At 38.5% G+C, this 144,179-nt stretch overlaps 3 protein-coding genes and 1 pseudogene across 13 annotated transcripts; 2 read left to right on the top strand and 2 right to left on the bottom strand.

Moving 5' to 3' along the window:
* Positions 1 to 56,514: 56,514 nt before the first annotated feature.
* On the top strand, positions 56,515 to 72,383 carry LOC18430886 (endo-1,4-beta-xylanase 5-like). The gene is made up of 7 exons (XM_088852669.1): positions 56,515 to 56,682; positions 59,026 to 59,072; positions 59,209 to 59,428; positions 69,059 to 69,225; positions 69,931 to 70,029; positions 70,651 to 71,436; positions 72,039 to 72,383. The coding sequence occupies exons 1-7, from the start codon at positions 56,598 to 56,600 to the stop codon at positions 72,381 to 72,383; spliced, it is 1,749 nt and encodes a 582-aa protein (XP_088708795.1). The 5' UTR covers positions 56,515 to 56,597.
* Positions 69,254 to 127,797, bottom strand: LOC18430887 (uncharacterized). 11 transcript variants are annotated; one of them, XR_016045251.1, is made up of 6 exons: positions 127,194 to 127,797; positions 83,174 to 83,324; positions 83,033 to 83,103; positions 82,670 to 82,885; positions 70,643 to 70,799; positions 69,254 to 70,212 (listed from the first exon to the last, which is right to left on the bottom strand). XR_016045251.1 is itself a non-coding variant. In XM_088852803.1 (5 exons), the coding sequence occupies exons 1-4, from the start codon at positions 127,407 to 127,409 to the stop codon at positions 82,673 to 82,675; spliced, it is 651 nt and encodes a 216-aa protein (XP_088708929.1). In that variant the 5' UTR covers positions 127,410 to 127,797; the 3' UTR covers positions 69,254 to 70,212; positions 82,670 to 82,672. The 11 variants fall into 11 exon arrangements, 5 of the variants coding, with proteins under 5 accessions (XP_088708929.1, XP_020520942.1, XP_020520944.1 ...); XR_016045254.1 differs by having other exon boundaries at positions 83,178 to 83,324; XM_088852803.1 differs by lacking the exon at positions 70,643 to 70,799.
* LOC148779545 (zinc finger BED domain-containing protein DAYSLEEPER-like) lies at positions 89,029 to 92,565 on the bottom strand (annotated as a pseudogene).
* On the top strand, positions 95,302 to 115,527 carry LOC148779544 (uncharacterized). The gene is made up of 5 exons (XM_088854184.1): positions 95,302 to 96,037; positions 96,134 to 96,972; positions 97,351 to 97,573; positions 108,521 to 108,621; positions 115,135 to 115,527. The coding sequence occupies exons 1-5, from the start codon at positions 95,302 to 95,304 to the stop codon at positions 115,525 to 115,527; spliced, it is 2,292 nt and encodes a 763-aa protein (XP_088710310.1).
* Positions 127,798 to 144,179: the final 16,382 nt, after the last annotated feature.

Below are 144,179 nucleotides of genomic sequence, written 5' to 3'. Positions count from 1 at the left end.
AATTATTTCTCAAAAATGGTTTATATTAGTAAAAATTGTCATCGAAGAGGAATATAATTTTCAAACATTAGCCTTAGTAGATTCAGGTGCAGATTTAAATTGTATTAATGAAGGTTTAGTTCCATCAAAATATTTTGATAAAACTACTCAAATACTTAATACTGCTGATGGTAGTAGATTATTTATTAAATATAAATTATCAAATGCCATGCTATGTAATAATGGACACTGTTTTCCAACACCTTTTATTATGGTAAAAAACTTAAGTCAGGCAGTCATACTTATAATTCCATTCCTAACCTTACTATATCCCATAACAATTAATAATACAGGAATAGAAAAATCTAGAGTAGGACAAACAATTAAGTTTGAATTTTTGGAAAAACCAAAACTTAACGAAATCAATAGAGTCAAAGACAAAATGGATAATAAAGAAAGTTTCTATGTTCCCTTAAAATAGAAATAAAATATAAACAAATAGAAGAAGACTTAGAAAACCCTGAGATAATAACAAAAATTAATAATCTTCGAACTCAAATAGAAACAGAAATTTGTAGTAACCTTCCTAATGCCTTTTGGGCAAGAAAGAAACATATAGTAGGATTACCTTACGAAAAGGGATTTGATGAATCAAAAATTCCTACCAAGGCTAGACCAGTACAAATGAATACAACCTTTTTGAAATTTTGTAAAAAAGAAATTGATGAATTACAAAGCAAAAATCTAATAAGAATAAGTGCATCTCCTTGGAGCTGTGCTGCTTTTTATGTCAATAAAAATGCGGAAAAAGAAAGAAGCGTACCAAGATTAGTAATAAATTATAAACCTTTAAATAAAGTTTTACAATGGATTAGATATCCAATACCAAATAAAAAAGACTTACTAGATAGACTTGCTACTGCTACAATCTTTTCTAAATTTGATTTAAAATCTGGTTATTGGCAAATACAGATAAAAGAAGAAGATAAATATAAAACTGCATTCAATGTTTCATTTGGACAATATGAATAGAACGTAATGCCATGCTCCATCAGAATTTCAAAAAATAATGAATGAAGTATTTAACTCTTATTATAAATTTATGATAGTATATATTGATGATGTTTTAGTCTTCTGAGATACTATAGAACAACATTTTAAACATATTCATACATTTGTACAAGCAATTAAACATGCAGGTTTAGTAGTATCTGCTAAAAAGATAAATCTTTTCCAAACAAAAATAAGATTTTTAGGCCACCATATTCATTATGGTACAATTATACCAATAGAAAGATCCATTCAATTTGCTGATAAATTTCCTGATATTATTCTAGACAAAACTGAATTACAAAGATTTTTAGGATGTTTAAATTATATAGTAGACTTTTATAAAAATTTGGCTATAGATGCTAAACCATTATACGAACGGCTTAAAAAGAATCCTCCTAAATGGACAGAGGAACATACTCAAGCTATAAAGAAAATAAAAATTAAAGCTAAAGAATTACCTTGTTTAAATCTAGCTAATCCTAATGCTTTCAAAATAATAGAATGTGATGCTTCTGAATTAGGATTAGGAGGTATTTTAAAACAACGAATAAACTCTAATGAACAACTAGTCCGCTATACTTCGAAAGCTTGGAATTCTACTCAACAAAATTATTCTACCGTGAAAAAGAAATACTTTCCATAGTTCATTGTGTTACTAAATTTCAAAGTGATATACTTAATACACATTTTCTTATTAGAACAGATTGCAAAGCTGCCACTGATATTCTTACTAAGGATGTGCAAAACCTTGTCTCTAAGCAAATCTTTGCTCGATGGCAGGCAATATTATCATCTTTTGATTTTTCTATCGAACACTTAAAAGGTACTACTAACCATCTTCCTGATTTTCTTACTCGTGAATTTTTGCAGGGAGGGCAACATTGATCCTTTTGATCCACCAGCTTTATCTTTTCCACTAACTTTGTTTTATGCAAATATGAATAAAAATAGTAATACTTCTACTCCTGAGCAAAGGGGAAAAGCCCCTATGGAAACCTCACTGGATATCATTCCAGTAAATATTACCCAGTCACCAATAAGAATAGAACCTGCTTTATCACCCAATAATAGTCCTATTTCCTATTCCCCAATTATCAATTATCCAACTTATTCAAGCCAACCTTCAGCTTCTCCACCAACTCCAGTTTTCCAAACCTCTACACCAAAAAAACCAATTTTATCCAGCAAAACTCCATATCTTGAAACCTATTTTGTTGCTGATGCAATCATAGAATCCAAACATGTGAATGACAACCCAAATAGTGTTGCTAAGTATTACTTATGTAATAATCTTTGTCCATATGTAGGTACCAAAACAAGGGAATGGTACGAAATGATTCTGCTAGAAACATAGTCTATTTCCTTGGTACATTATAATCAAAAGAATTAAAAAATAGTAGCATATTCAAAATTACAAATAAGGAAAGTATTATCTTTTGAAGATTGAGGATCAGACCCTTCCAAAGCCAAGAGAATATATTTCCCAGATTTCCCAAATAATTACTACAGACATGCTGATTACATAGATGCTTGGCATAAGATACTAACACTTCAAAACCCATATAATTCTCACACTTGGTTCTTACAGTTTAAAATGCCTATAAACACTCCATTTCCAAATTGGTTTTGTAACTGGTTTGCAACATGGGGATCTTTAACCCAAATACTTCCTGAACTTCTGCAACTCTCTCAAAACCGTTTTATTGACTTCAATGGGAGTGATCCCAATATAGATTACCACTTATATTTTATTGCTATGTATCAAGTACCATGGATCGTTAAATGGAATTTTGTGATATCCCCAAATAATACAAATAATTTTGAAAATATGCCATGTTTAGGCAAACAAATTGCCATAAAATGGTGGGACGTCTTTGTCTACCATAATATTGAACCAGACAATATACAGCTCAAAAGAATCCGATTAGCATATGACTCTCATTCATACTCCAACCCAAATAGTCTAGCAGAATATATTACCATAATGAAAAAGGAAAATCCTAGAGCCACCAAAGAAGAACTAGAAAAACAACTACTGAAAATATTTGAAGAAGAGGCAGAAACTGCCAGCACACCAAGCACTCCTGAAATAGAAATACCACTTGATACACCATACCCATTAGGACATGGAATGTCCCAAAAACATACCTTGTATTAACCCAAAATGGATACCATAATATTTATGATATGACATAAAGCAAAGATGTGACCATATAATATGACATAAAGCAAAGATGTGACCATATGATATGACATAAAGTAGAGATGTGACCATATGATATGACATAAAGCAAAGATGTGACCCAAAGCAAAGCTGATGTGACCCAAAGCAAAGCTGATGTGACCTAAAGCAAAGCTGATGTGACCCAAAGCAAAGCTGATGTGACCTAAAGCAAAGCTGATATGACCTGATGTGACCTAAAGCAAAAATAAAATAGATGTGACCCAGATATGACCCAAATAAAGATGCTCGAACCACCGACGAAGCTCTACCTGTCTCCACAATTACTCAAAAGACGCTCCAACCATCTCATCAACTGGTCTTTTACAACTAAAGCAAAATTCCCGAAGATAAGGATGGATGATCCTACAACAAGGACCAACCACGTGGCACCCACTTACATCTCTTATTTCTCTATACATAGGGAGGAAGAGAAACATGGAAACACACTCTCCTCTCAGAGAACAACCCCGATTCTCTTTTCATCTCTCTTCTCTTTCAAAACCATCTATGTGTGACTGTAACGTCAAAGCCTTACCAGATTATTACCCAGACGAGTGGAAACTATTATGCAGTTACTGTATCTGCACTCTGTAAGTTAAGTTTTGTTATATGAGTCTGTAAGTTTTGTTTTGTTTTATGAGCCTGTAAGTTTTGAGTCGCTTTGATTTTTTTTATTTTCAAGTTTGCTTAGTTAAGTTTGAGTCTGTAACAAGTTTGCTTTCAGTTTGCTTTAAGTTTGTAACAGTTTACAGTTGTTATGATAATACGTGTTGTATGTAGCATAAAGATATATCAAACTACTTATAATACATGGATTACTATTGATATTACTCCTGTATCTCTCATTATTATCATAGTATTAAGTCTCTATTTTGGTTATCTAAGACTGATAGTATAGACTCTTTATTAAATTTAGTCTCTATTATGTTAGAAATGTGGTAGGATAGAATTATGGTAGATCTTGGTTAGAATTGGTATATATATATATATATATATATATATATATATATTATGTGCGGGATAGCATCTATTCTATGAGTATGATGATCATTTTCCTTAGGGATTATTTTATAAGGAGAGGCTAGTTTCGGGCTTTTCTTTTAATGCCCCTTTTAGTTGCAGACTTTTCTCAGGAAGGTGGATACTATATATTTCTTTTCCTTCAGTTGTATGAAAAGCCTGATATTGATTTTCTATCGTATTAAGATCGGAATCAGGAACTGGGATATTCTTTTCCTTTAAAGTAGGTTTTAGCCAGTCAAAAAATCCTATATTTTGTTTATTTTTCTTTATAAATTTATTAAACCTTTTATGAAGCGCATCTAGCAGTTCTTGAGGGAATTTTGCTAAGTACCAATCATGAATCTCTTTATTTTCATCTGACAGATAGTCATTCTTGAGGGCTTCTACATCTATTTTAAATCTTTCTTCTTTCTGAAAGGTAAGAATAATAAAATCCAAATCTGAAGGTGTAGGTTCATTATCGGATGAACTAGGTTCATATATTTTATAAACTGGCTTATGAATATGACTGTTTGTTCTTGTCAATCCATTTAATATAGGTCATTGAGATATAGATGAGATAGAGTGCCTAGAAGGCATAGAGATTCTAGATGGGGTTCGTATAGAGCCTTCTGAAAGATTTATTCTGGTTCGCCTGTTAGAATTAAATTGTATCTCTATATCTCCGTCAAGATATTCAATGATTTGATCTGATTTTATATTAATTGGAGTTTTAGATTGTTGGTTTTCACCATTTAAAGACCAGTTTTCTGAAAGGATTATTTGGGACCAACTTATGGATATTGGTATGACTGTATTAGATTTTTCTATATTGGTTTCGAAAAATATTGTTTGTCCTTTAGTATCCATTTGAAGGGCATTCGAACATAAGGTGTTCATGACTTTATAACATATTCTATATACTAAGGCAATATTTTGTGAACTAGGGCTTATATCAAACCCTTGGGTTTTTATGTTTAAGGTAAGAACCTTTAAAAGATTAGGATCTGTAAGAAAGATAGAAAAATTTGGGAAACAATTAAAGTAGATGGGTCCATTACAAAGGCTGGATTCAATTATTCCTAGTAAAGAATCTGAAAATTTATTATGACGACTATCTCTTAAGCATAATAAAACGAAATTATTCAAACCTAATCGGGTTAAGGGTTTTATTGTTATTTGTATAAGTCCTATATGTAGATATTTATATTCTTTAGATTTATGGATCTGAATCATTCTTTCAGATAGAAGTTGGAAACTTTCTTGTTCGTTGGTAATTGATATACTTTGCTCTACTGTTTTAATAGCATAACTCAAATGTACCTTTCTTATAAACTCAAATGTACCTTTCTTATAAATATCCGTTATAGGAACTTTGGGTATATTCCAATTTTGTATTTGTTTTTCAATATTATCTATAATTATCTCATCTTTATTTTTTACTTGTAATGTACTGTTAGATGAATAAGCTGTTTTGTTGGATAGCGTCTTAATAAAATTTGCCATTTCAAGATAACGGTTGAATACTTGAGTCAATCGAAAACAATCCTTGTGCCTTTTTCAGCGGCTCTTCCTGGCCTTTTTTCGGCAGTACGGGTCACGACAACTTTTAGTTTCAATTCTCGGACTTATCTTGAATGATAAATTTTATTAAGCTTTTAGCCTTTAGAACAGTATCCTTAACTTCAGTTCACCACTGTAAAATCTATTGCCTCCGATACCAAGTAGACCAAGATCTATTTTTTGAGCTATTTTATTGTAATCAACTAACAGAGACTAATACACAAATTTAACGAGTAAGTAAACAGTTAAACAGATAAGAAGCAAAAGGGGAGATGCATCAATAAAAAACCAATTTATATAAGTAGTATTTCTAAACTTTAGGCAAAAAATCAATCTGACTTGCATAATAGGAAGGAAAGACTTTCATTAGGCCCAGGGAAAACTTACATTAAGCACTTGCAGTAACTAGAGAATATTTTTCACTCTTCAGGACAGTAGCGCGACAGATTATTCAGGTTACAATCACACATTAACTCACTCTTACAATCTCTTAAGAAGAAACTCGGTGTGGCAAGATACACCATCTGATATACAATAGAAAGAAAGAGGGAAGAGATAATAGTGTAATAATAGTAAAGAGCAGAGAAAGGGTGAGAGAGGAATAGTAACAGATAGTAGAGGGTACTGAGAGGTGAGAGAGCTAATAGCAGGGAGAGAGAGAGCTAACTGAGGGCTGAGCGCACTGAGGGTAGCTGAGACTACAGAGAGTGGCTGAGAGCACAGAGAGTGGCTGAGAGCACAAAGAGTGGCTGAGAGCGCAGAGAGTGGCTGAGAGCACAAAGAGTGGTTGAGAGCACAAAGAGTGGCTGAGAGCACAAAGAGTGGCTGAGAGCGCAAAGAGTGGTTGAGAGCACAAAGAATGGTTGAGAGCGCATAGAGTTCTGAAGAGTACAGAGTACAGAGTGAAGCAGAGAAACAGTTTGAAGAGCAGAGCGGAGGAGAGAAGAGGACTCTGAGGAGCAGAGCTGTTGAGGAGCAGAGCTGTGAGGAGCAGAGCTTAGAGGAGCAAAGCTCAAAACTGTGAAGAGCAGAGAAGAGAGAAGACAGAAGAGAGAACTTCAAGCAGTGAGAAAGAGAGATGAGAGGGCTTTGAAGAGCAGATGCTCACAAAATTTGAGAGCGATCTGACTTCGAATGAGTGAGATATACGCCTTGATTGTTACCTCCCATCACTGTAAAAATAGCCACCTTTAATGGTGTTTTGGCGCAGGGTGGTCACACGAGAATAGTGTGTGGCCTACTCCTTATCGGTATTTTACTCAAAACTTTGTCTTGGAGTGCCCGATTAAGCCGAAACTTGACCCATAAAGGTTTTCGACTGTGCTAGATCCAATGGTTGTGGTCCTACATCTGTTTGACGCACCAAAAGTATATATCTAGTTACGAGGTTCATTTCAGGATGCTAAAGGCCATTTTTTCGAAATTGTTTCTTTCTTTGCACTGCCTTAAACATGTCTGATCGTGATGAAACTTGGAAGGTGGCCTCTTCAAGTATTGGTAAAGATCTTGACCAATTTTCGAGCCATTATGAGACTGTCAAAGTTTCCATTGTTTCGTAAGCTTTATTGACCTGCTTCCTCTTTATTTCGCATCAGGGACTAAGGTGCTGAAAAATGTATTCAAACAAGCTTGGCTGGAAAGCCCATGACATACGAATGCAAGCATAAACATGCCTGAGCACTATCAATGCATATCAAGCAACCATAAACAGAAGGCAAAAAAAAGAGGTTTTGACCAAGAAAAGATTCATGCCCGCTGTGCACAACAGACAGCAAGAATGGCTCCAAAAGAAGCAGTGCCATGGTCGACGAAACATCCAAGACTCAATAGAGGACAACGCACAACAAGAAAAAGAAAAATAAAAGAAAAGAGACCAAATCAAAGAGAAAGAGGGACCCCACCTTGAGGAGGGGCCGAACTAAAGACAATCATTGCTATTAATAAACACGCGATGATGAGAGAATCTATTCGATAATGGTGGTGAAATAAGGTGCGGGTAGAATTTTTTTTTACTTCGAATAAAAATATCAGGTAAAACAAAGAAAACTACTCTTACGTGGCTTTTTTATAACTGAAGAAGGATAACGTATTGCGCAAGCCAATGAAGTGACATGTGGCCTAGTCACGTGGAAGTACAAACAGAATGCGAGCGACACATCACGTGATTCAGGTGCACGGAAGCACAAACGACATGCGAAGCAAAGCGTCACACGAGTGAAAGGTTGTATGTTTCCATCCCACGGAAGCAACAGAGGCATACGAAAAGAAACGTTGCACGTTTCTGTCACATAGAAGCACAAGAGACATGCAAGAGAAATGCCGCATGGTCCCAATGCAGTTGAACACAAACACTGCACGAACTCGTCACTCAACTCAAGAAGACCTCGTGGTTATGTCATTGTGCATGCACGTCTCTATTCGCCTAAATGGTGCATGCACTTTTGGCAAAACACAACTCATCTCAGGTACTCAGTACTCCCTCTCGACCGACACAAACTTTGGGCATACCTTAGGGGTTCCGCACTCACTCGTGCATCACCACACTGGATAGGCAGGCGAGCTATCTTCGTTGTGCTATCCGTACACATAGGACCCTCAGCGGTAAAGTGCCAAAAAGAAAAAAAAAGGGTCCTTGCGAAAACCAGAAATGGCGCACACGCTAAGGGCTCGAATGAAAACTCAAGAGGGCATTCAAACCATTCAAGTTAGACACTCGGCATGCCCCCTTGAGGCAAAACAAGTCTTTTAGTCCATTTCTTATCCCCATCATCAAAGAGGGATAAGAATTGAGCATGGAAGGAAAGAAAGGAGAAGCAAACCATGAGAGGAGAAGCAACACAAGCCACAGAGAAGGAGGATTCAAACTAAAAAGGAAGATTTATTTCATGAACAAAAAGGATTATAAAACTGTGGTTACAATAATTTGTAGTTGTTTGAACTTATTTTTCAGCACCTTGGTCCTGGTAGGAAACAGGTCAATAAATCCTAGAAACAGTGGAAATTACCAACAATCTCATAATGGCCCCAGAACTAGTCAGGATATTCATCAGCACTTCAAAGGATCACTTGCCGAGTTTCATCGTAATCATACATGTCTAAGGCAGTGAACACAAAGAAACAATTTCAAAAAAATTGGTCTCAGTAATTGTTTCTTACAAAGAGAAAAGCTAAATGAAAGTCGTTGATTCGTGAAGGGAGTTGCAGAAAATTCAGCAGTAGCTCGCCTCTTTCGAGCAGCAAGATCACGACACTCACATACCCGATTGGCACGAAACCAATTGCATTATGTGCGTGAGGTCCAAGGCTATCTTTGGCCCAAACCTCGGGTACGATGAATGGTTGGATTGCACACATGAAGGCATCAAAGATTCCGTAAATTCTGACGGCCGTACTTTAAGATTCTGACGACCCTCTTCACCTAAATCCCTTCTACCCCCTTCAGACGATGAAGACTGAAGAAGAGATCCATGAGCCCTATGTTGTGGTTACTGTTGTAGAAAAAGACCCAGCCGCTCAATAGCCACGGTCCCAAGACCATCGAGAACCGATCCAAACACGATCAACATACAAGAGTCGAGTTCAGTCAGTGCATGCTAGACCCCTGCTGACTGACCTACCATGTACAAACCATCAGGTTCACAAGCCCTCTATTGCCATTAACGTTTACCTCCTTAGTGAAACGGTCAGCGTAATGGTCGTACGCGAGCCCGACGATACACAGAAAGAGCTCATGAACAAGTTCAAGGACATGGTACGTGCGATATCCTCGAAGGGAGTTGCAAAAAATTCAGTAGTAGCACGCCTCGTTCGAGCAGCCAGATCACGATGCTCGCATACCCGATTGACACCAAACTAATTGCATTATGTGCGTGATGTCCGAGGCTATCTTTGGTCTGTACCTCGGGTACGAGGAATGGTTGGATTTCGCACATGAAGGTATCAAAGATGCTGTAAATTTTGGTGACTGAACTTCAAGATTCCGGCAAAAAATGTAAGACGACAAAATCTTCATCCGGACACGAAATCAAGCAAAGTCCACTGCAACATGACCATGACAGCATGCTCTATGTGATTCAATGAAGAAATCACGAAGAAACATCAAGGAACGAGCACACAATTGATTCAAAGTTTTCAATATTCATCCAAGATTCAAGTCTCATGATCATGCCTCAAAAACATGATTCATGGCTCGAAGTTGGTATCAAAATGATCATCATGCCGAGCCCTACAAGAAAACAATAATATTTCGATCTCTTTCTCTCTCTTCTCTTTCTCTCTCCTTCTCTCTTTCTCTCCTCTCTTTCTCTCTCCTTCCCTCTATCTCTCTCTTCTCCTCTCATCTCTATCTCTTTCTCTCTTTCTGTCCTCCCCTCTTTCTCTCTCTTCTTTCTCTCTCCTCTCTTCTCATCTCTATCTCCATCTGTCCTCTTCTAATGCAAACAGCGAGGCTCAGCACCTGTTGGGTGTGTCCTTTTGTCAGAACTGACGAGGCTTAGCACCAGTTGGTTTCCTCTTGTCACAACTGACAAGGCTTAGCGCCGGTTGGTTTTTTGCTTCTTTTGTCAGTCGGTGAAACCTAGCGGGAATTGGTTTTCTTTCTCCTCTCCTCTCAGTCCGCGAAGCTTAGCGTCGACTATTTTTCTCTCTCATTCTATCTGTCAGTTGGTAGGATCTAGCATCGACTGGTTTTCTCTCTCTTCTTCTATCAGATGACGAGACTTAGTGCCGACTGGTTTTTTCTCTCTTCTGTCAGTTGACAAAATCTAGAGTCCATTGGTCTTCTCTCACCGCTCCTATCAGTTGATGAGACCTAATGCTAACTGGTTTTCTCTCTCTTCCTCTATCAATCGTGAGACCTAACGTCGACTGGTTTTCTCTCTCTTCTTCTGTTAGTCAGCAAGACCTAATACCGACTGGTCTTCTCTCACCTCTCCTATTAGTTGATGAGACCTAGTGTCGACTGATTTCTCTCTCTTCCTCTATCAGTCAGTGAGACAGGTTTTCTTTCTTTTCTTCTATCAGTCGGCAAGACTTAGCACTGACTGGTTTTCTCTCTCTTTTCCTTTCAGTCGGTGAAGGCTAGAGCCGTCTGGTTTTCTCTCTCTTTCTTCTAAACACAGTCGCTAATGCTTAACCCTGACTGCGCCTTCCTTCTCTCTCTCTCCTTTATTCTTTCATCTTTCATACTCTTCCCTTCCTTCTCCCTCCTTTCTTTCCCTTCTTCTCTTCTTATTCTCTCCTCATAGCCTTAATTCTTCTACTCTTTCGTTTGATGAAGAGGGATTGAGATTAGCCTCTCATGATAGTCCTGTCGTCTAGACGTAATGTTGTTGTGCCAGGGTTACTTAGCCCGCGTTATTGCCATGACAGACTGACCATCATACCTAGTTAGTCGGTATTGATACCGACGTCTAGTAGTAATCCTGTGAGTCGGTCTTAGTTATCGAGCCCACCTTACTACCACGTCAGGCCAATTATCCATCAACCTAGTCACCACGCTGATCCTCTCGCTTAGTCGAATTCTTCTCTCCCCCGTCTTTCTTCTCTTCTTCTTTTTTAATACACATGCTTGTGTGCTTGCAGAAAAGTAGAAAACAAGAAGAATATAAACCAATGGAGGCGATTCTGAACCAGTTTTATTATTGGGGGTCTTTCTCGTAATCTAAGAGGGCGCCCATGCAGGTCAACTCGATTAAGTCTCAAACCCACCTTTAAATTCCTCTCCCATCGGTTGGTAACACCTGCCCCTGTCTTCGAACGGGGTTCCCAAGTGAGCGATCTCAAAAACGTCTCGGATCTTCCCTTGAAACCCGAGACACATGCCGCCAATCCCAAATGGATCAAGAGGGCGAGATCAAGGCACCTAAGCATCTTGGGGACTACGCTAGGGACTTACTACCCCTTAGTCGGATCGTTCTTGTTTGGCTAGTTTCTTCTCTTATTATCTGCTTTCATTATCTTTGTACACTTTATTATGGCTTGCGGGTTCTATAACCCATTTATCCAGAACTGGGATTTTCTTATCCCCGTATTCGAGAGTGTCCTTAAGGAACAAGTTCCTTCAACTTTGTTCCCAACCATCCTCTTGAGCAAAGACCCCTTGTCTAGCTCCCAGGTCATAACCTGAACCGTCGTGAGATAGGACCTATAAATCCCTCACTCCCATTCTCATCGTTACAGCAGAAACTCCACCAAGGTGCCCTACATTGGCAGCACTTTTGTTGCCCCACATAGCATGCACCCAGCCGCTGGCAAGTCACTTGTTGATCATGTTTTCGAGGTACACCGAAAGGCTGCCCAGTTCCTTTCTGCAAAAGGAAAAAAAGCTGTCATTGCTTCTGTGGGTCACCATGGGGCTACCCCCTACATTTCTCCACCATTTTTCCCTATCCCTAGAGGCTCATTGCATCGAGGTGGAAACCCCATGGTCTCCACCCCTCACACACACCACAAGGCTCGTGGGTTACCCACTCAAGCCACACCTTGGGGCAACCCTCCTATTACCTCAAGACCATGTCCAAGATCGAACCTTTTAAGGCCAGATCCTACGCATGCTACTCATATGCATCACACTGCTCGGGGCAATGCCATTGCCATGCCATCCCGAGTACATAGGAGACGACTTGCTTGTCCTCTTACTCTGCACACACAAGCGCACCCCGTAAGGGGAAGACATCTACCTATTCCCTTGCAGACACTTGCTTGAGCCCGGGTTGATCCCTAAGTCTCCCGTAACCCTTCTTCAAGGGGGGCACATGTGTCGCCATCACAGACGCCCTCTCGCCCTTGACTCAGGTCTCCTCATGAGTCAACCTTGCTCTTGCCCACTCCTTCTTCATCAAGCAAGCCCCTTCAGCCTTAGTACTCGAAGGTTTTCCCTAAGAGTACCATCCTGAACCAACCCCGTCACTTTGGTTGTGTCTCTCTAGCCAACAAGAGACCTCGGAGCATCGACCTGATGGAAGATCGAGTCCTTCATCCTCCTCGGCCTAAGATGATTCTAGCTCCTGAACCTCATCTATTGCCACACCTGATGGAGACAGCTCTCTCCTATGCAAGAAGAGCTGACCAACCGTGACCTAGATCGCAGTCCTAGCACGAGGTCCATCAGAACCTCATGACTAAACGTGATGACGAGGGACGTGACCAAGGCAGTCAAAACAAACAATTCTGACGACCCTCTTTGCTTGAATCCCTTCTACCCCCTTCAGACGATGAAGCATGAAGAAGAGATCCATGAGCCCGGTGTTGTGGTTATTGTTGTAGAAAAAGACCCAGCCGCTCAGCAACCACGATCCCAAGACCGTCGAGAACAATCCAAATACGATTAGCATACAAGAGTCAAGTTCAGTCAGTGCATGCTGGACCCCTACTGACTGACCTAACATGTACAACCCGTCAGGTTCGCAAGCCCTTTGTTGCCACTAACGTTGACCTCCATAGTGAAACGGTCAGCGTAATGGTCGTACAAGAACCGACGATACACAGGAAGAGTGCATGAACAAGTTCGAGGATATGGTGCATGCGATGATGGAAAAGATCGATCGTATCGACGCCGCATGCCATTCGGCTAACCATGAGGTAAATTCCCATCACTCTGATGGTGCACCTCCAAGGCAGCCCCCTCCTTCTACCTCACAGGACAATTCTATCCCCCATCCAGTCTCTCAAACAGATATTGAGGCTGTGGTCACCCATAGCCTAAAGAACAGACAAATCTTGGGGATACAGGGCACAACGCCCTATCAAAGGCCATACCCCTCGTATATTGATCAGGTCCCGTTTCCCTCAGATTATAAGATAGGGAAGTTTCCTTTATTCAACAGAACCATGTACCCGATCCAGCATATTGCCAACTTCCAAGTAGCATGTCGAGAAACAGCGGCTGACGGGAGACTTCTTCTCCGACAGTTCGTTGAGACCCTCGATGGCCCAGCCATATGTGGGAGGAGATAGAGAAACTGTTCTATCAACGCTTCTATGAGATCGAGAGAGAGGTTCAAACCATCAAACTTCTCGCCCTGACTCAAGACCCCGATGAGCCCATGGATCAGTTCATATCAAGATGGATAAACTTGGCTTCCCGCCATCCTAACCCTATGCCTGAGAAGGAAGCAGTCCAAACTTGCATGCAGAACATGCAACCCGAAATCTCTTTACATGTTAAGGCCTCTAATCTGACCTCCATGTCAGAGTTGATCTCTAAATCAGCCTGCATAGAAAGTCTATCACGCCACCATGGTGCGACACAACAACCATCTGCAAGTTCTGCAAACAACCAAGGCAATGGTAACTCTCAGAATAACACGAGGGGCAGCCACCAGAAAGGAGTAATCAGTGCGGCCGTCATGGTCACTGATTCAAAGAAGGCCCCCTCTCAAGCTTTGGACCTCTTTAAAGAGTTAAGCACAACAAATGTAGCACCCCAAGCTGGCAAGCAACAACAGTCGTATAATCGGGTACCCCCACTAGCCAACCTTGATCGGGGTGATTATTTCATCAGGCACAAGAACAAGGTCTACCCCTTCGAGAAGGAATGGGTCCCTGCACTGTTTCGATTATTATTGGAATAGAATATGATCCAGCTTCCATATACCAAATTCGCTGAGCAACCTGGCCTTGACACTCAAGCGAAGTATTGTGCCTACCATCGGAGGATCAATCATCCTATAGATGACTGCTACACGCTGAAGGATATTATCGAGGCCCTGATTCTAAAGGATTAGATAAAGCTTGAAGACTTAAAGAGAGCCTTCGGGGCAGCCGAGGCCTCTCATGTCATAACCATCCAAGAGGAAAATGAAATGCTCGATATCCTTTACGCCTTCTTCATTATAAAGCTTTAGGAAGGCATAATCACACTGAAGCAAGTGAGGCAACCCGGTCGCCTTGTTAACGGGACAGAAGATCGTTGGTGCCCATACCATCAGATAAGAGGCCATTATCTATCAGAGTGTACAAGCTTCATTGATATATTCGCAAAGAAAATGCAAGAGTGTCAAGTGTTCTACAATCTCCCTGTAAGTAACCCTCAAGTCCCTTCTCCATCGGGATAAGGAGATCTCCCAAAGCAAGATCTTCTTATCAATGATTTAGACTATGTGGAACCCTCGATTCCCTAGCCATGGATAGTCGACCATGGCCAAAGCAGACTCAAGTATTTAAGACGAGAAGCAGTTCGCCAAGCTAGGGTTGTTCGCCAGCCTAGCGAGATGAATCAAACATCACCTCAGAAAACCAAAAAAAGATGGGCACCAAGGGCTACTTGCCGAAGAAAGAAGACCACTCAACCCATAGTCGAGTAAGAATTTCTCAGGCCCCAGCCTACACGACCAACTTTACTGGAATTCATCCCTGGCATGACCCTTCCTCCTTCTTCATCCTGTCAAGAAGACCTTTTTGTGCCATCTCCCACTCAGCGTTCGTCCATTGAGGGTGACGACATTAAAAGCACTCCCCAATGGTCTAAGCAAGGGAAAGACCCACTCGTCCAACCCTGGTAATGACGTAAAACACTACCCAAATCGGTCTGATGAGGGGAACGACCTTAAAAGTCCCCCACCTTCTAACCCTTCTCCTCTTTTTTCTCCTGCTTCTCATTCTGCCTCTTTTGTCTCTCCTACGGGTACAATCTTGATATGCTTGGACTTCGAGGCTCTAGACCGAGAACTCGCAGGATCCAATATAAGCAGGGCACATTGGAAATGATTGAGAAAGACCCTCGCACAGGCAGCAGGATTCTTAACAGTTGCTGATGCCCTGAAAGCTAAAGACAAGGCAGAGCCACCTTCTTCAAAGAAGCACAAGAAGTCAAAGCCAAAGAAACCCCGATTGCCACCTGAGCCTGACTTTGAGCAGAGATTGAGAGAATCAAATGAGCAAAGCTCCCATTCTCAGGGAGCTTGCCACATGGTGCAAATTTTAGGAGCAATACCCACCACGGGGCAGATAAATCTCAGATCGGGGAGGATGTTGCAGCCTCCACTGTAGAAGTCAGGCACCTTGAAGTTTGCCAATCCACCACTGCCCGATAATCCAAAGACTAGTCTGCCTATCTTATAGCTTCCTGGGCTCCTTCCTAATCCTAATACTTCAAGCAGTCCACCTATTCTCCAATTTCTTGGGACCTCTTTTATCCCATGCCCCCAGTCTCTTAAAAACCTCAAACTTCCATGACTCAAACCAAGTCCGTTGTGCAATCAAGTCAGCCAGCTGGCCAAAATAAGCCTTTTCTACCTAAATCTGCTGCTCCACCCAACATGCCACGCAAATTGGCAGCAGGACCAGGAGCACACGGCCCTAATTAAGAAAAGACGAAATTTGATGTGATAGGGCATCTACGGAAGCTTCCAACCCTTATCAGTGTCTACGATGCCCTCATGCTCTCGAAGGATTACTGGATGGCTTTGGTTCAAGCTCTCTCTAACCTAGAAGTGTGCAAAACCAAAGTAGAACGCATTGAAGTAGACTCGTCAATTCTACTGGATGTATGTCAATTACCTTTTCAGAGGACGATCTACAACTAGGGGAAAAATTCCATAATCACCCTCTCTTGGTTACTGGCAAATTACATGCATGTCTCATCAACCGAATTCTGTTAGATGGAGGTTCGACGGTCAACCTTATTCCAAGGAGGATCCTTACTCGATTAGGGTTTGGATCCGAAGATCGTTATAGTTCAATGGTTCAACTAGTCAAAAGAGAAGCCAACCGACGCAGTACGCCTTCGCTTTAAGATCAGTGAGCCAAACGATTAGGTTCAGTTTCATGTAATCGACAACGACACTTCTTACAATATTCTCCTCGATCGGCTATGGCTCCATGACCAGGGGGTGGTTTCATTAACATTGTATCAGTGCTTCAAATATAGTCGAGATGGGAGACAACATACGGTCCACCCTGATAAGAGACCGTTCCCTATGACTGAAACTCACTATGCAGATGCTAAATATTACTTCACAGATTTAGCCTCGCCTTAGAAGCTGAATGATGAAGGTCACAAGTCTATGAGTAAGACTACGCCCTTGTCTCATGAAGATGTTGAGGATGTTGAGAGGATGCTGTTGAACAAGTTCAAAGAGGAAGAAAGGCAGGGTAGAATTTTACCCCAACTACTCTTCATTCTAACATCCCAACCATCATCCCTCAAGAAACTCCTTCTTCGCCAAAAAAGGAGTCTTCGCCCTTTGTCCCCAGTTCTGAGACACCTTGGCCAGAAGATGAACTATCTTGAGATTGAGCAAGCCATGGGGATAGAATTCCAAGTCTTGCATATCCCCATTGCGCTCTTGAGAGCCGAAGTGGCATGGCAACCGCCACGAAATATTTTTTAAAATCTGGTTGCTATTAGTGTCGAGGATACTCCTCAGACAGGTGACCAGCTAAATGTGTTACTTCTCCCTAACCTCTTAGGAAAGCAGTTCAATAAAGAGCAACTTTCTTCCCCTCAAGGGCAGAATCCCCTAGCAAACTTAAGAACAGAAGTCTGCAGTCTCCAAAGTCAATTGGAGGTCATGCGTATCGCTTCAAAGCATCTCAAAGAGTTCGTGCCGGAGGCTAAAAGCTATGATGAGCTTGAGGTAAACGTGCCACTAATGGAGGCCGAGGCCCCTCCTGACTGGAGTATCCATAGTGATTAGGCTCACCAAATCATGAGGAAAATGAATTATGCTCCCTTGGCCATTCAGACATTAAAAGGAGAAAAAGCAACAACTCCCCATTTCGAAGCTATCCAAGCCACGGCAGTCCATCATGGGGTTATACAAGGTCTACGGTATTAGCCTCTTGGGGTAATGAAAGTGTCGAGAGGCATCGACACAAGAAATCACATGAGGTACAATAAAAGTAACAAGAGAATGAAATCACGCAGCAAAGTCAAAAGAGAGAAGCACTTTATTCATAAAGTTAAAATTTTTACAAAGTACTGGCAAGAGGAAATGAAATGTTCAGAAATGATTAATCATCTTGTTGATCTCTGCACTGCACGTTGCAGGAGAGGTCTCGGTGCCTTGGATACGCTCCTTTAATTCCGCCACCGTTTGAGTTTCCTCTGTCATCGCCACAATTTCTGACTCAATTGTGCCATTGAGTTCGAAAAATTATTCTACCAATAAGGACTCCATGGCCTTCCTCTGAATCATCTCTGTTTCGAGGCCCTTGAATTCTTGCTTCAGTATTAGCATCGCCTCTCGAATTTCAATCATTCTCTTGAAGCTTCCTTGCGTCTCCCTCTTGAGGTCCTGCTGACGGCCAGCTATCATGGCCTTTTTCTCGATCCAAGCATCTATTTTCTTGCGATGACACAAGATCGACTCTTCCAAAGAGGCTAGCCTGCCGGTTTCTTCTTCATGATGAAGCGCTACCAACTGCTAGCTCTCCAACTTGTTTAGAGTTGCATTGAGATGGTAAAGAATTTCTGGTAGACTCCCAACCATGGTAGTCATGGTGAACTCCCTCAGTTTTGCCTAGGCTTCGCCCAGCTCATCGAGGGTAGCTCCCTCAAGCCCTGAAGGCCCGCTCTAAGCATGCCTGCAATCATGCTAGAAACACCACTAAAAACAGGCCTAGATGGTGTTGTTGAGACCACGACTGCTGAAGAAACCTCGACCTCAAGGATCGGGCTTGTTGAAATAATAGCAGTCTCGCTGGCTTGACCTTCTCTTATGGGGACCTCTGCTTCTTTCTCATTCACCCGCTGTGATCTAGTCTTAGTTGTCAAAATGTCTATTGTTATGCATGGCCGACATAAAGGGAAGTTTGAGATTAAGTGGGAAAGTCCCTTTATGGAGCCTATATACTGACCCATCCTGAAGGAGGGGAAGCAATGCCCCCTATCAATGGACGAACTTAAAGAAGCACTATCTATAATGCGTATTCAAAAGAAAGGGACACAACAAAAAATAAGCAAGATGGTTAAAACAAAATTATAATTCTTTTTATTCTAGTAAAAACGAGTTACAAGTAACAAAAAGCCAATTACTAGGGAGGTTACAAGTCTCTCGCATCTGGGGATAAGAGGACAGTTACAAACCAAAACTTGTACTTTGGCTCTTATATCGAAGGATAAAAGAACGGTTACAGGGCAAAACAAATGCCTGCCCCATGAAGAAGAAGCAAACCCATGAAAGAAAGGCTTTCCTCATGAAGAAGAAGCAAAACCACTTGGAGAGTTAGCTTTAATTCATCTGACGAGTAAGAGGATGGGTACATGCCAGAAGACAAAGCAGAGCCACTCCAAGGAGTTAGCCTCAGTCCACCCAACGTGTTTGTCAAACATACAAGTCAGGTATCTCACTTGACCTATACATCAAATATACAGCAAAGGATTCATTCGATGTGTGTATCAAACATAAAAAGCGAGCTGCCCTGGATGCCCTCCTAGAGAACAACATGGACCTCACTATTGTGTTGAAAGATTTAGCTTCCAGCAGGAACCACAAGCCATGCCTTACCATCATTCACTACTTTTGCCCGACCCATGAACATCGTCATATGTAGCTCGCGCCGAGCACCCCCAATCCCGCACATAACTCACAACCATAAGCGAGCATCACTCTCCACACCATGAAAAGCCACACATGCTGATGAGCGCCGATTGTGCTCCTTACCCCTACCGCCGGTTGCCTTTCTTGAGGTTCAGCGCTGATTGAGTCAGCGCTCCAAACCATCAGTGCCGGTTGCACTTCTGTTAGCGTTGGCCCAGTCGCACTGTTCGTTTCCCGGGACTCCTCGTTTTCAAAGCCTACATTTTCACACCTACTTAATGGTCACACAATTTTAGGAGGTAACCGTACGCCTCCCCTGCGACGGTTCACCTCCTCCAACCGTACACCTTCCATGACGGTCCACCTCCCCTAACTGTTCGTCTCCCACCGGAACTTCCTCTACATGGCCGAAAAACCTATTGAAAAACTTTTCTGCCTATGTTTTTGGCATGGACAGCACCAATACCTCATAGAAAATTTCCACGAACTTCTTTAAGTTCCCGGAAACCTCTGCAACACCACTAACAGTGTCGAAAAGTGGCGACAATCCATGGGAAATTTCTTAGAAACTCTCTAGAAAACTCCCAAAATGAGTGAAAATGATCACAATTTCACTTCCCGCCTTTTCTACCAAAACCATTATAGTCGGAACCTCTTCCCCTCACCAAAAAATCCCCTATGCTAAAAATCTCTCCCCGTAACTTCACCAAATACTTGGCAAAACCTTCGCTGAGAACCTTCCCTGCAAAAAACCGCCTGGAATCCCACTGTTGGCCAAAAAACTTCCCTGCAGAACTTTTGTTGAAGTCTCACTGCCCGAAGGAACTTCAACCGAACAATCTCTCCTCACGGTTAAAGAAAACTTGCTCTTAAGTTTTTTTTGCCCCTGGTGAAAAATGAGGGTAAATAGCCCCCCCTATATACCTTGCACTACCCTCGAATGCCCCTCACAAACTGGGAATTCCAGTCGCATCCAAGGGAAGCCAAGCGACGATGAGCTGAGTCAGGCTTTGACTCAAGGCTCGAGGTAACTCTCATCGACCAACCTCAGCGCTGGTTGACTTAGCGTTGGGTACCTTCCAAACAACCCTAGCACCAGTTGACTTAGCGTTGGGTATCTTCCAAACAACCCTAGCGCCGGTTGACTTAGCGTCGAGCATCTTCCAAACAACCCTAACGCTAGTTGACTTAACACCGAGTGCGTTTTCAAAACAACCTTAGTGCCAGTTGACTTAGTGTTGGGTGCGTTTTCAAAACAACCCAAGCGTCGGTTGACTTAGCACCAGGCGTGTTTCCAAATGACCCCAGCAAAGAGTGTGTTTCCAAATGACCACAACACCGGTTAACTTAGCACCAGTTGTCTTCAAACGATATCACAGGCTGTTCACAGTGTCAGCTGAGTCTTTAACAACCTAGCACTGGTTGTGATTTTGAGAACTCAACACCAGTTAAACACTTGCCAAAAACCACTAACGCTACACCTGACAGCGGTCGTATTTATAGCAGCCTATTGTTACCTACTCCACGTTGAAGTCTTGTGCATCCTACCATTTATCCTTAGTGAGGTTGCACCCAAGCCACGACCTGTCATCCCCAATGATGTTGCACTCAGTATGTTGCACCCAAACTGTGACCCATCATCCCTAATGGAGTCAAGAGCTATCCCTCATTCCCATAGGAGTCGCACGTATAATGCAGCCTATTATTCGCAGTGGAGTTAGGGTCATTCTTACCTCTTTAATTCTCGGTGGATCTGTTTCACACTAAGCTATCTTAACCCCAGGGAGCAAGCTTGCCCCCCTTAAGCCCTAGTGAAGATTGCCTTTATTGGCCATCCTTCATCAAGTCACCATTTCTATTTGAGCCCTCTGCTTGTGTATGGTGTTAACCATTTTATCCCCAGAGAGTCGGATTGCCATCCACATACCTATTCCACATAGAGCTCCACCTACATGGCGACTCACACGATGGTCTAGTTGCACGAACCTAAACTGCATGGTCCAAACTATATGACCTTAAACTATAGCGATGATCTATTTGCACGACCCTAAATTGCATGGTCCAAACTATGTGACCTAAAACTATAGCGATGGTCTAGTTGCACGACCCTAAACTGCATGGTCCAAACTATATGACCTTAAACTGTAGCAATGGTCTAGTTGTACGATCTTAAACTATACAACCATAGTCCAAACTATATGACCTTAAACTGTAGTAAAGGTCTAGTTGCACGACCTTAAACTGCATGATCCTAGCTGTATGACTTTAAACTGCATGACCACAGTCCAGTTGTATGACCTTAAACCATAGTGCACATCTTAAGTGCATGACGATAAAAGGCTCAGCGTCATGGTCCAAACTATATGACCTTAAACTGTAGCGGAGGTCTAGTTGCACGATCTTAAACTGCACAGTCCTAGTTGTATGACTTTAAACTACATAACCACGGTCCAGCTATATGACCTTAAACCATAGTGCGCGTCCAGGCCGCATGACCATAAACTGCTTTGCACAGGTCTAGGAGGCATGATCATAGACTCACCCCCACATACACGCACATGCTTTTACGTGCACTTTCACACACGCCTCCCCTAACCTACTTGTTAGTGTGCGCGCACCACCTTCATTACCTCCCTAGTGAGTTCATTCACTTCATTGCCACACCTCATTCCCCAGTGAGTCTCACCCGTGCTCACGAAACGGCGAACCATCCCGCCATCCATATTCGTTGTAAGTTAGTCGGTCACCATCATCAACTCACACTTCATACATCATAGGTAGCCTCGTGCCATTTCCCCAAGTGAGTCAAACCACCACCATACTCACTCTAGGGCCTCCATAGACTGCCATTCATTTCCATTGTGGTCTTAGCTGCATGACCCTAAACTGTACAGCTATGGTCCAAACTATATGACCTTAAACTGTAGCGGAGGTCTAGCTTCAGGACCTTAAACTGTACGGTCCTAGTTGTATGACTTTAAACTGCATAACCACGGTCCATCTGTATGATCTTAAACCATAGTGCACGTCCAGGCCACATGACGTTAAACTGTTTCGCACAGGTTCCGAAGGCATGACCTTAAACACCACATAAAAAAAAAAAAGGAAAAAATAACAGGCAAGGTGTATACCTGAACAAGGGAACGCCATGAGTAAAAATGACAGACGGGCATGGTCACGAAACCATGAGTAAAAGAGTTCCGTGAATAAAAACTGGGCATGGTGAACACCCAAAAGGGCATCGTGACCAAAAATTGATGAAAATGGGGGCATAGCCAAAAGGTTATGGGTAAAAGAGCCACAAAATAAAAAGAAGTTGGTGAAAACTGTCTCTATGGTGCCGCTTCCCAAGTTCAAGTGAAAATCGGCAAAGGACGCTAGGACTAATAAACAGATTGATGCAGTACTCGTCTCAACAGGCGGCTTCAGCCCTCACTCAAAAGAAGAAAAATCTCCGGTATCATAGTACTGGGACTTCAAAAATATGAGCTTTAAGGAAAAGATTCGGACAGCCTGACTCTAGTTGCAAAAAGGACTTGAAAGGCAGAAGACTCACAAAGACGGCAAGACAAGTCTCATGAGGAAGAACATTATTCCCACGAGATCACTCTAGAAAAAAATACTCCAAAGGCAAGAAATTGATAAAGTGAGGGGAGAACCTACCAGAGACGTCAGCTCATCTAGTCGGCATGACCAGACCTTCGAGATCGACTAATAGAACCTGCCCCCGACGGACTAGGTAAACGAGACCCATAGTGGTACTCTGAACGTCAAAAGCAAACCTGGTGTAGCAGCCAACAACACCTACCAAAGCAAACCAACGAACCCAGACCAAATGGGAATGATGCCCTTCTACATGGCACTCAATTGCCAGATGGTCCTGATTCTGATTAACGAGGTCCATACAAAATCCTCAGACTAAGAATCACAAACAGTCCCCACGAGGGTGAGGACTTCGACATAATCCATCAAAAAAGTCTCTTCTCCCCCTACAGTCTCCACGAACAATGCATCCCTACGTTTGAACAGCTTAGTCACACCATTACGTGAATCTCCTCGACATTCATGTGGTCTTGTGGCTAGGAAGAAAAAAGTAAAAGCCGAAGGAAAATTTTCCAATGATTCTCTTTCTCGCTTCTCTTGAAGCACAATATTTGGTCGAACATGTTGTTTGAAAGTTTTCAGCGCCTTGGTCTCAGGTAGGAAACAGGTCAATAAAGCCTACAAAACAGTGGAAATTCACGACAGTCTCAAAAAGACCCCAGAACTGGTCAAGATCTTCATCAGCACTTTGAAGAACCACCTATTGAGTTTCATCATAATCAGACATGTCTATGGCAGTGAACACAAAGAAACAATTTCAGCAAAATCGGTCTCTAAACCTTGAAATGGACCCCGTAACTAGAGCTATACTTTTGGTAAGTCCAACAGCTGTGAGACCACCGCCATTAGATCCGGCTCGGTCGAAAACCCCTATGGGTCAACTTTCAACATAATCGGGCACTCCAAGACAAAGTTATGGGTAAAAGGCTAAAATGGGGTAAGCCACACACTATTCCCATGTGGCCTCACTGCACCAAAATACCATTAAAGGTGGTTGTTTTTACAGCCACGGGCAGTCACTTTCGGGGCCTATATCTTAGATCGGTCACAAATTTGGTGAGTGTGTTCGTCTCATCAAGACGAACAATTCGATATGGGCACGTCCCGTGACGACGCCCGAGTAGAGAAAAAAACTAAATGAAAGTCACTGATTCGTGAAGGGAGTTGCAAAAACTTCAGCAGTAGCATGCCTTGTTCGAGCAGCCAGATCACGACGCTCACATACCCGATCGGCTGGAAATCAATTGCATTATGTGCATGATGTTTGAGGCTGTCTTTGGTCCGAACCTTGTGTACGATGGACGGTTGAACTTCACACACGAAGGCATCAAATCTACTATAAATTTTGGCCTTCAAACTTCAAGATTCTAGCCAAAAACTCAAGACGACAAAATCTTCATCCGGACACAAAATCAAGCTATGTTCCTTGCAACATAATTGTGATGGCATGCTCAATGTGATTCAATAAAAAAATCACGAAGAAACATCAAGGAACGAGCACACAATTGATCCGAAGTTTTCAAGATTCATCCAAGATTCAAGTCTCATGATCATGCCTCAAAAACATGATTCATGGCTCGAAGTTGGTATCAAAATGATCATCAAGCCGAGCCCTACAAGAAAACAATAATATTTTGATCAAATGGGCATTAGAACGACCTCGGGTCAGCCATGGAAGATTGCACAAGTTCTCAGGCAGCAGCAGGGGCTGTTCAAGAATTCCACACATTGTTAGGTAGGGACAAAACAGTCTTTTGCACCCAATTTTAGAATTACATTTAATTCAATTAAATTATAATTATCTTCAATTTTAGCTAGTTTTTTAGTATAAACCCTTGTTTTAGCCCAATTCTCTATAAACATGCAAAGTTAAATTATAAAGGCCTTCGATTCATTTTTGGATTGATTGAATAAAATTTCCGTTCCTGCTTGAGTTGGTGAGTACGTATTGGAGAGGGAGAGATGAGAGAGAAGAATAGGGTCGGTACCCTTCGAGTAGGTAACTTTCTCTCTCCTCCTCTCTGTCTCTCTCCTCCTCTCTTTCTCTCTCCTCTTTTCTCATCTCTATCTCCTTCTCATCTCTATCTATTTCTCTCTCCTCCTCTCTTTCGCTCTTCTCCCCTCTTTCTCTCTCTTCTTTCTTACTCATCTCTATCTCCTTCTCATATCCTCCTCTCTTTCTCTCTCTTCCTCTCTTTTTCTCTCCTCCCCTCTTTCTCTCTTCTTTCTCTCCTCTCTTCTCATCTCTATCTCCTTCTCATCTCTATCTCTTTCTCTCTCCTTCTCTCTTTTTCTCTCCTCCCCTCTTTTTCTCTCTTCTTTCTCTCTCCTCACTTCTCATCTATATCTCCATCTGTCCTCTTTTAATACAAACGATGAGGCTCAACGCCGGTTGGTTTTTTCCTTCTGTCACAAGTGATGAGGCTTAGCACCGGTTGGTTTTCTCTTGTCACAATTGACGAGGTTTAGCATCGGTTGCTTTTCTCCTTCCTCTGTCAATTGGTAAAACCTAGCGCCGGTTGGTTTTCTTTCTCCTCTCTTGTCAGTCGATGAAGCCTAGTGCCAACTGGTTTTTCTCTCTCCTTGTGTCTGTCAGTCTGCAAGACCTAGCACCGACTAGTTTTCTCTCTCCTTATCTATTAGTCGATGAGCCTAGTGTCGACTGGTTTTCTCTCTCTTCTTCTATTAGTCAGTGAAACCTAGCACCGACTGGTCTTCTCTCACCTCTCCTATCAATCGATGAGATCTAGCACTGACTGGTTTTCTCTCTCTTACTCTATCAGTCGGTGAGACCTAGCGCTGACTGACTTTCTCTCTCTTCTTTTGTCAGTCAGTGATACTTAGCACCGACTGGTTTTCTCTCTTCCTCTATCATCAACGAGACCTAGCACTGACTAGTTTTCTCTCTCTTCTTCTGTCCGTCGGTGAGACTTAGGGTCGACTGGTTTTCTCTATCTTCTCCTATCGTTGTTGAAGCCTAATGCCGACTGGTTTTATCTCTCTTCCTTCTAACAACAATCGGTAATGCTTAACCCCCACTACGCCTTCCTTCCCTCTCTCTCCCTTATTCTCTCATATTTCATACTCTTCTCTTGATTCCTTCTCCCTCCTTTCTTTCCCTTCTTCTCTTCTTATTCTCTCCTCATATCCTTAATTTTGTCACTCTTTCGTTCTACTAAGAGGGATTGAGATTAGCCATTCATGGCAGTCCTATCGTCTAGCTGTAATGTTGTTGTGCAAGGGTTACTTGGCCCGCGTTATTGCCACGACAGATTGACCATCGTACCTAGTTAGTCGGTATTGGCAACGACATCTAATAGTAATCCTGTGAGCCGGTCTTAGTTACTGAGCCCGCTTTACTACCATATCAGTCAAATTATTCATTAGCCTAATCACCACTCTGATCCTCTTGCTTAATTGAATTCTTATCTCCCTCGTCTTTCTTCTCTTCTTCTTTTTGAATGTGCACGCTTGTGTACGTTCATCAAAGAGGAAAAGGGTGAGGTCTGACCCACCTGTTTTATAACCTTTACCATATATGTGTGCGATTGCAGAAAAGTAGAAAACAAGAGGAATACAAGCCAAGGGAGGCGATTCTAAACCAGTTTTATTACTGGGGGGCTTTGTTTGTGATCTAAGAGGGCGCCGACGCGAGTCAGCCGAAGTAAGTCTTGAACTTACCTTTAAATTCCTCTCTCACCGGTTGGTAACACCTGTCCCTGTCTTCAAATGGGCTTCCCGAGAGAGCGATCTCAAAAACATCCTTGGTTTTCCCTCGAAACCTGAGACGCGTGCCGCCTGATCCCAAAAGGATTCGGGGAGCGAGATCGAGCCACCTAACCAGTAACTACAAAAAGACATATTCGTGCAGAAATGAGTCTCCCATCTGGAGTTACAGCCCTCCAAATACATTGCCGTCCTCTAAAGCGGTAGTGTCTTTTAAGACAAGGTGTCATTCTTTTCTAAAAAAGGGAGCTTGAAAATAATGAAAATAACCTCTTGCTTCTTTTCACCCCCAAGTGAAGGCAAAGAACCAGGAGGAAGTTAAGGAAGCAGCAACAAGCAAAACTCTTAGCAGAAAATCTCCTGCTCGCCATGTTGACAGTTCACCGAAGTGCTGAACATCCAAGTTGACCAGATCATTCATTTGGTCAACCATCATGAAAAAGATGACGGACCAGTGAAGACCATCACAATCTGTCATCATGTTTGGATGGACGAGATTAGGTTTAGGCCTGATGAACCTCAGAATCTTATGCACAACCACGGACCTTGCTCTCGGAATCTCAAGCAAACAATAGATATAGGAGGGCACTAACCCACCATCTAGCGCAAGTCCATCATCAGCACTTTTGCAAGGTTGAGCATCTTCACCCAGGAGGGCAACATTTGGATGCACTCTAATACCAGAGACCCCAACACCGGCCTCAGCAAAAGGCATGGCCTCCCAGACGAACGCTTCAAAAAAGAGAGATCTCTGCTCCCCCTCTACAAAGAAAAAAAACAGGAGGAAAATAAGTTTCTCAAAGAGAAGGAATTATCCTCCCACTCTTTTCGCCTAGCCTTTTTATAAACCTCAGGCTCATCATAAAAGTGCTTCGCTCCCCAAGCAGTGCTTCGTCTGACCACACAGACACATGTCACTATGATGATGCTTCATTTGACCACAAGTTAGTCTCCCGTCACTTCACGTCCCTGACAACGCCTCAATTGTCTGCCAGTCAAATCTTCTGCGCTTCGCCTCTTAGGCGTCACTTTCTACGGATCACGAGCCAAATCATCCGTTGCTTCGTCTCCCAGACGTTGCTTTCTACAGATCACAAGCCATATCTTCCGCCGCTTCGCCTCCCAGGCGTCACCTTATCACGTGTCGATATCCCACCATTTCACCTCCCGAGCGTCACTTTTCCCCTATCCGCATGCCTATCATGGAGATCTTTTGCCTTCTTGATGACGTTTCTTATACACGTGGGTTAGTCATCAAAACGACCTACCTTCCCTGGCAACATCTCGCTTCCTCGTGGATGCATTCCGCCTCACAAGTCCCATTCCGAAAATCAGTGGCTTATAAAGAAAAGCACTCCACGCGCTCATACATGACTCAGCTATTTTACACTTCTATCCCCCAACAGCTCATCCACTGTGTTCACTGCTCCAGTGACCCCCATCCAAGCAAGACCCCTCTAAAAGGGAGTCCTTAATAGAGAGAAAAAAAACGAAGAAACCGGGCATGATGAGAATCATCATGAGTAAAAAAAGAAGCTTCAGGCAGACATAGCCACGAAGCTATGCGTAAAAACTGTCAAAAACAAAAAGCATGGGCATGGTGAAAACCCTCAATGGCACCATGAGTAAAAATGACAAGCGGGCATGGCCATGAAGCCATGAGTAAAAGTGTCATGAAAACAAGAAAACCGGGCATGGCGAAAACCCACAAGGGTGCCATGAGTAAGAATGGAAAATTAAAAAAAGGTGGACGTGACATCAAAGTCATGAGGATAAATGTCTTAACAAGAGGAGTTGGTGAAAACCACTCTTGTGGAACCACTCCTACCCAGTTCAAGCGAAAACCCGAAAGGGCACTTAGATTGAAATAAACAAGTTGATGCAACTATTGACCAAAAGAAGAAGACCTCACCTAATTACAAGAAACAAAATTGCAAAGGAGCTAAGTAAAATCCAGACCAAACTCATCAACAGCTAGAATAGGATCCAACGCCCACTAAGGGCACCTACTAGTCGGCCCCAGAGCGAGAAAAAACTCCAGCCCTAGAATCAAAACAAAAAAATCTGGCCCTAGAGCTAAAACAAAATTTCGGCCCCATAACCAAAACAAAATTCCGGCCTCAGAGCCAAAACAAAATTCCAGGCCCAGAGCCAAAACAAAAAATCCGGCCATAGAATCAAAACAAAAATTCGACCTCAGAGCCAAAGCAAAAATCTGGCCCCAAAGCCAAAACAAAAAACAAATCTGACCCTTGAGCCAAAACAAAAATCTGACCCTAGAGCCAAAGAAAAATTCCAGCCCCAAAGCTAAAACACAATTCTTGCCTCATAGCCAAAACAAATCCCAACCCCAGAGCCGAAACAAAAATTCCGGCCCCAGAGCCACAGCAAACCCACTAGGTAGATTGGGGAACCCACTAGTTGGGCCATTAGGACGCATCGTTGACATGGAATGGTAAGCCCTTCATGAGGCAGCCTATCAGCTCGCTCTCCCAGAAAAGAAAACGATTCCATTAGCATTGGGAAGGAAGCCCTAAAGCAAGATCCCCAATCACTAGGGTCCACTTCGGTCGCCCTTTCAAAAGGAAGCTTAACATGATCTCCCCTCAAGGATTGTGCTGATACCGGTGATCGAGAAGAAAAATATTGTTTGAGAGGCAATAAAAGATGCCTTAGTAAGGATTCGAAATATGAACTTCAACAATCAATTTTATTCCAAATGTTGCACTTCTCGCTTCTCTCGATGAGCAACATCCGTCGGGGCAAGTTGTTGTACGTCATTTTTGACATGCTTACATCCCTGGTACAAATAAAGAGAGAACTAGTGATGACTTGGTCCTACTGGTGCCCAAGATACAGCCTAACCAAGGGAACACTGCAAAATAGGCCTAACATTCGGCAACCTTGGAAAAAGTACCATCATGTCAAAAAGAGACCTTACAAATACAGCCCTATTCTAGGTGATCTAAAACAATACCCGACCATTTCCATTGCATCCAGAATGTCAAAAAAACCTCAAGGACCAAATTTGGGCTCAATCGGTCCTCCCGGGAACATTTTGGGCTCAAATTATCATAAAAGGGTAAGTTGTACACTATTGTGTGTGGCCTCACCAAACCGGTCCCCAATCATGGAGGTTGCATTCTTCACATCTCGGGATGACCTGCACACACCCACATGTCGCTCGTTTGGAGCCAGAACAAGCTCAAATTTAGACACAAGCTAAGTCTCGAAAACCCAATCATTTTAACAAATGGCATGTGTCATGACATGACCTTGAATCAAGATTTTCTAAAGAGAAGATGTGCCTAAAACCATGGAAATCAGAGCTTTTGAAGAAATGACATCTCGAATTTCGTGAAGTAAAACTCGAGATCTGTACATCAGATCATTGTAAAAATAGGTCCGATGAGACCGTATCACGAAGGGCTACAAGATGGTATAACTTTTACACTAAATCCAAGGTCGGATAATCACAAATTCCAAGGTTGAAGAAAAGGAACATCGCCCAGTCGTCGGAATCCCTTTTTCCGGTGATCTCTCGAATTTAGAAAGAACTTCAAGCAAGGACAAAACGAACAAAATTTAGTGCAAAACGGCTATGGTAATCACCTCTTTAATTTGCAATCAAAATAAAGACTCGAAACACCATGGATCGCGTTGCACTGACGGCCAAAAGTTCTTGATCTAGCTAGATTTCCACCTCTCAGAAAAAGTCTTGTCTCATGACGATCAAAAGACATCAAACTCTTCAGAATCAAGCAAGCATCAAGACTACGATGATGGATCGTTTGAATTACCATCATAAGCATCCAAAAAAGTTTCAAGATCTAGCAATGGCGAAAGGCCCCTCAAAGAGCGATGGTTTTGTCATTAGCCCAAAAGGTTTAAGGGGTATTTTGGTCATTATTCTTAAATTCGAGATTTTTTGTAATTTCTTTTAATTGTTATTAGGCTTAGTTTGAGAAACCATCCCTGTTCGGTGGGTCCTCTAAATAAACAAGCTTAGGTCAATTGTAAAAGGACCGGATCATGCATTAATGAAATAAAGGCATTAAGCTTGTTTTCACTTGTCTTTTGCATCTCATCCTTGGATCCATTGCCAAGAAGAGAGAAAATATTTAGAGAGAGAAACTACCCATGGCCCACCCGAATCGTACAACTCCATTCTCTCTCTTGTTTCTTTGTTCTCTCTCTTCACTCGTTGCTTGTCCGACGCAGTAACCCATGCCCATAGCAAACGTGCGGACTTCCTCTCCATGTAGTCGTGTTGAGTTGTGAAAGATGCATACGCTCTCTCTCTTAGTCACTCGGGAGGAGTCTTCCCGAGTTGATAGTCAAGAGAGTTCTAACCCTTTAGTTGCCCTGATCGCCTGAGTGCATAGCGTTTGCACGGATATGGGGATTCTTGTCATCTTTCTCCCTTATCCCTTCTTTTTGTCTGCCAGCCCTCGTTCAAGTGAGTCACTATAGAGGAGTACAATTGAATCCACATTGCAGTTATCAACACAAGAAAATGAAGCGACGTGTTAAAATCCTGAGGAGAGTCTGTGTCCAAACAACGTTGGCTAACAGCCGGAGGGCTTCGTAGCTATTTTAAGAGGGTGAACTGCCCGGGCGTGTCCTCTAACCCCAAAATGATAGAGTTAAGCATCTAAACGCACCCATGTCGTAAAAACTCTCTCTTTGTTGGTTCCTATCTACGCATTGGAGAGCACACATGCGCACACGCACAGACGTGCAGCGCTCGCGGACTGTTCGCGGTTGTTTGAGAGAGTATTTTGTCCCGCCATCTGCACGAAGAAAAGATAAGGCCCCGACCAGTACTGTGTCGTTTTGTTTTTGAGGGTGGTATTATTTTCTAACTATGGTTTTAGCCCATTGTTTTATAAACCATTATGTGGTACTATTTTTTTGCTTTTCTTTGGCTATAAATATGTACCTCCTTTCATTAAATGAGATAGAAGTGAAGTTGCATTTGCTTTTTGTAAAAAAAATTGGGTAACCAATTTTAGTAGATTCATCGCGCTCTAATTGTTCTTAGGTGAACTCGTCCAACCCCGTTTCTAGACAAAATTAGGGATATCAGAGCTTTATTTTACTGTGAGTGTAATATGAGTTAAGGATACCATCTGATATTGTTGACTATTCCGATAGTTGATCTAACAGAGAGGGCCAGCAAGTCACAATCCTTAAAAGGATATCTCAGTGGACTATTAACGGTTGAGTACAGTACTCACCCCCTTTTGTCTATCTTCTCATCTACTTTCTTTCTACCTCCCCTATTGTACACAAATCAATAGGTAACCCCCTTAGTTTAACTCTCTCCCTCAATTAATTCACCCGAGAAGCCACAAAAAGGTTTTAACTCCTTTTTCCAATTTCTTCTAATATTTTTATGCTATCTTCTCTCTTTTGCAATGTCAATTAATTATTATCTAATTATTTGCTCTCTCTCTTTTCTATCTTTTATTACTTTATATTTCTCTCCTCTCTCTCTAGTCTTGGTTTTAAAGCCTGTAAAGGTCTTGTAAACCCCGAAACCGTTAACAACATGGATTTTTTATTCTCGTTGTTCTTTCAAGTGCTTTTCTGACAGAATATTTGTCAAATAGAAGGGTCTTCACACAAGTTCTTTCTTTATGCAAAAATGATAGAAGAAAAACATAAGCTGCTTGAGAAAGATTCCTATTCGGATGATGATATCTCATTCTCTCAATAAATAGATGACAAAACCTCAATTGCTTAATGGGTAAATGGCTTCCTTTAAGAAGAAGACTGTGGTTCATATGAGCCTCTCAAATTCTCAAATCATCCCATTTCTCAGACGAAGATGTTAAGTGCCAGACATTCTGCATCCTCTTCATCAGATACTTGGCCAATGACCTTGCAAAATCAAAACTCCTTAACTGGTCAACTTTCTTAGCTTTCTTACACTCTTTGGTTTAGAACAAGAGCATGTCTTGGGTAGTTTGGGTAATGCCAGTTTTCCTGAAGTTAACAAACAATATTTATATAATCTTGCTTTGTTTGAGACAAGATTTTCTAGGTCAGTTCATTTGTCAGAAGTAAATCTTCATGTTAAAGGTAAAGGAATATGTCCAGCATTTTTACCTTTTTTGTTTGAAAATTCAAACATCGAAAAGTGGAAATATAAGAAGTATAACAAATAGATATTCGTATTCACCTACATTTCAATTATGATTTAGAAGCAGAATACTTAGTTTCTTTGTTAGATATTGAACATTTAGAATGGGAAATGGCCTTAGTATGTCAGTTTAAAAGATGTCTAAATAAATATAATATTTCCATAGTTTTTTCAAAATTTTCTTTGAGTTTTAATGAAAAGTTTATTACCAAAGCATTCATTGTATGTATAGAAGTTAAAATAATAGATTTACTACCAAGGTCAATATATGCACTATAGCAACCAAATGGATCTTTGACCTAACCAGCTCGACAATTACTAGTTCAAAATGAGATTATGCTGTCAAATTTTCAAAAATTTCAAATTTTGTATTTAAAGTTGGTCATTGTAGAAATTTTGAAAGTTTATAACCGATTTCCCAAGTATTTTTGAATATCTGGAATCACATAAATTTCAAAAGAAAGAGCTAGATTTCAAACTATTTCCCAAAAATCATACAAAACACCAGTGAAATACTCCACCGTTACTCTCAAACTGATGAACAAATTTCTTCCTCAGACGAGCCAGAAAAATGCTTTACCCTCGAATTTCCCAACTGTACATATCAATCCACCTGCCAGGGAAACCTCCATTAGTCATTGGAGGAGATTGGACCCTTAAAATGGCCTATGCTACAGCTACTCATGAGCAATTAGAAGATCCATAAGGTCTTAAATCAAGGGCAGCTACTAGCTACCTTCTAGTACATAACATCAACTCTGATCAAGTTCAGAAAAATGTCGTACACCGGTTGAACTATTTAATCCATTGGAGCTCATATGCTGAAAAGCGTATATCAGCCATGGAATTCCATATTCAAGATATAAAAAAGAATTTAGAAATATTAGCTGATAAGAGAGGAGGAAAAGAAAGAAATGAAAAAACAAGAATAAATATTGCAGATATTTGAAAAATAAAGAAAGTTGTAAAAAGAAGAAAGAAGATGAAGCTGTAAAAGCTTTCAAATTCAAGCCGCCTAGCTTTTCTTGATTTCTTCAAAACCTTGAAAACATGGAAGAATCATTATGAGTTTCTCTAATGAAAATGATGAGAATTACTATTGTTGAGCAATATGGTCTCAGAAAATGCAAGAGAAGATATTCCGATTTTAAATATTGATGAGCTAACTCATTCTCCTTCAGATTCAAAGGAAAGGGAATATATATAGCTAACATAAGGACATAGAAAAACTTAGATGTCGTGAAATATGGGACAAGAATTCTGCAAGGAAGAGCTAGCCACTAGGGGAATCACCTTGATGATGCTAGACAAAATGCTATTGCCGCAACATGATTTACTGAATTGGATCCAATTTAATCTCATAATTTGTCTCAAAATTGCCAATACAGTATGCTACAGACATAGTTTTATTAGGGAAAAAAAAACTTCAAAATATTGATGATTTTGAGGAGTATTCGAAAAGCTACATCAATAAATGTTGCATTATCAATAAATGTTGCATGTTGGGGCTACTTAGTAATGCACATTATCGTGTATCCCTTCCAGGTAATATTTTAAAACTTGTTTTTGAAACACTTTTTATGAAAAAATATCACAGTAAAAAACTTGGTAATTCATGTTATGGGATACACAAGTAGAGAAATGAAAAAGTTATGCCATAAGGATGATACCAGTCACATATAAAAGCGGGCTCCAAGGTATCTAATATATAGAAGGAGCAAAAAAATATAACATCCTTATATTCAGAAAAATCTATAAAAAAAAAAGTTTTAAACCTTAGAAATTTTATGCAAGAAACAATAGGATAAAATAAAAAACTAAAGGATCCTTTTTTGAACGCCAACAAAAAGCATACAATGGACACACATTGCCTGCCAATGCAACAAGCGCTGTGGAACCCACACACTGCGCATTGTGTACTATAATCGCTCAGCACACACCCGGCACTGAACACTACATAAATTGCACATCGTACGTCGCCATGCAATCTACAAATCACCAAACAACACAACTCATTACATACAACACACCAAACGCATTTGCACACCCTCATGTTATGTATAAACATCACACGTCACCATGTTATGCATTGCACAAGACACATGGATACTGTGCACGATTCACAACACACGTAGAGCTCATGTCATAAGTCAGTGCACATGGTTAGGCACCTCACCTTTCAAACTTAAAGCACGTTGGGCACCACTCACAACACCTGCAGTGGGTTGTTTGCAATGTGCACAATGTATTGTTCACTATATGATCTCTACTTCCAAACCGCTAATGTAAATTGCACATCCTATAGCCTTCAGGCACTTTGTCTCGAGCATTTATTTTTCAATAATAGTACAAAAGCTATATTGTATAGTATATGAAATATTATGTGGTTGACATATGGCAATATCATATACTAGAATGCATTTTAGAGTTTTTATAAGATGTTGCACTGAAGGGAAAATTCAGTGCCACTGAAGGAAAAACCCAGTAGTGTGTTTGGATTCCTTGTAATAATTTGTTTTTAAATTATAGATAAGGAAAGTTTATTTAATTTCCAAATATCTTTTATCAAATTGTAGGAATACTTGGATGACATCCTATTATGTGAGTCATTAGTGGACTAATGACATATTTAACCCATTATATAGGACTAACAGTTTAGTGACAACTTGTTAATCCTAATTAACTGCACTTAAGGGAATTAAAACATAAGCTATATTTCGATTTCAACTCCTACAGACCATGAATGTGAGAGTTACAAACTAAAATTGTTCTCTATAAATCGAGGTTAATCCAGGTGTGGTGTATGACCATATTGACAGAAAATATGAGAAATCCCATACAATTAGCATGAGGCAATGCCATATAGAAGGTCGTTGAGGCCAAAAAATCTAAGTGTAGTATATGACCACATTGGTAAGGTATATGTGAAATCCCATGCAAGTAGCATAAGGCAATGCCATATACAAAGCTATTAAGGCCAGGAAATCTAAGTGTGGTATATAACCACATTGGCAGAGTATATGGAAATCCCATGTAGAAAGCATGAGATAATGCTATGTACAAGATGTCAAAGGGCCTTCAAGCTGGGTATATGGAAATTTCATGTAGAAAGTATGAGGCAATGCGATGTACAAGATGTTAAAGGGCCTTCAACCCAAGTAGAAGATGTTGGAAATGTGGCCTTTCAGGCCCTTTCTCCTGGAAATTTATTTTTCAATAATGGTATAAAAGCCATATTGTATAGTATATGTAAAATCCCATGTGGTTGACATGAGGCAATGCCATATACTAGGATCCATTTTGGAGCTTTTATAGGATGTTATACTAGAGTGAAATCTCAGTGCCACTGGAGGGAAATCCCAGTGGTGTGTTTGGATTCCTTGTAAGAATTTGTTTTTACATTATAAATATACAAAGTTTATTTAAATTCCAGATATTTTCTATCAAATTGTAGGAATGCTCGGATGACATCCAATTATGTGAGTCATTAGTAGACTAATGATATATTTTGCTCACTATATAGAATTAATAGTTTGGCGACAACTTATTAATCATAATTAGCTATACTTAAAGGAATTAATGCAGGAGTTATACTTCGATCTCAACTCCCATAGACCATGAATATGAGAGTTACAAACCAAAATGGTTCTCTATAAATAGAGGTTAACCCCTCAAGAAACATAATGAGATAAATATAGAGAAGGATGGAAAAGGGGTGAATGAAATTCAACAAAAAGGACTCTCAAGGTAGCCTGTCACCAGACGGCTTGGTCCATAGGTTTCGGTATGGAATCTTAAGTTCCTCATGTGATTTAAGGTTAGATCCGAGTAAGTTGTTTACCAATTTTATTTCTTTATTTTATTTATTTATTTATTGGGATTAATACATCCAATACACTGCGACATAAATCATGTGCACAAGCATGCACAATACGTGCCTTGTTGCATTTCTGTGCCCTTTAAAGGCCTTATGAGAGCTTGTATATAAATATTTTATCTAGTGGAACATAAACTGAGTGAGACTGTGGTCCTTAGTGGATCATACTAGGAAAATGCTATTTGTTGATACCTAGACTTGAGTTGATGTGCTAGGCTAGTCGGTTTGGAAAACCCATGGTACCTGGGCCTAGAACTAAACCAATTAGGATTTTATGAGTCATCCCTTGATGAGCATGAAGTTGCCCGGATGAGTGAGCTGAGGGACTATGAGACCCTTGTGTGTGATGGTTGGACTTTAGAGAAGAGGGTCAAAACCTCATCATTGAACCATCACATGGCATGTACATATGATAGTTGTATCGGAAAAGCAAACCACTTTTCAGGGTGAAGTGGGTATATGTATAAGAGATTACCCCTATGCACCATAGAGTCATGGTTGCATCTAGTCTAGGTGACTTTAGGTTCGCCTCTAGGGGAGAACCTGTAGTCCATATACTGAGATTGTGTCCCCTTACTTATTAGTTGACTTTGGTGGCCCAATCATAAACCCCTGCGGTGGTCAGTGGGCCATGGGAACTGCTGGGTCAGGTTGAGAAGGTAAGTGTGGACTACAGTCCACATTAAAAGGTGGAGTGCTCCAATGATTTTATATTTCCTAGACTTCTACAAATCTGATTCTTATAAAAATTTATTTCGTTTTAATTATTTTCATAATATATGATTTTTAGATTGATTATTTGAATGTTTGTGTATCTCTCTAGATATTTTATTTTTACAAATTGGATTTATAAATCTGGAGATATTTAAATTTTCAATATTTTAATATTTAGAGGAAAATAAAGTTTATTTCCAATTAACCAAAAATATTTTTTTATTAATTTTATAAATCATTAAACTCATGGGGGCCACAAAGAGCATGGGCACACCATATTATAACACATGGGAGAATTGAGTGGTGCCTTCATGAGGCCACCTGCGCTGGCATGCCCCACTCAAGGAAATTTTGGTTACTAAGTTGTTTTCAAGCCATCTAGGCTTGGTAATCAAGTTAATGTGATTTAGAAAGTTTTGTGATTGAAGTTTTGACTATTCAAACATGGAATGAAGAAGAGAGATCATTCATAAAATAAGAAAGTATGATAGTATTTTCTATATTTCAATATTTGATAGGATTATATTTAAGAAACTGGAGGATAAGGTTCTAACACCTTCTTTTAAACATGATGGCTAATGTAAGGATTGGATGATCAATTGGATTCAACCTGTATAAGGACAACTAACCCTAAGAAAACCCTAGCCCATGAAAAATCTATAAATAGGGGTCCCCACTCCCCATATTCTCTACACCTCTCTCTTCTCTCTATACTCTCTATCAACATAAGGGCCACGCCCCACCTAAGGTTTCTCTCTCTCCTCTCTCATCTTGAGTTCTCTTTCTCTCTAATCTCTCTTAGTTAATAGTAAGAGAAAGGGGGCACGCCCCTACTAGACAATCAAGAGGGGTCACACCCCACTCATGAGACAAGGCATTGAGGCCTTAGGTTATGTTGTTCCATGCTCTCTTGTTGGTAGGTTTGGCCTTAATCTTTCTAATACTTGGTAAATCCGAGATAGATCATTGATCTCGTACGCCATTAGAGGAGGAGACCTAGTGTGGGGTGTACTAAGCTTGGTTGAGTTAATCTCCAGCATCTTCCGTTTTTGTTTTCTTTTGATTTTTCATTCCCATGAGTATTATATACTTCATGATTCCAACATCAAGTTTATGAAATTTTATTTGTATACTAAAAAAATTCTTTAAGTGGCAATAAGTGAGAGTCCTTGGGATGCTTGTTGTTTTTGTTGTTTCTTATTATGTATTTGGACATATGTAAGCAATTTGGGTGATGAAGATAAAGAAAAGATTGAAAACTTTTAATTGATATACCTGTGCATGGGTTACATAGTCTAACTTTCATGCCTAACACTCTAACTTTTATGCCTGACACACTTTGCATTGCACATCCATCCACAATGCATTTTGCATGTGCAATGTAATGATTGCATCATTCGGTACCCCACACACTGCTAGCTATGTACAAAACACCAAGCATCACACATTGCACCCCTTCCAAAGCAGTTATAAATTTTTTTTTCTAAAAACGCGAAAAATAAATTATAAAACAACAAATGATATAAATTTAGGAGCTCAGATGGGCTCATTTAACACATTAAAAAACCACAAACGATTTCAAAAATGGATAGGGGCTCATCATCCCTACTGAATTACCCACGAAAATAATAATAATACAGGACAAGGTCTCCTTTATTCTTGCAACATGTGTTCACTCGTTGACTATGTCTCGATGCTCAATATTGAAAGTAGACTATGTGATCCGGGGAAGTGTATACTGTTTAAAATTTTCCTTCTTTTTCTTCATTTTTACCACCTGGATTATTTACAAGTGTCCAAATACAATATATAAATCAATAAAAAAAAATACAAAGAATATCAAGAACTCTCACTTGCATGTCATTAAAAACAAAAACTTAATCATAACATAAATCTGAAAATTATTTAACACTATGAATGAATTCAATAAAGCATTAAATAGAATAACACCGAATACTTTACCTCAGGTAACCCCAAGGACTACGTATACTCCACACCGGGTCTCTTATATCAATGGCACACATAATCTTATTCTAACATTGTCTCATAACTCAAGAAGCCTAGACAAAACTTCTTAAGAGAATGACATAGGATAGAACTTTGTTCAAAATTCAACACATGATCAAATCTCATTGCACATAGGCTAGAATGTGGCCCCTTTTAGCATGGGTGTGCCGCCCTCAGGGTTCTACCTTCTACAATTACACCCTAAGCAGAGTTGAGAGAGAAAGAGAGAAATAGAGAGGGGCACACCTGCCCTAGGTTTCAGAAAGAGGGAGAGGCTAATCAAAAGGTTTAGAGAATAGAACCCCCATAGAGAGTACTTATAATATAGAGGCTAGGGTTTTTAAGATTAGGGTTTTGCCATCATTATAAAACTCAATCTTGACATTTGATCTTGGAGACCTGTGAGGTGAAGAGATCTCATCCATTCATTTCTTAAATAAGTCTTTATGATTAAAAAGAATGAGGTAGAACCATTATCCCTTAGTTTCCACAACTCTATTCCTGTCCAATATTGTGTAAAGAAAATACTACATTTTTGCAAATCAATTTCAATTAATTCCTACACTTTCTTATTTGAAATCAATCAAATTCTCTAGATAACACTTTTTCTTATTTGAAATCAATCAAATTCTCTAGATAACACTTTCTTTTATTTTTCCAACAAAAAAGGTGGCTTAGCACACGAGCTACACAAAAAGGAAAGAAGAAGAGAGTGGGGTGTCTCACACAAGGAGAACCATGTGGGCCCCATGCCCCCAACTAGTGGGCTTATTTGTGGTTGGCCCAAAATCCCAATGAGCCCCCACATTGTATATTATAGTTTAGAATATTAAAAATATTTTTATAAATCCATTAAGTATTTTATTTTTCTCTTTGAAATTAAATAATTCCAAAAAATTATTTTTCCATATTTAAGATTTATTTTTATTAATAAAATATCTAAAGGGGCCTTAAAAATATTTTAATTATCTAAAATATAATTAAAACATAAACATATTAAATAAGATTTGATGGGAATTAGATCCAGATAGTTAAGAATATAACAAATATACTGAGGGCTCCATCCGTTGTAGAAATCGTATATCACTGCACCTTCTAAAACTAATCAATAGTTCTCATGACCCACAGCCCGTCATAGGTGTTTGTAATTAAACTATCAAAGGCAGTCAATAAGTATAAGAGATACGATCCTAGTCCATGAGGACAAGTCTGATCCCCATTCTAGCACAAAGCACATAGGGTTCCTTCCAATACAGTCCAATGTTGTAGGGAGTTATCTCTTCGGTACATATACACAACACACACCCTCATTCAGACGGCTATCTAATATACATACCGTGTGAGGGTAATAATGATGATTTCGACCCTTGTCCTCTTCGGTCAACCACCCTTGACACAAGTCCGACCTCATCATGGGATAATCCTACATCAAAACCCTTATCAGTTGTGTGCAAATGCCCATGGCTACGGGTTTTAGACATCACCCTGAGCCATAGCCAGTCAAAGCTCATGTGACTCATGACATCAACAATACCTCACAATTCACCCTAGACCATGCTTCCACTGGAGCTATCACATCGCTATAGTCATAGTTTTATATGCTCTTATAAGGTCTTTATATGGCCACACAACCCTAGCGTCTCCCACTTGGTCTTTGACGGCCCAACAAACTCTCCCTCACACACTCTCATTCTCTCTCAAGCATATCTCACGTGTTCGTTCTCATACTCATTATATAGCCTAGTGAACTCCTTCGCCATCAATTCTTTCACTAAGGATTCATGAATGTAGCCTTTGTGGGAGTCATGAAACATGTCTCTCTGGTGTCAAAACTTATCCCGGTTATAACAATAGTCCATCTTAATATTCTTGGTCTTCTCATATAAATGTGACCTTTTATCAATGGTAGTCATGGACTTGTTGTCGCAAAAAATCTTCACACACCCTCATCGCATGGGGTCATATTTCTGCAGCTTAAGGCAGTTCTTCAATCATGTTGCTTCTTTTGCAGCTAGCAACAGGACCATTTATCATCATAGTATGTTGTTATAGTTGCTCCACCAAGCATAAACAAGTGCTCCCACTAGGATGTTAACTCATCTGGATCCCTTAGGCAGTTGATAATGGAATACCTTTATATCTGAGTATCCAAGCATCCAAAAAAATAGTTGTGGGACTATAGCAACTCCCACTCAAACAAAATAATATAACATGTATTGTCTCTACATGCTCATGCGTATGCCATAAGGTAGTACAACAAGTCTCACACCAAAATGAGTCGATGCCCATAGTCTCACAATATGGAATCGTTTTTTGAACCACAAAGGTTCAACCACACTTATCTCTTGGTTGTAAGTCCATACAAACCAAGTGATCTTATTCATACAACATATACCAAGGGAGCCTGACAAGATCGGTACCCCAAGATATGCCCTATGGTTCAAAGTCTTAGACACTCGAGGAGTCTAATCAGTACTATGAAAAATATGAGTCAAGAGTTATGGGAATTTTAAAATTGATGCAAAATAAGTTACACTTCTCCCAATTTTATATAAAATAATTTCAAGACTCAATGTTTTTCTTTTTTATCAAAACACTTGACTTAGTGCATTTTCATAAGCAACAGTTAGAAAATAACACGATGGTTTTGTTTGATTTTCTCAAAGATTTGGTGGACCTTGCAAGCCTATAGGGTTTTTCTCAAAACATACTCATTGGCCTGGTTTTTTAATACAAATGGTACAATTCAATTTTTAAAACACATATTTAGTCTTTGAAAATCAGTTTACCACATTCAACTTTAATTTTTTTTTAATATCGCTACAAAAGGAATCATAAAATATATCTATGATTTTAGCTAAAACAAAAGCATGACTAAAAAATGGTTGTCCAGACCTGAAAAATGTCCAAAATACACATTTTCTTGGCAATTTGGAGAGCTTAAGATGAGATCCTCATCACATGCAACACACCATATCCTCGGATATTACTGGGTGGACAGACACCAAAACCAGGTTTTATCGAAACATGTAAATGGGTGCGACACTCTCTTTGTGCTAAATATTTGAATGAGCCATTCCCATATCGCGTGTTTGATACTTAGGCCATAGACCTTGATCAAAACACTAAAACCACATCTCCATGCGTTTTATTACCTTAAGTAGTTCGCACAAGTACAAGAAAGCACATATACATAAGGGTATTCAAAACTGGCTCTTTTAAACTTGTTAGCACTTATCAACTAATGTCCTTGCTCTCCATACATATACACAAAACTAGCCAAGATATAATCAAAATAAGTATAAAAGTCAGGTTAGAATATAAAAAGGCTATAAGTATTGAATCATCTTTCTCTATATGATCTAACCATATAATGTAGAATAAATTTCGCACTTCAACACTTATAGTGTGCTACTAGGCCTTCCTTGATCCTTTCTTTTGCTTGCTGACAGAATTTTATGGTCCTGGAAGAGCACACAACTCATGGAGAATAACTTGGTCATCATTTGCACATTGTTAGAGAAGCTTCCAATTCTTCGATCTTGCAATTCTCCCATAATCATAGAATGAGGAAATAATCTTCCCCAAGTAATCACCTAGAAAAAGGTAACACATTTGATTCTTTCCTTTGATCTTTGGGTATATAGGCTACCACCAAGTCTCTCTATATATCATTTCATGGCCCCAAATAAAGAGGAAACAAGATGCCTATTACATGCATTGCGTTTACTTCTTCTTTTTGCAGTTTCTAGATTGAGCACCCTTCACATAGGGTTTTATATCAGCCTAATATTGCATGGCCTATCTCTGAAGTTTTACAATCATAAATTATAATTGTGGTATACAATGAAACATAGAATGAGCCTAAAAAGGCTTTCAATAAAGGGAGTACAAAAATGTGACTTGTGGCACCTTTCCATTTATTGTAGAATAGAAGATGAACATCCCTTGATAAAAATAAGATATCTCTCAACTCATAAAAAATTTCTCCCTCCGAATTTTTTAGTATGAAAATAGACTCACAAATACAAAATCATACTCGGTACTAGCCCCAAATCACACCATTCAGTGAGTCTATGAACTAGTGACATTCACATCACAGTACAATACATACAGCTGAAAATCAGGATGAGCATCCCTCAACTTTAAAATATTTTCTCGCAATCCGTAAGGAGTTTTTCTCTCAAACATTTTTTGATATAAACTAGACTAGAAATCACACTTTAACATCATGGTATGAATCCTAAATAATATTTTTCAGCAAGGAAATAAATAAGTGACATTCACGTCACAAAAACAAGTCATATTGCAGAATTCCAAGATGATTACTATTTAGTAAAATTACATTTTCTCTCTATTCGCATAGAGTTTCCCTTTCAATATTTTTTGCTCGAAAATAGACTCTTAATGATATATAAAAACTTAGTGTAGGCCTCAAAACATTCTGTTAAGGAGGGATATAAAATCATGACATTCAAATCACGTAATTAGTCTTCATTATAGAAAACAACATTTGCGCACCTCTTTTCAATAAAATAAAAATATCTTACAAAACATAAGGGTTTCTTCCATAACAATATTTTTATTTGAAGGTAGATTCAATTTGAAATATCTGCTTGGTAGAAAAATCTACGGAACATAGTATATAGTTCTTGGATTTTCTAGGATCAAAACTGGCACCCCTCACCATAACTCCCAATATGTAGATGATCTCTCATTGAAAGTTTGCAAGAAGATACTACTCTAGAAAATGCTAAATATCACTAGGGTATGTCCAAGAAAAATACTCATCCTCTAGTTGATATTGGTACGCCAAAACAACAACAAAAAACTTTAATCTACAAAATGTCTTTCAGGGTTGGAAAAATGCCAATAATTATTCCGAATCCGTATCACTTGACCATAAAGCCATTGGCTTATCAAGTCTTTAATTCAAAACTCGCCAAAAAAAAAAATGGCAGCAAGAGATCCAGTTATGATGCCAATAAAAGTAGGACTATGTGACTTATACAACTGTATTATTGTTTAAAGTTTTCTTTCTTTTTCTTTATTTTCACCACCCGGATCACTTACAAGTGTCCAAATACAATATATGAATCAATAAAAAAAACAAAGAATGCTAATGACTCTCATTTATTTTACATCAAAACAAAAAATCATTTATAACATAAATCTGACAATTACTTAACACTATAAAAAATTCAAGAACTCGTCACGGTGATGGTTAAACCATCGGCCATGACGTGAGTGCATGTGTACGCGGTGGTTGCAGGGCCACACGGACTTGCGTAGGAATTTCCAGAGCGTGGTGTGTGTAGCGACGTGCTAGTGCTAGCGACGCCTTGGTGCGATGCAGATGGGGTTACCTTTTGGTTACCCACAGAGACAGTGGTCTTATTGGGACCCACCGAGCGAAGGAGACTAATGGCACAAGGACCACATTGAAGCTTGTGACTAGCAGGGTGCCCACCAATAACATGGTGCCTATGAGAGAGGGTGGCTGCAGAGCCACCCATGCAGTTGACATCAACGGATTTCCCTTTGATGTTGGAGGAGGAGGGACAAGGGGTTTGAGCACCTGTGCCCCAAGTTTTCCTAGGTCGGACTACAGTAGTAGGGCCAGTCAGCTTGAGTAGGATAGAGGGGAGGCATGATTAACTGATCCGCTCCCCATAGATGAGGTCTCAAATATGGGGATGAAGAAGTCTCCAACTAGGACAAAGGAGGAGTAATGGAACCCCATTTCTATTTTAGAGAGAGAAAGAAGAGAGATGATTACCTGAAAGCAGTCTGAACCAACTATAAGGTGGTGTGTCCCCAGTAGAATCACCAGTTGGTCGGGACCTGGTTTTCTTCGGTCATCGCATGGATAGCGAGGGTAAAATCTTCTCTCAAACAACCGTGGAGCGTCCGCGTGCACTGCACGCCTGCAGGTGGGCGTACGTGAGCTCTCCTTTGTGCGGATAGGAACCAACAAAGAGAGATTTTACAATGGGGGTACATTCAGACGCTTACTTTCCTCTCCGTTTGGGGTTCGGGGATACGCTCGGGCGGTTAGCTCTCTTAGAACAGTTACAAAGCCCTCCGGCTGTCTACCAGCGCGGTTTGGACACATACTCTCTTAAGACTTTCAACACGTCACTTCTCCCTCTCGTACTTAAAACTGCAATGCAAGTTCGATTGTCCTCCTTCGTAATGGTTAACTCAAACGAGGCTGGCTGGCAAAGGAAATGGTATGGAAGAAAGGTGGCAAGAATCTTCCTGTCCGTACAAGCGCTGTGCGTCCGGACACTTGAGGCAACCAAAGAGTTAGATCCCTCTTGGCTACCAACTCAGGATGACTCCTCCCGAGTGACTGAGGGAGAGAGTGTATACGTCTCTCGACTCAACTCGACTGTACGAGAGGAAGTTAGAGCGGTGGGCCAAGGTTAGATCTCTTGGGTTTGCTCGAGACCACGCGTTTGTCACGGGCGTGGGTTACTGCACGGGGCAAGTAACGAGCGAAGAGAAAGATAGAGGGGTTGGGGTGTAGTCTAGCGTAAGAAAGAGAGAGGGAATAAGACCCCACACTCAAGGGTATTTTCTCTCTCTGAAAGTTTTATCTCTCCTCTTGACGGGATTAAGGGTTAGAAGCAAACAACGAATAAAAATAAGCGTGATGTCTCTATTTTAGTATTGAATAACCTGTCTTTTTACAACTGACTTAAGCTTGTTTATATATAGAACTCACCAAACAAGGGTAGATACTTAAAAACTAAGATTAATTACAATTAAAAGAGATTAAAGTAAAACCCCGAAATTAAGAATAATGACCAAAATGTCCCTAAGACCTTTTGTGCTAATGAAGAAACCATCCCTTCCCAAGGGGCCTCCCGCCATTGCCAGATCTTGGAAGATTTTTTGGATACTTGTGGCGATGGTTCAGATGATCCATCATCATATTCTTGATGTTTGTTCGATTCTGAACATTTTGATGCCTTTTGACCATGCTGAGGCAGACTTTTCCCGAAGGGTGAAAGTCCGGCTAGATTTGTGAACCTTGGCTGCCAATGTTGTACAATCTGTGATGCTCTAAGTCTTTATTTTGATTGCAAACTAAAGGGGAGACTGTCAAAGTCGTTTGGCACCAAGTTTTATCTATTTTGGTCTTCATTTGCAGTATTTTCGAATTTGGGAGATCACCGGAAAGAGGGATTCCGGTGACCCGACGATCTTGCTTTTATATAACCTTGGGATCTGTAGTTATCTGACCTTAGATTAAGTGCAATAGTTATACCAGTTTGTAGCCCTTCGTGAGATGGTGGCATTGGATTCAGCTTTGCGATGATCCGATACACGGATCTCGAGTTAAGCTTCATGAAGTTTGAGACGACTTTCTTTCAAACCCAGATTTTCATGGTTTTGGGCTCATCTTCTTTTTAGAAAAGGTTTGACTTTGGGTCATGCCATGAGGTGTGCCATATATCAAAATGACCGAGTCATCAAGCTCTTACGTGTGTCAAAATTGAGTTTTTTTCGATTCCAGACGAACGATATGTGGGTCCTTGAAGTTCATCTCGATATGTGAAATCGCAGCCTCCATGATTGGGGAATGGTTTCGTGAGGCCGCACCGCAATAGTGTACCCCCTTACTATTTCGAGGTAATTTGAGCTCAAAACCTTCTTGGGAGGTCCGATTGAGCCCGAATATGGTCCCTGGGATTTTTTCGACGTTCTTAGTGCAATGGCGGTGGTCTGATATTGTTTTGAAGCCCCTAATACAGGGTTGTAGTTGTAAGGCCTTTTCTCGACATGGTAGTGCTTTTTCCAAGGTTGTTCGACTGGAGGCTTATCATACAGTGCTACCTTGGTCTGGCAGTGTCTTGAGTAGCGACAGGACCAGGTTGTCATTGACTCTCTCTTTATTCGTATGAGAGATGTAAGTACGTCTAAAATGACATACAACAATTACACTTACCTTTATTTTCAAATTTTCTCTTACACATGCTTCTTTGAAAATTCGAATCTCTTTTAATTGCAAAATCTTACTTTTGACATTCTTGAAGGCATCATGTATGGTGTGCAAAACAAGAAGGTGAAAGCACATATGAGGCATAACACTTATGGAGCCACAAGTGGTCTCACATGTTGTGCGTGGAAGCTCTAAACTCGATGGGTTGAATTTTGGCAAATAAAGTATGAGAAATAAAACATGAAACACATACCACAAGAACACTAAGATTTATGTGGTTCACCTCAGAAGGGCTACATCCACAGGCACCCCAAACTGAATTACACTTATACCAATGAAAGTTACATCATAGATTTTGGGACGTAGAGTTACCTCTTTAAGCCCCGACAAAACTTAGTCGAGCAAATCCTTTTAAACCACCCTCCCGACCGACACCACATGTCGTTTTTCCTTCTCTTTAGTTCTAGCAACCATTACCGACAACACTAGATAGAGACGCAAGAGTAACGAGGAATTGACTTTTTCTCTAACTAAAAGAGAAACAATCCAAAATCTCAATAGGAACCTCTTCTCTAAAAAAACAAGCCTCTCAATCTTCGGGAATCTACAAGAGGCGCAATCACAATGTTTCTCTCCATAGAAAATTCTTTTCTCTCTAAGAAGAAACCTTACATCATACGCACAAGAGGCCTTGCCCCCCCTCTCTATCTAGAAGAACTCACTTTTCCCATATAGTAACTCAAATAGGGCACACAAATTCTCTGCTCTTTCATCCAATATATACAATATTAGGAATCCACATTAAATAGGAGACTTCCTATAGATATTACATATATCTCAAGAACCAAGAAATATATATTCAAGAGTCCTAATCTTTTTAGATTTCTATTTCTTTTAAGAAACTTATCAATATCAATCTCAATCCCACATAATATGAGAAATATCAATCTCAATCCCACATAATACAGGATTTCATTATGTTGGTGATTTTGGATAGCACCAATTCCAACACCAAGCACTCCCCACATGCAGTCTCATGGTGGGGCCCATAGACCATAATGGGCACCTATGTGTATTATTATTTTCAAAATAGAGAAAATCCATTTAGAAAATGGTTACTATTTTATTTTTCTCTCTGATTTATTAAAACCTAAAAATTTAGTTTTAAACTATTAAAAAAATAAAATACCTTGAGACTTTTGAAAAATTCATTTTATTAATCTAAAAATCATTTAAGGTCAAATTAATTAATTCTAAATTAATTTGATGGGATTTGGTTCCAATTATGTTAAGGAATACCAAAATTACTGAAGCACTTCATCTTTTACTAAAGATTTTTATTCCACACGTACTTCTCAAACTGAATCAGTAGTTCCTATGACCCACAGTCCAACACATGGGTTCATGATTGGGCTACCAAATCAGCCAATAGGTGAGGAGATATAATCCTAGGCTATAGATTATAGGTTCCCTCTAAGGACAAGTCTCAAGTCACGCAGACCTGTGCACACAAATCACATATGGTGCTTATAGGGGTCATCTCTTGCAAATATACATGTATCACCCTCAATGTTGATTTTCTTCCCAATATCGCTATCATGTATACATGTTATGTGATGGTTGAAGATGAGGCTTTGACCCTCATCCCTTCAGGTCCACCAATCACATACAAGAATCACAGTTCATCGGCTCACTATCCTAGGCAACTCTGAACTCATCAAGGGATAACTCTGCTAACCCTTATCAATTGTGTTGTAGCTTAGGTATTTAGGGTTTTGGTACTCGAATGGCCTAGCTCGTCATGCTCAGTCTAAGTCTCGGTAAACAATATTGCCAACCTTGGTCTCTCTGGATCATAATCCCACTGGAGTTCTTTGTTACACTATATCAAAAATTGATCACATGCCTTATGTTCTACTATATCAAAAATTGATTATATGCTCTCATAAGGCTTTTAATAGCCACAAAAGCCCAACAAACCATGACGTCTCGAACTAGGATGCACCCTCGAGGGGTCAAATCCATATCCCAACAAGAAAAAAGAATTCAAAATGGTTAAAATATGCAAAATCAAGAGCTACACCCTGATGGATTTGGATTTCGACAACCCCAACCACAAGCCCCAAATGGATTTGGATTTCTATCTCTTGGGAATCTCCTTTTAGGTTCTAGGTTGGGGGTTTTTCTTTCTAAAATAGCTCATTCTCTCACTAGAATTCCCTACACCCTAAGCTAACCTTATGAATACAAATGAGGGCCTTCAGCCTGGTGGATGATCAAAACAAGGCAGACAAAATGAGTGCAAAATTAAAAGTAAAATTTGTCCAAAACTGAAAATGCCAAACTATAGGGTCCAAAAATTAAAAAATGACACTTTCCATGGGAATTGAGCCTTGAGCTTTCACTTTTCGAGACAGAATGGGCGGTTCCATCGTAAAAATGTAAAGCAGGCCGATAAAATCATTTTGCAACAAATTTGACCCAAAAAATGAACATTTGAGTAAGATTTGGGTCTTTTCTGGTTCCTCAAATAAAAAATCAGTCATGTGCCTTTTTCATACATTTGTTCTTCATTTTTCAAGCAACTTTTGGCTGGATTTTTTTGTGCATCATCCCCAAAACGTGGTAATGCTTGATCCTACAAGCGTTTTGTTCCAAAAATTGCCTGAACAGACCTCCTGTCGAGTGAATAATGCATCTTTTATTCCATGAAATCTTAAAATCAGCCATGCCCATAAAAATTGGGTAAAAATCGGCCCTAAAACGGCCCTCAATCCATTACTGGATTATAGGCTGCCTATACCACTAGAAAGCTTATCGAGCTACGATTCAAATGCGCCCAATATCACCTTCTGATCATTTTTAAATGGCAAGATATCACCAAAACAACCGGCCAGGAGTCATGAAATGTAGGGTGTTGCATGAGACAAAAATTCCCAAACTTCTCTTTCGAAATCGGACCCCTACAGGCAAAGGACACCCAGATATATACGTTGTTGGAAAGCCCTTGGCTCATAGAAGTATATATTCGAACCCCAGCTCCAAAAGCCGTAGGCTTTGGATGAAATCAATCAAACAAACATGCCAAAAAATGGCTCAATGTTGTAGTAATTTAACTCTTTTGGGGTGTATCATAGAACTTGAGACTTGAATAATATGTACACCCACTTTTTTTGGTAAGCGCGGCCTATCGGCAGCCGACATGTGGGGGTTAGGGGGTTTCTGGACCATTTGAATCCATTTGTGGGACTTTAGGTTCGTCAGATTCTAAAGGTTCCTTTGTAATTTGGCTTCTTATCAATGATACACAACCCTGTGTTTGGAGCCCTACAACTTGCATCTTTGATATCTTCTAAACCCGACGTCATTTTGGGCTGGTATTTTGCAGGCATGTTGGGATGTCATGGATTAAATTTGGGCTCAATTTTTGGTTTGTTGCATCCATTTTGATTGATTTTCTCCATGGTAATTTTATCAACCCTTCAATGAAAGATTTGGGCCATGTTTGGCTCCGTAGTGCATGGCTTTATTTTATAGGACCCTCTTATCTTCAAAATAAGGATTCGTTTTGCCCACTTTCTTAAGAAAAAAAAAAGAGAGGATTCGTTTGGGCCCATTTCAAATGCGTTAGGAGGTATCTCTAGTACTTATAACAGTTCTTTGACACCGACATAATATATATAGCTATCGAGGGGCATAACCTGGCAGACTTATTATAGTAGCCGTTATTATCAGATATTGTCTCCTCAATGGTCTTTTAAGGACTGGACCGCATTTCTACAGTGGGTTTAAACCAGTGGTTTAAAAAGTAAATCGGTGACCCGATTCGAGCACCTCAAAAATTCATTCAGGTCGATGAGTCAGCGATCTAGATCGGGAATCGGCCGAATCAGTCGGATTAAGCCTTAAAAAAAATTCAAAAAATTTATTAAAATTCATTATAAATATTGTTTTTTAGGAATTCAATAAGAAATAAGAGTACTCCATTAAGATATTTTATTTCTTTGCATGAATATGCAAATATTGATATGTTCTTTCCCTGCATGCACTATTATTTACCATTTAATTTACATCACACAAAAGGATAAACATAGAACTATCATGGATTAAGTATATCATCATACATGGACTACAATAAAGCATACAATTTGTAACATACGACCTAAAAATAAAATGACAGACGACGTCGTTCTTTATCTTGGTCACGCTAGTGACATTGATTGAATTCGTGTGACAATTTATTGACTCGTTCTAAAAATGAATCATCCAAATTAGTGGGCACCTGACTATACCCAAATCCTTGAGTGTTAGTGTTTTGTTGTAGTCATAATCCAAAATCCCCGAAGCTTGTCCATCCTTCATGCTCACCTACACTGTCGTGCTCATCCCTACCCTCTTGTTGTTGGGACTCGATATGTGAATAATTTGGCTGAGATTGGGTAGCCTCAGAATCATCATCTCTCTCATTTTCCCTTAGACCCCCTTCCAACTCTCCCTCATTAGGCGTAATATCACCGACATCTACGACGAATCGTGGATATATTGGCGGGCTGCTTCCTCTTTCATACTGCTCATCACCTTCTTCACGTCTTCCTCACCGATAGCCTCAAGGAACGTTCTCTTGTGCAACACTGATTCATCTTCTTATACTACTCATTGTTCTGCTGTGTGTGTTGCAAATAATGTGTCCAAGTCTATCGGCCCATAGTCTTTAAGCTTCCTTCTTATTTGTTGCTCTCGGAGGTTTAAGTTGTAATGAACGTATATTAGTGTATGAAGCCTCTCATAAGCGCGTTGATTCTTCCTAGTAGTGTGCAACCATTAGAACGTAATCCAGTTTCACTTACACCCAGTAGCAGAACATGTCTAGGAGAGCACCTTGATTGCTATCCTCTTTAGATGAGGTGCATCACTACCATATATCTCCCACCATTCAGCTGGATTAAAATGCAAAAAGCATTGTAAGGACAAGAACAATTCATGAGATTAAATATATGAATGAACAAAATATTAGTTAGGGGATAATCTGGATCCATCTTAGTTCGAGAATTCCTGACAAGTCTAGTTCCGAAGGATCCTATAGGAACCCTATACATAGCAAGCTAAAACAAAATATTTCGTTTTAGTGCATTATTCCTCACAAATATAACAACTCAATCAAGTTCTTACGCAAATATTAAATAATACATATTGTATTGTTGCTACCCTGTTTCGATGGCTTCTCTTCAACATGGCAATAATGTATCTGACACCTTCCATAATCTTGTGGGGATGTTCAGGTGTCAAATAGAAAAATTTTGGGTTGAAGTAATAACCTAGAAAATATATATAGAGAAAGGTCATTGAAACATTCTAATGTTATAAATATATATATAAATATATAAATTTGGACATCCAAATTTGATATTCCACCTTCTTTCTATAATCTCGATCACTTTACTAGTAAAACTACACTTCTCCCCAATAGCTAATTTGACCCTCTCGATACCTTCGTAAAGGATGCCCATGGTAGCTTTCTTGTCAGCATCCACTAATCTTAACATTGTGATCAAAGGGATAGTGGCCTCTATGACATTGAAACATCGAGACTAGAACTTCCTATTTGAGACTATGTCGTCCACTTTTAGCCCGGTACTGGACTTCAAGAGGCTGTCATTTAACCACTCTTCACTGGTAAACAATCTCTTTACTGCACCTTCAGATTATCGAATGGAATCCACAGCCAAGTAATCTGTCGCAAAGCAGGTTATGGCAAGCTTGATTATCTCTTTTTTCTTAGACTGTTCTCTGAACAAAAATAAAATTTTAGAGTGATTATATATAAATCTTGACATCAACTTCGCTTCCTGTATAGTCTCCTTCACAATTTTGATCTCACCGATCTCCTCTAACATAAGATCGATGATGTGTGCAGCACACGGGGTCCATACTAGATGCTTCCTCTTATCTATCAACTTACTGCCTGCAGAAACACATGCACGCGTATTGTCCGTAATAAACTGGACTACATGCTTATCTCCCACCTCTTCCATTATCTGATCATATAGTTATACCAAGAAGTTTGCATCTTTCTTTATCCTTGATATGTCTTTGTTAGATAAAAAAGCTGTACCTTTTTGGGAATAGGCCAAGAAGTTTAAAAACTTCTTGTTGTTAACTTTATTCAACCAACCATTACTCATGAGAGTAATGCTTGTTCTTGGCCAACTCTGGTTATATTCTTCAATCCACTTTCTAACTTCCTCCACCTCTTCATCCAAGATTGGCCCACTGAACTCATATGTCGTCGGGGGCTTTATCTCAGGCCCGACTCTCTGGATTGCGTTAACTAGAGTTCAACATGAAAAATAATCACCATGTGTAGTGATAATATGTAGGGGTAGTTCATAAAGTTATATTTGTTGTTAATGCAAAATACTTCTATGGACAAAAATATTTTAGTTCCTACTGGCAAAAATAATTTATTTATGCAACATTATAGATAAAAACAGCCTATATCAGCCACTACATATAAAACAAAAAAATTACATTGATATAGTATCAATAAAAAATATATTTACAATGGTATAGTAATTCACAATGCTAGTACATATGGACTTGTTACAAATCTTCATTTCGACAAACATGAATTAGTTCCTACTGAGAAAAAACAATATTTATGCAACATTATAGATAAAAAAAGTCTGTATAAGTCACACTTAAAATCAAGAAAAAAATTACAATAATATAGTCATCCATAATGACACAAAAAACATTTACAATAATATAGTCATTCACAATGCCACAAATAAAATTTACAATGATATAGAGGGCACAATCCCAACTCAATTGAAATGATCACAAATAGTCGTACATCTCAATTACAAATATGCAAGATAATATAATAAAAAATACAAGCTTCAAACACGGCTACAACTCAATTATCAAGAATATATATACAATTTATGTATCAGTATATATATTTTGCATTAAAAATTTAATAATAAAATTGAAAAATGCAAGATGATAAAATTATCATACATGCCACGATTTGTTTACAATGATATTCACTTTAATTCCTCATGATAATACAGTTTAACAACATGTATTTTTTGCATTAAAAATTTATAAATACATTTTTAATGGAAAACTGCATTAGAAATATAATACAGTTTAACAACATGTATTTGTTAATGTATTTTTTTGCATTAACAACAAATTAAAAAATACAGTTTTGCATTAAAAAGGTAATAACATGTATTTTTTTGCATAAATAATCTGTCAATCTGTAATTTTTTGCACTAAAAATTTAACAATAAAAATTAAAAAATACTGTTTTATTTCTCATGATAATCAAAACCTGGTCACGATTTTCACAATTTTTCAGAAAATTATGATTTTTCAAAAAAATTGATCATCAATTTAAAAAAAAAAACGCGATTCTTCACAGACCCAACAAAACTAATTATGGAAGGAGATTCAGATATGTCACTCATTGATGCAATTGTGCTCAAAAAATACAATGGCTTAGACTCTGATGAAACTAAAGAAAGTTCGAGAGATGAAAATAATCTATTCAACAGAAAAGAACCAATATGCTAATTTTGTACAAATGACTTGGACAATTTTGTACACTTGCTCTTTTACATCAACTTTGACAAAAATTAATGAAAATCTCAAGTTAATGTTGAAAACTAAGGAAATATCAATAAATTCTAATTTTTTTCACCACTATAATAAATATTATGAAATTTATTTAAAAAAATAAAATTACTAGTACACAATCAAACAAAAACTAGAGACCACATGTTAGACAAACATGTTCTCCAGATATATAGAAATCCAACAAGGAAAAAGTTTATATAAGGTTGCAACTATAAGCTGTAGAATTAAAGATGCACCACAAAAATGCATCGGAAAACTTGTTTTCATTTTGAAAAACCCTCTAATTGATCATTTCAACATCGAGATATATGAATATGACAAAAAAAAAAACGGGATTTTGAGTCCCAAAAATAATGCATCTTGCAACACATTATCAAGACCGTCCCTTTTAAAGATTTTCATATGTTTATAGATCTACTTGATTTTAACCATTTTTGGAGTTTAAAATTTTGTAATTAAATATGAAAATAGATTTTCAGATAATCCAAAGAATTTTTTACACTAAAATTGCATGTTATGATAAAATTTAAAGGTGCATTTTAATTGGATTGTTTAAGGTTGCAACCTTGTAGAAACCACACCCTTATCTAAATTATTATACTCTAAAATATTCATGCCCTAATCATGTTCCTCTAGTAATCTCCTCCTCTATAATTTTCTTTAACCACATTGTAGACTGTACCAAAAACATTAGTTCTTATTTCCTTTTAATTTTCTTTTGATTGTATTACAAAGCAGTAAACGATTGCCAGTAATAAATTATTACACACCTTACTATGCAAACCATCCATTGCATGTGCAAATAGAGGTTGCAAAATAAAAGGTGTTTACAGAATTGGTCTCTTAAATAAGTGGGGCAACTGTCTGGGCCAAAAATAAATGACGGAAAAAAATAATGATAATAATAAGAAGATAAAAAAAAAAAAAGGCATGCGGGGCTAAACCGGGTGGACACTGACCCTAATCCAGCCCTCGGGCCACAACCTAAGCCCTCCTTTTTTAGGGCCAGGCCGCGCCGCCTGGTCCATTTCCAGGCCTACTTTTTAAATACTTTTGTCTGAGTTGCAGTTCAATGTACTTGCCAAAAGTCCTTTAAAAAAAAAAAAAAAAAGAAAAAAAAAAAAAAAAAAAAAGAGAAAAAGGAAATTAGCGGTGTTTATTACTGTCTTTATTTGGCAAAAAGACCAATGTTTTGGTGGGATGGACACAAATTAAATTGGAGATTCTATAATTTGAACCGCAGATGCCATGCATTAGTAAGGTTTCTATATTGGGTACTGGTCATTTAATTTTAACATCTATTCACCAGTAACTAAATTTGGAAAGGAAAGAAGAAGACAACAGCTTGGAAATTTAATCTCCCCATATGGATCTTTCCTCTCTTCAATTATAAACTTTCCATTTACTTTATAAGGCCAGTGCTTAAGCCATGGAAAACAAAAAGGAAAAATAAAGATCTCTTAGTAGTTAGTACTCTCTCTCTCTCTCTCTCTTGTTGCTCTAAATCACTCTGGTTTGTCAACAAACCACTTTGTTCCATTTTATTATTATTGTTTGCTTGTCTAAGAACTATCTAACTACTTTTTTTATTGAAATTATCAGGTTTGATATAAGAAACTGAAATGGACTTCTGTGGAAAGAGGAAGAATGCCTCATTCATGGTTTATATGAATGGAGTTTTGTTGTTACTATGTGTTTTTTCTACAGGTTAGTCTCCCTCACTTGAAGTCTACTAAAACCATGGATTTTCTTTGGGGATAAGATGCTCTTTTCCTTGCAAATATTGCATGTTTTAGCATGGTGACATGAATGTATTTTTATGGTTTTTGGACAAGCTTTCTACGCTTCCCCTACAGCATAAAACTATATATTTTCCCTTATCCAACCCTCCAGTGCCTCAATCACAATGTCACGTCTTTACACTATTTTATTTTTATTTATTTTTTTATAAACTATTTTGACACCAAATTTTGGATGTCTAATCCTCTATTAAATTCGCACTAACGAAAAAATATAAAAAAAATATTTTCAATAAAATAAAATAACTAAAATATCTCTGAAAATTTTAAGGCGTATTTTGGTCATTATATTTTATCGAAAAATTATTTTTAATATTTTTTATAGGTAACCCAATGAAAAGATGGCATGTACCAAATTTCATATTCATACAATTTGTATAAAAAAAATTAAAAATAAAATACTTTTAGATGTAGGATCTAAGATCAAATAGTGAGTGGCTCTTTTGATCAAAATTGAATAGCTGGATGGTGAGGCAAGCATAGATCTTCTTTGCTGGAGGGGAAGTAGAGAAACCTTTCCCTTTCCCTTTCCCTTTCATTTCTTGAGACATGGAAGGAGATATTTTGTGCTTGAAAATGGTTGAAGATGATAAGATTTGGCTTTTGTTTTGTGTTCTCTTCGTAGTAAACACTCAAATTAGAGCACGTACCCGGGTAGTCCCACGAGATCACATTGCATATTTACTCCCTCAAGTAAAAGACCTAATTTGATGGGTTTCATTGATTTACAATTTTTATTTTAAGACAATGGATTAGTATTTTGAATCGCTTTTTGTTGACTTGGCCGAGTCCACTCGGACTCGACCTAGTAACTTGGAGTGGATTTGGTTGAGTACCTCACCCTCCTCCGAATAGCAATGCAAGTTGAGTAGGAGTTGGGTGCCCAACTAGACCCCCACAAAAATGCCCTAAAAAAATATGAAAATATTAAAAATCCAAAAGAAATTGAAATGACCAATATATTGTTTAGAAATAATGTTTTAGATGATTTTGGCAATTTTTAGGATGATTCGTGATTTTCATATATTTTTTAAAAAAATCTTAAATTTTCAACGTATAACTCAATTTTTTGATAGCCCATTTTTATCTTTTTATTTTTCTTTAACATACTAACGATTTTTATTTACCCTAAATACTTTTTAAAAATTTTAAATATTTTTTAGAATTTTTTGAATTTTTTTTAATTGTTTCCACATTCTAAGGGCACCAAGGGCCGAGTACCTTGGCCAAGACAAGTCACGAAACCTTATTTTAAGGCCCTGTTTGGTTCTCTGGAAATGAGAGTCCTGAGGAAATGAGTATCCTGGAATTAATATATCCCATAATTGACATTTTTTGGAAAATGGGTATATGTTGTTTTGATAGCATTTGGCATAGACGTGGAAGATGCATCTTCTATCTTTAAAAAATTCAAAAATTTTCATTGCATTATAAAAATAAATCATTCTCAATGTTGTGATTATTGTACTTAAAAATCGTTTATGTCTTTCAAAATCGCCAAGTTTTTCTGGTATCTAACAACAACCAAAATTTGAAGCCAAAATCGAAGATTTTCTTTCAACAAGTTCAAATATAGTGTCCATACTTGCAAGGGTGAGATTCCTTCCCTCCAACATTACATTTCACGGCACACGTGCATTCAAACATTAATATAATAATAATAATAATAATAATACAATATTATTTTATTTTATTTGTATTAATAATATATTTTAGTATTAATATATTATAAGAATATTACTATAACATTTATACTAATTTTATATTATTATGATAATATAATATCTTTTATAGCTATTAATATAATAGTGTAATGTTAAAAATGTCTTAATAAAATATAAATAATTCGCTTGTAAAATAATATAATATTAATATATTAAGATAATAACATAATATTATAATAAAAATATATTTAAATGATAATTATTTCAATAATAAATATTTTAAATAATAATAACAACATTAACAATAGTAGTAATAATATTAACATCAATACTAAGAATAATAAACATTGGGGTATGTGTGTTTAACTTTTGATTTCCAGAAAATATCAATTCCATCTATTTTTGTGGAATTGATAGTTTCTGAAATGTAGTTTAAATTGAAGATACATGAGTCACCACGAAAATGTCAATCCCATCTTCAAAAGGAACCAAACAGGTCAGCCATTTCCATGGAAATGTAACTCCTGGATTCAGATTTCTAGGCCATTCGAAAAGCCAAATAAAGTTAAAATTTCTAATTTTTGCAGAAAATGCAGCAGGATCTACTTCCTATGATCGTTTTGCCACAACAGAGGCAAGTATTTTTCCACCATAACCTCACATGTGTGACTGATTTGACTGCTTTTCCAGTGTTTTTCTTCTCATTTTCTTATTTTCAAATTCCTTATTGTGCTTATATCTTTTGCCTTTATTTGTTCAATTTTTTGCAGTGTTTTAAGGAGCCCAAAGCCCCTCTATATGGGGGAGGGATTATAGTTAACCCAAGCATTGACCATGGTTTGAAAGCATCGTCAGTATTTGGGGATGCCAAGGTAGAAAAAAGATCCATCAATGGCAACCAGTTTATAGTGGCTCCAAATAGATTACGCCCACATGATAGTGCCTCTCAAGGGTTCAATTTAGAGAGAGGAAAGCTCTACGCCTTATCAGGTACAAATTATAATTCATCATCATTATCATTTGAGCTTTATTCCAATCATTTATGGTTGACTAAAGGTCATACATTCAATTAAACATAACATACAATTAGGATTGATAAAAAAAATCTGACAAAATTTTATGATGATTGTGTACCTAACACAACCATCCTCCTTTATCGGGTCTGGGACTTGCATGGGCGCAGGTAGGTAACAAATCCTTACTGCATGAACTTGTATGCTCACATAAAGGGGAAAATATTGTAGTTCATATGACCTTAGAAGATACGTGGTCATGAGGGTCATCAAGTCTCTCTCACCCATTGTGTGATGGTACTCTATCAATTCCATTTGTTTATTGAATAGACTGAGATAATCCCTATCCATGGTGATGAGGATTATAGGATAATTTTGCTGCATATAAATATGCACATTCATAGTATCAATTTGCAACTAAATATACTCACCCAAAAAAAAAAAAAAAAAAATTCCTACTAGATCCCCGTCGGTGGGAACGACACAAGTACCTATGGAAAAGATTAGGTGGTCCTGTAAGACCAAATTGTTCATTCTAGTCAAAGGCATAAGGGGATTTGATGGGAACAAAACTCTATGGTTGCGTTTCTAATGTTAGCAGCTTCTTTTTTTTCTAACAAGAAAAGGATGGTTTGAATTTTGGAACTCAAAAAGTGAACGAAGGAAAATTTGCTCCAAGACTAAATTTTGGCCCTCAATTTTGATGGATATTAGATATATGGAATTTGAAGCTCAAAGCTTCTTTTCTTTCTTTCTTTCTTCTTTCTTTTTTCTTTTTTTCTTTTTTTTTTTGTTTTTTTGAATTGTTTTGGATTTTTTCATATGACCCATGAAAAAAGGGTCACAAAAATGCCCCAAACGTGGCAGACATGCTGCATGACCAAATGTAAGTTCCCACATGACCACTAAATAAGCTCCAAACCTATACATGCATAGATGGATATAACAAATATCGGCATGCTTCAGATATGTCATGCACACAATCGTCAAAAGGAAAAGTATCCCATGCACGAGGTGGAAGGGCGCACAAGCATTCTTATTTATATAGGGTTGAAACCTTTTTAAGAAGAGAAAAGTTTATATAGAACCGAGCCTCTAAACAATCAAATTAGAGTCTATCTCAAAAATTTCACTAGAAGAGGTTGTTTTGATGTAAAATATCATCAATTGATCATCTCGACATCAAGATCCATAGATATAAGAAAAAAATAGATTTCAAGTTTTGGAAATAGTATATTTTGTAAACCATTTTTGGACCGTCAATTTTTAAGATTTTCAAGTTTTCATAGATCTATCGTCTACACTATTTTTTAAGCTTTAAACTTTATAAATAAAGATGAAAATATATTTTAAGGCTATCACAAAGATTTTCAGTATTGACATCGTATTTCTCGATACTATTTGAAGGTAAGCTCTATTTTGATTGTTTAGAGCCTAGGCTCTATACAAACCACAACTTTTTAAGAATCACAAGATGCACCTCAAAAATCTATGGGAAAGGTTGTTTTAATGTTGAAAAACCTAATGTGAAAAAAAAAAAAAAAAAATTGAGTCCCATAAATAATGCATCTTGTAACACATTATCTGGACTGTCTATTTTCAAGATTTTCATATGTTTATAGATCTACTTGATTTTAATCATTTTTGAAGTTTAAAATTTTCTAATTAGATATAAAAATAGATTTTAAGATAATCCTAAAAATATTTTACAACACAATTACGTTATCATAAAATTTGGAGGTGCGCTTAATTGGATTGTTAATGATTGCGACCTTATAGAAACCACACCTTTCTTATAATGGTTTGCAATTTCACAACGTCATATCTAGTGGCCAAAAATAAATTTTATTTTTATTTTTATTTTTATTTTTATTTAAATAAAATATAAAATTGAATTTCATGTTATTGCTTCATTTTTATAAAAAAACTAAATACAAATAATTTTAAAATATTAAATAAAAAATAAAGCATTGCTAAATTTATTTTGATTATCATTTTTATTCAAAACATTCTATACAATTTTTATTTACTTATGGTAGTTTGGTATTATATTTATTTGTGTTTTTTTCCATTTAATTAATTATATTTTATTTATTAAAATTTTAAATCTAATTTATTGTTTATTTTGATTAACATTTTTATTCCAAACATTCTATACTATTTTTATTTACTTATGGTAGTTTGGTATTATATTTATTTGTGTTTTTGTTCGTTTAATTTAATTATATTTTATTTATTAAAATTTTAAATCTAATTTATTGTGTGATTCAGAATTAAAGAAGATTATACCAATTAATCATAGATCTCCAGACACTGTCAAATTTTGAACACCCTATTAAGATTTTAAGTAACAAAAGGAGTTGCTTTAATTTAGAGTTGCTTGAATTTATTATAGTTTGGTACTATATTTATTTGTGTCTTTTCTATTTAATATCATTATATTTTATTTATTAAATATATAAATTAAATTTATTATGTGGATCAGAAATAAAGAAGAACATCATTTGGCTTGAGTAATTGTAGTTGAGTAATTTGAATAATGATAATAAGGTTTTCTAGTTGTTGTGGTTGTACACTAGTTCATCATAGTTCTCTGAACGCTGTCAAATTTTAAATACCCTTTTAAAATGTTAGGTAACAAAATGAGTTTCATTTATTTATTGTAATTTAGTACTATATTTATTTTCTTATTTAACCTAATTATATTTTATTTATTAAATTTATAAATCTAATTTATTGTATTGATCAGAAATAAAAAGAACATCATTTGGGTTGATTAATTGTGGTTGAGTAATTTGATTAATGATAATAGCATTTTCTAATTATTGTGTTTATTTTCATAATTATATTGTTGTATACGATTATAAAAATTATATATTTGAAGTAATTCATTAACAACAACATATCATTTGGCTTGAGTAATTGTGGTTAAATAATTTGAATAATGATAATACCATTTTCTCATTGTTTGTTTACTTTCGTAACTAATAGTGTTGCATACAATAATCACAATTATATATTTTAATTAATTGATTAGCATAATATTAATTTGATAATAATAATTAATTATAATAATATAATGGCACTTACATAAAAAAATGTATCAGCATCGTTTATCAGTAATAACGAAATATATATATTAAAAAAAAATATGCCTTATAATTAATATAAAGAATTAATGAACATAATATATTATAATGAAAACTTATATTCATAATAATTAACATGATTATAGATATTGATATGCATAAATTTAAAGTTATTAACACTTTATAATATTTTTTTTATTTAGAAATTTCCTATTATATAATTATTTACTATAGTTTCATTTGTGGAATTAATGAAATTATCATTTTATTTAAAAATTAACAATTTCTATATATTTTATATCAATTAATAATATTTGTCAACAATAATTTACATGGTGATAATTAATTAATTTGATTGTATTAATTAGAATTCACAACTATTATAATATTCATAACAAAATATAACTATAATTATTAATTAAAAATAACTAGAGTACGATTGTAATATTTTATTAAATATCATACTTATTACACAAATAATTATAATTATAGATTGCATTATTATAAATATAACTATATATTAATAATTATATTATTATAAAAATATATTCCACATTATTATATTAACAATTATATTATTATAAACATATATTCCACATTATTTTTTTATTTTTGGATATATTTTTGGTCGGCATTATAAATGAGATCAGTATGTGTATATGAATAATAATACTAATAATAATAATAATACTTTGATAATTAAAAAATACAATAATTCATTTAGTATAATGAAATTAAATACAATTTTATTAATCCTCATATTAGTCTATTTTAATAATAGACGAATAATTATATAATACAAATTTATTTTTATAAGTAATAAATATTACTATAATTGAGATAATAATCACAATAATATCCTTTCTATGTTATTTAATTTGATATATTAAAATTTTAATTTATTCATTTTGCTACATTTATGTCTATTCAATCAAATAGTATTTCAATCATTTTTTTTTATTTTTTTTTTCTAATGACAAGTATTTCATCTCTCTTTCACTATCAAAAGTATTTCATGTCTCTTTCACTTTCTCCCTACATGTGTGAGAAACTATTACTTTGATTTTATTGTAGAATTTAGTTTAATTTTTATTTCATTCTATGATTTAATCGTAGATTTAGTAAATTTATTTCTCTTATGAAATGTTATTAAAAAAATATTACATGACAGCATTTTAATAACACTTGCAATGCAAGAGCATGCTACTAGTTCAAATAAAGTCATATTAATATTGTGTTAAATATAAAATTAAAAATAAAAATAAAAATTTGGACCTTGGATTACATTAGTTCATTATTAACCATTAAAAGGTGTTTGTGCACTTTTTAAGCGTTGACATCATATCAACCCAATACGAACCCTTGTCAGAAATGACAATCTCAAAATTAGCCTTTTAGAAAAGACTATTCCCATACACAATTTAAAAAAAGAAAAAGTTTATATAATGTTGACACATTAAATCATAGAATTGAGATATGTAGAAACGAAAAACAATCCACGAAAAACAAGAAAGAAGACAATCAACCACAACGCAAAGATATAAGTGGTTCGGCAACGTGCCTACGTCCACGAGAGATTAGAGCTTTTTTACTGACAATGGAGAATAGGGTTACAATTCGCTCTCTTCCTCACACCTCTCTATTTTTATCTAATTACAAAGAAATCAGCGTTTTTCGCTTAACCCTTAACTTTGGATAATACCCTAATCGCAACGATATATATAGAGTCTCAGATAGATGGTACAAATTATTAAAATACCCTTATATGGATATATATATTAAGTCCCAGATATATCGAATCTCATGTACGGATATATCCAAAGCTTGACAGATATATTTCCTCAGAATACAAGACATCAATCCTCAGCAATCTCAACCTTGACTTGAATTCTGTCGAGCCACCCTGAAGATGTCTTCATCCCCATACCTCTATAAAGGTACGCTACTGCACCCCCACCTGCCATGGGGTGCTTCCCTCACTCTCAACAATGAGAGACATTAAACTCACTCTCAACAATGAGAGACATTAAGCAAGTCCAAGTAAAGCTTGAACTTTTCCGTGGTGACCAGCTTTGTAAGCATATCTGCAAGGTTGTTATTCGTATGAATTTTCTTCAGGTGAATGATTCTTTGTGATACAAGCTCCATGATCTTGTGATGTCTTACATCAATGTGTTTTGTCCTTGTATGAAACACTTGATTCTTTGCAAGATTTATGATACTCTAACTATCACAATGCAACACAGTATCTTCTTCCCCCACCCCCAACTCACGAGCCAAACTAGTCGACCAGATCGCCTCCTTTGCAGCCTCAACTGCTGCCATGTACTCTGCCTCTATCGTAGACAAGGCAATCGTGGGTTGAAGCATTGCCTTCCATGAAATAGGTCCACCTACTAGTATGAAGACATACCCTATAGTAGATCTTCGCTTGTCTAAATCACCAGCATAGTCGGAATAGACATATCCCACCAGTTCTGTAGAGCTTCTCTTCCTGCTGAACATAATTCCGAGATCTGACATCCCGCTCAGATAAAAATCCACTTAATAGCATTCCAATGTTCCCTTCCAGGATTACTCATGTATCAACTGATAACATGGACAGTATGAGATAAATCCGGCTTGCTACAAACCATAGCATACATGAGGCTTCCGACTGCGCTAGCATAGGGCACCAGAGACATCTGCTCTATCTCCTCATCCGTAGTGGGACACTGCCGTTCAGATAACTTGAAGTGACTCACCAATGGAATGCTAACTGACTTGGCCTTTTCCATGTTGAAATACTCCAACACCTATTCAACATACCTTTTCTGAGTTAGCCGTAGTTTACCTGCACTTCTATCTCTATGAATCTCCATACCAAGGATCCTATTAGCAGCCCCTAGATCCTTCATATCAAACTCAAAACTTAACATAGACTTGAGAAAAGTTATGTCACATGCATTCTTGGCAGCGATGAACATGTCATCAACATAAAGCATCAGGAAAATAAGGGAATTATCATCAAAAGCTTTTAAAAAAACACAACAAGCATACTCACTTCTTTCTGTCTTTTGCCAAACTGTAGGGTTCACCATGTGATTGTTGCTGTTTTGGTATGCTGCTAGATGATTTTTCTTCTTTTGGTGTTTCAGACTTTTCTAGCTCCATCTGGACTATCGATCTTTCTTCATCACTTTCATCTACTTGCATTTTGTCATCTTGCATGTTGATTGACTTCACCATGTGAGATTCATCAAACACATCCCTGTTAAACACAACCTTATGTGAAGTAGAATCCCAAAGCTTGAATCCCTTCACTCTCTTCTCAAAACTGAGAAAGATGCATTGTTTAGACTTAGAGTCTAATTTGGAACGTTTCCCACTTTGCATATGGACATAGGCTGGACATCCGAAGATCCTCAGCATAGAGTAATCTATTGGCTTTCCTGTCCACATCTCCTCTGGAATTTTGCAATCAAGCGAGGTAGATGGTGACCTATTAACGATGAAACAGGTCATGTTAACTGCTTCTGCGCAAAAACGTTTTTTCAAAAACTGCATTCAATCACATATTATGAGCTCTTTCCAAAAAAGTCATGTTCATCCACTCAACCACACCATTTTGCTTAGGAGTTTCTAGTGTGGTAAAGTGACGTACAGTCCCCCCTTCTTTACACAATTCTTGAAATTCTCTAGACTTGTAGTCCCCTCCATTATCTGATCTTAAGCATTTTAGTTTCTTTCATGTCTTCCTTTCTACATTTTCTTTCCAGTGTTTAAACTTCGTGAATGCTTCACTTTTGTGTTTCATGAAGTAGACCCAAACCTTTCTTGAGTAATCATCAATTAAGGTAATGAAGTATTCTGCCCCACCCTTAGATTTGATTGGTGAAGGCCCCCATATATCCTTGCTCGTATCAGTTGCAGTTTTGAATCTAATATTGCACTGTTTACTGAAAACACAGTACTTACAGAAATCCAGTTTACAAGCTCTGATACCCTTCACCAATTTTCTTTTATGAAGTTCTATCATACCTCGTTCACTCATATGCCCTAAACACATGTGCCACATATTTGTGTCATTTATGTTGGACTCAACATTTGTGGTTACAGAAGCTTCACCTGCAACTGTATGCCCTATTAACCTGTATAGGTTTTAAGTCATCTGACCTTTTATGACAACCATAGATCCCTTACTAACTTTGAGGACTCCACCTGTTGTTGTATACTTACAACCATTCAAATCAAGAGCCCCCAGAGATAGTAAGTTTTTCTTTAATTATGGGATATGCCTCACATCTAATAAGGTTCGTATTATCCCATCAAACATCTTAAATTTGATAGTTCGTATTCCAATGGTCTTACATACCACATCGTTCTCTATTAGAACAGACCCACCACTATGTGATTTGTAGGTTTCGAACCAGTTTCTATTTGGACGCATATGAAAAGAACAACCAGAATCTAAAATCCAAGAATTAATAAATTAATTCTTACCTGGAGATATAGAGATAAGATCTTCATCATCTCCGCCAGAGCTATCAGCCGCGTTAGGTTCATCAGATGTTTTTCCTATTTCTATCCTCTTTATATCCTCCTTTCTTTTCAGGCAGCCTCTCTTCATATGGCCTTTTTTTTTTGCAATAATAGTAAATAAACTTGCCCTTCCCCTTCGATTTTGACCAACTTTGCTTCCAAACCTTCTTTGATTTAATCTGCCCCTTTCATGACTCTCTTTGTGTTTTCCAAAGAAACCTTCTCCTTGAGATTTAATACTGCCAATCTTCTTCCTTGTCTCGTTTGACATAAGAGTAGCAATGACTTTATCCATCTCAAGAGTCTCCTTCCCAGACAGTAGAGCCGTAACTAGATGAACGTATGATCTTGAAAGTAAAGCCAACAGAAGTAGGGCCTTGTCTTCATCCTTGATTTCGACCTCAAGGCTTGCTAACTGGTTTATGATCTGGTTGAACTCGCTGAGATATTCAAGCAGATATGTGTCTTCTTCCATCTGAAGAGAATATAACTGCTTCTTCAAGAACAACTTGTTCGTCAGAGACTTCGTCATGTAGATACTCTCAAGTTTTGTCCAAACCTCTAGAGCAGTTTCGAGATCTACCACATAACGCAAGGCGTCATCTGAGAGATTCAGACGAATCGTACTTACCGCATTTTCCTCCATCTTTTACCACTCTTCATCGTCCATCTTTGCTGGTTTCTTCGATTTCCCTAGCAAAGCCTTAGTCAGACCTTGTTGTATTAAAAGATCCTTCATCCTTTGTCGCCAAAGGGTGAAATTATTCTTTCCATTGAACCTCTCAATGTCATACTTGACGCTTGAGCAATTTCCTGTCATCGTGGTAGCAAACCCCAGAACGCGGAATAACCTTGTAGGCTCTGATATCAATTTGTAAAAACGAAAAACAATCCATGAAAAACAAGAAAGAATAAACAAACACAAAAGAAAGAGACAATCAACCACAACGCAAAGATATATATGATTCGGCAACATGCCTACGTCCACGAGAGATTAGAGCTTCTTTACTGGCAATGAAAAATAAGGTTACAATTCACTCTCTTCCTCATGCCTCTCTGTTTTTATCTAATTACAAAGAAATCTGTATTTTTCCCTTAACCCTTAACTTTGGATGAACCCACAATCGCAACGACATATATCGAGTCCCAGATAGATGGTATAAATTAGCGAAATACCTTTGTATGGATATATATATCAAGTCCCAGATATATTAAATCCCATGTACGGATATATTCGAACTTTGGCAGATATATTTCCTCATAATACAAGACATCAATCCTCAACGAGATACATATCAAAATCCATCAGAAATGTTATTTTGACATTGGAAAACCGTCTAACTGATCATCTCAATATTAAAATGTATGGATATAGGAAAACAAATTTGAAGTTTCAAAAATAGTACATCTTGCAACACATTATCTGGACCATCCATTTCCAAGATTTTTATACGTTTATAGATCTGCTTATTTGAATTGTTTTTAAAGTTCAAAATTTTATAATTAGAGATGAAAATAGATTCTTGGCCATCAAAAATTTCGACACCAAAATGCATCTTATGAAAGTAATGAGGGCCTTCGGAGTTGAAAAGCTTATGCTGATCATCTGATTCACGGATAAAATCTGAAGCTATTTTTGACCGAGAAAAGGTGGAGTTGATGACGAGATGAAAATAAGAGATGGATTAAAGTTCATCAGTGATAATCAACAATAAATTAGAGTTCAATCTGATAATTTGGGTGATCATGGTAAAGTTACAGATATTGTAGGACATCCTCTACTAAGCATTTGTGATTGTGTGGGTGCATGTAGGTTTGAAAATTAAAGTTTTTTACATGGTAAGATTGATTTGTATGTATATATTTGTATGGAAGTTTAAGATGGATACAGATTAGTGAAGGAAGTGTGACTGTGAAGGCAGTTGTCAATGACATGCATCTCTTAAAGGTCAATTTTAAAATTGACATTTCTGACAAGATTTTGTATGAAACTTCAGGATGGATACAGATTAATGAAGGAAGCACGACTGTGAATGCAGTCATCAAAACTGCTGATGGTGGATTCATACATTGTGGTGGAGTGAGTGCAAAGTCTGGGTGTTGGTCAATGCTTAAGGGAGGCCTCGAGGCTAATTATTCAGGGCTTGCTGAGCTTTATTTCGAGGTAATATATACTTCCATTTTCTATTTGCTTTTCTTTTTTAGTAAAATGGGTTGGAATCCAAAACCTCAAGGTCCAAACCACTTGCACTCGAGCATGAACCCAAATGAGGAACCTCAAGGATGCAATCATTTTATGGGATTTCTAAACTATTATAATTGCAGTGTACTAAAAATCACATGGCAAATTCTCATAGTTTAATGAACAGTGTGTACAAGTCTATTCCTTTTGCTTTCTGTAAATCTCATTTGCTCTTGCATTTAATCTTTGAAAGCCCATCATAGAACTTGGTATTGTACTTTACTATTTTAGTCTTTCCTAAATTTTACTTTGTGAAGTGAGTCTTAATGATGATCTAGTATTTGATTACTTAGATTATGAACTGAAATTTTCTTTCTTCTTGTAATTCGTTGTTTTTCCTAGTACTCCACATACATATCCACCCAAAAAAGATTCCATATATATATATATATATATATCCATTCTTTTCTTTTAATCCATTTTCTTAAAAAAATGCAAAATAATCATGTCTTTCTTGGGAAAAACCAAATTAATACCAATTTTATTGACCACAGGTTGTTATTGAGCAATTAGCAAACCATAGTTAGAATATAAAAATGTAATATATATCCCTCTATATTGATTTCACTAGAAATCAACTACGTTTGACACTAACCAAATATTCATATTAACTTTGCTTTTATGCAGAGCCAAAATATAGAAGTGGAGATATGGGTGGACAATGTTTCCTTGCAGCCTTTCAGTGAAGAAGAGTGGAGGGCGCACCAAACAGAAAGCATTGAAAAGGTGATAACTTTGTTTTAAAAGGGCAACCTCTAAAATATTCTTAAACTACTTCTTGGTTTTATATAATTGAGAACGAGTTAAATGATTCAAATCTTTTACATATCCTGATTCCTGAAACGCCTTTGCTTCCATAGATTACTTTTGCAGAAACCATTTTTGCAGTTTATTTGCTCAAACGTGAATCTACAAAGCACAAGGAAACCACATACATTGATTACCGTCTACCACATATCCTACCTAAAAATGCTTTCAAAACTTCTATTTTTAAAGAAATTATCATGAGAAGAGTGTCAAAAATTACGAAAAATGAATAGAAAAAAAAAAAAAAAGCAAGTTCTAGAATGAGAACAAAAGAAAAAATAATAATTTATAACATAAATTGCTTCGTGAACTTGATTGCATCTAACAATGACTTTTGTGTTTTTTAAAGACCTACCTTGAAACTAAGATCAATATAAAAGTAGGAAAATCTTGTGATATGGAGAAATTTTATCTTCTAGAGTCTTAGCTATCTTCATATCATCTTTTCTTAGGAAAACATAGATACTTGTCACTATAACATCACATGCTAATTCTTTTTCACAAAAAGAAAAGATTCACATGGTAACAATACCTGTTCAGGGGCGTAAGAAGGCAGTGAAGCTCGAAGCAGTCAATGTAAGGGGCAAGAAGCTTCAAGGTGCAAATGTGATTCTCCAACAAACAAGGCCCCATTTCCCATTCGGCTCAGCCATAGGCCAAAACATCCTCAGCAACCCAACATACCAAAACTGGTGGAATCAAAGATTCACGGTGACCACCTTCGAGAATGAACTCAAATGGTATAGCACAGAGAGCACAGCCAACAAAGAGAACTATTCAGTAGCGGATGCCATGTTCGCTTTCACAAGGCAACATGGCATCCCTGTAAGAGGCCATAACATCTTTTGGGATGACCCAAAATACCAGCCATCATGGGTACCACAATTGAACCCTGATCAGCTTAGAGTAGCAGCAGAGAAGAGGCTCAACTCAGTGGTTAATAAGTATAAGGGCCAAGTCATAGCATGGGATGTTATGAATGAGAATTTGCATTTCCATTTCTATGAAGATAGACTTGGGTCTAATATAACAGACCAATATTTTCAAAAAGTTGGGCAGATAGACGAGAAGGCCACATTGTTTATGAATGATTATAACACATTGGAGCAGAGTGAGGATCATGATTCAACGCCTGATAAGTACATTGGTAAGCTTAAGGAAATTCAGGCGTTCCTCGGGAACAATCGTGTTCCACTTGGAATAGGACTGGAGAGTCATTTTCAGAAGCCCAACATGCCCTATGTGCGAGCCACACTCGACTTGTTGGGTGCAACAGGGTTGCCTGTTTGGATTACAGAGCTTGACGTGACCCCAGACCCGAATCAGGTTTGGTTCTCTGTCTTTTTTTTATCTAATAGGGATGTTTATGTGCTTGCCTGTTCAAAATGGAAAAACTAGAGAAACTCCTTTGGGAATTCAAAATTAACCAGAGCAATGTGGGCCTTCAAAAAATTTTTGGAAACTGATTCACCTTATGAACCTAAAGTCGTAAAACCATTCTTGAGAGAGAAATTACACAGCCTAAACATGCTACCATTGCCATATGTTTTTAAACGATCAAGAATAGGTTCTGTTGCATATGGTTTTGATGGACTTCCCTTCGGAACCATGAAATTGACTTAATCAATGGTATGGAGATGCAACCCAACCATGTTAGATCATAGAATTACTGTAACTGTGTTCATTCACTAAACTGAATCAATTTAGTTCATCATGAACGTACTATCAAAATTGTCTTCTCTTAAATTGTGCTAGTTGGTAGAAGTTCCAAATCCATTACTATTTCCAAGGTTTCCTCTACATTCAGTATTTGGTTTGAATTCTTCAGTAATTACAGTCCTCATAAAAACCCCAGAAGATAACTTTTCAAGTATTCATCTATAGATCAATAAGGTTATGAAATTTTTACATTCGTTTTCAATTGGCAGGCTCAAAACTTGGAAGCAATATTAAGAGAAACATATTCTCATCCCTATGTTCAAGGTATCATCATGTGGACAGGGTGGCATCCTGAGGGCTGCTACAACATGTGCCTCACAGATAACAATTTCAAGAACTTGCCTACTGGAGATGTTGTGGACAAGTTGATCAAAGAATGGGGGATTAAAAGAAGTTTGGTGGGCAAAACTGATCGAGATGGCATTTTCGAAACATTGGTTCCTCATGGAAAGTATGAAATAATAATCACAAATCCCAATACGAATTCCTCATCGACTCACATTCTTGAGGTGACGATGGACTCGGAAGAGCACCATGTTCAGGTCTATGCCTAAAAGATTGTTCTTTTTATATTCATATAATTATATTTTTAACAATAAGTAGCATTGCAAACATGGATTGATGGCTGCCATTTTTTTCTTTGTGGAAGCTCTCCAAATAAACGAAGAATACAGAAAACTATGTGTAAAGATTTCCTGCTCTAGCAGTAGCTTCCTATCTATTTGCTCACTCGAGTAAACTCAAACTAGGAGTTCTTTTAGGCCCCAAGTTTTTGGGATATAAACCTCTTGAAAGGCTTCTTTTTTTTTCTTTTTTTTTTTTTTTATAGAAATTCCACTATTCCATTAAACTAAAATGGGTTTAAAGAGTCAAAGACAAGAATCTCAGTAAGGAGAGAACCCCTTTTTGCAAGAGAAGTAGCCATAACATTCGCTTCCCTATAAACATGTACCAAAGAAAAGGAAAAGGGACTAGAGAGGTCTAAGATATAAAGAAGCAGAGATTTGAACTCCCAAGACAACTTTTGCTCCCCTTTACACTATTTGATGACGTTCATGGAATCACCTTCTAGGACGCAGTAATGCCCCAAGTTTCTTGGTACAAAGATACGTAAGCGATAAAAAAGTGTGTATAGTTCTGCATAATTAGTAGTACTCACCCCAAGAGGACCAGCAAAAGAAAAGATAACATTCCCAACCAATCCCTAAGCTCACCACCAAATCCCACAGGACTCGGATTTCCTAAAGAACTGCCATCAAAGTTTAGCTTGAAGACCCCAAAGATCGGGGCCACCCATCTTCCTTTCTGTCTGCACTTCAAAAAACCTAGCTGGAACGAAATCTTTAAATTTCTCCAAACATCCAAATCCAAAATATCTTGGCCAACTTTGGTAATCGAAATATATAGCCAAATAGCATGCAAAATCTTCTCCCATATTATCTCAAAAGGCAAGCTAATCCCGTTAAACATTCTTCTATTCTTCTCTTTCTCGATTTCCTATAAAATTATCCCTCTAGTGATTTGCCAAATAATAACGCCAGTCCGAGGTAAGTCTATCGTCAAATTTTGCAACATACCGACAACACTTGGTGGCATTCCCATCGCATTCCCAAGCAGGTTAAAGAACCTACTCCGAATGTGATAGGTAAAAGAACAGTGTAGAAAAAGATGATCTCCATATTCCCCATCCTCCTTACACAAAAGACATACATTTAGCAATATTTTCTCTCTCTTGATAAGATTATCTACCGTCAGCACCTTATTTTGAATAGCTAGCCATAAAAAACCTTGCCTTTAAGAGGTAAAGGCTATCTCCAAACGATGGCAAATCCAGGCCTAGACCACCGCCACCTATCGTGGAAGTGCAGCTAGTACATCGACTTCACCGAATAATTTTCATCCTTATCGATCTCCCAAACGACTTCATCCACGGCATTATGAGGGATATAAACCTCATCCAGTAATCTGAGCAAACCAAAGAGTTCAGAAAATAGAGCGTCAGGAATCCTATTACAAAAAAGGGTGATATTCCAAAGAATATGATCACCCCTACACTCATAGATATCAGAGAGTACAACATTAGGGTTAGCCATTCTTTGAAAAATCAAAGGAAAAAGAAGTTTCAAAAGAACATCCCCCAACCACTTATGATGCCAAAATGAAATATTGGTGCTATTGCCTAAGGTCCAACGAATGTCTCTATGAACAAGGCTTTATAATTATAAATCGATCTCCAACATGAAGACATTCCCCTAACCCCATTTCTTGTACCCACCCACATACCAAATATGTCATCTCCATACTTCGAAGCAATAGCTTTGTACCAGAGATGATCTTTGCGAGTTAAACTCCTCCACTACCATTTATAGAGCAAGGCTTGGTTAACAGCAATAATTTCCCAATCCCAAGACCACCCTCCCGTTTGGGCGTGCACACTCTATCCCATCGAAGAAGATGGAATTTTCTCGTCTCCACAGAGGACCCCTACAGAAAGTTCCTCATCAATTCAATTCTCCTAGCCACCGAATAAGGGATCTGTAGGATTGACATCTGATATATAGGTAAGTTCGACAAGCACGCCTTAATCAGAGTAATCCTACCCCCAAATGAGAGATATTTAAACTTCCACAAGTCAAGCTTCACCTGGATTTGTTGAAGAATTTTGTCTCAAACCGCAATTGGTAGTTGGCCATCCGAGATTGGAAACTTCTTTACCTTGCACCCTAGAACCTATGCCATTGAACTTATCACTTGATCACTGCAATTCAAGCCAACAACTGCAATTTTCCCAAAGTTAACCTTAAGTCCTAAGGCAACTTCACAGCAACTTAAGAAAGTTGCAATATTGCTAACCTGAGCAATCTGAGATTCACAGAATAACAGTGTGTCATCAGTATATTGCAAGTGGGATATACAAGTCCTCCGTTGAGCAGCTGAAAACCCAAAAAATGTCCACTCCTTGCAACATTAAACAACATTAAACTGAAACATTCAGCATAAAGAGTGAAGAGGAAAGGAGAGAGATGGTCACCTTAGCGAAGGCCTCGAGTAGCCGTAAAGAACCCAATCGGACTTCCTTTATACAAAATAGAGAAATGGGCTGCGAATAGGCATCCAAAGATCCATTGTCTCCATTTATCGCTAAAAGCTATGTTCTTCATTATCTCTAATAGAATATTTAACTCCACCCTATTATAAGCCTTTTCCATGTCTTGTTTGACAACCACTTCAGTGCCTCTACAAAGAATTTGTGAATGGATACACTCTTGTTCAATCAAAACACTATAAAAAATCAGTCTATCTTTGATGAAGGCAGATTGAGGACCAGAAATAATGACCGATAGAACTACCTTCCAGCGTTCAGTCAAACCTTAGCCACTATTTCATAGAGGCTCGTCAACAGGCTAATGGATTTGATGTCTCCCAAATTGGCTCTAATTGACTTTTTAGGGATTAGAGCAATGAAGGTGGAGATCACTCCTTTAAAGAGATGTCCTCTTCTAAGGAATCCCTTAGTCATTTCCAGGAGCTCACCACTGATCAAATTCCATAAATTTTAGAAAAAGATCAGAGGGAAGCTATTAGGACCAGGGGCCTTATCGCTCGGGAGAGCAAAGACAGTTTTTTTTTTAACTCTTCCAAAGAGACATCCTGATCCAGGATGGGAATCAAATTGGAGAGAAGGACTTTAAGTCTCACCCTACTAAGTCTGAGAGTGACTTTGACTTCTGAGGAGAAGGCTTTCTGGAAGTGGCTGATAATAGCTTGGGACATACCTTCACTATCATCAGAATCCACTCCCTGAATTAAGAGACTAAAAACATCATTTTGACGTCTTCGAGTATTAGCTATAGCGTGAAATATTTTGGTGTTCAAATCTCCCTCGTTCAACCCTTTAACCCTAGATCTTTGTTTCCAAAACACCTCTTCCACTCTTCTAAGCTCCTGAAGCTTATTCACTTTGACACTTCTTACCATAGCCAGCTCCTCATAACAAAGTCTAGACTGTTGCATAGCTTCATTAGCCTCCTCTATACATTTCAAAACAGCGTCAATCTTCTTTTTGACAGAAAAGTACTTAACTCTTTTCCAATCCATAAGCTTATGTTTAATATTCAAAAGCTTCTTATGTATTTGGAAGTCTAAAGAACCAAAGGAAATAGAATTCTCCCAGGTTCTTATGTATTTCAAACCTCTTGAAAGTCATAGGGAGTAATTTTTATACGTCCAAGGGCTAATGCAATAATATGTGCCCAACCGTTCAGATTCGCATCTAGGTCAATCAGATAGTCACGATGCCATTTCATATTTGAATTTTAATATTTTTTATATAAATTCAAATCAATTGAAATTCAGAGCACCCACACTTGTCATTAAGCCGCACCAAATAAAAAAATTTGAAATTAATTCAAAAAATAAATTGACCAAAATACCCTTAAAATTTTTAAGGGTATTTTGATCAATTTATTTTTATTAATTATTTTTTGGTATTTTTATTAGGTGCACCTATTTTTCAAGAATAGATTCTCAAAATTTTAAATTATTTGTATACGCATAAAGAAATTAAAATTCAAATATGAAATACAACCATGGCTATTTAATCTGCCGTGATTGAATCTGGGTCATTGGGTGTATACTATAGCCTCAACCCTCGGGATGACAATATATATATATATATATATATATATATATATATATATAGGGAAAAGTTGGTGTATGTCCACTAGCTTACAACTATATATAGGCCCAACGGCCCAGATTGAACCTAGGCCGATCCAATGATCATGATTGCCTTTCGTATGTGAATTTTAATTTTTTTTATATAAATAAAAATAACTTGAAATGTTGAACATGTGTTCTTTAAACATATTAGAATTCAATAAAAATATCAAAGAAAATATTTCGTAAAAAATAAATTAATCAAAATACCCCTAAAATATTTTAAGGGTATTTTAATCACTTTATATTTTGTAAAGTTTTTTAATATTTTTATTAGGTGCACGTTGATGATAAGAATAGACTTCTAAAATTTCACATGATTTGAATTTGTAGAAAAAAATTAAAATTAAAATACCATTGGGCCTATATGTAGTTGTAGACTAGTAGGCCTACGACAACATTTCCCATATATATATATATATATATATGGAAAAAGTTTATATAAGGATGCAACCTTATAATGTAAAACTACGGATGCACCTCAAAAATCTATCGATAAAGGTCGTTTTAATGTTGAAAAACTATTTGATTGATTGTCTCGACATCGAGATGCATGACCATGAAAAATAAAAAGATTTTAAGTCTCAGAAAAAGTGCATTTTACAATATATTATCTTTGCCGTCCATTTTCAAGATTTTCATATGTTTATAGATCTACTTGATTTTAACCATTTGGAAATTTAAAATTTTATAATTAGATATAAAAATAGTTTTGAGATAATCTTATGAACATTTTACATCAAAATTATGTACCATGATAAAATTTGAAGGTTCACCTTACCTCTAAAGCTACATATGCATCTATATGTCAACTGCACCCTATATATATATATATATATATATATATATATATATATATATATATATATATATATATATATATATATATATATATATATATATATATGTGTGTGTGTGTGTGTGTGTGAAAATACTATGCAACGCCTATAGGTGAAAATGAACAGTGATTTCACATATGCTCATCACCGTCCAAAGTTCATCGTACGGTTATATTCGTCTAGTGGTATTTCATTTTTCATTTTTTTTTTTCTACAAATCAAAATGATCTGAAATTTGGAACATGTGTTCATCAAAAATAGGAGAATCTATTAAAAATATAAAACAATAATTCACAAAATATAAATTGACCAAAATACCCCTAAAAATTTACGGGGCTATTTTGGTCAATTTATATTTTACAAAATATTTTTTTCATATTTTTATTAGGTGTGCCTCACTAAGATGTATATACACTCCAAATTTTAAATCATTCAGATTTATAAAAAAAAAAAAAAATTGAAGCACTACTGAACAATCGTGACCATGCGAAGATTGTCTGATCGTGTTTTATTTTTCATTTTTTTTCTACAAATCGGAATGATTTAAAATTTGGAATTTATGTTCATAAAAAATAGGCGAATCTACAAAAAATATCAAAAAAATATTTTACATGAAAATAATTTACCAAAATACCCCCAAAACGTTTTAGAGATATTTTGGTCAATGTTGTTTTCACGAATTATTTTTTTATATTTTTATTAAGTTCTCCTCACTAATATGTACACACACTCCAAATTTCAGATCTTTATGATTTTTTAAAAAAAAAATGAAAAATAAAATACTACCGGACAATCGTGACCGTACAATGAACTTTGGACGGTAAAGAGAGTAGACGAAATCACTATTCAATTTATCCTATAGGTTGTCAAACATAAGTACCTATATATATTTACCTACCTGTTATCAAATAGGCCCTAGGAGTCGCATATTGATGGAGGATAATTTTAAATTGTCCCTCCAGCAAAACCAAAGTAGTTCCCAAAAAAAACCTAGATACGTAAGATACTATTTCCGGACACCAAAATCTCACTCTAAAACCCTATGAGATATTGGCATTTGTTAACATGAATATTTCACAGGTAACTAAGAAAGATATTGATATTCATAAATGCCAACATGACATTTGAAAAGATCCATACTTCATGGGGTGACTTATTTGATGAGATACTAATATTAAAAGAAAAAAAAAAAACAGCATCTCATAGGGTGTTTAGAATTCAAAATGTGATACAGGTGTTTAAAAATACTTGTATCTTGTGTAAGCTAATGCTTATGAGTTTACGTTATTTACTTTTTTAATTCAGCGGTAGGAATCGAACTCGAGATACAACATTATTTAATATCAACTACTGACTACTCAAGCCCAAGCCCAAGCCCATGCCCAAATTCTAACACCTATGAGACAATAATAGCAAAAAATATCAATATTTGATGAACTTAGTGAGATATTTGTGTTTGAAAATATTGGTGTTCAAAACTACCAATAAGTAGTGAGATATTGGTATAAAAAAAATACCAATATTTAATATAGGTGGTTTCCCAAAATTTACTTTCATTTTGATGTAAAGGCAAACTTGGAAACTGCCTTTCCAACAATATTCGACCCAAATGTTGACAAATTATCCTTGGTTTAATTTGATTCATGTCCCCCCTAAATTTATGCTATTGAGAAAGCCCCGCAAAAGCCTTTCTATTTTTTTAAACTTTTTCATGTCTTTCAAAAAATGCCCCTACTTTGTACCGTTAAGATTATGTGATGAATTCAATTCATGATTATCCAATGTAAATATTTTTAAATAGGAAAAATTTTATATAAGGTGGCAACCTTAAAATGTAGAATTAAAAGTGCACCTCAAAAGTCCAAAAAAATTTATTTTGATATTGGAAAAATTTTAATTGATCATCTCGACATCGAGATATATAAATATGAAAAGAAAAAAAGATTTCGTTGCTGAAAAATAGTGTACCTTGCAACACATTATCTGAACCATTTATTTTCAAGATTCTCATATATTTATAGATCTACTTGATTTGATCCATTTTTAGAGTTTAAAGTTTTACGGTTAGAGATGAAAATGAATTCTCAAGTCATCCTAAGAAATTTTGATACCAAATTTATATTTAAAATAAAATTTAAAGATGCGCTTTAATTGGATTATTTAAGGTTGCAAACTTATTGAAACCACACCCTTTTAAATAATGATTTTGAAACTTCAAGATTCGAAGTCATCTCGGCTTTGTACCTTTAAGGTATGAAGCTTAGACTTATATCTTTTAATATGTAAGTCTTGAACGTCCACAGCTAAAAATTTCAACAAAACACTTAGATTTGGTAGTTATTCTAGAATAGGCTTCAGTCTTTTTGAAATCATTGGCTTGAGACCTTAAAGTGGAAACCAAAAAATGACTTTGGATCTAAAGGTCTAAGGTCCTATTTTACAAAAATTTGCTTCAGATCTTCAAGATCGAGAATCATCAGTTAAGTTATCACTTGGATCTTCAAGGTAGAGCCATTATGGAGAGGGAAAAAAAAAGAAAAAGTTAATACCAATAATATAATACATATTGAGAGAATTTAAATTGCCCAAAAAAAAGAAATAAGTATATCCAAAATCACCATCTCTTTTAATACATTATACTCTCTCTCTCTCTGTTTTAGGCGATCGTGTCCTTAAAAACCCTAACTAGGGCTCAATTCATTACTAGGAAACCAATAACTGTTTTAGCAAAGATTGGAAAAGGGAAATGAGTTCGTTTTGGTATGGTTTTATACAAATTTTTCTGACCTTTTCATAATTACCCATGTTATGATGAGCTCAATCCTATAGTAAAGAGTGCTTATGATGCCCAACTTCAAGAAATTGAACTAAAAGCCTAAGCTAGGAATTTTTTTCTTTTGAGCAGTAATAATTGAATCTTCCCGAAAACCAGTTCATCTCTATTCTTCTGCAACTTTTTAAAATTACAAATTGCAGCTTTTGGTACATAATGGAAATCTTAATCACTTTCAATCAAAGACTGATTTGTTATTCACAAGGAAATTTTTGGCTCATCAATTTTCATATGCTTTGTCAAGAGATAGAGAGAGAGAATCATGTATAGAGCATAGTTAGCGAGTGTCCGTTTAAAACACGATTATCTCTTATTTTTTGAAATCCGTTTAGAACTCCAACTTTTCAAAAGATCTTAAAACAATCACGTTTTTTTCATGCAACCGATGTAATCCATATTTTATCTTTTCTCAAAAAAACTTTTCAAAAAAACTTCTTCTCTATAACTTTATTTCTTTACTAACTTAATATTATTAAATTTTTATTTAAAGATAAGCAAATTAATAGTAGGAGTAAATTAAGAATATTGATTTAAAGTAAAATTCCATAAAACGTTTCACCAATAATTTCCCTTAAAAAAAGTTTACAAAAAATTACATAAAACAAGATATCAGAACAATCTTATATCTCAAAATAATATGCAGAGTTAGAAGACTAACACAATGAAAACTGTTTTTTTTTTCTTTAAACTCAAGGCATTCTTATAAAGAGCACTTTGGGTGAGAATAGAATTTTCTTGAAGCTTTTGTATACTAAAGATTTAAGTAGCAAAGAATTCATCATGAGATTCGAATTTGCTTAAACATTTTGTTGCTTTCTTTATATATATAGAAGTTTGACTAATTGTATTTTTTTTTTTATTATTGCATTATAACATAGCATTTTGGATGGCCTATTATTTTACGTATTTGGGTATGTATTTTGTTTTAGTTAATTGCAATCCTATATTGAAGGTCTTTTTTATGTTTTTCTTCTTCAAACAATAATCATATATCTTTGTTTACAATTATTGTTATCTACAAATACAGTTCTTGTGTTAAGTATTATTCATATTTCATTTTATTCTCCAAATAAATATGTGATATGTTTCGTGTTTTGACAACAGAATAAGTACTGTTGTTGGACTTATTGAAAGTTTAGACAATAAATTGTGAAGTATAACTCTAACGACACTAGGTAAGGTCTTAAAATTATTGTTCAATGGCTTTAATCTACCTATACAATAACTGCAAATCATAATCCTCTATAATATCATCTTTACATATCCTATTTTTTCACTCTGTATTTTTGACACAACTTCAACCAATGTTAACTAAACCAATTAGTTGGAATCAAACGGTCACTATCAACTTCAACCAATGTTAACTAAAACATCACATTTTTTCTCAAACCATATTCCTTGAAATTTGTATTCTTGAGAGGGAAATCGAGTCCCTGACCAGTCCAACCAAAAAGATAAGTTAGATTGGCCTCTAGAAAAATATTAAAAATAAAATAGTGAAGACAATATGACTAAAGCTATCTCAACCGTTCATTTAAATCAAATATTAATTGCACATATTTCATATGTAAGTGACAGAACATAGAAAGGTTACCTTGTATCATATGTTTTGTATATTAAATATTCATTAAATTTTCGTAAAATATAGTTATTAACAGATACAGCAGACATTATTTAAAAATAACGGACAAAATTAACTCTTGTAATTGATGTAGAACCCCGCTTCCCCACCTTTTGAGAGACAGTACAACAGCCATTAGGCTGTTATGTAACGACCGTCATTTTCATACACCACCAGTTTATTCAGAATAGTTGTTGCTTAATGCAACATTCCGGGGTGTTTCCATTAGAATAGCAGTTATTAAATGTTCATTTCATTGTTTTCTTAAGAAATGCTTCAAACTAATATAATAATTTCACAAGACTTCCAAAAATAAAGGAAAACAAAGATACTCATCCTTATGCTTTAGGTCTTTCTTCAGCTAGGAAGGAGCCTTTTTCTCTCCAGTATTTAAGCTGGACGAAAATGCTAAAAGAGTGAAGAATACAGTCTTATCTCAAACATGGTTGCATCTTTCCTCCTTCCCTTTTTAGGGTTCTTTAAGGGGTTCCTTGATTTGGGTTCAAGCTCATAGCACGATTGGCAGGGCATTGTTGTCTGCTAGTTGCTAACTTAAGGTTATAATTTCAATCCTTGCTTACATACCAAAAATAAATTAAAAAAGGTCTGCAAATTTCACATATTTGCTGCAAAAAAAGAATGATATCACTCCATATTAGGATTTCAAATCTCAACTGAGACTCTCATTAGAAATTGACAGTCAAGGTATTTCATGATTTTTACACTATCAATAGATTCTTTTCGCGCCATATTATAAAATCTACCAATGATATCACAATATTTGTAAAAAAAGATGGATGCTAATAGGCATAGTTTTCTGCCAAGTACCTCTCAACTCCTCTGCATCTCTTTTGCCAAAGAAGGGAGCCATCGCTCTCCTCTAAGACTCTTCAAAGCTGCAACTCTTTCTTCCTCTCTCTTGGTTGCAGCCTTTGTTGCAGCTTCTCTCTCCACAAACCGATCCAATGATCTCTGGTGTGCCACCTCAGCCGCAGCTATTATATCCTCACCATCCACCACAACTGACCTAAGCTTTCGAACGAACTACATATGGACATACAAGAAATTATTCCTTCCCATTGTTTTCTTATTTCTCATAGAGGAGAGACAAATGAAAGTCATGCCCTGGAAAATAAAAGAACAATAGAAGAGTGATTTATGCTGGTTTAAGAAAATATTCAGAGGTTGAACCTTCTTTGATTTCTCATTGATGCTCTCAGTTGGAAGAATTCTTGGTCGCTTTCTCTTCACAGGAGTTGCATCTGAGGAAAACAGTTAGTTTTAGAGGATAACCTAATTAATTGAAGGGACACGCGCACACACAGATCATACCTACAGTTTCAAAAGTTATTCCACAAGGAGCTCGGCTGAATAAGCGGACACCATCTTCCTCATTAGCAACATTATTGCCCTCACGAGGTGGGATAGGATCCCTAACCATTACCAAATTTTTGTCTAAGAAATCGTGTAAAAGGTTTTGTGCCTGCCAATACAATCAATTAAGATTCTCAAGTCCATACACCAAAAGAAAGGAAGAAGCATAATGTCTCAGAAGCACAATATAAGGTACCATCCCACACTTTTAGCTAAGCAATACACAATATCGACAGATTTTCATATGCATAGAATGACAAATAATACTGTAAATATCAATTATTTCGTTAGATTCTGCAAAGAAAATCCTTAGGGTCATTTTGGATCAATTAGTACATAGAAGAGGGATATTTCGGACATGTAAAGATGGAAGGTATTTGGTAATTATTCCTCTTGGGATTAGAAGTTTAGCCATGCGAGATATGTCTCAGTTTCATCATATCTAGTAACATGAAGTAGGTGAGGAAAAATGAGAACAGAATATGTTAATCCTATAAATATAAAAACTACAATCAAATAGAAGTTTTACAAGTACTTTAGAAAATCAAAAATATTTTGGAGAGAGTGCAACCAAATGACCATTAATTCTACTATCAGATGATACTCAGCAACTGGCCTGTTACCCAAGCTATGGAACATGCAGTAGGCAATCATAAGATGGCAAACAGGTTTGGTATCGTTGGTCTTAAAAGTGCAAAAAAAACAGGGTGAAGATTTTTTCTACAGCAATTCAATAGGAAAAACAAAACATGACACCAGATATTTAGAGATTGCACAATTTGCAGAAATTCTTCTAGCTATGACAGGATACAATTCTGAGTTAAGATTAGGACATCTACTTTCCAGCAAGAGAACAGCTTTCCCTTTAAAATTTATCACGTACTCTACCCTTGAAAGATGGCAGAAAACAATTACTAACTCCTGCCATCTTTGACTTGTCAGCTGCCTAGGCATGCCCCACAACAAATTTGATAAATGAGATATTTCTTAAGCAAGCTGCTATTTCCAAATCCTCTGTGATCCCTAAGATCTTTTTCCATTTGCCTCTCTTAAAGCTTAGATGAATTTGGCCGACAAAGGAATACTTCCTCATTCATAACTGAGACATAGTGCTTTACTTGATTACCTCACGAGAATGAGGGTCAGAGATCCAATGTATACAGGAGTGCATTTCCTCAGTTTCATTTCTGAACTTAATTAACAGCAACCCCTGATGCCCAGATGCTTTTAGAAGCTCCTAAAAAAGGGAATTCTTCTCCTCATTGATCCCAATGTGTCTAAAGGCATTGAGTCAATTGATCGCTAAGGCATTTGGTGTGGGCCTTCTAGCTAGGATTTGTATTGGTTGTGGTAGGGAGGTCCCTTTGGTGTCCATATTCTGCATTTCAATCTATTATTATAGGAGCCAAGTATAAAGGACTAAATATAGGGAGGAGATCATTGCCCATTATTACAATACTATCAAGAAAGATCGGATCCGAGGTTGTGTGACAATTTGGCTGCCTAAATGCCACAGAAACAACATGAGGTTCATATGTCCTTTAAAACACCACCAATGTATAGGGCTGCCAATGAACAGGGCTGGGCCCGGAGCTTCCGGACCGGGCTCAGTTTCGGACCTCTGGCGGACCAGCCAACAGGCTGATTCCGAGCTTCAGTCCAGGCCGGTCCGGGCTATAGATAGATATAATGTTATTTGGGCAAGCCTGGCCGGACCGAAAAAAGGCATGTTTTGCCTATCGGGCCTTTTCAGTTTTTTTTAATTTTCAAATAACAAATTTATTATTAAAAGAAGTAGCTTTACCTTTCCCCCTTTCTCTCTCTCAATTCACTGTTTACCCAAATAAACCTAATCCTCTCTCTCTCTAAACCCTAAATCATCTCGCTCTCGCTCTCTCTGTAAACCCTCTCACTCTCGCCTCTCTCTCTCTCAAAGCCCCCTCTCTCTCTATAAACCCTCTCACTCTCACCTCTCTCTCGCATTTTGTCACAAAGACATCGGTCTCTGCTCTCTCACAAAACCCCCTCTCTCTCTCTGGCCTCACTCACAAAGCCCTCTCTCCCATAAAGCCCTCTCTCTCTCTCTAGAAGCAGATCGACCACCACTCTCTCTCTAAAATCAGATTACCAACAAAAGGAACAGATCAACCACCTCTCTCTCTGTGATTAGATCACAAAAAAATAGATATGTACTTTTTGTTTGGTTCCAGAAATTGGGTTTCGTTTTTTAGGGTTTCTTATCAATATTAAAATATGGAAAATTCATGTTTTTTTTTCCCTTGAGTTGTTTCCAAAATTTAAATTTTCCTTTTTTTTTTCTTGGATACCATTGATATATACATAGATGGGTTGAAATCAGTTGGCGGGTTATCTAGTTCTTGATATGTGGGATTGGATTGAAATTTGAGTTGGGTCCTGGTGTTAGTTTGGGCTCTCTCTCTCTCTCTCTCTCTCTCTCTCTCTCTCTCTCTGCACATTTCTGTCTATAGTTGTATCTCTCTCTCTTTCAGTTCTGTTTTTCTTTCTCTAAAATTTCTCTTTCAATAGAGTTATATTATACTTTCTTCACTTTTAGATAATGTACAGAAATGAATTTGTTGTATTGCACTCAATTATTTAGGTTATTCTTTTTCTAGAAGGATTGTTAAAGTTGAGAATTTGGGGATGGCTGGGCATTGTGTCCTATCACTCTAGAGTGAATTATTTTATTTATTTTGACGAGTCTGAAAAATGTTCATATAAGTGTGTTTATGATGGGTTGCTTGAGATTAGATCTTCTCATTTGTGGCAACCAAAGAAATTGGTGTCATTCATGTAAAAAGAGTAAATGGGATCCCAATTTGACTGAGATTCTTCAAGTCATTCGAGCTCGACTTGGATCCCCCCAATAATCTAACTTCTGATATTATCTTATTTTCGTTTTTTATCATTCTTCTCCACAATTTTAAATATTGCAATTATCATATTCTGTTTATTAAATTATTGTTAGGTACTGTATTTCTTAGAATTCATTTGGTGTGATAGAATCGCACTTTGATGATCTTCTAATATACATGTTTTTATTTATGTGGTTGTTTGTTTGTTTGTCAAGTGTTTTTGTTTTCCCTTTTGAGTTCTTTCTGTGGCATCTCTTTTTTTTTCTGTTTTTCTATTATTTGGAGGTGCCATTGATGATTGAGATTCAAAATTGCATACAATGGTCTATTAGATTCTTTACTAATTTGTTTAACCTTTTTTCTTTTGCTTTCCTTTTTTTTTTCCCTATATCAGTTTATGTGTTCCACTTCTTGATGATGATGAGAAACCAATATTTTGTTTGAGGCTTAGTTTATTCTTGCTTTCCCTATTCCGATGCTTCTTTGTTATTGGTGTTGCATTAGTAGATCATCATTTGTATATGAGCTTATGTTAGTTGTTGATTGAGCGTTTCCTTTACTGTTATTAATGCATATATTTCTCTGCTCGTATTTTTTCTTCACAATGGTAGACTCACGATTGGTGATTCTTTGAGTTGCTTGTGTTGATTCATTTATAAATCTAAATTGATCTTTGTGTGGTTGTATGTGTGTGTGTGTACATCTGCCTGTTTTTCCTTGTCTCTGACTCACTGTTACTTCCTTTTTATGTTCTCTTTAGCTTTTTGATATTGTTATCCATCATGATATTAAAGAAATGGGATTGGCTAGACTTGTTTCTTTTCAACTTCCAAAGCAAGATTAGAAATTTAAAATATTGCTGGCTGATCTATTGGTTTGGTATTTTGAGTTCTTTTTAAGGACCAAAGAAGTGACAAATAACTATGAAATGCTTAGTTCATTGTTTCCTATTGTTGTGGTCACACATACGGACATACACACACACATATAAATGCTTCCAAAACTCATGAATTAGTTTATTTGTTTCTTTTGGTTGCACGATTTGATGTTAAATATAGATTTTTAAGAGTTAGCATCATTATGTCAGTTTGCTGGTTAATTATTAACAAAGATGTCTGAAGCTAGTGAGAATGAGAACACTCTAGAAAGCCAAGTGGTTCCAATAGGTCCAACTCCTCAAAGGAAGTTAAAATCTAAAGTTTGGGAGGATTTTACTCTAGAAATTAAACAAGATGGAACTAGAAATGCCATTTGTAAGCATTGTAATCGTACCTTTGTGGCAAAAATGAGTGATGGGACAACCCACCTTCTTCATCATATTAAAGGTTGTCTTAGTCATCCACATCAGGATTTGCATCTGTCACTGGCTGGGGAGCTTGAAACATTTTAAGTTTGACCAAAAAATAAGTCGTAAAGTGCTTGAAAAAATGCTTATAATTCAAGAGTACCCCTTTGGTATGGTTGAGCACCCTTGTTTTATTGAATTTGTTAAGAACCTTCAACCCAAGGTTAAGATGGTAGGACAAACTACAATAAAGAATGATTGCATGGTTGTATATCAAGAGAAGAAAAAAAGTAATTTTTGATGTTTTAGAGAGATCAAATGGTCGAGTGAACCTTACCAGTGACCTTTGGACATCCAATAAATCTCTTGGATATATGTGTCACAAGGCGCACTATATAGATAGTGATTGGATTTTAAGAAAAGAAATCATAAACTTCAAGTTGGTACCATATCCGCACACAGGTTTAGTTATTTTTGATGCAATTGAAGGATGTATTTTTTATTAGAATTTGAAAGATAAATTGTGCGTTTATTACTATGGATAATTGCACTACTAATGATCTCGTTGTGAAGAAATTAAAAGAGAATATTTCCTAAAAGCTTTTACTTGGAGAGAATCACTTTCACATGAGATGTTGTGCACACATTTTGAACATTATAGTGCAAGCAGGGTTGAAAGTAATACATAGTGCTATTGAAAATGTGCGTGAGATTGTTAAATAGGTGAAGGCATCTCCATCTCGCATGCAAATATTTAATGAAATCGCACAACAGTTAAGAGTACCAAGTAAAAAAGGTTTAGTTTTGGATATTCTCACAAGGTGGAACTCCACATTTGACATGCTTCAAAGTACATTGACCTATAAAGAGGTATTTGCTCGATATGCAGATAGTCAACACTACATTACTGCTCCATCTGTAGATGATTGGAATAAAACTGAAGAAATTTATAAGTTCTTCAAAGTTTTTAAGGAAACTACAAATTTATTTTATGGAAGCAAGTATCCTACATCACACGCTTACTTTTCAAAGGTTTGGGGCATTCAAGATATGTTGATGGAAGAAGCTAATAGTCAAGATGAAACCATAGCATCGGTAAATTGTATACTGCAACAAAAAATTGTCAAGTATAGGGGGAGTGAATGTAACTTGACAAGGGCAATAGTAACAATTTTGGATCCAAGATATAAGTTAAAGTTTATAGAGTATTATTTTGTGACAGGATATGGTGTTGGTGATGAAAGTGAGGTGAAATACAAGATTGTTCGGGATAACCTTTATGTGGGTTTGACACAGCCAACTACTTCTAATATAGAAAAATAAGCAAGTAGTAGTGGGAGTTCAAGCTCTTTGGTTGATAGAGGTACAAAGAGGCTCCATTTAAACTTCAACCAATTCCTGGACCAAACTTCAGTTTCTTTTCCCAAAAAATCAGATATGGATCATTATTTAGAACATGAATTGGTTCCTCAAGATGAAGATGTGACCTTTGACTTCTTATGTTGGTGGAAACTTATTACGTCGATGTATCCTATTTTGTCTGAACTGGCTCGAGATATTCTGGAAAACGAGTTCAGACAAAATAGGATACATCGACGCATTAAGTTTCCACCAACATAAGATGTCAAAGACCACATCTTCATCCCCAGGAACCAATTCATGCTCTAAATAATGATCAAATTTGATTTTTTGGGACAAGAAACTGAAGTTCAGTCCAGGAATTGGTTGAAGTTTAAATGGCGCCTCTTTGTACCTCTATCAACCAAAGAGCTTGAACTCCCAATACTACTTGCTTCTTTTTTTATATTAGTAGTAGTTGACTGTGTCAAACCCACATACTTCTCATATAAGCAATAGAGGTTATCTCAAACAATCTTGAATTTCACCAAACTTTCATCACCAATACCACATCTTATCACAAAACAATACTCTATAACTTATGTCTAGGATCCAAAATTGTTGCTATTACCATTGTCAAGTTACATTCACTCCCTCAATACTTGACAATTTTTTGTTACGTCACAGAAGTTATCGATGATATAATTTCATCTTGGCTATTAGCTTCTTCCATCAACATATCTTGAATGCCCCAAACCTCTGAAAAGTAAGTATGTGATGTAGGATACTTCATCATCATCATTTTAGCCTTTTTCCAATTAATTGAGGTCGACTACATGAATCCTGATTTTCCATTTTGCACTATTAAAAGCCATATCCTCAGTGAGGGCATAAGTCCCTATATCTTTTCGGACTACTTCGAACCATGTCTTTTTGGGCCTACCACTTACCCTTTTCAGTCCTTCCACTTGAACTAACCCGCACCTCCTAATAGGTGTTGTACTTGGCAGGTGCCACACATGGCCAACCCACGTAAGTCTACTCTCTCTCATTTTATTGCCTATTGGTGCCACATCTAAATTATCTCGAATAAATTCATTTTGAATTTCATCCCTTCTTGTCTTGCCATTCATATATCTTACCATCCTCATCTCCGCTACACTCATTCTATGGGTATATTGTTTTTTGTCCGCTCAACATTCCGGCCTATAGAACAAAATTGGTCTTACCGTTGTCTTATAGAATTTGTCCTTCAGCCTCACTGGTATGCGGTGATCACATAAAATTCCAGTTGCACATCTCCACTTCGCCTACCCAGCTCTAATTCTGCGTGCGACATCTTCTTCGATCGCTCTATTTTCTTGGATAATCGACCCAAGATTGTAGCATACTTGCTTCCAGAAAATAAATTTGTAGTTTCCTTGAAACCTTTCAAGAACTTACCAATTACTTCAGTTTTATTCCAATCATCTACAGATGGAGCAGTATCATAGTGATAACTATCTGCATATCGAACAAATACCTCTTTATAGGTCAATGCGCTTTGAAGCATGTCAAATGTGGAGTTCCACCTTGTAGGAACATCTAAGACTAAACCTGTTTTTACTTGGTACTCTTAGCTGTTGTGCGATTTCATTAAATATTTGCATACGAGATGGAGATGCCTTCACATATTTAACAATCTCACGCACATTTTCAATAGCACTATGTAATACTTTCAACCCTGCTTGCATTATAATGTTCAAAATTTGTGCACAACATCTCATGTGAAAGTGATTCTCTCCATGTAAAAGCTTTTCAGAAAATTCTCTTTTAATTTCTTCAAAACAAGATCATTAGTAGTGCAATTATCCATAGTAATAGCACACAATTTATCCTTCAAATTCCAATAAAAAAAAAATCCTTCAATTGCATCCAAGATAATTAAACATGTGCACGGATATGGTACTAACATGAAATTTATGATCTTTTTCTTAAAATCCAATCACTATTTATGTAGTGCACAGTGAGACATAAATCCAAGAGATTGATTGGATGTCCAAAGGTCACTGGTAAGGATCACTCGACCATTCGATCTCTCTAAAACATCAAATATTACTTTTTTTTTCCCTTTTGATATACAGCCATGCAATCATTCTTTAATGTAGTTTGTCCTACCATCTTAAACTTGGGTTGAAAGGTCTTAACAAATTCTCTAAAAAAAAGGTGCTCAACCATACAAAATGGGTACTCTTGAATTATAAGCATCTTTTCAAGCGCTTTACGACTTATTTCTTGGTTAAACTTAAATGTTTCAAGCTCCCCAGCTAGTGACAAATGCAAATCCTGATGTGGACGACTAAGACAACCTTTAATATGATGAAGAAGGTGGCTTGTCCCATCACTAGTTTTCGCCACAAAGGTACGATTACTATGCTTAGAAAATGGCATTTCTAGTTCCATCTTGTTTAATTTCTAAAGTAAAATCCTCCCAATCTTTAGATTTTAACTTCCTTCAAGGAACATGAGTGTATGTGTATGTCCATGTGTGTGTGTGACCACAGCAATAGGAAAAAATGAATTGAGCATTTTCATAGTAATTTGTCACTTCTTTGGTACTTAAAAAGGACTCAAAATATCAAACCAATAGATCAGCCAGCAATATTCTGAATTTCTGATCATGCTTTGGAAGTATTAAAGAAAAGATGGATAACTTAAAAAGAACATGAAAAGAAAGTAACAGTGAGTCAAAGACAAGGAAAAAGAGGCAGATGTACACACACACACACAGATACAACCACACACAGATTCAGAATTTTATAAATGAATCAACACAAGTAACTCAAAGAATCACCAACAGTGAGTCCACCATTGCCAATAGAAAATACAAGCAGAGAAATATAGGCATTAATAACAGTAAAGGAAACACTCAATCAACAACCAACATAAGCCCATATACAAAAGCCCATATACAAATGATCTACCAATGCAACACCAATAACAAAGAAGCAAGCACCGGAATAGTGAAAGCAAGAATAAACTAAGCCTCAAACAGAATCTTAGTTTCTCCTCATCATCAAGAAGTGGAACACATAAACTGATACTGGAAAAAAAATAGGAAAGGAAAAGAAAAAAGGTTAAACAAATAAGTAAAGAATCTAATAGACCATTGAATACAATTTTGAATCTCAGTCGTCAATGGCAACTCCAGATACTTGGAAAAACAGAAAAAGAAAAGATGCAACAGAAAGAATTCAAAAGGGAAAACAAAAACACCTAACAAACAACCACATAAATAAAAACATGTATATTAGAAGATCATCAAGCGCAATTCTATCATACGAAATGAATTCTCTGAACTGCAATACCTAGCAATAATATAATAAACAGAATATGACAATTGTAATATTTAAAATTATGGAGAACAACCACCCCCGCCCTCCTCTCGGTCTTTTGCCCTTGTTACTTCTTCCCCTCCTCCTCCTCTGAAGAAGAAGTCGTTGGAGTCTCCCACCCCCTCCACAGTTTCTCAGGTTTCCCCCTATTTACCTTACTGCATCACCACAATCCCAGAGGAGACCGATAGTCAAGCCAGGAAACTCTCGGCTTGCTTGGTTCGGAGTTTTCACCCGGGTAGGGATGACTCTGTTGGGATCGAAAAATGGGCCAGATCCCTCTGGGGGGAGCCTAATATCATTTGTAGACGGCTCTCTAACAGAGATTTCTTGTTCTCCTTCCCTACTCAGGAACAGGCTAACCATGTCGTTCTCAAGGATCTTAATCCTTCCTTCAAAGGAGCTACATGCTCTCTGCGCCGATGGTCTCCTAGAGACAGCTCTTACAGGAAGCAGAGGGTTTGGCTTACCCACCATCATATCCCGTTGCATGCCTGGTTTCCTGAAACCTTTAAGAGATTGGCGGCAGCCTGTGGTACCCTAGTATCCATCCACTAGATTTCGCTGGAGTCCCTGCCTTTGGGCTCCATACGCCGCATGATCGAGGTTCTGGACACCACAAAGATCCAAGCTTTAGCTGGAAATCAATGAACTCTTCTACCGCGTTTCGACCTCTTGGTCCTCTGCTTCGCCTCCCTCACCTGTTTTCCTCCACCATCAGATTGGAGTTTCTCCTCCGGCTACCTCTTCTCAACAGTAGGTGGTGGTGTCCAAGAAGAAACATAAGCGTTTGAGACCCCGTCGGAGACCCCCAGAGTCGCTGTTTCAACAAGTCAAGCTTTCCCGCCGGCCGAACCCTTCACAGAATACAGCTACGGTTCCCTCTGCTTCCTGGGCGAGGGAGCCACAGGGTGGCCAAACCCGTTTTGACTCGCTTACCTCCCAAGAACGGGTGCTGGATTCGTCAGGCTATCCGAGTCTTTTGGACGATGCGACCGATGCCGCCGTTCTGAATCGACGCCGGGGAAAAGAAGTTGTCCTGGATTTCACGACTCAAATTTTTGCAAGTGTAGGCGACTGCCTCGGCCCATCGTCCTCCTTTCCCCCTCTTTTGGCCCCGCTAGGCTTCGGGTCGCCCCGGCAACCCGACCCTTCTTTCCCCTCCCCTCTCTCTTCCCCCTCACACGTTGCCCATGTCCCCTCCCGTGAGACGTCCACGTGCCCCACCCTCTCACCTACCCCCACTCATCAGCGGCAAGATTTGGTTTCCACGCGACCGCCTTCGCCACCTACCCCCTCCCACGTGGCGGCCGTTGGTTCTTCGCGTCATAAGGTTCCTCTCGAGGCCCTCAACTTGTCCTCACCTCCAACTGCTCCCTCACCCTCTCTCCCCCAGGTGTCTTCCTCTGACCATATTGACCCCTCACCTACCCCTTGTCCTTTCCCCCTTGGTGGCGAGCTTCAGCCCGACCTGCCTTCCCTGGGCCTCTCCCTCTCTGTTTCCCTTAAGAAGGACCCGCTACCCAGTGATATTGGAATGGTGGATCCTGATGGTCCTCTCCGCGTGTCACCAGCCAACTAGCCCTCATCCAGCCTTTTTTCAAGAAGGCCCCGCCGTATTGTTCTGACATACCCCCAGTGAAGCAATCATGTGGAGGCTCGATTTCTCCACCGGTCTCTTCCCCTATCCCTCCCACCTCTCTCCCTCCTCACCCAGGACCTGGGTTAGTTGGCCTCCATTTTTCATCTCCCTCTTTCAACTCTGGGGAGGCGCTGAGCCTAGAACCTAGCTTGGGGTCACCCCAACCTGCTATCTGCTGGCCTGGCCCTCTTTTTCACTCTACGTTCCTCTCTCTTTGCTTCTATCCGTTTAACCTTGACTCCCTCTTTCCAGAGGGCTCCAAGCCTTTCCCTACACTGCATATGGAGAACGACTTCTTCCCTGTTGGCGTCGTCTCCGCCCTTTCGTTGGACCCCTCCCCTCCCGATCCAGCCTCAATCGCAGACATACTGGCTCCCCACCTTTCCTTTATCCTCCACCTTGTCCATATCCATCGAACCCAGACCATACACTATGTCTGGCCCCCAGACTCTCCTTACTCTCTGTCTTCTTACACCTCCATTCGGACTTACCAATTCCTGACCTACGTTCCTACCATTTCCTTCCTACCGACTTTGCCTGCCCCTCCCTCTGCCTACCCTACTTATTCTCTTGTTCAAGATCTGGAGAATACCCCGGTAGTTAACTCTCCTCCCTCCACCATACCGAGTTGTACCTTCCTTCCTCCGCCCCCCGTCTCTGAACCACTGCCTGCCTTTTCTCCTCTCGTTAGTACTAGCCTTAGCTCCCCTCCTCTCCCAATCCTACCCTCCGACCTGGAACAGAGCCTTGCCTCTTCTAATGAGACTCTTGGTGAATCTCAGCCCCTGGGTGCAGAGGACATACAAGAGAATCCAGATGTCGAGTCTATTTCAAATGAAGACAGGACGAGAACAATGTATAGGATCATGGGCTTTGAGCACAATGGACTTGAAGGACCTGCTCACAGATTCATCATGGCTGGCGCAGACAGCAGACTGCAGATAAGAACCAAAGGTCAAAGAGACATTTGCAACCTTTTCTCTTCCTTCCCCTTCCCAAGAAAAGTTGTTGATTTCAGCCCTTCCCCTTCAATCCTTGATCACCCGAGGGGTCCCCCAGACTTTCCTCCTCCTCAGCTTTTATCGATCCCAAATGAAGCTGCTTATTTGAAATATTAGAGGTCCGGTCAGGATTCTAAGAAAGACGCAGTCAAAGCCTTTACCCTTAAACACTCACCAACTATCCTAGCCCTTCTTGAAACCAAACAACCTGAATCTGACCTTAAGCTTGTTTGTTGGGTCTGGGGAAGGAGACCTTGCCAGTGGGTCTCTCAGTCATCTGATGGTGCCTCTGGAGGTATTTGGGTGATCTGAGACCCATCAAACCTTTCCCTCCTATCTCATTTTGTAGGGGAATTCTCAATTACCCTCCTACTCTCTAATATTTCAGATGGAACCCCCTGGAAATTTTCGATTGTTTATGACCCCAACTGTAACAGATCCAGACAAAGAATGTGGACTGAGTTGGATCACATAGCCTCCCTTCCACATCCCATTTGGTGTGTGGGGTTAGAGTTTAATGTCGTCCGCTGGTCCCACGAGAGGAACTTCTCGTCTTCTATCACCTAAGAAATGAGGGATTTCTCAAACTTTATTAACCGAAATCAGATGATTGATATCCCTCTCCGAGGCTGCAATTACACTTGGTCCAACCACAGCTCTATCCCCACTCTCTGGGAGGAATTTTTCCCTACTTCGCAATCTTTGGCCCTTCCCAAACCTACTTCGGACCACTATCCCATCATTCTCGACACGAAAGCTATTAATAGGCGCCCTCGACCCTTCCATTTCGAACTTCACTGGCTTCTTGAGAAGGACCTCCCAGCTCTTGTTAAATCCTGGTGGACTTCCTTTGATTCTTTGGTCTCGGGGAGAGCGGGATTTGTCCTTCAAAGGAAAATTCAGCTTCTTAAAGGTGCTCTCAAATCCTGGAGCAGAACCATCCTTGAGAATTTTGCGCAACTTAAGTCCTCTTTATTGGAGAACATCAAGACCCTTGACATTATTGAAGAGACCAGACCCTTAGATGTTTCTGAACTTGAGCTTAGGTTTAAGACTAAGATGGAGTACCTTGCAACCTTGAAAAAAGAAGAAATTTTCTGGTTTCAAAGGTCCAAGGTTACGTGGTTGAAAGCAGGGGATCATAACACTGGCTTTTTTCACCGGATAGCAAAATGTCGGCGTAGAGACAACGCTATCTCGACGATAAAAGTCAGCAATTCTTACCTTACCCATGCGTTTGATATTGAACAAGCCGTCCTTCACTTCTTTCAGAACTTACACTCTGCTCCCTCTGAACCCAGACCCAGTTTTTCGACCCTAGACTTCCTTTCTCTCAATGATGACCAAGCAACCTAGCTAGAGCGACCTTTTTCTGAACCTGAGATCCTTAACGTGGTCAAAGCCCTAGCAAGTGACAAGGCCCCTGGGCCCGATGGTTTCCCGATTGCTCCCTTCAAGGAGTATTGGGACGTAGTCAGTCAGGACTTTATCAAATTCCTCGAGGAATTCTTCCATAGGGGCATCATAAATAAATCCATGAATGCCACTTTTCTTGCCTTGGTGCCCAAAAAAGGAGTTGAGAAAATTAAAGACTTTCGGTCTATCAGCCTCCTCAACTCCTCCTACAAGATCTTGGCAAAGGTTTTAACGTCCATGCTGCAACTTGTTTTGCCTTCTATCATTTCTCACTCTCAATCTGCCTTTGTCAAAGGTAGACAAATTTTGGATGGGCCTCTGGTGGCCCATGAATTTGTTCATTCTAGACACATCAAACTACCAGGCCTCATCTTTAAAATTGACTGGGAGAAGGCATACGACCATGTGGACTGGTCAGTTTTGGATGCGACTATGGCCAGAATGGGTTATGGGGAGAGATGGAGGAATTGGATGAGGGGCTGTTACTCAAACCCTCACTTTTCCATCCTCATTAATGGAGCCCCTGTTGGTTACTTCCCCTCATCTAGGGGTCTCAGACAAGGAGATCCCTTCTCCCCTTTCCTCTTTGATATAGCAGCTGAAGTTTTTAGCCGGTCTTTTGCTCGGGTCTACCAAACTGGCCTTATCACAAGTTTCAAATCTAGCAAACAGGGGCCCACTATCACTCACTTACAGTACGCGGACGACACTTTAGTCTTCCTGAATGCTACAGCTAGTGAAGTAAAAAACCTTAAGATTTTCCTTACCTGTTTCCAATCTGCTACTGGTTTCAAGACAAACATGGAAAAATCCTACATGTTGGGGGTAGCTTTATCACTTGGCTAGATTGGGGATCTCATTTCATATTGAGATTGTAAAGTACAAAACTTGCCTACTACCTACCTGGGCCTTCCCTTGGGTGTCAGTAAACCTGGAAAGCAACTTTGGTCCGCTGTGTTGGATAAGGTCGATCGTAGATTGACCGGGTGGAAGGGTAGATACCTTTCCGTTGCAAGAAGAACCACCCTGATAAAAGCCACCTTAGCGAACTCCCTAATCTACCTCATGTCCCTTTACTATATGCCTGCTCAGGTGGCTAACCGCCTAAACCAACTCATGAGGAATTTCCTCTGGTCTGGGCAGGAAGACAAGAAGAGATACCACCTGGTGGCCTAGAATAAGGTTTGCTAATCAAAAAAGCAGGGAGGTCTTGGGATAAAGGTACTGCGCAAGCATAATGCAGCATTACTTGAGAAATGGTGGTGGCGCTTAGCCACTCAGCCGAACGCCCTTTGGGCGCAGGTCTTAAAACACAAATACAAGACCCCACCTGAGAATTGGCTCCTTGATAGAGTTCAAGCCCATAATACCTCAGGAACGAGAGTTAAACTTTGGCTTGATCCATGGTTAGGGACTTCTCCCCTCTGTGAGTCCCTACTCTCTTCGCTCTGACCCGAAACCAAGAGTCCTCTATAGCCCAGGAGCTTTGCAGCCTGGGAGGCCGCAGAGTCTGGAATCCTTCCTTTAGAAGGAGCCTTAACGAGGTCGTGACGGCTGATTTCCAGCGACTTCTAAACTCTCTGCACCCTCTCTATTTCTCTTCACAAGGAAATGATGATATAATTTGGACCTTAACCCCCCTCGGGTAATTTCTCAGTGGCTTCATTCTACAAAAACCTCACCTCCCTTTCCCCCTCCCCCCCCCTTCCAAAAACTTTTCTAGAATTTGGCTCACTATTGCACCACCCAAAGTTCAGGCCTTCAACCGGCTCGCCTTCTCTAGTAAGGCCCTCTCAGTTGACCAACTTCAAAGAAGAGGAGTGCCCATTCCGAATAGGTGTGTCTTCTGTGAATGCGAGGAGGAAACAAATCCCCATCTGTTCTTGCTTTGTGCATTCTCTTCAGACCTATGGGGCAAGGTTTTACAACTGTTTGGCATACAATGGGTTACCCCACCCTCGGTAACAGCCCTCCTGTCCTCCAACCTTGAAGCAAGCTGGCCAAAGGCTGGTAGAATCCTGTGGAAAGCAACCTTAGCTGCTACCATCTGACTACTTTGGTTGCTAAGAAACTCCAGAATTTTTCGAGGGACAAAGCCTTCAGTTTCGACCATCTTTCAAAAGGTTATCACCCTGGTGACCTTTTGGGCATCCAACTTGAAGTTCTTTGCCGGTATTCCTGGTTCCTTCTTCCTTTCCCATTGGGGAAATATCCTTCTTCAACAACCACCACGGGCAGCGAGGCAAAGTCTCTGGTTACCACCGAGCCAAGGTAGCATCAAACTTAATTTTGATGGGTGCTCCTTGGGGAACCACAGCCCAACAGGGGCTGGGGGTATTTTCCGAGACTTTGAAGGTAATATCCTCCTCACCTTCTCTGAATACCTCGGCTTTAGAGACTCTAACTTTGCGGAAGCCTCAGCCCTCCTCATTGCCCTCAAAAAATTTAATTCATCCTGGGGCTCAAGCTTGATTGTAGAGGGTGATTCCAAGAATGTCATCTCTTGGGCAAGTAGGACCTATGATCCTCCTTGCTGCTTGTTACAAGTGTTTGACAAAGTTCAACAAATCTGCAGGGCTATGGACGTCCCATGGCAGCATACTTGGCGGATGTCCAACAACTTCGCGGACCGGCTGGCGAAGGAGGGTGCTAGAAGACAGAGCGAGGCAGCCCACACTGGCTCCACTTTCTTTTTTGCTTTGGACCAGTGAACCCCTTGTAATTTTGTGAGCCTTTTTGTTCTCATACTAAGTGTACGACAGAAGGGGGGCATTTTTATAAGCCCTTTCCTTGTCTCTTTTTTTGTATATCTTTTATTGCGGGGGGGGAAATCTTCTACTGTACAGGGGTTTTTCTCCTTTTTTAACCAGGGGTCCCGTCTAGTGGGTTCACCCGGAGCTACAAAACTTCGTACTTCCCTTTCTCAGCAATACAAACGTTAACATTTTAAAAAAAAAAATGTTAAAAATAATGAAAATAAGATAATATCAGAAGTTAGATTATTGGGGGGATCCAAGTCGAGCTCGAATGACTTGAAGAATCTCAGTCAAATTGGGATACCATTTCAAGATTTTACATGAATGACACCAATTTCTTGGTTGCCACAAATGAGAACATCTAATCTCAAGCAACCCATCAAAAACACACTTATATGAACATTTTTCAGACCCCTGAAAATAAATAAAATAATTTACTCTAGAGTGATAGTACACAGTGCCCAGCCATCCCCAAATTCTCAAGTTTAACAAATCTTTTCCTTTTAGAAAAAGAATAACCTAAATAATTGAGTGCAATACAACAAATTCATTTCAGTACCTAATCTAAAGTGAAGAAAGTTTAATATAACCCTATTGAAAGAAATTTTAGAGAAAGAAAAACAAAACTGAAAGAGAGATAGATATAATTATAGACAAAAATGTGCACAGAGAGTAAGTGCAAACTAAAACCAAGACCCAACTCAAATTCAACCCAATCCCACATATCAAAAACCAGATTCCTACCAAACTAGATAAACCAACCAACTAATTTCAATCTATCTACATATATATCACACGTATCCAAGAAAAAACAAAGGAAAAATAAAATTTTGGAAACAACTCCAGGGAAAAAAAACCCATCAATTTTCCATGGATTAATATTGATAAGAAACCCTAAAAAACGAAACCCAATTTCGGGAACCAAACAAAAAATACAAACCATTTTTTGTAATCTAATTTTACACAGAGAGGGGTGGTTGACCTGATCCTTTTGTTCCTTTTGTTGGTAATCTGATTTTAGAGAGAGAGAGGTGGTCGATCTGCTTCTAGAGAGAGAGAGAGAAAGGGCTTTGTGAGTGAGGCCAAAGAGAGTGAGGGGGTTTTGTGAGAGAGCAGAGAGAGAGAGACCGAGGTCTTTGTAACAAAATGTGTGAGAGAGAGAGAGAGGCGTGAGAGAGAGAGAGGGTTTACAAAGAGAGAGACGATTTAGGGTTTAGAGAGAGAGAGAGGGTTAGGTTTATTTGGGTAAACGGTGAATTGAGAGGGAGAAAGGGGGAAGCTAAAGTTACTTTTTTTTATAATAAATTTTTTTTTTGAAAAAAAAAAAAAAAAAAATTGAAAAGGCCTGATTGGCAAAACGGGCCTTTTCCGATCCGGCCCTACCTGCCCAAAATAACATTATATCTATCTATAACCCGGGCCGGCCCGAAGCCCAGAATCAGCCTGTTGGCTGGCCCGCTTGAGGCCCAAAACCGAGCACGAACCGGAAGCTCGAGGCCTGGCCCTGTCCATTGGCAGCCTTAAACATACCTATGTAACTTGCTTGATTCGATTGAACATTGTTGAGACTACAAGTCTACAGAAGAATCCACATGATAGCCAAGAGGAGGCTACATATGATTATTGAAGGTTGCCAATGAGAAAGCATTATTAATGCCCATATAATACTAAGGTTAATCTTGAATTCTAATGATAGAATTACAAGACTTCAGTAAATATCAAGCTTTACCACTAGTGCAAAAGTTCTTATAATCCAACCCATTCTGCTGAATATAGCTTTGGCTGTCCCTACATTCCCTTATGATCCATCTGCTTAGGTTTTAACCTCGTGCACACTGCCCACCTACCAAAATCTAGCTAGTGCTGCTCACTAATTAAAGATAACCAGTGTGATACTGCCTGAGTGCTACTATTTCTTCCTGCATACTGCAGCAATAAAGGTAGAATAACAACTAAAAGAGGAATCAAAACGATAATGAAAAGAGGGAATGGAGAAAACGATTAGCGATGTAAGGGAAAAAATTTTAAAAGAAGGAAGATAGATGTACATTATGTAATATTGTTCCCCAATGACCTCAATCTGGACAACTTGCGGATAGATGTCAATGAGTCGACAAACCTCTCAGTTGTAGGACGATGTCAGAGGTTCTAGATGACTTATCTCACATGTGACTTCTACTCCAGTGTTTTAAACGAAAAAACAGGACATAGACAAGCATAAACACAAAATCAGGGGTGCAGACAGGTATGGGGTAGGTCGACTTGGCTCATAGAGTCCCGAATCTGACCAATCAAGATTGGGGTCCATACTTGAACCAAAATCACTAGTTCTTTTTAAGACCCCAGCAGAGTAATGTTTCTGAGTGACTCAGGTGAGGTGCCTCCTCCCAACTGACCAAGTTTGAAACACTGATCTGCTCAATTGGCTCAAAGAATCCACGACATGTATGGAAGACAAGAATTGCACCCCGACGGTTGAAAGGGAAGAGGGACAAAAGAAGAAAATACCTTCTAGACTACAACAAAAAGATACTCTTAAGCAAATGGCTTCTGGGGTCATGAAATGTTAGTCCTTTTTATCTTCTGCGTACACATCATGAAAACACAACGCAGAGCTTTTTAGTAAGTCGTTCAGACCTCCCATGCATAGGTAAAGCAACTCATCAAACAATCCCAAAAGACCTGTTTATCTAGTTCCTGGCTCATAAGACACTTAAACTCGAGAAAAAGAAAACTCACATAAAATTTGTGTAATCTAGTTTCTTACTTATTGATAAAAAAAAAAGAACATTTGACATGAGAAATACAAGGCAGAAACAGCATGGATTTCATAAATACACAATAGCAAGGATAGCGTCAATCCAAAACTCAGAGTTGCTTTTGACAGAAGAATAACAAATAGAGTGGTCTCCATGTCACTCACAATTCATTAAAAAGAAGCACAGAGTAATTTATAAGAGGAGAACAAAAGCTAATTAACAAAAATCCCACAAAAGGCACCATATTCTTTGTTCACATCCAACTTGGCTATGCTATCTACTACTGAATTTCCCCAAACAGATTGACCCTAAGATTGGAGTTCTGATTCGAGCTAGATACGATAGCACTCCTTCCTCCCACCCCAAGGTGTATTAGGGGCGACTTCAATGTTCCTAGGTTGTCCTTTGAGAAAAACAGAAATGGCCATTTTTCACTCAGCGTGACTGGATTTCGGATTCATCTTTAGAGACCACTAGATGATCTCCGCATGCTAGGCTTCTCTTGCAGCTAGTCAAACCATATCAAACTTGGATTGATTCCTGATATCCTGGGAAAGGGGGGAGACTTTTCCTGTGGTGCACACTAGGAATCTGCCCAAACTTATCTCGGACCACATCCCCATTCTTCTGAAGAGCAACCTGATCTCCTATTGTCCCAAGCCCTTCCACTTTGAAATGTGGTGACCAGACTATTCGGAGCATCAACAACCAATCCTGCAGTGGTCGTCAACCTTCCAGGTGCAACAATGGGTGAGGTTTGGAACGAGTGGATAACTACAAATGCTGAAAAATAGACTAAAAATCTGGAGTCATCAGCATCCTGGAATCTTCAGGGAGAAAAAATAATAAGCTAAACTGCACGAAATGCAGACCTCAATCTAATAGAGAAATCCAGGGATCTCTCAACTTTAGAAAGAGCTAGGCGGGTGGAGAAGAAAGTAGAAATTCGGAATCTGCTATAAAAACAAGTAGATATACTAGCATCAAAGATAATATATAGAATCAGGGTTAAACATGGAGAAAGAAATACTGTTATTCTTCACAAAATAGTAAAACGTCATAGAAGGCCTAACTCCATTATTCAAATAAAATATTGGGAGAAGATTCATTCAGAGCACTCTGATGTCAATAGGGCAGTCAAAACGCTGTTCTCAGATGTTCTAAGATGCATTGACATCTCAATGGGATCCAAAGTCAACATAATGACAACTAAACTGTTTGGAGTAAGTCTCTACCCTGCTTCTGTTCAGTCCTGGCAAAAAGGTTGCGGTGCAGCACCATCCCTCTGCCCACTAAATACCTGGCCGTTCCCTTATCCATTGGCAGACCTTGAAAATGCCCAATGGGACACCATTATGGAGCATTTTGAGCATTGTCTTGCTACAAGGAAGAGTCACTCTGGCTCTGGGAAGCAGGAGCACCCCCACAAAAGTGACTTTCTCATTATTCCAATCTTAAATTTGTCCTCTTTTGTATGCAGCTTAAATTGTCTATCGCCTCAAAAGAGGTAGATGTGGGATCAAAAGGCAAGCATGAATTTTGTCTTGTAAAGTGGGATTGTGTCAACCGAAGAGATGTGGAGGCTCGGGCATTCGAAAACTCCGAGAATGCAACACAACATTATTGGTATGCTGTGGTGGTACTTCACTAATAAGGAAGCCACCTCTGGAAGCAAGTTGTCAAACAAGGTCACGGCTTGGGCAGTTTGGGATGGCTAGCAAGGTTTCACTAATGGATCAGCCTCTGGCATATGGAAAGTGATCGTTTCATTGCATGAAGACTTCGTTGTCAACATTCAAAATATGGGATAAAAATCAGTCTTTGGAAGGACCTTTGGACAGGGGAGTATACCCTTAAGTCTACACACACATATCTCTTCACTTAGCCAATAACTAGGACATCACAGTAGCACTTTCCTATGAAGTAATCAGCGGTCACTTGGTTTGATCACCTCATTTAATACACAATCTTCATGACTCAGTTCCTGGAGCGTCTTTCTTTATTGGCTATCTTCAGAGGTCATTATATCCCTGGAATCGGTAATGAAAGGATGGTCTGGTCCCACACTCCTGCCTTCGTTGTAGCATCTTTCTACCATGTCATTCCAGCTTCAAGGTCCAGGTTATCCTCACACCAAGAATCCAGGTCTTCAACTAGCTCGACTATCCAGGCGAGTGCTCACTGATGACCAACTTCCAGCGATGTTGCATCCAATGCCCAACCGATGTGCCCTGTCTATGGATGAACGGTCTTCCCCCAAACTGTCCAGCAACTATTCCTGGCTTTCTTAGCCTCCACTAACTAGTTGGCATGCTCCCATGGAGCGCAAGACTGGTGGCTATGTTTTGAACCATTTGGTGAGAAGAAATGGAAGGATTTTCGAGGGTCATCTGTCTTGGGTGGAATATATAGAGGACATATCATGGAAACTTGCTATCTTTTCGGCTAGGAATAAGAAATTGTTTAGAGGTTGGACTGTGGCTGACTTTAACCAAAATTGGACCAATGTCCTTCGAAGCAGACCCATGACGACTAAGAGATCTAGTCCTTCGTTTTCCTCAGAGAAAGTTTAGAGGTGGGACTTCTTCAGTCATACTTGGACCAACAATTTTGAAGCAGGTCAATGACAATTAAAAGAACAAGTCCATCGGCGGTCAGTGCGCTCAACCTCGGTTTTGATGGATGCTTCCTTACGTAGCTCTCAACCTAGCTCAGGTTTGGGGTATCTTTCAAGAACACCTATTCCACCGTCTTCTCTCTTTCGAAGGTCCCATCTGGACAGCGAACTCCAATTTTACTGAAGCCAAGCCCTTCTACAAGGAATCAAATTATATGACTGAGAATGGGGTCATCCCTCACAATCGAACGTTATCTTGTGAGTTTCAAAGTCTGCCTCTTGATTTTGAGCAAAGGTTAGAATTCATGACTATAATATTTTTTGGCAACAGAAAGCTATTGCACAAAAACCTATTGGAAACCTTAATACAGCACTATTTAAATTTTTCAACCTAGAATACCTGACATATTTAGAAGACCATCAAAAGACTTCACTAAAATTGTCTTTGGATGAAGGAATATGTTGTCAATTTTTGTCACTGTACAAAATCGTCATTTTGTTGTCACTATTATATATGTATATGAAGTCAAGTCACATTCAATGACAAGCAGATGCTAGTGACATTTAGCTCAACTTACTTCATACAAGCCCAGAAGATCTTAATGTTGGATGCCATTATCAAAACCAACTTCATGGTATTTTCTCTCTTGTGTTAGGGGCTTTCTTGCCCACGATAGTAACCTTTGAAACTGGTCGAAGGATGATGATTGAGAAGACTCATAGAAGAAGCCATTTTGTACTATTTGCTTGCGCTCAGTGGATGAAATAATATATAGCAAGAAAAACGATAGCAAATTTCTTGACGAAGCTGGAAAGGTTGTATGAAAACAAATCCCACATATCAATTTTTCTTGAAAAGAAATTTTGTACTTGGATGAGAAAGGGTATAAAAGTGTTAAAACACTTTTAAAATTTCAAAAACATATTTTCTCAACTAGAGAGTGTCAAAATGAAGATGCATATGGAGGATAAGGTAAGGACATTGCTTTGTTCCTCATTGGAGTCTTGTGTTAATCTCATTGCCACCTTAAGTTGTGACAAAGGAGGATTCCCTAAAATGATATTTGAGTTGTAGTGCTCTCCTTGCCGATGAATTTCAAAACGAATCATCGATAAATAATTCAATGGATTTGAGGAAGGAGGCTCTAATGACAAGAGGGTGGTCAAATGAATGGGATAGTTCATCAAAAATCCCTCAAATAGAAAGGCTCATTTTATATCAAAGTCGAGCAAGTCTTATGACAAAAATGATTGTGTGTTTTGTAGCAAGTCCAACATGTAGACAAAATTTGTTTGTAAATAAGAAGAAGAATTCCTCGATGAGGCTTGCATTTGAAGAATCAATAGCATCATCTTCAGAGCCTATTCCCAACTATTTGGGGTCGGCTACACGAATCATGATCATCCATTTTGCTCTATTAAGGGTCATAACCTCAATGAGGGTATAAGTCCCCATATCTTTTCTCACTACTTCCAATTATGTTCTTTTGGGCCTAACCCTTGCCCTTTTTGAGCTTTCCACTTGAACTAACGGGCACCTCCTAACAGGTGCTATACTGGATCTGCACTGCACATGGTCAGCCCATCTAAGTCTACTTTCTTTCATCTTATCGCTTATTGGAGCTACACCTAAGTTCTCCCAAATGTATTCATTTCGAATTCTATCCCTTCTTGTCTTGCCACTCATCCATCTCAACATCCTCATCTCAGTTATACTCATCCTAATGGTATGTTGTTTCTTAATTGCCCAACATTCCGCCCCAATTGCAAAGTTGGTCTCACAGCTATCCTACAGAACTTGGCCTTCAGCTTCATTGGTATGTGGCGATCACATAAAACTCCAATTGTACATCTCCGGTTCGCCCACCCAACTCTAATTCTATGTACGACATATTACTCAATCTCTCTATTTTTCTAAATTATTTACCCAAGATATCGAAAGTGCACTCTTTTTTGTATTTTTTGGCCATCAATCCTAACTACTTCCTCGTTTCTACTCCCATTATTAAACTTGCATTCCATATACTTTGTCTTTGTCCGACTTATTTTAAAACCTTTAGATTTAAGAGCATCTAGAGGTTTTAAAATTAGCCGAACGTGTTACATTAAAGATGAAGTGTTGATGGTGAGATGCAATCCAATATGCCATCAAAGTTAGATTCCAAATAGTGGAGCAACATATCAAGAATGGGCTTAAAGCATAGATGGTCAAGGAGACAGGGTACCACAACATATGTCATAAGTTCCATTCCTACTAGGACCAAGTTAGCATTCAAAAAGAGATAGTAGAGCCACATATGTGCCTACATAGATCATGGTTTGATGCTACAAGTGTTGTGAGGTAGATAGGCTTCAATTAGAAACAACTCGAGTAGGAAAATGATTGGAATACGCTTGATTCATATAAGGATGCGTGAGGGATGGTTTGGAGTCTGGACATTTAAAATGTGAGACGTGCAGGATTACAAGAAGAGCTTGATCGCACTCAATGCTATTAAGATTGGAGTGGAACTGCCTATTCAGACAGGAAACCACCGAATAACAGCCCCTACCAGTCGGTCTAAAGGTGTTTAACAGACATTGAACCAAAGAATAATGAATAAGACTATGTATGAAGTAGGATATTTTTTTAGAAAAAAAGTTCTTATTATCTCCTCATACTGATTGATCAAGTGGTAAGTTGCAATGAGATAGGGAAACCTTACCCTGCCCACATGGTGAGAATGGAGACATAGATGAAGACGAGAAGCCTCAGTCTAGGAGATTGGCACGTGGGAAAGAGCCTGCTAGTAGTGCAATTAGCAGCCATGGAGGTAAGGTGGATAGGAGATTATCCCCACCAAGGACAACACCAGTTGCCCAGCCAACCATCAAAAGTGTGTTGACCTGGGAGAAAGCAATAGAAAAGTCACACATGATTGTAGCCCAATGGATGTACATCTCTTCTATCCCATTTAGTACCTCAACTCTTTCTATTTTCAGCCTAAGTTGGTGCAATGACATTCATAAGCCTAGGGTATGATGACCTTAGATTCCACGATGCTAGGAATTGGTTGTTAAAGAAAATGTGGAAGAGTTTAGGGATACATAAATACATATGGCCCAAACATGGATGCTATATCATGGCTGATGAGTAGATAGATAGGAGAGATAAGCAGTTGATTAATTTTTTGGCGTACTGCAAGAAGGGGACAATTTTCTTGAGGTCTGTGGATGCCTCTAATATTATTAATATTGAAGGGGTAGTATTTGGTTTGTTTAAGGAGATTGTGGAGGAAGTGAGACCAACCAACCAACTACTTGTTTGGGGGTTAATTGTTGCAAAAGCATTATCCCACCATCTTGTGGATTACTTGTGCACTACATTGTATTGATTTAATGATCAAGGATACAGCAAAGATGTCACATTTTAAATGGGTTATAGGAGAGGCAAAAGTTATTGCAAAATTTATCAACAACCACTCCTTAATCTTCAATCTTAAGAGTAACATGCAAATTGGAGGGAGCTAATGAGGCCAACAATAACAAGATTTACTATTAAGATCATCACATTATAAGGCATTTTGCAGCTGATGGATGCCTCGAGAGTCATGCTTACTTCCAGTTCTTGAAAGGATTTTGTAGGGGCTAGGACGAGTCATGGGAGGGAATCGTAGACTTGGTTCTGGGTGGCCCATTTTGGACCCCAGTCACAAATATAATTGTGTAACAGAGTCCTTGGTGAAGGTGCTGAAGATTGTTGATAATGATTCTAGGCCTAGCACAGGATAAATCTATGAGGCAATACATAGGGCCAAGGTGGTAATAACTGCAACTTTTAAGCACTAGAAGCCCTAGCAAAGAAAGCATTGGGATATTTTAGATGATAGATAGGATAGGCAACTCATCCCCTTATACATGCAGCTGGTTATTGGATTCAAGTTTTCAACGCAAAAGGTTTCTCCAACAAAACCACATTTCTAACCATCCTTGAGATTTTGAAGGGCTTTCATACCATAAAGAAGATGTCATTATTGATAAGCACATGCAAGTGAGAATTGGGAAGGAGATGAGCTTATATGAGAAGTGACAAGGAGATTTTGGTTGACAGATGGTAGTGAACTCAAGTGATGATATTCTCCCACACATTTCATTTTATTAATTCAAAAATTTCATTCTTTATCCTCTTACAATTTAATGCAAATTATAATGTCTCATGTTCTTTTCTACTTTTCTTATTACCTCTATTATTCAATTTCCAGTTTCAGCTGAATGGTGGGAACAATTTGGTGGGGATGCCCCAAGCTTCCGAGATTCGCTACTCATATTCGCAGCTAAACTTGCAGTGCAAATGGTCGTGAGAGTAATTGGCGTGTTTTCCAACTCATCCACACATATAATCTCACAAAGGTGGTGAAGATGAAGATGCTATACAGGGGAATCCAATCATGATGATGAAGGTGGAAGCATACTTATTGGGCTAGGGAGTGAGATCAATAGAGGAAGCGGCATCGGAAGCATAGGATCGTGATAGGCTAGAAGCTCCCTATGGTCAGGATCGCTATCCTTACACCTTGAATTTAGAGATCTCAATGCCAACATGTTGGGGTGCTGAATCCCAACTCTTTAGAATCACATGATAAATTCTACAACTCCGAGATCCATCTGGTACAAGCACCGCTTTGTTGTTTGAAAATATATAGAATATGATTCACAACATAATTACCTTCTTTTTTTAATGAGTATGCATTCAAGACTTGTTTCCATATATCAAATCAATCTAACATGAGTGTGACTTACATTGACCAATCCTTAAGGGATTGGCATAGTGATTCCCACATATAGGAGCGAGATCCACTAGAGATCCAGTTCTGGGATCATGGGATCGCTGGGATCACCACCAAGTTGGGAGATCTCAATAACTATGGGTGGAAATGATGAGGACGGAGGAGGGGGTGAAAATGAATATGAAGAAACTAAAGTTCACATGTGACTTGCAACTTTCTTTTTCTTTTTCTTGGGAGGCATTTATGTATATGTAATCATTTATACAATCTAATTGTTGGATGTAGAACAAAGGACTTGAGTACTTTTTTCCTATGACTTCAAAAATCATAACTTCATGATTTATGACTATATAACTCTTTACCTTCAATTTCATTGTTTTTTTTATGAAGTCAACAATAAAAAAAAAAACAATGAAATTTCATTGTCATTGCTTCATTAATTACTTCCTTATTTGAGTGCATTTATTAGATATGGTTTGTGATATTTACATATTGTAAAATTTTGGTGTCTAATCTTGTGTAGCTATGAATGCATAATTTTTTTATTGTTTTTTTTTATAAGAGTTAACTGTATTCCTATAAAATGTTGTTGTACATGGACTGTTTAAACCGAGAATCCTTCCATGACAGGACTCTCTATAAAAAATTGGTCAATCGACCCTATACAAAATGTGCCTAAAGATGTACCTGAGATTATACAAGATATACGATGAGATTACAAAAAATGGGCTTATAGTATTGCCCCTTTACACAGAGATTCTGCGATCCAAAGCAGCAAAAAGTAGCTGTCCGAACACTACTACACTTTGGTCCCTCTGTGGTCTGGATCAAAAACGGGGCGAGACCCGGTTGGTCTTCAACATGAGCCCTGGCCCCATCCTTTGCAAGGAGTTCGGCTAACTCGTTTGACGTCCTCAAGGTATGCGTCCATAAGACGTCCATATCCCTGCAAATATCAACGATCTCGTCATAAATGGAAGCAAGATACCATGGAGGGGGGGATCTTCCTGTTGCCCACAAAATAATGTTGCTGGTATCTCCCTCCACTATTAGGTTTTGCCCCCAAGATTGGTTGAAGCTTTTGATCCCGAAAAGCAGAGCCAAAGCTTCAGCATGCTGAGAGTCTTGTATGCCTAGGTATTCGGAATAGGTAAACAAGATTGCACCATGCTGGTCTCTAAAGACTCCTCCCGCTCCAACATGACCGGGGTTACCCAATGAGCAACCATCAAAGTTAAGTTTGATGGTACCTTGTGGGGGAGGTAGCCAATTATGGGATCTCTGAGCGTTACGAGGGCTATGGTGCATAATGTTATCCCAATGACTAAGGAAAGTGTTAGCAGGGAACCTTGAAAAGAGACGATGGTTGGAAGCCCAGAAAGTTACTAAGTAACTTTGTGAAATAGAATTCGACGTTCGGTAGCACTTCCTTGGAAAATTCTAAAGTTTCTCTCTTTCCAGATTATCCAAAGGGTAGCTGCCACCGCTGCCTTCCAAAGGTTTCGTCCTACCTTCGGCCAGTGAGGAGCAGGGTAGGAAGAAAGAAGTTCCTTGACTGTCGGTGGCATTACCCATTGAACCCCGCAACGCTGTAGTATATGGCCCTAGATATCATGAGCCATATTGCAATGAATGAATAGATGGGAGTTTGATTTTTCTTCGCACTGGCATAAGAAGCATCTATTTGGGATGGGAATGCCTCTTTTTTGGAGCTGATCTACTGTAAGGGCCCTATGTGATCCCGTGATCCAGTTAAAGAATTTAACTTTGGTAGGTGCAATAGAAGACCACACCGTGGATAAAACCGAGGGGGGCTTGAGTGGGAAAGTGGGGGGCTGAAAAAGATGAGGCAGAGAAGTCATCGTCCTCCTCCTCCCTCCCCTTTCAACTGGAATCTTATCTATGACCTTTACCCCAAGCCCTTCCGACATGTTCTCCCCTCCTCCCAAGTCTCAGTCAAGCCCTTTGCCCTTCCTCTCGAAGGAGAAAGGGGCGCCTCCTCCCACCTCTCCTGAGGAGGTTTCAGCGGCCCCCACCTCCTCTTTCCCTCTCTCCTTCTCGCAGGTTACTGCTCGCCCCAAGTCCTCCCCTGCTCCCTTAGCCTCTTCCGTGGCCTCAAAGGGGTCTTCTTCCCCCCCTTTGCAGGCTTCCCCGTTGTGCCCTTTATTTGTCTCCATCCCCCTAGAAAAGTCCTCCCTACTTCAATCCAAATTTCTTTCCTCCCTGGTTGGTACGTTCCAGCCCTTACGAGACAATGCGAGAGGAATAGAAAAATGGTCACAAAGCATTTGGCAGGACCCAAACATCACAGCCAGGCGCCTCTCTGGTGGTGACTTTCTATTCTCCTTCTTGTCCGTGGAACATGCTCACCAGGTGTTGCAGAACCCGAACTGTTTAGTCTTCAAAGGGGCTACCCTCCGTCTTCGAGCTTGGACCCCCCTGGAAGGGTCCTTTCGAAAGCGAAAAACCTGGTTCACGCTTCACCACTTACACCTTCATGTTTGGTCTTCGTCCACTTTTCGGAATGGCGGCGGCCTGAGGCAGTTTAATTTCCATTCACTCGAAGTCCATTGAAACCCTTTCGCTTGGATCAATCCGGCTTCTTGTGGAGGTCCTGGATACAAAGCTCATCTGACATTGCGTGTGGATTGAAGCTACTAACCTTACCCTATCTCTGTCTCTTGGTTGGAGGCTTCCCCTCCCTCGGCCAATTATCTCAGCTGCCGGCCTCCTCCCGTGGCTAAGGGCCCTTTGCCCTCTTCCTGGACCACTATTTCTCAGAATCCTAGCCACCACCAGTGGCACCACCGCCGCCAGCTCCAAGGCCCCACTCTTGTTTTGGGCCGCGCCGGGCCTAGACCTCCTGCATGCCCCCAGCTCTCCACCAGGCAACCACGTGGCGCCTCCCTGGTTCCCCCTGTAAAAGCCAATGGCAATACGCGGGAGCCACAGTTTGGCCTCGAGCCCATCCCCTCTGGCTCTTGCCTCGAAGGCAGCAGAGTAGCTGAACCAGATAGGTCCCCCCCCGGGCCTTCTGGCCCCACCTTCACACTGGACCGGGAAGGAGGTAATTGAGGATGGTGACCATCCTTTCCCCCCTGGGCCGTCGGGCTGCACCTATGACCCGGATGCCCTTCGATAGGCCTTTTGAGCTCTGTCTCTGGAAACTTAATCCTCATCCCGATTCTCACAGCCCACCCCTGCTCGTTGCCCCGCACGCTTGACACCCGGTCAAAGGCTTTGCCCTCCCTTCCCCAGTTTGCACTGTCGTCAACCCCTTCGCCTGCCTTTGGTTTTAATGTTGAGACACCCGGCGACCCTCGGCCGCCTTCCCCCCCTTCTTCCCCTGTAGCTGTCCTTTCACCTGTTCCCCCTCCCTCTCCCCTAGATGACACCTCCCCCCTCGCCTCGACACCAGGCTTCTCACAACTGCCTTCCTCTCCTTCCTTACCTACCACCGTCCCGTCTGTGCATGTTTCCGCCACTTGTCCCCTCTCTCCCTCACTTAGGTGAGGCCTCCCTCCCCCCCTTTCAAACCAACCTCTCTCTCTCTCCTCTCCTTTCCCCCTCCGGATTCTGGGTCTTTTCTTCCTCATCCCCTATTCCGGCCACTCCCCCCTCCCTTCTGCCACTTCCCCCAAGCTGGCCCCCTCCCTTGCTTCCTCATCCTGCTTCCCCTTCTATAATAATCCTAAAATTTCAAAAAAAAAAAAAAAAGGAAAAGAAACTTTTAATAAGTGATGGTCCATATGAGCATGATGGTCCTTCGGGACCATCACCAATTTCAAAAGCTTTTGGTATGAATTTGTTTTGTTTGCTGCTGCCTTGCCACGTCCAGTGGACGTGGGCTTTAAGCGTACGGGAGGTAATATAACGGTTACACCTAGTGTATGAGGTGTAACTTAATAACACATTATAATAAGGCATCGTAAGAGTTTAAATACGAGAGGCGAGGACTCCCACCCTAAAACACTTCTGAGATCTCTCTCTCTAGTCGAAACACAGTGAGCTCCTCTCTCTAGCCGAATTTTTATCGGAAGCTCCCTCTCAAATATTTTAGGTAAGTCACTTCATTATCTTGAAAAATAATCCGTTCTTTTTAAAAATGAAATGAAATAATTACTTCTGCTTATTATTATGAATTTTAGGCACGATAAATTTTATGCGCAAGCGACCTCATTAATTTGAAAAATAATCTTTTTAATAAAATTGTGATATTTTATCTATGTTAGAAATTTTAAATGCTGTAAATTCTTAGAAATAAATTTACTTATTTTTCTTGTCCATTGTTAGAAAATTTTAGATACAGTAAAATTATTAAAAATAAATGTGATATTTCTACTTTTAGTAAAATTGTGAGATTTATTTCTACTGTTTTTTAATATTTAGACATTGTAAATTTCATGTGCAAATGACTGCCTTATTATTTGACAATTAATATTTTTACAATTGATTATAGCATTGTCTGTGAAATGTTTATTTACGAATTGACATCCTATAAATTGTGATAATTTCGTATTCTTGAATTTCTATAAGAGTTTTTCTATACATTGGCAATTATGCTAGAATGTCTTTACGAATTGCTACCTTTCTAAATTTGAGCCCAAAATATTTGATTGGTTATTTTTGAAATGTTATTGAAAATGACTGTTATTAATGGTCTCAATGAAATTCATATTAATAATTTCAGTGATATGTTGAGTACATGATATTGCTGCTTTCGAATGTTTAAAGAGATTTAGAAATACTTTAAGTATGCAAGTTGACTCATCCGGTTCGCCGGTGAGGTATAAGTGGACCTATCTGGGACGCCGGTAGGGATTAAGTGGACTCATTCGGTACGCCGGTGAGGTATAAGTGGACCTGCAGGGATTAAGAGGACCTATCTGGGACGCCGATAGGAATTAAGTGGACCCATCAGGACGCTGATGGGGTATATAAGTGACCTACTTGGGACGCCAGTAGGGTAATTTTGTGGACTCCTTTGAATTATGCACTGCCGTTAAAATGTTATATGCATTTCAATCATTTGGATTATGTTTAATTGTGCATTTCTGAAAATGCTTGTGCTTGCATTGTTTATAATTGACCTCCATTTTGAAAGTTAGTTTATATCTTTCAATCAGGATTATTTTTTAGGATTATGATGATCACTTACTAAGTAGCCAAACTCATCAAACTATGGTAAATATTTTTCAGGATAACTGTGGTTTCATTTTGAGTACTCGTCAAGATCAACCTTGAAAGATATTGTAGTTGTGCCTAAGCTTTCTTTTGTTACTTTGTAAGAATTCGCCACTGTAAATTTGTCCTATCAAGAGATGTATATATGTTTTGAATGTCACATCTCAGGAATATTAGTATTGTAAATTCATGGGGTGTGACACCTTCCCTTCTGTTAGCTATGAAGACGATCCATATCCCCCTTGGCCCCTTCCACTACTTTCCTTATCCTTCCTACCACTAAATCTTCTTTCCGAGGGTAGCTTTTCCCCGTCTTCCACAGTGAGGAAATCTTCTCTATTGTCAATGGATTTGGACAACTCCCTACTCCCCTTTGGCATCCTTGCAGTGCACTCCCTTGACCCCTCTCCCTGACCCGACCTACCTCTCCTCTCTCCTCGCCCCCTACTTTCCCCAATCCTCGCAACTCGTTCATATCGACTGGGTCACAACGGTACACTTCCCCTACCCAACCTCTTCTCCCTGCCCGTACATAGCAGTCCCCCACCCCTACCCACACCACTACCTGTCACTTTACAACCCACCCCCTTACCTTGGGCCTCTCAGCGCTTACAGTGCAACAGCTCTTTCTCCCTATTTTTCTCCCCCTGTCTTTGGTGCTTTCCCTCCCCCTTCCTACCTAGGTTACCAGCCAACGCCCTCCCCTGTAGTTGCTGATGGGTCCCTCCTCGCCTTTCACACATTGGGGGCCCCTGCTCCTGCAACGTCCGTTGTCCTACCTCCCACTCCCACTTCAGTGGACTCACCACCTCTGCCGCCTGACCTTTACCCTTCTCAATCCCCCCCCCTCATCCTCAAAACCTCTTCTGGAGTTGCCTTGGCCCCTTTCCTCGCCTGGTTCTCAGCCTAACAGAGAGTTGCCCAGAGCCCCTACCGCCCCCTCATCTCCTGCACCCATCTCTCCCCCCTTGGCAGCCGAGAGGGTCGACGAGGATGGGGACAACAGAGTCGCAGAGAGAATGAAGGAGATGTTCCAGGTTATGGGCTTCGAACACGATGGACCTGAAAGCCCGACGCACCGCTTCATGCTTGTTAATGCCCAAAGCCGTATCAAGGTGAGCGTTAAAGGTCAAAGGGAGCTGCTTAATCTCTTTTCCCCAATCAGCTATGACAAACACGCAGACGGTGCCCAAACTCCTTCCACCACCCCGTTGTTTCCCTCCTCTAAGCGGTCGGCCAGGATTGCCTCATCCATTGTTCCTCCCTCGATCAATGCAGATCCTTTCTTTGAACATTAGAGGGGGGACAAAGGTCCAAAAGGACCTCTGTTAGGGACTTTTCTATCAAATTTAGCCCCGCTATCCTAGCCTTAATTGAGACCAAACAGCCAGAGCCTATCCTCCGGTTAGTCCGCAATGTGTGGGGTAGAAGACCCTGCCAATGGGTTACCCTACCGGTGAAAGGGCTTCTAACGGAATTTGGGTGCTCTGGAACCCAACTGAGCACCACCTCCAATCCTCTCACATAGGATCTTTCTCTATCACGGTCCTCCTTTCTCGGGTTTCTGACGGTTTTCCCTTCAATTTCTCTGCTATTTACAGACCCAACTCTTCCTCTCTCCGTCCACACCTCTGGCCTGAATTAGAATTTGTTGCGTCTTTACCACACACTGCGTGGTGTTTGGGTGGTGATTTCAATATCACCAGGTGGTCATACGAAAGAAACCTCAACCCAAACATCTCACAAGGCATGCTCGACTTTTCCGACTTCATGTCCTGCCAAGAACTCATAGACATCCCTCTCCAAGGGAATGGTTATACTTGGTCCAACCACTCTGCTCAACCTTCCCTTGCCAAGCTGGATCGTTTCCTACTCTCTCTGGACTGGGATGCCTCCTTCCATGGCTCCCATGCTCTCACTCTGCCAAAACCCACCTCGGATCACTGCCCCATCCTGCTGAATACCCAGGCTATTCGAAGGGGGACCGAAACCTTTTCGCTTCGAACGGGCCTGGTTAGAAGCATTCCCTCTCTGGTCTTATCCCTAGTTGGTGGTCCTCTTTCTCATCCCAAGTTTTGGGTAGAGCGGGTTTTAAGTTTCAAACCAAACTCCAACTTCTCAAAAAGTCTCTCATTATTTGGAGCAAATCTCTAACAGGAAACTACTCTCAAACTAAAAACTCCCTGCTCCAATCTATTCAAGATCTCGATGGGGTAGAAGAGTTCCAAACCCCTCACAGAAATAGAAGCTAACCTTAGAACCAAACCAAGTTGGACTACCTATCCACCCTTAAGAAAGAAGAAATTTTATGATACCAAAGATCCAGGGTCAAATGGTTAAAAATAGGGGACCAGAACACTGCAATCTTCCACCGTATAGCAAAGTTCCATAGAAGAGACAATTTGATATCCACTATCAAGGTGGATAATCGCTATCTAGTTCAGCCCGATGAAATAGAATCCGCCATCCTTGTCTACTTCTAGTCTCTCTACACAGCCCCTATGGACCACAGACCAAGAATGACCATTCTAGACTTCTTAACCCTTCCTGCTCATTGGTCACAGTGGTTGGAAATGACCTTTCTCAGTAGAGGAAGTCGCCTATGCCGTTGACGAACTAGCCCAAGACGAAGCTCCAGGGCCGAATGGTTTCCCTGTGGCCCCCTTTAAATCCTTCCTGGGTACATTTTTACCTGATCTCTGTAGCTTCTTCAAAGAATTCCATGATAGGGGGATCTTAAACAAAGCGATGAACGCTACTTTTATCGCACTTGTTCCCAAAATTGAAGGGGCAGAGAAGCTAAAGGACTTTCGTCCCATTAGCCTGCTAAACTCTTCATACAAGATTCTGGCTAAGGCTCAAGCATCGAGACTCAAGCATGTCCTCCCACTGACCATTTCCCCGTCCCAATCTGCCTTCATCCAAGATAGGCAGATTCTGGATGGGGCAGTGGTAGCTCATGAGTGCCTCCACACAAGGCACTTATCCAAGAAACCAGGTTTAATTTTCAAAATCGACTGAGAAAAAGCCTATGACCATGTTGATTCGTTGTTACTTGATGAAATGATGGCTAGGATGGGTTTTGGAAACCGTTGGAGAAAGTGGATGAAAGGATGTATTTCCTTCCCACCCCCATTTCTCTATTCTTATAAACGGGAGCCCAAAAGGGTTTTTCCCTTCCTCGAGGGGCTTTCGCCAAGGGGACCCTTTGTCCCCCTTTCTCTTCACAATTGTGGCAGAGGTTTTCAGCATGTCAATCTCCCACCTTTACCGGGAAGGTCTTCTTCCAGCCTTCCAAAGTAGCTCACAAGGTCCTTCGATGTCACATCTGCAATACGCAGATGATACCTTAGTTTTCCTTGACGCATCTCCACTCGAGATCGACAACCTCAGGCTCTTCCTCGAATGTTTTGAGACTGCCACAGGCTTCAAAGTAAACATGGATAAATCAAAGATGATGGGGATGGGTCTAACAACACAAGAGATCAGAGCCCTTATTCCTACTTGGGACTGTAAAGTTGAGGACCTCCCCACCACCTACTTGGGCATACCCTTGGGTTTGGGGAAGCACAAAAAGAGACAATGGGCTCAGGTTATTGACAGAGTGGATAGGCGTCTAGCCGGCTGGAAAGGGAGGTTTCTTTCCCTGGCAGGCCACTCGACTCTAGTCAAAGCCACACTGGGCAATGCCCCGGTTTACTTAATGTCCATCTTCCATATGCCAGCCTCAGTTATTAACAGGCTGGATCAGCTCATGAAAAATTTTCTTTGGTCTGGCCAAGTGGAAAAAACCAGACACCGCCTTATCTCTTGAGACAAAATCTGACTACCCAAATCCCAAGGTGGCTTAGGTATCAGGGATCTAAGAAAACAAAACCTGGCTCTGCTAGGAAAATGGTGGTGGAGATTCGCCACCCAATCCAACTCCCTCTGGGCAGAAGTCATTCGTAAGAAATACAGGATCCCGAAACACAAGCAGGTGCCTGAAAGGACCTCCCGTAGTAGGGCCACAGGAGTCTAGAAGTCCTTCGCATCCTCTCTTGCCCTTTTCAACCAATCTATCTGTTCCATCCTAAAGAAGGCACGAAAGTGCGTTTTTGGTCCGACCTTTGGATTGGACATTCCCTCTTAGGGACTTTTTCCCCTCTCTCTTTCACCTCTCTTCCAACAAAGAGTTCACCATAGCTGATGACATGGTCCTTTCAGGGGGTCGTAGGTTTGGAATCCCTCTTTCAAGAGAAACCTAACCGAAGAGGAGACCTCACGCTTCATTTCTCTGTCCGCTGCATTACACCCAATCTTCTTATCTCCATCAGGGACTGATTCTCTGGTTTGGACCCTCTCTAAATCTGGAAAGTTCTCAGTAGCCTCCTTCTACAACAAACTTATTCAACCCCCTACTTACCCCCTGAACCCCACCTCTGTTCTATCCAAAGTCTGGTCAACCATAGCCCCTCCAAATGTCCAAACGTTCAATTGGATAGCCTGCTACCAACGGGCTCTCACAGTCAACCAGCTTCAAAAAAGAGGCCTTCCGCTTCCTAACAGATGCGCAATATGCCTACAAGAGGAAGAGATGAACCCTCACCTTTTCCTACATTGCAGCCAAGCTTTCGAACTATGGAGCCTTATACTTCAGCTGTTCCATATTCATTGGGTCCTCCCACCCTCGGTTAAGGCTCTCATCTCCTCCTATTCTGGCTAGCTTTGGCCAAAGGCCGGCAGAACATTATGGAAATCAGCAATCACTGCCACCATATGAGTCTATGGATAGAAAGGAATAAGAGGGTGTTCCAAGGCCACAAAAACGATGTTCCAGTGCTTTTCCATAAGGTTACTTCCCTAGTAACCTTTTGGGCTTCTACCCACAGGGACTTTGTAGGGATCCCCTCTAACATGTTCCTCAGTCAGTGAAAGAATATCATGCACCTCCAAACTCACAAGATTGAAGGACCTCACAACTGGCAGGTCCCTCCGAAAAACGTCGTCAAACTCAACTTTGATGGTTGTTCGGTGGGGAACCCAGGGCCTTCAGGGGCAGTAGGGGCATTCCGTGATCACAACAGCAATATCCTCCTCACCCACTTAGAAAAATGTGGGACAAGGAGATTCCCAGTTCGTTGAAGCTTTGGCTCTTCTGTTGGGCCTCAAAAGGTTCAACCCCTCATGGGGCCAATTTTTTATGGTGGAAGGAGACACCCAAAATATCATCTCTTAGGCAGCAGGCACCTCCTCCCCTCCTTTGTACCTCTCAAGGATTTTTGACGAAATCCACCACATATGCAGGGATATGAACGTCTTATGGAGGCATACTTAGCGGACGTCGAATGAGCTCGCCGATCTTCTTCCTAAAGGCAAAGCACGGGCAAATGTGGAAGACCCCGACCGGTCCATCTCCTTTTTTGCTTTGGACCACAGAGGGTTCCCAGGACTGTAGTTAGCCTTTCTTTTTTACTTGTAGTCGGGCGTTCTTATAGGCCCCATTTTTTGCTACACTATAATTTTTTGTACTCTGGCAGGAAACAAGGCTAATTTTTTTTATAGGGTCTCGGGACCTATTTTTTGACCAAGATACCTGTCTCGTGGGTACTCGAGGTCCCCTTTTTCCTCCCTCACTTGTATTCACTCTTACAGCAATACAATGTTAACATTATCCAAAAAAAAAGAAAGTACCAAAGGGGGCCAAAGACCATACCAACATGTCCCTCCCTTGCGATACTATGAAAGACTTATGTAGGGTAGCTGCAAGAGAGAGAAAGTGTAGTGTTTCCTCATCAGAGAGATGCCTTCTAAAAGAGGGGTTCCACACCCTTCGGCTTCCCACCACTTCCATTTCTTCTGCAACAATAGCTTCTTTGTTTGAGACAATGTAGTTGAGGAAGGGGTAAAAGTCCTTAAGGGGAGTGTGTCCCAGCCAGGTATCCGAGCAGAAACGCACTCTTGTACCCTCCCTTGATTGGATTTTCTTGAATTTTCTGAAGAGAGCAAGGGATGAAGAGAAAGATCTCCACACTCCTGAGGCGTTGATGTTTCTCATTTCTGGCACCCAAATACCTTCGGAAATCTTGTATTTCTGGCGCAAGACCTGGGCCCATAGAGAATCAGTCTGAGTAGCCAGATGCCACCACCATTCGCCTAGGAGGGCCTGGTTATGTTTTTTGTAGGATTTAATCCCTAGGCCCCCTTGCTGTCTTGGTAGGCAAACTTTGTCCCAAGAGATTAAGTGGAACTTAGTGTTCTCTACTTGGCCCTACCAAAGCAAGTTTCGCATCAGTTGTTCCAACCGGTTAGCCACGAAGATTGGCATTTGGAAGAGAGACATGAGGTAGACCAGAGCATTGGCTAGAGTTGCTTTGATTAGAGTGGTATGCCTGCCTGAGAAAGGTATCTACCTTTCCATCCCGCCAAACGCCGATCAACCTTGTCAATAACGTGTGACCAATGTCTCTTTTTAGGTTTTCCAAGGCCTAAAGGCAAGCCTAAGTACATAGATGGAAGTTCCTCGACTATACATTCCCACATCGAGATTAATTCCCAGATTTCATCACTGGAGATTGCTACCCCCATCATCGTAGATTTTTCCATGTTAACTTTGAAACCAATGGCCTCTTGAAAACATTTGAGATACAGTCTCAAATTTTCGACTTCTTGTGAAGACGTGTCCAAGAATACCAATGTGTCATCTGCGTACTGCAGGTGGGACACAACTGAACCTCAAGGAGAAGTTTTGAAGCCTGCGAGGAGGCCTACATGGAATAAACGGGAGATAGAGAGACTGAACACTTTTGCTGTAATAACAAAAAGGAAAGGGGATAGGGGGTCCCCTTGGCATATCCCCCTCGAGGAAGGGAAGAAACCTTTTGGAGTACCATTTATGAGGATCGAGAAGTGAGGGTTAAATATGCAGCCTCTCATCCAATTCCTCCAACGATCTCGAAACCCCATTCTTCTCATAGTCTCATCCAAGAGAGACCAGTCTACATGGTCGTAGGCCTTCTCCGAATCTATCTTAACAATGAGCCCCAACTTTTTAGATAAGTTCCTAGAATGAATACTCTCACGAGCTAGTAAAGCTCCATCTAGGATCTGTCTATCTTTGATGAAGGCCGATTGAGATTGAGAGATGAGAGAGGGGAGGACCTGTTGTAACCTTGAGGCCAGCACTTTGGCCAAGATTTTGCAAGAGGAGTTCAGCAAGCTTATAGGACGAAAGTCCTTAAGTTCCTCAGCCCCTTCCACCTTTGGTACCAAGGCAATAAAGATGGCGTTTATAGCCTTGTGTACAATCCCTCGGTGGAAAAATTCCTCAAAGAAACTCAAGAAATCTGCGCGAAACGTTTCCCAGAAGATTTTAAAAGGGGCTATGGGGAATCCCTCCGGACCAGGGGCTTTGTCAGAGGCTAAATCTCCTAAAGCTTTAAGTATTTCATCTTCCGAAAAAGGCCGCTCCAACCAAAGAGCTTGGGATTCTGTGAGAGAACAGAAGTCCAAGTCAGCCATAACAGGTCTAGGACCCGAGGGGGTAGAGTATAAAGCTTGGAAGTAATTTAGGAAGGCCGGTTTGATTTCTTCAAGCCAAACCAGATAGCTGTTATTGACTTTGATGGTCGAAATAGTGTTATCTCTCCTGCGACAATTAGCTATCCGGTGGAAGAACCGTGTGTTCTAGTCTCCAGCTTTGAGCCAGTTGACTCTAGATCTCTGAAACCAGTACAGTTCTTCTTTTTTGACGGTGGAGAAATATTCCATCTTCTTTTGGATTCTCAAGTTGAAATCGGCTTCTGTCAAGGGATGAGACTCCTCTGCTCTGTCTATTTCCTTAATGGAATTCAGGAGGGATACCTTGATTTGGCCATAATTCCTTGGGGTGGAATTACACCATGTCCTCAAGGATGCTTTAAGGAGTTGGATTTTTGTTTGGAGCATCCTGCTCCACCCGAGACCTGATTGGAGAAGGAATTCCACCAGGCTGAAATGAGGGTAAGAAGAGACTTTTCTTCAAGCCAGGCTAGTTCAAAGCGAAAAGGTTTAGGACCTCTACTGAGGCTTGGGTATTAAGAAGAATAGGGCAATGATCTAAGGTGGGTTGGGCGAGCCATAGCATGGGAGCTCGGAAAAGTTTCCTCCCAATTCACCGAAAGAAGGACTCTATCAAGTTTGGAAAGGGAAGGTTGATGAAAATGGTTGGACCAAGTAAAGCGACTGCCTTGTAAGCGTATATCTAGGAGTTCGTTCCGGAAAACGAAATCAGAAAAATCGTTCATTCCCTGAGAGATGGAGTGATTGGAATTTCTCTCATGGGACCATCTGGTTATGTTGAAATCTCCTCCTAGACACCAAACAGGGTGGGGTAGAGTAGCCAACAGGTCCAGCTCCGACCAGAAGCGAGATCTAGGAGCAGAAGAGCAGGGCCGTAAATAACTGAAAATTTCCAGTGTAACCTATCAGAAACTCGAGAGAGAAGTTAAGTAACCGAGAAGGCCCCAATGTGGGAGGAGAGGAGGAGATGATCTGAAGGGTTCCAGATCACCCAGATACCTCCTGAAGCCCCTTCTATGGGTAGCGCAACCCATTGACAGGGTCTTCTACCCTAGACCTGACAAATTTGAAGGAGGGTGGGCTCTGGTGACTTGGTTTCAGTGAGGGCTAGGATAACCGAAAGATGTTTGGAGGTCAAGTCCTTGACTGCGTCCCTCTTTGAAGAGTGACCCAATCCTCTAATGTTCCAAGAAAAAATCTTCATTTTTTGGGAACAAGAGCGAGCAAAGCTAATCTGGGCGATCTCCTTAGAGAGGAGGAGGAGACAGAGGATGGAAGGTTGGCTAGAGGGGAGTCGTCATAAGAGACAGATGAGAAGAGGTTGAGGAGTTTTCTTTGGCCTTTAGTACTCACCTTCAAGCGGCTTTGAGCATCCGATGTAGGAAACGGTGAGCCGGACCTTCAGGGCCTTCATAATTGAATCCCATAATTCTATAAATTTCTTTCATTCTTGCCCTTTCCCTGTCGTTCCCATCCCCGTCGACCCCCCCCCCCCCCCGCGTTGGCCCTGTCTGAAGCGGGAGAGATGGGAGAATCATGGTTTTCATCCGAATCTTGAGCTTGTGGGATTCCATCCCCATCGACCCTCTTTGCCCCGACAAGCACCGAAAGGGGAGATATGGACATGCTTGGTTTGTGGGTCAACTTCAAGAGCTGCTCGAAGTCTGAGGGGTAAACATCACGAGGTAGGGCAGGGAGGGGTTCAGCAGAGCAAGGCAAAGAGACGGTGTTCAAACTTAAAGAAGCAGCGGGGGCGGTGCTCAAACCAGGAGGAGCTGAGGGAGAAAGGGAAGGGGAGGGATGACAAGGGGGGCAAACGGAGGGTAGAGTGGGGGGAGTCAAGCGAGAGACTAAAGACTCAGGCTCAGGCAAGAAGGAAGGAGAGGGGGGCAACATACTCTAATCCCGAGAGACCGGGGGGAGGTTGAGATGGGGGGAACAAGGTAAATAGGGGAAGGCAGGAAAAGCGTATTATGGAGGACCGGAGGGAGAGAGTGGAGGAAGTAAGAAAGGAATTGGAGAGTTTCAGTGTGGACCAAAGAAGAAGACGGCCAAGGGTAGAGAGGAGCGATTGAACTGGATAATCCGGACCCTACTAATACGGACAAGAAGGGAAGAGAGGGAGAGGTGTGCGTGTGTGTGTGTGTGCGGGGGGGGTGTCTAAGGATTGCAAAAAACCAACCCCATAAAGTGGCAGAGAATCATCCATGGGCAAAGGCGAGGGTTGAGAAGAAGACAGCAGAGGAGCAGAGACACCCTCTGCCGCAGACAGAGAGGGTAGAAAGGGAAGAGGGAGAAAGGATGAGCAGGGATGGGGGGCGCGATGAAGAGGGGAGGGGGGAGGGTTCAACAGAGAAAAGGTTGAAGAGGATTTAGAAGAAGGGTGGGGCTGGGAAGAATGGAGGAGAGGAGAAGGGAGGAGGGGCAGCCTCGGGTGGAAGGTCAAGAGCAGCAGAGGAGAGAGGGCATGCCGAAGCTACCACCGAGGGAAGGAAAGCAAAAGGTGATGGAGGAGGAGAGGGAAGGGGAGGGAAAGGATATCAAGGCCTTGACCCTAGGCATGAGTACTCCTCGAGCGATGGGAAAGGACAAGTGCTCCTCTTCGGGAATGCCAAGTGGGAGGGATTAGGTGGGGCCGACGGCGATGGAGGCTCGAGAGAAGAGGCAGCAGAAGGCAAGGGGGTAGGTGGGGGCGACGGCAATGGAGGCTCGAGAGAAGAGACGGAAGAACGCAAGAGCGACCCGTGTTTAACAAAGGGCAGCGCACAAGGAGGCGTCGCGTCCGAACTGACGTTTCGATTAGAGGGAGTAATTGCACTGCCATGAACAGAGGGTAAGGCCCAGCAAGCCTGAGATGATGGGCTGGGTTCGTCAAGGTGGCCCGACGTGCCGTGGAGTCCAACCTCAAGAGGCTCTTTGTCGGGTCGATGCAAAGTAGGTAAGGCTCGATTGGAGAAGTCCAGAGGCTGTGAGTCCGGCCCACCTTCTACCGGGTTGACGCGAGGGAGGGGGACCGACTAAATCCCATCCTTCCGACCTAGCCTATTAGGATCCTCCAGGGGAGGTCGCCAGCAAGCAGGCCTAGAGAGTTTGGATACCCGAACCCGATCCAGGGCCCGGTCCATCGGAACATCTGCGAGAGGCTGGTGGCGACGCCTCCTATAGTGGTGATGTTTGCGCGTAACGGTGGTCCAAGCCAAGGCAGGGGGGCCTGAGGGCTGAGATTGGATCGTCTGATTGAATAAGAAAGGGGAGGGTTGAGATTGGCAACGTCACTGGCAATGTACTTTGAATTTTGTATTTTCTAGATTTTTTCAGGCTTTTTCTTCTTTTCTCTATTTTCTAGTTTTTGTATTTTTATTTTATTATTATATTTTGACCAGTCTAACCAGTGAACTGGTCTGGTTCGACCAGCCCATTGGAACCAATGCCACATTGATTCAACATTTGGTCCAATCTTAATAATATACATTACACTTTTTCCTTCAAAAATAGAAAGTTACAAATCTATTGGACACGGTGGAGTACTCATAGTTTTAAAGGGAGCTTTAGTTTTTTTTTTTTTTTTTACGAATGTTCACTTTTTAAAGGGAGCTTTAGTTGTAATGAGGGGAGTACACCATGGGTACCTGTATAATTGTTGGGGAGTACAACTGTGAATGAAAGAGGAATTTGGTTATGGAGAATGAAGAAGCTTAACAAAGGATATAATGGTTTGGCAACGGAAGATCTTGGAGATGCGAGACAACATCTTTGCCATTTTTGACAAGGTGGAGAAAATGAGACTCTGAGGTTTTCATGCAGGTCGTGATGCGGGTCGTATCTCATTTTTTAGTTTTCTTTAAATCAATGTTCAAAGTTTGGAGAAGAAAGGACCAATGTGGCTAGAGTTTTGTATACCACCTTGCTTCTCTATGGTTTTCTTAGTTACGTTGTGGTTAGCCTAGAAAGAAATTGGAATCCGAGTGAAATGGGTACTTCAGTGTTTGAGAAATATGGGCAAGTATTACAAGGTTTTAAGCACATGCAAGGCTTCAGAGAAATGGGTTATGCAAGGAATTCTAGTGGCAAGAGACCAAGTACAAGTTACGCTTGTAGGTGTGCAAGAAAGGTAGCAACTAAAACATATATGAAGGCAGAATGACCTCAACAACTCACGAGTGAGAGTGTTGACGAAGGTGAACTTTGCATGAGAAGGGAAAGCATAAGCAAGATGAGCAAGACACGACCGTGGAGATTATTTAGCTAAAGAGCTAATGGCTTTGGCTGAGTTCTCTGTGTTTTAAATCAAAGAACTAACCCAATATGGTTGGCAAGGTAGAAGTATCAAGGAAGAGATTCTCATATGGGTGACCCCAAAATCACTATCATGGTATTTCAGTATTTCTCTCATTTAGAGGTACTTTTGTCTACAATAGATATTTTTTAAATCAGCGTTTAAAAGCCCATTTTGTAAAAAGAGAAAAGGGGATCTTGTAAGGTAGAGTTTTGAGTGAGGCTAAGATTGGGTGGTTTTGCGAAATTCTAGCTATTATAGTGCTCTAGTTTCGATGGTTGTATTGGTATCTCCATTATAGGTGGAGCAGCAGTGATAAAGAGCTGATGATGGAGGTTCGTTTAATAGTGGATTTATAGTAGTGGAAAGGAAAACCAACAGCGCTTTACCAAAAATGAGGTACATGTGCATTTACCTAAATCTTATAACTCTCCCATGATAGTGACATTGTATCCTTGTTGGCTGCATGTGTATGTATCCCCAATTAGGGTGAACCATGTATATTTGTGTGTTTGGGGTGTTTGGATGGTGATTACAATGTGAAATGGAAGCAGCTTAAACGTGAAAACGGGGTTGTGGGTGAGCAAAACAAGGATTGTACTGCAAAGTGAAGCCTTTGGGTTTTCCTATTCATTTATCTTGGCTTTCATTGTTTTCATTTTTCCCAAATTAATTGCAAGACAAATTGTTCCTAAGATCGATTTTCTAGTGATTCGGCAAGTTGATTCTGAGATATTGGATTTATTGTAATGGGGCCCTCAATGGAACACGGTGTGATTGAACAAGTCTCGGTTCCCAACGCTTAACGAAGAAGGTCAAGTTCTCAACTTTGAAATAACCTACCCATAATTGACCCACGACAACTAGACATGTCTGGAAAAAAAAATGCAGCACTTTCATATATAGAAATTAATACGTTTTACCAGTTATTTAGAGCTCGAAATACTCCATGTAAATTTATACATCTAAATTACCCAAATAAAAAAAGAAAGGTCGACATCAATGTCCAAGCATTTTTGCATTTAGATTACAAAATAAACAAATAAATCTATATGTTTTCCATGTTTTTTCCTATGTACGCTACGAAATAAATGAACAAAGTCCCCCCAGTAAAAAAGCAGAAGGCAAAAATTGGGGCTAGAGAAAGACCTTCACTTGGTAGAGCTTGAGGCCAGGGGATTTTCCTGTATCTCTCTTGTTTTCTTCATCCAATGAGAACTCCGGAAGCAATTTATCAGAAGATTTGGGTGGATTCCTTGAATAATTTGCAGAAATCGGATTGAACCCATTTGCCACCGACTCAATCCCCGCTCTCCACTCTGCATCACCATCTTCTTCATCACTGCTACTTCTTGAAACACCCATTTTGATTCAAAAGAACCAGAAAATACAAAAAGAGGTTGGACTAGGTTAACCGGTTTTGAAGCTTAATTTTGAGCATGACTTTCATGGTGTTTCACACTCATCGATGGGAATTCCAGGAGGGACACCGGCATTATAAAAACGAACTCCAAAAGGCTTCTCTCTCTCCACGGCCGCAGTGAAGACTAAAGTCTCTCTCTCTCAATTTAAACATCGGAGACGAGGGCTTTCGCATAAACTGGAGCTTCCTCCCTCTCCACAGACACGGTGAGGACGGAACTTTCTCTCCCCGTACATGTAAACAGTGGGGGCAAAGGCTTTTGCAAAGACTGGAACTGGAGCTTCTGTCCTGCGCTCTTCAAGCCCTCGATACTTTCGAATGTGCACACTTATTAAAAAAATTTAAAAATGTAATAAATAAAGGGTTTATGTTACGGTGCTCATACTCAACGAAATTTTGGATACTTTACATTGTTTGTGTTACAATTGTTTTTAGTCAGGCATTTTGTAGTCATTAGGAGGAAGAGGATGAGATTATGCATGCAGAGGATGATATCGCACATCACAAGCCACTGAATATAATTAGGGTACTCCATTCCATGCGGGTGATGCTGCACTTATGTGGATGATGTCAATTATTCTTACCGATCAAAAATATTTTTATTGAAAAATATTATATTATAAAACAAAAGCCTATAAATATCCAAAACTTTTTTTTAATATAATTATAAAATGCTAATGTGAGCACCCTAAATAAAATTATCAAACTATCTATATAATATTTAGGGGCAATTCAATAATTTAATTTATTATAAATTATTTTTAATATTTATTAGTGTATGCTCTTGACATTTATGAACATACTAATTTCGGCCTAACCCAATGTATGAAAAAAGATATAAAATTAAGATACAATTTATATTTTAAAAAATAAGAGTTGATTGTAAATTATGAAATATATAGGGCTATTTTTATGTATCAAAAGTAAAATAAGATTTATATGTCAATTTATCAAAATTTTATGCTCAAGCAATTAAGGGCCTTATTTTCCATCAGACTTGAAGACCTAGTTATTTTAGATGTGAATATGTTGCCAACCTCAAAATCAAGAAGGAAAAATACCACTCGGAGAAAAAAGAAAAAGGGAAAATATGTTGTACCACCTTACAAAATATGTTGAACCTCCTTAAAATTATTTTACTCGATTATTACTTTTAGATACCTTTTTTAAATGATGAAGTTTATTATTTATGCGCATATCTAAAAAGATCTCTAACGAGATCCCATCAAATTTGTGCCAAAGGGTTAAAAATTTATAAATCAATAGAAACGCAGGGCTGGTCAAATTATAGACCTAAAATTAATACAAATATGAGCAGATCTTACCCTTTTTAGATGTACCAACAAAGAAGGTTAAATTTTCACATCAAATTAAATCTTTAAAAGCAAAAAAATCCAAACTAAACTAGAAGAATATGAAGTAAATAAGGAAATAATGAAAGTAGCTGAGATAAATAAAGGGGAAAAATCACTTACTTGGGGACCCAAAACTCGATGTTTCAAGCACAGATCTTTGTGCACGGCTTCTCTTTTTTGGATGCCTTTTTGCTGAATAATCATTGAGGAGCCAATAATCATTGAGGAGCCTAATGGCTATGTGAAAGTGGTAGGAATTAGGGTTTATTTCCCTAAATCTAGGATTTTCCTTTACTAAAAGGTTTTAAGGCTCATGGATGTAGGAAAAATTAGCATTTTCTAACATAGGTTTTCTTAATTATTTTCCTAAGACATTTTCCTATGTTTAAGGTTCTTCCTAAGGTTTTAGGGATTTCTAGGTGTCTAGGAATTTCTGAAAAATTTTGGGATTTTTCTATGAATTTTTGGATTTTCATAAATTTTCTTGTTATTTTTTGGAATTATAAGGGGTTTCATATAGACTAGGCCCAAGGGCTCTTCTGAAAATTTTAAATTTTGGTTTTTAATAATCTAAATAATTTTCCTAATTATCCTAGAAAAATTTGGGCTAAACTGACTTGTCAAAGCCTATCTTTGTATAAAATACCACCTCTATAGGTTTATCTAGGGCCTCCAAAAGCTTATGGTGTGTTATGGGCCTACTGGGCCTGGCAACTCACTGCGGGCATACAAATTATGAAAACCCATTGGGTAGTAGGGATCTACTGAAATTTTTTAGAACAATTTTGTTTGGGTTAAAACTTTTAAAATGGTGTGTCAAATTCGAGTGATCATTGGACTGTTGGAAAGCTCTTGATGTCCCCTCCTACAATGAAGCTTTAGTTTTGGTCAAATTTGGGTATGTTTTGGAAGGAGGGTTTCTGCATTTATATACCTAGAAAACCCTTCAATTAACCATCTCGACCACGAGGTTCATGGATTGCGAGTCTATTGAGTGAAGTTTAAGTAACAAAATATAAAAAAAAAATCTCTTTGTAATGCAATTATACTGCAACAAAATCTACGTGACTCCATATGGGTCATATCTTATAACCTATTTTGTAGTCTCCTATCAAAATGGGATGTAAGATCTTATTTTTATGAGATTTAATTATGTGTAGCAATATGAAGTATCACGTGACTTCCCCAACTATTGGGAGACTTATGTCGAACCATGTAAACCTTTGTTGAACTTGTCGAACCATGTAGTCAACTTGTCGAACCATGTAAACCTTTGTGTTTATGTTATTTTATTTTTTTGTACTATATTTCTTTCCTTTATTTTTGGCAAATATTAGTTTTTATCTTTTACAATTGGTATCAGAGCCTTAGGGTTGTTTAAGATCCTTCTTGGGCATAAGGTTTATTAAAGATCATAGATCTTTGAAGTTGGCTGGAGGAAGTTCAACCAAATATGAAATTCTAAAATTGATGATTTGGATTTCTCAACATATAAATTAAATATGCATACGATGTTGGTGAAAGATGGCTTTGTAGTGGCTTTAAAAGGCAGAGAAAATAAATCAGAAAAGATGGATGATGAGGAATTTGATGAAAATAATGAATTGGCCAGCGCGGATATTTTCTTGGCGCTTGATGAGTTTGTTTTATTCAATGTCTCCACAAACTTTCGCGAAAGATTTATGAGACAAGCTGAAAAATACTTACGAATATAAGTTTCTTCCTAATAAATTTTTTCTTCTTCGAAAACTTTACAATCTCAAAATGAGTGATGGTGCATCTTTACAAGGGCCCTTAAATGAGTTTAATGCCTTAATTAGCAAGTTGATGTCAATTGGTGTAAAGACTGATAAAGAGGACAAATCAGCTATTTTACTTTATTCTATGCCGGAATCTTGGGATGGATTAATCATAAATCTCAGTAGTGTAAAATCTCTTGAATTTCATTATGTTTTTTTAGTACTTCTGACAAAGGAGTCTGTGTAAAAGCCTGGTCAAAATTCATCAAGAAATGGGTTTGTACCAGTGTTTAAAAAAACGTCGAGTCGAACCGGACTCGCCCAGTTCGACTCGGGAATCGCCATGGACGGATCAAATCGGTGAAAAAAACGGGAATCGTCCGGTTCTAGAGAGAACCGGACGATTCTGTACAGTGACTCGCTGATTCACTGTACGGAATCGGCGAGTCCGAACAGTGAATCGGCGAGTCCCGTACGAATTTTTTTTTTTTTTTTTTTTTTTTTTTTGTAATCCATGATAGATTTTTTTATAATACTTGATCGATTTTTTTGTAATCCATGATCGAATTGTTTTTTTTTTTTGTAATCCATGATTGAATTTTTTGTTTTTTTTTTTTTTTGTAACCCATGATAGAATTTTTTGTAATCCATGATCGAATTTTTTGTAATCCATGATCAAAATGTTTGTTTTTTTTTCTTGTAATCCATGATCGAAGTTTTTGTTTTTTTTTTTTTTTTTGTAACCCATGATAGAATTTTTTGTAATCCATGATTGAATGTTTTGTAATACATGATCGAAATGTTTGTCTTTTTTTTTTAATCCATGATCGAAATGTTTGTGTAACAATCCTAAAATTTCAAAAAAAAAAAAAAAAAGGAGAAAAGATGCTTTTAAATAGGTGATGGTCTGTTTGAGTATGATGGTCCTTGGGTACCATCACTATTTTCAAAAACTTTTACTTGGTTTAAAACTTTTGCTGCTGCTTTTGTTTGCAACCTTTGCAGTTGCTGCTTGCAGCTGGCAACGTCCTTTAGCGGACGTGGTTTTCGTATGTTAAAAGCAGACGCTTAACGCGACACCTCAGGTATGAGGTAGAGCGTAATAAAATATTATAATAATACGTTATAAGAATTTAAATAGGGGAAGTGAGCATTCCCACTCTAGAAAATTTTGAGATCTCTCTCTCTCTGGTCGAAACACAGTGAACTCCTCTCTCGAACCGAATTTTTTATCGGAAGCTCCCTCTCAAACATTTGTGGGTAAGTGACATCGTCTTTCTGAAAAATAGTCTATTTTTAATAAATAGTGATATTTCCGTCTAGGATCTTTATTTTATAAGTTTTGTGTGTAAGTGACATTGTCTTCCCGAAAATTAGTGTGTTTTTAATAAATAGTGATATTTCCGTCTAGGATCTTTATTTTATCAGTTTTATGTGTAAGTGTAACAATCCTAAAATTTCAAAAAAAAAAAAAAAAAAGGGGGGGGGAATGATGCTTTTAATAGGTGATGGTCTGATTGAGTATGATGGTCCTTGGGGACCATCACTATTTCCAAAACTTTTACTTTGGTTTAACTTTTGCTTTGCTTGCTTTTGCCTCCTGCTGCTTGCAGCTGGCAACGTCTTTTAGCGGATGTGGTTTTCGTACGATAAAAGCAGACTTTTAACGCGACACCTCAGGTATGAGGTAGAGCGTAATAAAATAATATAATAATACGTTATAAGAATTTAAATAGGGGATGTGAGCACTCCCACCCTAAAACAAAATTTTGAGATCTCTCTCTCTGGTCGAAACATAGTGAACTTCTCTCTCGAATCGAATTTTTTTATCGGAAGCTCCCTCTCAAATAATTGTGGGTAAGTGACATCGTCCTCCTGAAAAATAGTCTATTTTTAATAAATAGTGATATTTTCGTCTAGGGTCTTTATTTTATCAGTTTTGTGTGTAAGTGACATCGTCTTCTGAAAAATAGTCTATTTTTAATAAATAGTGATATTTTCATCTAGGATCTTTATTTTATCAGTTTTGTGTGTAAGTGACATCGTCTTTCTGAAAAATAGTCTATTTTTAATAAATAGTGATATTTTCGTCTAGGATCTTTATTTTATCAGTTTTGTGTGTAAGTGACATCGTCTTTCTGAAAAATAGTCTATTTTTAATACATAGTGATATTTTCGTCTAGGATCTTTATTTTATCAGTTTTGTGTGTAAGTGACATCGTCTTTCTGAAAAATAGTCTATTTTTAATAAATAGTGATATTTTCGTCTAGGATCTTTATTTTATCAGTTTTGTGTGTAAGTGACATCGTCTTTATGAAAAATAGTCTATTTTTAATAAATAGTGATATTTTCGTCTAGGATCTTTATTTTATCAGTTGTGTGTGTAAGTGACATCGTCTTTCTGAAAAATAGTCTATTTTTAATAAATAGTGATATATCCGTTTAGGATCTTTATTTTATCAGTTTTGTGTGTAAGTGACCTCATTGTCTCGAAAAATAATCCATTCTTTTTAAAAATAAAATGAAATAATTATTTCTGCTTATTATCATGAATTTTAGGCGCGATAAATTTTATGCGCACGTGACCTCATTATCTTGAAAAATAATCTTTTAATAAAAATTGTGATATTTTATCTATGTCAGAAATTTTGAATGCTGTAAATTAGAAAAATAAATTTATTTATTTTTCTTGTCTATTGTTAGAAATAAATGTGATATTTCTGCTTTTAGTAAAATTGTGATACTTCTTTCTACTGTTTTGAATATTTAGACATTGTAAAATTCATGTGCAAATGACTGCCTTATTATTTAAAAATTGAAATTTTTGCAATTGATTATAGTATTGTTGTGAAATGTTTATTTGTGAATTGATATTCCATAAATTGTGATAATTCCGTATTCTTGAATTTTTATAAGAGTTTTTCTATACATATTAAATTGGCAATTATGCTAAAATGCCTTTACAAATTGCTACCTTTCTAAATTTGAGCCCAAAATATTTGATTGGTTATTTTTGAAATATTATAGAGAGTGACTGTTATTAATGGTTTAAGTGAAATTCATATTAATGGTTTCAGTGATATGTTGAGTACATGATATTGCTGCTTTCGAATGTTTAAAGAGATTTAGAAATAATTTAAGTATGCAAGTGGACTCATCCGGTTCGCCGGTGAGGTATAAGTGGACCTATCCGAGACGCCGGTAGGGATTAAGTGGACTCATCCGGTACGCCGGTGAGGTATAAGTGGACCTGCAGGGATTAAGTGGACCTATCTGGGACACCGATAAGGATTAAGTGGACCTATCAGGACGCTGATGGGGTATATAGGTGACCTACTTGGGACGCCAGTAGGGTATTTTGTGAAATCCTGTGAATTATGTACTGCCGTTAAAAGTGTTATAAGCATTTCAATTACACGGATTATACTTAATTATGCATTTATTGAAAGTGAAACTGTTGATGCATTTCTGTTAATAGATCTCATTTTGGAAAATATTGATATCTTTCAATCATGATTATTTTTAGGATGATGATGATCACTTACTGAGTAGCCAAACTCATCAAACTATGGTAAACATTGTTTTCAGGATAACTACGGATTCATTTTGAGTGCTAGTCAAGATCAACCTTGGAAGATACTGTTGTTGTGCTAGCTTTCTTTATTTACTATGTAAGACCTCGCCACTGTAAATATGTCCTATCAATAGATGTATATATGTTTTGTCCGTCACATCTCAGGAATAATAGTATTGTAAATTCTTGGGGTGTAACAATTATGGTATCAAAGCAATAGGTTTAAGATCCTTAGGAAATTTAAAAAGAATGTACTTAAAATCACATTTATTGTGTGTACAGACCGGGATAAAGTCAGGATCCAGAATAGCTGAAGCCAATATGGAAGGAATTCACAAAGCCTTGGAAAATATGGTTGCTCTAATGCAACATCAGATGGAAAACAACAATCCACCCAGGCAGTCAGTTACAGGAAATGGTGGGAGCAATATCGAACAGTTTAATAAATTAAACCCACCTTCTTTTAAGGGTGCTGTAAACCCACTGGAAGCCGAGGGATGGATTATGCAACTGGAAAAAATATTCGAGGTTATGGAATGTCTTGATGATAGAAAGGTGGCCTTGGCAGTTTTTATGTTAGAAGGTGAGGCACAACGCTGGTGGCGAATGGCAAAAGGAGTATTGGTCAAAGAAAATAAAACCTTGACTTGGGAAGTATTTCTAGAGGCATTTAATGAAAAATATTTCCCAGATTTTATTCGAGACCAAAAAGAAATGGAATTTCTAGAATTAATCCAAGGAAATAAGACAGTAGCACAGTACGAGGCCAAGTTTACTGAATTGGCCAGGTTTGCACCACATATGATTAATAATGAGGCAAGAAAGGTGAAGAAATTTGAAAGGGGTCTCAGGCCAGCTATTAGAAGCAGAATATTAGTCTTGAAATTAAGAACTTATGTTGAAATAGTGGATCGTGCTCAAATTGTCGAAAAAGATTTTGAAGATTACCAAAAGACGAAAAATCAGAACAGTCATGTTAGACCTACATCATCTAATCGACAACAGTTTGAAAGGCCAAACAAGAAGCCAAGGCCCTCACCATTTCAAAACCCAATAGAACCATGTAGAAAATGTGGGAAAAATCATGGATCAAGCCCTTGTTATTGGAATACCGGAGCCTGTTTTAAATGTGGAAAATTGGGACACCAGATTAAACAATGTCCTAGCTTACAGACACAACAGCTTCCAAAGCAGAGAGAGATAGCTCTGAAGCCTCAGATGAAGGGAAGAGTATTTGCGATTACCGAGCAAGACACTCAGGCCTCAAAATCAGTGATCCAATGTACTCTTACTATCTTCCAAAAAGTAGCTCATGTTTTGATTGATCCTGGATCTACTCATTCATTTGTGTCACAACACTTTGCATGCTACTTAAAGGTAGAACCAGAACAATTAAAATACATTCTAGAGGTAGCCACACCGATGGGAGATTCAATTAACACCAATATAATGTAAAAATCATGTGTAATAAAGATAGAATAAAAGGAACTGTTGGTTGATTTAATACTCCTGGAAATTCAAGATTTTGATGTAATCTTAGGCATGGATTGGCTCTCTGCATACCATGCAAGTATTGATTGTTATAAGAAAATTGTTACCTTTAGTATTCCGAATCAACCAGTATTTTACTTCAATGGTGTCAAAGAAGACTCCCCATCATATTTAATCTCTTATATTCGAGCTAATCGCCTCATTCGAAAAGGGTGTCAAGGCTTTCTTGCCTATATCAAAGAAGATAGGAAGGAAGAAATAAATTTGGATACCACTCCGGTTATCCGAGAATTTCCCGACGTTTTTCCTGAAGAATTGCCAGGATTACCGCCTGACAGGGAAATTGAATTCTCCATTGAATTATTGCCAGGAGTAGCATCAATTTCTAAGGCACCTTACAGAATGGCTCCTGCAGAACTTAAAGAACTGAAACAACAATTGGAAGAATTATTAAATAAAGGTTTTATCAGGCCCAGTGTGTCACCTTGGGGTGCTCCAGTACTGTTTGTCAAAAAGAGAGATGGGACTATGAGATTGTGTATTGCTTGTAGACAGTTGAACCAAGTGACAGTGAAAAATAAGTATCCATTACCTAGAATTAATGATTTATTTGATCAATTACAAGGATCACAAGTGTTTTCAAAAATTGATCTTAGATCTGGATACTATCAGCTTAAGATTAAAAGTGAAGATGTACTCAAGACAGCTTTCAGAACAAGGTATGGCCATTATGAATTTTTAGTCATGCCTTTTGGATTAACCAATGCACCAGCTGCATTTATAGATTTGATGAATCGGATCTTTAAGCCCTTTTTGGATAAATTTATTGTGGTATTCATCGATGATATTTTAATTTATTCCAAGAATCAGAAAGAACATGAGCAGCATGTAAGAATGGTATTGCAAATATTAAGAGAAAAGAAATTGTATGCCAAACTTAGTAAATGTGAATTTTGGCTTGAACAAGTGACATTTTTAGGACATGTCATATCAAAGGAAGGTCTATCAGTTGATCCTTCAAAGGTTGAAGCCATTGTTAATTGGAAACAACCAAGTAATGTGACTGAAGTTCGAACCTTTTTAGGATTGGCAGGATATTACAAAAAATTTGTAGAAGGATTTTCTCGAATCGCAATCCCATTGACTCGATTGACACAGAAAAATGTCAAATTTGAGTGGACAAGTGAATGTGAGGAGAGTTTTCAAGAACTAAAAGTTCGATTAACTTCAGCACCTATTTTAACTATTCCTGAGGGGAGTGGGGGATTTGTGATTTATAGTGATGCTTCACATAAAGGTTTGGGCTGTGTATTAATGCAATATGGAAAAGTAGTGGCATATGCATCCAGACAGTTGAAAGAATATGAGAAAAAATATCCAATTCATGATTTGGAGCTAGCTGCAATAGTATTCGCTTTGAAAATATGGAGGTATTATCTATATGGTGAGCAATTCGTAATATACACGGATCATAAGAGTTTGAAATACCTTTTCTCTCAGAAGGATTTAAATATGCGGCAGATAAGATGGATGGATTTCTTAAAAGATTATGATTGTACAATCCATTATCATTCAGGAAAAGCTAACGTTGTGGCCGACGCTCTAAGTAGAAAATCTACGGGAGTCTTAGCTCATCTAATGATCCAAGAAATGCGATTGTTAGAAGAAATAGTGGATTGGCATCCAACTCCGTCCATTAATGGTGTGGTAAGTATGATTGCCAATATTAAGGTGGAACCCCAACTAATCCAACAGATTCGATTGGCACAAAAGAAAGACCCTCAGCTTATAACAATTATAGAAGAGGTGAAGCAAGGAAAGAGAGATGAATTCTCTATATGTAGTGAGGATTTGCTAAGATTCAAAAGTCGGGTTTGTGTCCGGAATGATGAGAGTGTAAAGAAAGCTATCTTAGAAGAAGCACATCATTCTCGTTATACGATACATCCCGAAAGTATTAAAATGTATCAGGACCTGAAGAAAACCTTTTGGTGGAATAATATGAAAAAAGAGGTAGTACTATTTGTGTCTAAATGCCTAACATGCCAGCAAGTAAAAGCTGAACATCAAAGGCCCGCAGGGTTGTTGCAGCCTTTACCGATGCCAGAATGGAAATGAGAGCACATCTCTATGGATTTTGTCTCTGGCTTGCCTAGAACAAATTCAGGACATGATAGCATTTGGGTCATTGTGGACCGGTTAACCAAAGCTGCCCACTTTCTACCGATTCGCACGACGTACACTTTGGATCGACTGGCTCAGCTGTACATTAAGGAAATAGTGCGGTTGCATGGAGTTCCTGTCAGTATTGTATCGGACAGGGATACTCAGTTTACTTCTAAATTTTGGGCTAGACTACAGTCAGCCATGGGGACGAGACTCGCCTTTAGTACTGCCTTTCACCCCCAAACTGATGGACAATCGGAGAGGACCATCCAAACCTTGCAAGATATGCTGAGGGCTTATGTTATTGACCTTACAGGAAGCTGGGATGACCATTTACCTCTGATTGAGTTTGCTTATAATAATAGCTTCCAAGCCAGTATTCAGATGGCACCATATGAAGCCCTGTATGGAAGGAAATGCAGGTCACCCATATGTTGGGACGAGGTTGGTGAAAGAAAGCTTTTGGGGCCTGAAATTGTCCAAATAACCACAGATAAGATAGCATTAATTTGTGAAAGGCTCAGGACAGCTCAGTGTCGGCAAAAGAGTTATGCCGATAACCGAAGGAGAGATCTTGAATTTGAGGAAAGTGATCGAGTTTTCCTAAAAATCTCACCAATAAAGGGCATTATGAGATTCGACAAGAAAGGAAAGTTGAGCTCACGTTACATCGGACCATTTGAAATCCTGGAAAGAATCGGAGGTGTCGCTTATAGACTTGCCTTACCACCCGAATTGGCAAATGTCCATAATGTCTTTCATGTATCTTCACTACGAAAATATCAGCCCGACCCGTCCCATATCTTAAAATATGAACCTTTACCGATCAGAAAGGACCTATCTTTCATTGAGCAGCCAATTTTGATACTGGATAGAAGGGTGTAAGTGTTGCGCAACAAGGAGATTCCTTTAGTCCGTGTATTATGGCAGTACCATTCAAGAGAAGAGTCGACTTGGGAACGAGAAGACGAAATCAGAGAAAAATACCCCTATCTTTTTCAGTAATCAGGTACACAAATTTAGAGGACTAAATTTCTTTAAGGAGGGAAGAATGTAATAATCCTAAAATTTCAAAAAAAAAAAAAAAACAAAAAAAGGGGGAAAATGATGCTTTTAATAGGTGATGGTCTGATTGAGTATGATGGTCCTTGGGGACCATCACTATTTTCAAAACTTTTACTTTGGTTTAACTTTTGCTTTGCTTGTTTTTGCCTCCTGCTGCTTGCAGCTGGCAACGTCCTTTAGCGGACGTGGTTTTCGTACGATAAAAGCAGACTTTTAACGCGACACCTCAGGTATGAGATAGAGCGTAATAAAATAATATAATAATACGTTATAAGAATTTAAATAGGGGATGTGAGCACTCCCACCTTAAAACAAAATTTTGAGATATCTCTCTCTGGTCGAAACACAGAGAACTTCTCTCTCGAACCGAATTTTTTTAACGGAAGCTCCCTCTCAAATAATTGTGGGTAAGTGACATCGTCCTTTTGAAAAATAGTCTATTTTTAATAAATAGTGATATTTTCGTCTAGGATCTTTATTTTATAAGTTTTGTGTGTAAGTGACATCGTCTTCTGAAAAATAGTCTATTTTTAATAAATAGTGATATTTTCGTCTAGGATCTTTATTTTATCAGTTTTGTGTGTAAGTGACATCGTCTTTCTGAAAAATAGTCTATTTTTAATAAATAGTGATATTTTCGTCAAGGATCTTTATTTTATCAGTTTTGTGTGTAAGTGACATCGTCTTTCTGAAAAATAGTCTATTTTTAATACATAGTGATATTTTCGTCTAGGATCTTTATTTTATCAGTTTTGTGTGTAAGTGACATCGTCTTTCTGAAAAATAGTCTATTTTTAATAAATAGTGATATTTTCGTCTAGGATCTTTATTTTATCAGTTTTGTGTGTAAGTGACATCGTCTTTCTGAAAAATAGTCTATTTTTAATAAATAGTGATATTTTCATCTAGGATCTTTATTTTATCAGTTTTGTGTGTAAGTGACATCGTCTTTCTGAAAAATAGTCTATTTTTAATAAATAGTGATATATCCGTCTAGGATCTTTATTTTATCAGTTTTGTGTGTAAGTGACCTCATTGTCTCGAAAAATAATCCATTCTTTTTAAAAATAAAATGAAATAATTATTTCTGCTTATTATCATGAATTTTAGGCGCGATAAATTTTATGCGCACGTGACCTCATTATCTTGAAAAATAATCTTTTAATAAAAATTGTGATATTTTATCTATGTCAGAAATTTTGAATGCTGTAAATTAGAAAAATAAATTTATTTATTTTTCTTGTCTATTATTAGAAATAAATGTGATATTTCTGCTTTTAGTAAAATTGTGATATTTCTTTCTACTGTTTTGAATATTTAGACATTGTAAAGTTCATGTGCAAATGACTGCCTTATTATTTAAAAATTGACATTTTTGCAATTGATTATAGTATTGTTGTGAAATGTTTATTTGTGAATTGATATTCCATAAATTGTGATAATTCCGTATTCTTGAATTTTTATAAGAGTTTTTCTATACATATTAAATTGGCAATTATGCTAGAATGCCTTTACAAACTGCTACCTTTCTAAATTTGAGCCCAAAATATTTGATTGGTTATTTTTAAAATATTATAGAGAGTGACTGTTATTAATGGTTTAAGTGAAATTCATATTAATGGTTTCAGTGATATGTTGAGTACATGATATTGCTGCTTTCGAATGTTTAAAGAGATTTAGAAATAATTTAAGTATGCAAGTGGACTCATCCGGTTCGCCGGTGAGGTATAAGTGGACCTATCCGAGACGCCGGTAGGGATTAAGTGGACTCATCCGGTACGCCGGTGAGGTATAAGTGGACCTGCAGGGATTAAGTGGACCTATCTGGGACGCCGATAGGGATTAAGTGGACCTATCAGGACGCTGATGGGGTATATAGGTGACCTACTTGGGACGCCAGTAGAGTATTTTGTGAAATCTTTTGAATTATGTACTGCAGTTAAAAGTGTTATAAGCATTTCAATTACACGGATTATACTTAATTATGCATTTATTGAAAGTGAAACTGTTGATGCATTTTTGTGAATAGATCTCATTTTGGAAAATATTGATATCTTTCAATCATGATTATTTTTAGGACTATGATGATCACTTACTGAGTAGCCAAACTCATCAAACTATGGTAAACATTTTTTTCAGGATAACTACGGATTCATTTTGAGTGCTAGTCAAGATCAACCTTGGAAGATACTGTTGTTGTGCTAGCTTTCTTTATTTACTATGTAAGACCTCGCCACTGTAAATATGTCCTATCAATAGATGTATATATGTTTTGTCCGTCACATCTCAGAAATAATAGTATTGTAAATTCTTGGGGTGTGACAGTAAGTGACCTCATTGTCTCGAAAAATAATTCATTCTTTTTAAAAATAAAATGAAATAATTATTTCTGCTTATTATCATGAATTTTAGGCACGATAAAATTTATGCGCACACGACCTCATTATCTTGAAAAATAATCTTTTTAATAAAAATTGTGATATTTTATCTATGTTAGAAATTTTGAATGCTGTAAATTAGAAAAATAAATTTATTTATTTTTCTTTTCTATTGTTAGAAATAAATGTGATATTTCTGCTTTTAGTAAAATTGTGATATTTCTTTCTACTGTTTTGAATATTTAGACATTGTAAAATTCATGTGCAAATGACTGCCTTATTATTTAAAAATTGACATTTTTGCAATTGATTATAGTATTGTTGTGAAATGTTTATTTGTGGATTGGTATCCCATAAATTGTGGTAATTCAGTATTCTTGAATTTCTATAAGAGTTTTTCTATACATATTAAATTGGCAATTATGCTAGAATGCCTTTACAAACTGCTACCTTTCTAAATTTGAGCCCAAAATATTTGATTGGTTATGTTTGAAATGTTATAGAGAGTGACTGTTATTAATGGTTTAAGTGAAATTCATATTAATGATTTCAGTGATATGTTGAGTACATGATATTGCTGCTTTCGAATGTTTAAAGAGATTTAAAAATAATTTAAGTATGCAAGTGGACTCATCCGGTTCACCGGTGAGGTATAAGTGGACCTATCCGGGACGCCGTTAGGGATTAAGTGGACTCATCCGGTACGCCGATGAGGTATAAGTGGACCTGCAGGGATTAAGTGGACCTATCTGGGACGCTGATAGGGATTAAGTGGACCTATCAGAACGCTGATGGGGTATATAGGTGACCTACTTGGGACGCCAGTAGGGTATTTTGTGAAATCCTTTGAATTATGCATTGACGCGTTAAAGTGTTATGTGCATTTCAATCATTTGGATTGCGTTTAATTGTGCCAAAGTGAAACTGTTGATGCATTTCTGTTAATAGATATTCTTTTTGAAAATATTGATATCTTTCAACCACGATTATTTTTTTAGGATTATGATGATCACTTACTGAGTAGCCAAACTCATCAAACTATGGTTAACATTTTTTCAGGATAACTGCGGATTCATTTTGAGTGCTAGTCAAGATCAACCTTGGAAGATACTGTTGTTGTGCTAGCTTTCTTTATTTACTTTGTAAGACCTCGCCATCGTAAATTTGTCCTATCAATAGATGTATATATGTTTTGTCAGTCACATCTCAGGAATAACAGTATTGTAAATTCTTGGGGTGTGACAGTTTGTTTTTTTTTTGTAATCCATGATCGAATTTTTTGTTTTTTGCTTTTTTTGTAACTCATGATAGAGTTTTTTGTAATCCATGATTGAATTTTTGTGACCCATGATCGAATTGTTTTTTTCTTTTTTTGTAATCCACGATTGAATTATTTGTTTTTTTTTGTTTGTTTTTTTTTATAATCCATGATAGAATTTTTTTTGTAATCCATGGCAGAATTTTTTGAAAATTTGTGATTTTTTTTTTTAATCCATGATCGAATTTTTTTTTGTAATCCGTGATAGAATTTTTTGAAAATTTGTGATTTTTTTTTTAATCCATGATCGATTTTTTTGAAAATTTTTTATTTTTATTTTTTAATCCATATTATTCAAAGAGAAAATGAGAGAGATAATGATTCTGAGGCCACCCTATCCCAGCCATATTATTCAGCAACAGTGTAGGGATGAGCACGACGGTGTAGGTGACCATGAAGGATGGACAATCTTCGGAGATTTTAGATTGGGAACACAACAAAACACTAACACTCAGGGATTTGGGAATAGTCAGACGCCTGCTAATATCGATGATTCGTTTTTAGATCGAATCAATGAATTGTTAAACGAATTCAATCAATGGCACCAGCGTGACCAAGAAGAACAATAACGTTGTCTATCGTTTTATTTTTAGATCATATGTTACTAATTTTATGCTTTATTGTAGTCCATGTATGTTGATATACTTATTCCATGATAATTATATGTTTATCCTTTTGTGTGATGTAAATTAAATGCTGAATGACGGTTCATGCAGGGAAAGAACATATCAATATTCGCATATTCATTTAAAATCATGAAAATTCTTAATGGAGTACCCTCATTTCTTATTGAATTCCTAAAAAACAATATTTATAATGAATTTTAATAAATTTTTCGGATTTTTTTTAAGCTTTATTATGACCGATTCACCCGATTCCCGATACGGATCGTCGATTTGCCGATCCGGATCGGTTTTTTGGAAGCCCGATCCGGGTCACCGATCCGTTTTTTAAACCATTGGTTTGTACTATAGGGAAGATCAATAGAGAGAACTACGGGTAGAGATAAACAAGATCTAAAGCAAAAAGGCATAAGAAAATGAAGTGTTTGAGCTATGAAAAGTTGGTCATATGAAGAAAGATTGTAAGGCACAGAAAGAAAACTAGGAAGCCCCTAAATCTTGTTCTAATGAGAAGCCTAGTTCAAGTGATTATCAAGGACAACTAGTAGAAGATGTTAACTTTTCTGAAGATGGGGAAGTTTTATTTGTGGATAGGGAGGAGGTTTTGTAGTAGTGGCTACTTGATTTAGGTATGTCCTTTCACATGACTCCACAAAGGATTGGTTATGTAGGTATCAACAATGTGATAGAGGTATTGTTTAAATGGGAAATAATGGCTCTTTTAAAATAGTGGGAGTTGGAGATGTAAGAATCAAGATTTTCAATAGTGGCATATGCATCATCCCAGGTGTTAGACATGTTTCAGATCTTAGAAAAAATCTCTTGTCCTTAGGAAAATTTGATGAGCAAGGTTTCAAGTTTACATGTGAAAAAGGATATTTGAAATTTTCAAAAGGAGTACTAGTGGTTCGGACCAAAACCGGAACCTCCCAGTGCCTATTTTCTATTTAACTGGCCGATTCTAAATTCAACTAGCCAATATTGCGAACACTAATCACCACC

This window comes from Amborella trichopoda, chromosome 12, assembly GCF_054954075.1.
Source record: "Amborella trichopoda isolate Santa Cruz 75 chromosome 12, AtrichopodaSantaCruz75HAP2 v2.0, whole genome shotgun sequence".
Taxonomy (NCBI): domain Eukaryota; kingdom Viridiplantae; phylum Streptophyta; class Magnoliopsida; order Amborellales; family Amborellaceae; genus Amborella; species Amborella trichopoda.
Note: the sequence above shows the minus strand (reverse complement) of the source record. Positions and strands in the feature narration are given on the sequence as shown.

Coding starts and splice junctions, on each gene's coding strand:
- LOC18430886 (XM_088852669.1), top strand. CDS start 56,598: ATGGACTTCTGTGGAAAGAGGAAGAATGCCTCATTCATGGTTTATATG. Junction 56,683..59,025: donor ACTATGTGTTTTTTCTACAG/GTTAGTCTCCCT, acceptor TAATTTTTGCAG/AAAATGCAGCAGGATCTACT. Junction 69,226..69,930: donor TTGCTGAGCTTTATTTCGAG/GTAATATATACT, acceptor GCTTTTATGCAG/AGCCAAAATATAGAAGTGGA.
- LOC148779544 (XM_088854184.1), top strand. CDS start 95,302: ATGAGGGATTTCTCAAACTTTATTAACCGAAATCAGATGATTGATATC. Junction 96,038..96,133: donor TCCCTCTGAACCCAGACCCA/GTTTTTCGACCC, acceptor ACGTGGTCAAAG/CCCTAGCAAGTGACAAGGCC. Junction 97,574..108,520: donor GTTAGGGACTTCTCCCCTCT/GTGAGTCCCTAC, acceptor TTCAATTTCCAG/TTTCAGCTGAATGGTGGGAA.
- LOC18430887 (XM_088852803.1), bottom strand. CDS start 127,409: ATGGGTGTTTCAAGAAGTAGCAGTGATGAAGAAGATGGTGATGCAGAG. Junction 83,325..127,193: donor TCAAGCTCTACCAAGTGAAG/GTCTTTCTCTAG, acceptor TTGTATTGGCAG/GCACAAAACCTTTTACACGA. Junction 83,104..83,173: donor AATAACTTTTGAAACTGTAG/GTATGATCTGTG, acceptor TGTTTTCCTCAG/ATGCAACTCCTGTGAAGAGA.